Source organism: Cynocephalus volans, chromosome 10 (assembly GCF_027409185.1).
Source record: "Cynocephalus volans isolate mCynVol1 chromosome 10, mCynVol1.pri, whole genome shotgun sequence".
Classification (NCBI taxonomy): Eukaryota; Metazoa; Chordata; class Mammalia; order Dermoptera; family Cynocephalidae; genus Cynocephalus; species Cynocephalus volans.
The window spans coordinates 99,554,373-99,676,544 of record NC_084469.1 but is presented as its reverse complement, the minus strand read 5'-3'; the positions used below and the strand labels follow the sequence as shown (position 1 = coordinate 99,676,544).

At 53.4% G+C, this 122,172-nt stretch overlaps 9 protein-coding genes across 9 annotated transcripts; 4 read left to right on the top strand and 5 right to left on the bottom strand.

Annotated features, from left to right (window-relative positions):
• Window positions 1-1,425: 1,425 nt before the first annotated feature.
• On the bottom strand, window positions 1,426-5,398 carry PRR36 (proline rich 36). Its single transcript, XM_063109992.1, has 6 exons — window positions 5,131-5,398; window positions 4,923-5,022; window positions 4,567-4,679; window positions 3,034-4,475; window positions 2,322-2,892; window positions 1,426-2,169 (listed from the first exon to the last, which is right to left on the bottom strand). Exons 1-6 carry the CDS (start codon window positions 5,396-5,398, stop codon window positions 1,658-1,660), a joined length of 3,006 nt encoding a protein of 1,001 aa, XP_062966062.1. The 3' UTR covers window positions 1,426-1,657.
• A 27-nt stretch (window positions 5,399-5,425) lies between these two features.
• LOC134387542 (basic proline-rich protein-like) lies at window positions 5,426-20,669 on the bottom strand. The gene is made up of 6 exons (XM_063109990.1): window positions 20,543-20,669; window positions 18,125-18,572; window positions 6,362-6,425; window positions 5,983-6,248; window positions 5,703-5,848; window positions 5,426-5,550 (listed from the first exon to the last, which is right to left on the bottom strand). The coding sequence occupies exons 1-6, from the start codon at window positions 20,667-20,669 to the stop codon at window positions 5,426-5,428; spliced, it is 1,176 nt and encodes a 391-aa protein (XP_062966060.1).
• Window positions 20,670-21,621: 952 nt separating this feature from the next.
• Window positions 21,622-24,839, top strand: LRRC8E (leucine rich repeat containing 8 VRAC subunit E). The gene is made up of 2 exons (XM_063113130.1): window positions 21,622-21,759; window positions 22,590-24,839. The coding sequence occupies exons 1-2, from the start codon at window positions 21,622-21,624 to the stop codon at window positions 24,837-24,839; spliced, it is 2,388 nt and encodes a 795-aa protein (XP_062969200.1).
• A 2,413-nt stretch (window positions 24,840-27,252) lies between these two features.
• MAP2K7 (mitogen-activated protein kinase kinase 7) lies at window positions 27,253-37,108 on the top strand. The gene is made up of 12 exons (XM_063111552.1): window positions 27,253-27,426; window positions 29,161-29,208; window positions 32,221-32,362; window positions 32,526-32,592; window positions 32,732-32,845; window positions 32,934-33,053; window positions 33,170-33,277; window positions 33,369-33,548; window positions 33,632-33,712; window positions 33,835-33,977; window positions 34,577-34,622; window positions 34,739-37,108. The coding sequence occupies exons 1-12, from the start codon at window positions 27,303-27,305 to the stop codon at window positions 34,871-34,873; spliced, it is 1,308 nt and encodes a 435-aa protein (XP_062967622.1). The 5' UTR covers window positions 27,253-27,302; the 3' UTR covers window positions 34,874-37,108.
• A 389-nt stretch (window positions 37,109-37,497) lies between these two features.
• On the top strand, window positions 37,498-40,945 carry TGFBR3L (transforming growth factor beta receptor 3 like). The gene is made up of 7 exons (XM_063111553.1): window positions 37,498-37,567; window positions 38,485-38,621; window positions 38,696-38,995; window positions 39,636-39,762; window positions 39,866-40,024; window positions 40,230-40,302; window positions 40,766-40,945. Exons 1-6 carry the CDS (start codon window positions 37,498-37,500, stop codon window positions 40,295-40,297), a joined length of 861 nt encoding a protein of 286 aa, XP_062967623.1. The 3' UTR covers window positions 40,298-40,302; window positions 40,766-40,945.
• An 834-nt stretch (window positions 40,946-41,779) lies between these two features.
• On the top strand, window positions 41,780-44,621 carry SNAPC2 (small nuclear RNA activating complex polypeptide 2). Its single transcript, XM_063112272.1, has 5 exons — window positions 41,780-41,996; window positions 42,739-42,858; window positions 43,025-43,093; window positions 43,378-43,675; window positions 43,769-44,621. Exons 1-5 carry the CDS (start codon window positions 41,814-41,816, stop codon window positions 44,095-44,097), a joined length of 999 nt encoding a protein of 332 aa, XP_062968342.1. The 5' UTR covers window positions 41,780-41,813; the 3' UTR covers window positions 44,098-44,621.
• A 2,151-nt stretch (window positions 44,622-46,772) lies between these two features.
• Window positions 46,773-47,021, bottom strand: CTXN1 (cortexin 1). The gene has a single exon (XM_063108883.1). It carries the CDS (start codon window positions 47,019-47,021, stop codon window positions 46,773-46,775), a length of 249 nt encoding a protein of 82 aa, XP_062964953.1.
• A 1,120-nt stretch (window positions 47,022-48,141) lies between these two features.
• Window positions 48,142-61,297, bottom strand: TIMM44 (translocase of inner mitochondrial membrane 44). The gene is made up of 13 exons (XM_063111583.1): window positions 61,230-61,297; window positions 59,341-59,436; window positions 56,650-56,820; window positions 55,689-55,769; window positions 54,781-54,930; window positions 54,558-54,697; window positions 54,198-54,283; window positions 53,474-53,566; window positions 53,263-53,387; window positions 51,796-51,846; window positions 49,783-49,872; window positions 48,919-49,029; window positions 48,142-48,721 (listed from the first exon to the last, which is right to left on the bottom strand). The coding sequence occupies exons 1-13, from the start codon at window positions 61,272-61,274 to the stop codon at window positions 48,602-48,604; spliced, it is 1,359 nt and encodes a 452-aa protein (XP_062967653.1). The 5' UTR covers window positions 61,275-61,297; the 3' UTR covers window positions 48,142-48,601.
• An 18,291-nt stretch (window positions 61,298-79,588) lies between these two features.
• On the bottom strand, window positions 79,589-117,315 carry ELAVL1 (ELAV like RNA binding protein 1). The gene is made up of 6 exons (XM_063109059.1): window positions 117,164-117,315; window positions 105,878-106,065; window positions 96,223-96,326; window positions 89,092-89,245; window positions 83,946-84,171; window positions 79,589-81,080 (listed from the first exon to the last, which is right to left on the bottom strand). The coding sequence occupies exons 2-6, from the start codon at window positions 106,047-106,049 to the stop codon at window positions 80,756-80,758; spliced, it is 981 nt and encodes a 326-aa protein (XP_062965129.1). The 5' UTR covers window positions 106,050-106,065; window positions 117,164-117,315; the 3' UTR covers window positions 79,589-80,755.
• Window positions 117,316-122,172: the final 4,857 nt, after the last annotated feature.

Below are 122,172 nucleotides of genomic sequence, written 5' to 3'. Positions count from 1 at the left end.
ATAGCTCCTGTGGCCACATGCACCATTCCCAGCGTACAGAGTTAACACTGAAGCCCCAGCAGTCACTGTCTGTCCCTCATGCTCCCCCGGGGTAATTCCGCCCAGCTGGTCCCCAGGATGGGCAGGCCCCAGAGAAAGCCTGAGGTTCTGCACTGTCCTTCATGGGAGCTGTCCTGAGGTCCTGGCTTCCTAGCATGTCAAGAGTCAGTCTCTACCATTGGGCTTGTCTGAGAGTCTGGAAACAAGGACGCTGGGGACCCCACCAGGGCCCAACTGGAGACACCTCTGTGGTTTGCCACAAAACTCAGAGCTTGAGTGAGGGAGCATCCTGGCCTCCTCCACTGGCTCCTGGGGATGGAGATGGCAGTGCCCCTATGGGACAGGGCACATTTCTCCTTGGACCCTAGGCTGGTAGGCAACCGCATCTGGGGTGGCCACAGGGTGAAAGAGACTGGGACCAGGCACAGAGACAGGGCTGAGGGCCCAGCACAGCGTCCCAGGCTGTCCTTTTACCCACCTGGAGCCGTCCATCATTCTTGGTGCCAAGCAGGAGACCCTCGGGTAAGAGAGACCTAGAGGGTGAGCTCCCCACAGGGACATTTGGGAAGAGGGAGGGCCTGCGCTGTGGGAGGAAGGGCAAGGAATTCTGAGTGGAGGAGGCTAGTGAGGATGTTGGTTGAGGATCTGAGGACAAGTGAGGTAAGGAACAAGGCAAGAATGCCCACGGGGCGGAGAAGCACAAAATGGCACGGTGAGGACGACTGGAGAGGAGCGTGCGGCCTGAGGACTTCCCGGTCTCCCACCCACCCCTGGGAGAGCCCTTTTCTTCCCCGGCCGAAGCAGTCGGGACCCTCCACCCGTGGAGGGTCCTCTTTAGGAGCCCCAGGCCCAGCTGCTGGCCTGCCTTCTGCACTGCAGCCCCATCGTTGCGCCCAGGACTGGAAGAAAGCTGGAGGAAACAGAAGACGCCGACCACCCCTCCCTCGCTCTTCGCCCACACGGAGTTTCTGCCTCCAGGCCTGACCCTGGAGCGAGTGGGACCAGCGGCCGGGCCCCTCCTGCGACTAACGTTTCCACCAGAAGTCGGACACGAAGAAGGACAAGTTCACGCACATGGGTGGGTGCGCGGCGCCGGACGGCGTGAACTCGGCAGGACCCAGTCCCAGCCCCCCCTCGCCGTCTCCTTTCCCGCAAGAGAAAAGCCACACGGTTCAGCCAGAGTTCCGACCTGCCACCAACAAGGCCTAGCTGGCCCCTCGCGCCGCTCAGCCGCCCGCTTTGCGCAAGGGAGACCCCCAGCCCCGGGGCGACAGCGAAGGCGCGAAGACTCCAGTGTCCGGGTTTTATTGAAAACTCCGGCTGCGTGGGGTAGACAGTACACGGGACACGGGGCGGGGCCCGAGGGAGCGTGTCCTAGGCCAAGGGGCCGTGGCTCGAGGGTAGGGCCTAGGACAAAGGTGTGGGTGGGTCCCGAGCCTAGGCCAAAGGCAGCGGTGGAGCCTGGAGCAAAAGACTAGGGCTCTAAGGAGCTAAGACCAATCCAGCGAGAGTGGGGGGTTCCAGAGGAGGGGGGACGGGGTCTAAGACAAACGGGCATAACCGTAGGGGCGGATCCGAAGGCAGGGATGGGGTGTGATAGGCGGGGCTGGGGTCCGGTTCAGTGAAAGGTCTCCACCTCCACTACCGTCCAGTCACCCTGTGGGGAGGCCACGTCGTCCGGGGAGAAGCTGGTGACCGAGGTGATGCTGGCACGGGACTCGTCCAGGGGAGACAGCAGTTCGGCCCAGCGGCCCAGCTCTGCGTCACTGAGCGCAGCCCGGGCACCCCCTGCGACTCCACCACCCTCCGCACCCCCGGGACCACCGCCGCTGCCGCCTGCGGCACCCTCGGCCGCCGCCAGCAGCAGCGTCCGGCTCAGCAGGTGCTGCACGACGCTCGCCTGCAGCGCCCCCAGCGGCAGCTCGCCCAGGCGCGCGGACTTCGGGCTCCGCGAGGACGCCCCCGCCCCCGCCCCAGCCGCCACTTTCCCACCTCCCGCGCCGGGCCCGGGCCCCGGATCCAGCGCGCCTGGGGCGGGGTTCGCCGACTCGGGCCCTTCAGCCTCGTAGATGGTGCACAAGCCGTCAGCGGAGCCCGGCCCGGCAGCTGGAGGCCACGGCAGAGGCGCTCCTGCGGGGAGAGACCCCAGGCTGGGTATAGGGAGAGGAAAGCCCCGCCCCGTCCACAAGCCCCGCCCCCAGGCCCACGGCCCCACCCCTAGTTGCGGAGCCTCGCCTCCGACCTGCCCACAGCCCACCGGGGTCCCGCGGATTCCCCCTTACCCGGGGCGCCGCGGATGGCCAGCGGTGGAGCGGGTCCTCGGCTCCAGGAGGCCGGGTGGCAGGCGGCGAGTTCCGCGTCGGCAGGAGGGGAGGCCGCGGCGCCGCCTTCGGGCCCGCTGTCGTAGCCGCGCAGCTCCTCGGGCGTGCTCGTGGCGCTACTGCTGTGGCCGGCCAGGTCCGGGCCGCTCAGCGTACTGGACGGGCTGCGCGAGGGCGGCGGCGGCGGGGCCGGGGCCAGCGCCAGAGTCAGCCGTGGGCCCGAGATGTTGGCATCCGGACCCGGGGTCGGAGGGCGGCGTGGAGTAGGTAGAGGGGGCGAGGCAGGGGGAGAGGGAGGGCCCCGCACAGGGGGCGGGGCCAGGAGAGGTGGGGCCTGCAGAGGGGGCGTGGTCAGGGTAGGGGGACGAACCCGCAGAGGGGGCAAGTCCAGAGAAGGCGGGGCCTGTGGAGGGGGCGTGGTCATGGTAGGAGACGGGACCTGCGTGGGGGACAACGCCAGAAAAGATGGGGCCAGTGGAGAGGGTGTGGCCAAAGAAGACCGGGGGTGTGAGGCAGAGGGAAAGAGAGAGACCTGCAGAGAGGGTGAGTTAGGGGGAGAGAGAGGGGGTGAAGCAGGGGGAGTGAGAGGGGGTGAGACAGAGGGAGACGGAGAGGCCTGCGGAGAGAGGGAGGCAGGAGAGAGAGAAGCTGAGGGAGGGGGAGAGGGCGGGGCCCGCAGAGGAGGCGAGGCTAGCGAAGGTGGGGCCTGCAGAGGCGGCGTGGTAAGGGGAGAGGTTGGGGGTGAGGCTGGAGGAGAGGGAAGGGGCAGAGGGTGTGTGGCAGGGGGAGGAGAGGCCTGCAGAGGGGGTGAGGTCAGAGGTTGGGTTTGCATAGGGGCCGTGGGGAGGAAAGGAGGCGTGGCCTGTAGAGGGAGCGAGCCCACAGAAGGTGGGGTCTGCAGAGGAGACCCGGCCAGAGGAGAGGGAGGGGCCTGCAGAGGCGGGGAGGTCAGAGAAGGTGGGGCCTGCGTGGGGGGCATGGTCAGGGGAGAGGGAGTGGCCTGAGGAGGGGCTGTGTCAGGGACAGGAGGGTCCTGCGAGGGCGGTGTGAGAGGTGGATAGGGCGTGGCCTGAGGAGGGGGCGGAGACAGAGAAGGACGTGTTCGTGGAGGGGACGTGGTCAGGGCGGGAAGGGACGGCAGAGAGGATGTGGCTAGGGGAGAGGGCGGTTTCCGCAGAGATGTGGCCGGAGAAACAGGGACTAGTGGAGGGGGCGTGGCTGGTGGTGGAGCTGACAAAGGAGGTGTGGCCACGGGCGAGGGTGGAGCCAGAAGAAGGGGCAAAGCCGGAGAAGCCTGGGTGGGAGGCATACTCTGCAGAGTGGGGGAAACCGATGGACAGAATGGAGCCACAAAAGCGGCCGTGGCCGGGGCAGAGGCAGATGCTTCCGGAAAGGATGCACTCAGGTGTGGGGGTGGAGCTTGAAGAGGGGGCGTGGCCGGTGGAGAAGGGAGGGTCTGCAGAGAGAGTGGAGCAGGCGCAGGAGGGCCTAGTGGAAGAGGCGTGGCCAAGGGACAAGGAAAATCCTGTGAGAGGGGCGTGGTCTGTGGGGAGGGCGGAGCCTGGTTGTGGGGCGGGGCCAGTGGAGGGGGCGTGGTCGGTGGAGAGGGTGGGAGTGTGTCCGGCAGAGACGCGTCTCTGATGTGGGAAGGCGGTGCCTGTTGTGCGTGGGGACCCAGCGGAGAGGGTGTGGCCAAGGGAGAAGAGAGAGGGTGCTGCAGTGGGGCTGTGTCCTTCTTTAGGGATGTGGCCTGTGGGGGGCGCAGAGCCTGCAGCCCTTTGGACTTGGGCTGCAAGGGATGCGCAGGAGCCCGGGGTGTTCCACGGGGCGAGGCTCCAGAGCGGGCTGGGGAGGACAGAGGGGTGAAGCTGGAGCTCAGGGGCCGCGAGGCTGGTCTCTGGAGGCTCCCGCCGGCATTAGGCCGCCTCCTAGCAGCTGGGCTCGGCTCGACTACGCTGCGCTCCGTGCTGCTGCTCACTGATTTCCTGGGGGCCTCGGTCGGGGGCCGTGGCCGAGCACTCGGACCTGGCCTGGAAAGTCCCACCTCACCGCCCGCCGCCTGGGACCGACGGGCGATGGCCGGGGAGGGGCCGCCTGGGGTGAGCCCCGAAGAATCTAGAGACAAAGCAGAGGCCGAAGGGTCACTGACACCTCCAAGCCGGTCCCCCCGCTACCCAGGAACCCCGTTCATCCCCAGGTCACGTACCTCTCCGTGCCCCGGTGCTCAGGGCATTCCTTCTGGGAGCCTCCGGGGCTTTTCCTCTGGCCACAAGTTCCTCAGCTGTGGGACGGAGACCCTTCTGGCCGAGGGGGCCTGGCCTGGGGACAGGAGGAGCCGCACTCAGGGCAGAGCCCCAGCTCCTTCTTTTACCTCCCGAGTTGATAGTTTCCCATCTCTGAAATGGGGCATGTACCCTCGCTGCGCACCCGTAATGGCTTTCACCCAATTTGCACCAGAGATCTGCAAATGCTCCCATGTCCCAACTCTTATAAAAAGTTTAAAGGTTCCAGATTGTGACACTAACCCTTGCTTAGGGGACTGGGGGAGAGAGAGCATGTTACCTGGTGGTCCCACTGGCACGCCCCGGGCTAGAGACAGAGCCCGGGACTGGAGTCTTGGTGGGGGTCCGCTCCCCTCTCCCAGCTGCTGGGGGCCTGGAGGCTGCAGCGAGAAGGCCCAGTCAACGGTGTCGGGGTAAGGGGGGGCGTATCTCAGAAGGAAGAGGGGGTGAGAAGATGGGGCCGGAACTGAAGAAGGAGGCTGGGGTACCTGGGCTCCGGGGGCCTGTCCCGGCGCCCCGCGTCGGTCCCACTCGGGGGGCAGCCTCCGGAAGAGCGGCTCCGCCGATACCCCCGGCTCGCTCCGCCAGGGGCCTTCGCCCCGCAGCTCCTGCTGCTCCCAGAACTCGGAGGGCTGCGGAGGTTACCGGGGGAGGGGGTCGAGGAGACCCTGGGAGCCTGGGGGTCGGAAGGCCGGGAGGGCGAGAAGCCGGCGTCCGCGCGGCGGCCCCGGCCCTGGCCTGGTCCCTCTTGTCCATCCCGCACCTGATGAGGAGACAGACCGATCAGCATCCCAGGTCCTGGACGGCTGCGCTGCCTGGGGGATCTGGGTCCCGGCCCCTCGCTGCCCTCTCCCCAGCATCGCCACCCACGGGCGCCTCAACGTCGGTCTGGGCCTCGATCTGCTTCCCTCCCACCCACCCAGCCACCCCCACTCACCAGCCGGCTGCTCATCGTCGTCCTCAAGCCCCACGCCACCCCCTCCTTCCCCCGAAGCCGAGAGGCCCAGCCCGCCCCCTCCCTCGCGTCCGCTCCCTTTCAGGACTGACACCCACGCCCCACCCGTGGCCCCCGCAGGGACCCAGACGACCCGCCTCGGGGACAGGGGGCTGCCGCCGAGGGCTCCAGATGCGGGGGACCGGAGCGCACGGCCGGGTCTCCCCGCCAGCCCCAGAGCCCTCCCCGGCCTCCCCGAGGGATGCGGGCACCTGCCGAGAGGGAAGAGCGGCCCCGCTGCCCGCGAACGGGCTCCGGGAGACAAAGAGCCTCGTCCCGGGCCGCCCCCTCCCCCAGCCGGGCCTGGCGGGCGCCCGGCCCCTCCACCTGCCGGCGTCGCGCTCACCTCCGGCTGCGGCCTCCCGCCGCTCCGCGCAGGGTCGCCCGGGTGGGGCCGGATCGGAGCGCCGCGGCGGCCGAGAGCGGCGGCCGGCCGAGGGGAGGGGGCTTCAGGCGCCGGCGCCCGGCGAGCTCGGCCGGCCCCGCCCCTCGGCCGCGGGCGGGGGAGCCGGGGGCGCGCGCGCGCGCGCTGCAGACCCGGGAACGGCAGGCGGGAGCGCGCCGAGGGGGGTAGGAGGCGCGCGTTGGGGGGCGGGGCGGCTTCTCCGCGGTCTAGAGGAGGCGGGTCTCCGCGGGGGAGCCCGAGGACCCCAGAGACCCAACGGGAGGGACTAGGGGAGGTCCTATGGGGTCCCCCACCGTCCCCCCACTGCCAACACACTCACCTGCTCGACCCCCACCCCAGACACCTGGCGACCAATGCCCTCCTGGCCGAGGATAGGCTGGGCCCTGGCAACCAGAGGGCGGGACCACCGTGCCTCTCTGGACCACCGACCAATCCCGCCGTTCGGTGTCCTTGGTCGCTGTCCTCGCCTTCGCGACTGGGAAGGCCAGGCCGCCCAGGGTCCCTGGGGGCATCCACCTCTCTCATACCGAAGGTTTTTTCCAGATCCCAGGAAAGCCCCTACCTGCTGGGGGGTGGGGGGCCGCTGAGAGAATGCAGCCCTAGGAAGTAAGGGGATGCGAGGTAGACCCCAGATTTCTCAGAAGAGGGGGACGACAAGAGGGAGGAAGAGAGACAGGAGATAGAGTATGAAGAAAAGTGACCCAGCCTCCTGCAGGGCAGAGCACCCCCACCTGCCACACCCTCCTAGCTCACAGGAGGTCACATCACCAAAGGCTTCGCGGCAGAGTGGGACTTTGGGGGGACAAGAGTAGGGGTGACTGGGAGGTGTCAAAACAATTGCGTGAGGGAGTGGACAAGGTCCTGTCCTAGGGTCCCAGCCCAGCAAGTGAGAGGTGTCATTTTAGTGACTTCATCGGCCAGCGCAGGGGCCTCAGTAGACAGCCTGCATAGAGGACTGTGGTGCGGAGGGGATGTGACCCTGCAGAGGGAGGTGGCCATCAACTACCCTCCTGCCTTCTGATTGTGGAGCAAGCGTTCCTCCAAGGCAATGTTGCACCCACCCTTATTTAATCCGGATCTGGACTCTACACTCATAAAAACGCTCCCCAAACATCCATCACCAGTGGACAGATAATACACACCAAAGTGTACTCTGCAATGGTGTATTAGTCCGTTTCTGTCACTTATAAGAAAATACCTGGAACTGAGGAATTTATAAGAAAAATAAAATGTTATTGCTTACAGTTTAGGAGGCTGGAAAGTCCAAAGTCCAGGGAACACATCTGGTGAGGGTCATCTTTGGTGGTGGCTTTACGGCAGTTCAGGGGTCTCACGTGGTAGAAAATGGTGGAGCAGAGAGAGACTCGCGCTCTCCTTTTAAAGCGCTCAGAATCACGCCCCTGATCAGCATTATTAATCCATTCACTACAGCACGGTCCTACAACTAATCATTCTCTTCAAGCTCCTGCCTTTCAATTACCATAATAGGACTTCCCACCCTCAAAAGTTACAGTGAGGATTCAGCTTCTAATATATGGACTTTGGGGGACACAATTCAACCAATCCACTGCATTCCGCCCCCGATCCCCAAAGTTCATGTCCTTCTCATAGGTAAATACACTCATTTCATCCCCAAAGTCTTAACTTGTTTCAACTCAAAAGGTCCAAAGTCTCATCTGTGAAATCAAAACAAGTTATCTACTGCCAAGATACAATGGTGAGACAAGCATAGGGTAAATATTTCCTTTTTAAAAAAAAAGATGACGTAAGGGGATCTTAACCCTTGATTTGGTGTTGTCAGCACCACACTCTCCCAAGTGAGCCACAGGCCAACCCTAAATATTCCCATTTTGAAGAGGAGAAATAGGCCAAAAGAAAAGGGTAACAGGTCCTAAACAAATCCAAAACCCAGCAGGCCGGGCATCAAATCTTACAGCTGGTGAATCATGTACCTTGACTCCATTTTCGATGTCCTCTGCATGCTGGTGTGGGGATTGGGTCCCAAGTCCTTGGACAGCTCTGCTCCTGAGGTTTTCCTGGTCTCAGGCCACACTTCAGCTCTCACAGGCTGGCCATTCCACTGTGGTAGCTCCACAAATCCGGGGTCTCTATGCAGTCCCGCTCTTATGGCTCCACTAGGCATGGCACTTTGGGGTTTTTCTGCTGCAACTCTGACCCCACATTTCCAGTCACCATTGCTCCAGTGAAGGCTGTCTGTGGTGACTCTGCCCCTGCGACAGATCTCTTCAGTCCCCAGGCTTTTCCATACATCCTTTGAAATCAAGGTGGAGGCTCCCAAGCCTCCATGGCTCTGGCATTCTGTGAGCCTGCAGACCTAACACTGCGTGGATGCTGCCAAGGCTTCCAGCTTGTATTTTCCAAAGCTGTGGGTACAGCCACACCTGGGGTCAATTTTGCCACAGCCGGAGCAGCCAAAGCAACCAGAGTGCTGGTGCAAGTCCAGCATTTCAAGGTGGCCCTGGGCAGTGAGTCCGTGGAGGGCACCTCATGCCTGTGTCCGGAGACCATTCTGTCTCCCTAGGCCTCTGAGTCTGTGATGGAAGGGTTGGCCCCAGAGGCTTCTGCAATGCCTTTAAGTGCCTTTCTCCCACTTCTCTTGATAATCCCTTTCTTGTACTAATTCTCTTAGCAAAATTGCATTTTTCTCCTGAAAATGCTCTCTGCTTCTCTACCACATGGCCAGGCTGCAAATTTTCCAAATCTTTACGCTCTGCTTCTCTTTTAATCATACATTCTGGATTTATGTCATGTTTTTCTGCCATAACTCAGCATAGGCTATTGCAGGTAGCCATGTAGCTTCCTTAATGCTTTGCTGCTTAGAAATCTCTTCTGCCAAATACACTGGGTCAGCACCTTGAAGTTCCACATTCCATAAAACCCTTGGCCATGAGCAGAATGCAGCCACGTTCCTTGACAGTTCATAGCAAGGACGATCTTTGCCCCCGTTTCCAATAAGTCCTTTCTTTTTTACATCCAAGATCTTCTCAGAATGGTCTTTACTGTTGATATTTCTATCAGCATTCTGGTTACCACCATCTAACCAGTCTCTAAAACATTCTAAACTTTCCCTGATTTTCTTGTCTTATAAATCTTCACCAGCATCTAGGCTTTTCCTAGTCTGTTCCTCCAAATTCTTCCAGCCTCTCCTCAATACCCAGTTCTAAAGCCACTTCCACATTTTCAATTATTTGTTATGAAGAACACCCCACATCCCTGGGACCAATTTTCTGTATTAGTCCATTTCTGTTAGTTATAATAAAGTACCAAGAACTGGGTAATTTATAAAAAAAAAAAAAATTTATTGCTTACAGTTTTGGAGGCTGAGAAGTCCAAAGTTCAGGGAACACATCTGGTGAGGGTCTTCCTTGGTGGTGGCTTTACAGCAATTCAGGGGTGGCAGAAAATGGCAGAGCAGAGAGACAGAGAAAGACTCTCATGTGCTCTTTTAAAGCCGTCAGAACCACGTCCATGGCCACCATTGTTAATCCATTCACTACTGCTCGGTCCTAGAATTTAATCACTTCTTCGAGGCCCCACCTTTCAATTACCGTAACAGGAGTTCCCCCCTCAACAGTTACAGTGGGAATTAAGTTTCTAATGTATGCACTTTGGGGAACACAATTCAATCAACCCACAGCAGATGGAATACTACTCAGTGATAAAAAGGAACATCTATCAATACACTCAAATCACAGACTAAGCTCAAAAGCATGTTGAACAAAAGAAGCCATGAATACACACACACAAAGAGGCCAAAAGAAAGCAGTAATAGTTCCCCCAAAAGTCCAGAACCCAGCAGGGCAGACATCAGCTCTCAAAGCTAAAGAATAACCTCCCCTGACTACACATACAGCATCCTCTGCACGCTGGTGGAGGGCTTGGGCCTGCAATCCCTTGGGCAGCCTCCCCCTATGGCTTTCCTGGGCTCAGCCCGTGCTTCAGCTCTCCCAGGCTGACGTTGCATGCTGGTGGCTCCACAATTCTGGGGTCTCCATGGCAGTTCCACTCCCATGACTCCACCAGGCATGGCCCCACTGGGAGTTCTCTGCTACAATTCCAACCACACATTTCCCCTTGGCATTGCTCTAGCAAAGGCTGTCTGCAGTAGCTCTTGACAGATCTCTTTTTGGGCCCCCAGGCTTTCCCACGCGTCCTTCGAAATCAGGGTGGAGGCCTGGCACAGCTCTGACATTTTGCCAGCCCGCAGACAACACCACATGGATGTCGCCAAGGTTATCGGCTTGTATCTTCCAAAGCAGCAGGTTCAGCACCACCTGGGGCCAATTTAGCCATGACTGGGGCATCTGGAGCAGCAGGAGCCACTGGAATGCAGGGAGCAACTTCCCAAGGTGGCCCTGGGCATCAAGGTGGTGCTTTGGGTCTGCTGCCTGAAACAATTCTGCCTCCCTAGGCCCTGGACCTGTCATAGGAGGGGCAGCCAAAGATTTCTGAAATGCCTTCAAGGTCTTTTTTCCGCTCTCTGGATAATCCTTTTCTTCTGTACTAATCTCCCTAGCAAATGGTCACTGGACTACACTCTTGGTTTCCTCTCTCAAACAGATTTTCTCACTCTTTATGTGACCAGGCTGAGAGTTTTTCAATTTTTTACTCTCTGCTTCCCTTTTAATTATAAATTTCACCCTTATGTCATGCCTTTGCTGCCATAACTCAGCACAGACTGTTACAAGTATCCACCCAGCTTCCTGAATGCTTTACTGCTTAGAAATTTATTCCATCAAATACCCTGGGCCAGAACCTTTAAGTTCCACATTCCATAAAACCTTTGGGCATGAACAGAATGCAGCCAAGTTGCTTGAAGTTCATAACAAGGGTGATCTTTGCCCCAGTTTCCAGTAAGCTCCTTCTTATTTACATCTGAGACCTCCTCAGAATGGCCTTTACTGTCCATATTTCTATCGGCCGTCTGCTCACCACCATTTAACCATTCTCTAAGATGTTCTAAACTTCCCCTGGTCTTCTTGTCTTCTAAGCCCTTAACAAACTCTAGGTTTTTTTCAGACTTCTCTTCCAAATTCTTCCAGCCTAGGCTCATCACCCAGTTCCAAAGCTGCTTCCACATTTTCAGGTATTTGTTATAAGCAAGACCCCACTTCTCAGTACCAATTTTCTGTATTAGTCTATTTCTGTTGTTTATGATAGAACACCTGAAACTGGGTAATTCATAAAGAAATAAAATTTATTCCTTACAGTTTTGGAGGCTGGGAAGTCCAAAGTCCAGGGAACACATCTCATGAGGGCCTTCTTGTTGGTGGCTCTACAGCAACACAGGGTATCACATGGTGAGTGGGCTGAGCAAGAGAAAGCTAACTTGCTCACTCACCCTCCTTATAAAGCCACCAGAATCATGCCCACAACTACCCATTAAACCATCAATGGATTAACCCATTCATGAGCGCCCAGTCCTCACAATCTAATCACCTCCAAAAGACCCTTTTAATTATCATAATAGGATTTCCCATCCTCTTAACATTGTTGCAGGAGGGATTAAGTTTCTAATACATGAGCCTTTGGGGAACACATTCAACTCACAGCAGATCTATACCAAAAAAAATTGCAAACAGGGTCTCAAAAGAGATATTTGTACACCCATGTTCATAGCAGCATTATTCACAATGGCCAAGTGGGAACAACTGAAATTTCCATCAACTGATGAATAGATAAACAAAACGTGGTACATCCATACAATGGAATATTATTCAGCCATACCAAGGAAGGAAATTCTGACACATGCTACAACATAAATGCAACTTGAGGACATTATCCTAAATGTAATAAGTCAATCACAAAAGGACAAATAGTGTATGATTCTACTTATAGGAAGTACCCAGAGTAGAAAATTCAGGGAACCAGAACGTAGAATGGTGGTTGCCAGCAGCTGGAGGAGGGGGGATCAGGAATCAGTGTTCTATAGGGACAGAGTTTAAGCTTTACAAAATGAAGAAAGTTCTAGAGATGGATGATGGTGATGATTACACAATACTGTGAATTCACTTAATGCCCCTAAACTGTACACTTAAAAATGGTTAAGATGGTTTTTTTTTTTTTTTTTTAGCTGGCAGGTATGGGGATCCAAACCCATAACCTTGGTGTGATAAGGCTGCACTCTGACCAACTGAGTTAAGCAGACAGCCAAGATGGTAAATTTTATGTTACGTGTATTGCAATGGTTTAAATATGTCCCAAAAATTTCCATCTTAGAAACTTAATTTCTAATGCAGTGGGCTGGCCAGGTAGTTCAGTTGATTAGAGCATGGTGCTGATAACACCAAGGCCAAGGGTTTGATCCCTGCACTGGCCAGCTGCCAAAAAAGGAAAAAAAAATTCCTAATGCAACAGTGTTGAGAGGTGGTTTGATGGATTAATGTCGTTATCGTGGAAGTGGATTTGTTATAAAAAGGAGTTTGGCTCCCTCTTGCACTCTCTTTTACATGCCAGTCCTCTTGCCCATCTTCCTTCCATCACGAGGGTGATACAGCACATGTGGTGTGGACCCCTCAGCCTTGAACTTCCCAGCCTCCAGAACTGTAAGAAATAAATCTCTGTTCTTTATAAAGTAAACAGTCTTAGGTATTCTGTTGTAGCAGCATAAAATGGACTAAGAAAATTGGTAACAAGAGTGGGGTTGTTGCTATAACAATTACCTGAAAATGTGAAAGCAGTTTTGGAACTGGGTAATGAGCAGAAGCTGGAAGAATTTGGAGGAGCAGGCTAGAAAAAGCTTAGGTTGCCATGAATGGAGTGTTAAGGGCAATTCTAGTGAGGACTCAGAAGAAGACAGAGCTGTATAAATCTTCTTAGGTATCACTTAAGTTGTCCTGATCAGAATGTTGATAGAAATATGAATGGTAAAGACCATTTTGATGAGGTCTCAGAAATGAGGAACAAGGTATTTTGTTATACAGTTGCAAAGAACTTGATGGAATTGTGTTCATTTCATAGGACTTTGTGGAAGGCAGAATTTAAGAGTGATGAACTAGGTCATCTGGCAAAAGAAATATCTAAGCATCAAAGTGTTAAAGATGCTGCATGGCTTCTTTTGCCAACTTACAGTATCATGAGAGAAGAGAGAAATGATTTAGAGACAGAATTTATAATTAAAAGGGAAACAGAACAGGAAGATTTGGAAAACTCTCATCCTGGCCATGTAAAGAATAAAAAAGCATGTTCAAGAGAAACACTAAGGGTGTGGCCAAGCTACTGTGCTAAAAAGATTAATATGAATAGAAGGAAGCCAAGTTTTATTCATCAAGGCAATGGAAGAATGACCCCAAAGAGATCTTTGAGTTAAGCTAGAACCTTGCCCAGGGGACATCAATAATTACAGTCCTGCACCACCTTGGGACTCTGCTCACTGTATTCCAGCATAGCACCCCTTGGCTGCCCCAGGCATTGCTCAGGTGGGCCCAGGTGTGGCTCAACCTACCACTCTGGAAGGTACAAGCCATAAACCTTGGTGGCATCCACATGGTGCTAATTCTTCAGGTGTTCTAAGTCCTCACTAGGGAAATGTCTAGTGGAGCCATAGAAAGGGGCAGCGCCTGAGTCCACAGAACTGTAAGGCTACCAGCATGCAACTGCAGCCTGGGGAAGCTGCAGGCACGGACTCCAACTCATGAGAGCTGCTGGGTGTACTAACCCTGTCAAAGCCATCGAGGTGGGGCTGCTTTGAGGCCTTGGTGTCCAACCCCCAACCCACTGATCAGCATGTGGGACATGGAGTGAAAGGAGATTATTCTCCAGCTTTAAGACTTAATACTGGTGTCCTCTAGGGTTTTGGACTTACTTGGGACCAGTTATCCCTTTCTTCTTGCCTATCTCTCCCTTTTAGAATGGAAATGTCTTTCCTATGCCTGTCCACCATTGTGCTTTTGTTGTTATTGTTGTTTTTTAAAAGATGACCGGTAAGGAGATCTTAACCCTTGATTTGGTGTTGTCAGCACCATGCTCTCCCAAGTGAGCTAACCGGCCATCCCTATGTAGGGATCCGAACCCACAGCCTTGGTGTTATCAGCACCACACTCTCCCAAGTGAGCCATGGGTCAGCCCTACCATTGTGTTTTGGAAGCAGGTAACTTGTTAATTTTACAAGCTCACAGCTGGAGAGGAATTTTCCTCAGCATGAATAGTGCCTTGAGTCTCACCCATATCTGATTCAGATGAGAGTCTGGACTTTGGAATTTTGAGTTGATGCTGGAATGAGCTAAGACTTGTGGAGCTATTGGAATGAATAAATGTATTTTGCATGTGCAAATAACATGAATTTGGGGGGCCAGTGGTGGAATGCTATGATTTAGCTATAACCCCAAAAGGAAATTTAATTCCCAATGCAACAATATTGAGAGGTGGGACTTTTAAGAGGTGACTAGGTCATGAGGGCTCTGCTCTCATGAATGTGTTAATGTATTTATCACAGGAGTGGGTTTCTTTTTTTTTTTTTTTTTTTAAAGATGACTGGTAAGGGGATCGTAACCCTTGACTTGGTGTTGTCAGCACCACACTCCCCCAAGTGAGCCAACCAGCCATCCCTATATAGGATCTGAACCCATGGCCTTGGTGTTATCAGCACCGCACTCTCCCAAGTGAGCCATGGGCCGGCCCGTGGAGTGGGTTTCTTATGAAAGGGAGTTCAACCTCCTTTTGTACTCTCTCACTCTCTCTTGCACATGGGTGTGGTCTCTTACTGTCCACCTTTTCCCATGGAATGATGCAGCAAGAAGGCCCACAATAGATGCAGGTCCCTTGACCTTGGACTTCCCAGCTTCCAGAACCATATGAAATAAATCTCTGTTCTTTATAAATTACCCAGTCTCAGGTATTCTCCTACAGCAGCACAACACAAACTAAGACATGTATTTTACCATCACTTTTTTATAAAGCTGGATATTATCATTTGGAAAGACACACACTAGCAAAGGGAATGTAATGTGGGTAGGCTTTCTGGAGAACAATCGGAAGCATGTTGAGTATGTGTTTCCTGTAGAGTCCACTCAGGCATCTATACCTGTGGCAGGTGCCATACCACAATCTCCATATCCCTGAGCCCTTGCAGTCACCATGTGCAGAGATCAGAACTGCCAGGGAGTTAACACCTCTCCACACTCCTCCTTCAGGGCAGCGCTCAGACAAGGACAGACAGAAACTGGTGAATCAATACTTCAATTCCCTCACCCCTTGGGTGGGACAACTTGGAGGTGTGGCCTACACCATTTCTCAGCAATCTGATCTCCAGCAGAATTGAGTCCCAGTGGCCCATGGTGATAACCTTTCCACTCCCTCCCTTACTTCCTTATTGTTCTGCTAGTGCCTCCTGGGATCACCTTCAAGATGATCTGCTGGAGACCAGCTCCGCAGGATTCATTGGACCTGAATAGGTGGTGTGGATTCAGTGAAAAAAGAAAGATGTGGACCACAGATGTCTAGTGGAAGTGTGGACAACAACCACATGAATTTTGTTTTATTTATATTTTTTTACTTAATCCTCTACATAATGATTTATCTTTAATCAAAACATTTTTTATTTCATTTCTATTGAAAGGAAAGGTCAAAATGTTCCAAAGCCCTCACGCTCTGACAAAAACATCTACTTATGCATCAGTAGTTCACCCCAAAGCCTGTGGCTTGTGGCCAGAAAACTATGCAATAGCAGCATGTTTGGCTTTAAAGAGCATCAGACTTTTAGTTTGAGCTATAATTCTTAACCTTCTTAGCTTATAATATAACCCTTTTTAAATCTTACTAATACTTACTATACTTGATTTTAATAACCTTGATTACTTATGTTTGACAATTGTTTATACTCTATATAATATAATCATTTTAGTTTATAATCAAAATCACAATATTTATAACATGATTTTTCATCATAAAATTTAACTATAAACCTCTTAAACTTTATGTTATTGATATAAGTTTTATGTTACAAACTGATTTAAACAAAACCTGTTAATATCAAAATTTATGTTTTTCTACTATCTAACTTATTCATCTTTGTAACAAAACTGCTCATCTCCCTGCCAAGAGACTCCGGGAACAGCACAGGGGACAAAGTGAAAAGTTAAATGATGCTACTCAAGTACACTGCGTCATTCTTATTGCTACTATGTAATGATATGTTTTTGGTGAGTCAAGTGAAGCAGTGGGAGTGGAGAAGGAACAAAGAAATCTGTAACTGGTTGGGATCCATTAGTTGTAAACACCACTGCACTCGGACCCACCATCTCCCTAGGAGACGTAGATTTATAAAAATTTAACATAATAACTTCATTCCACGTGCACAAGAGCATGATCACAACTACAGAGCCAGCTATTCTAAAATTATGGGTCAATGCACACACCACTAACAGGAAAAATCAACAACAAAATTAAATCAAGCCTATCCATACCGGGAACATACATCAAAAACACCTTTAGCACTTACAATGCCTTTTAAATAAACCAATTAATTTTGATATATTATTAACATGTTCTTTGAGAAACTCCAGGGCCCTCAGAATCTTAAGCCATTCTAAGCCAAAAGGTTAGGCTGTTTAATTCTGGGAAGCCTTGTCAAGCAACCAAAGGCGAACAAACAGGAAATTCCATGGAGTCGTGTCACACAAAGGGGACCCCCTTGCAGCCTGTTGAACAAGGGGTATCACTCCTCAGGCTCCCATGCCATTGCCTATAGCAGGATGGCTCTTGACAATAATCTATTCACATCCAATTCCTCGTCTCACGGTCTGAGTCTAGAGAAGCCCAAACCAAGACAATACCTGATCGATCACTCATCCATCATTGATTAAATGCACCCTGTGTGCCAGGCACCTCACCAAGTGTTGGGGACACAGCAGGGTGCAAGAAGACACCTGTCTGGGGTTCATGGGGCTTATATTCTAGTGACCTCACACTCTTGCACAAACAGCAAAGAGATGTGCATCAAAATACTTATTTCAGGATATCATTGCAAACAAAACACACATGGATCCTGGAAGTCTCTCAAAAGAGAATAGTCGATCGAAAGGAGAGACCTTTCTCAAATGTCCCTCCTCAAAGAGGTTTTCAGGGACCCCTTGTCCCTTGCTACCACCTCACTCTGCTTTGTTGTAGCCACAGTACTTGTCACAAACTGACATCTTGTTCCTTCATTGGTCTGTGTGCTTAGCATCTGTCTGTCCTGCCCACTAGGACAGAAGCTAGAAGGGGGTGTTGTTTATCTCCAAAGAAGCTTCAGGGCCTGGCACACAATAGGTGCTCTTAATGACTGGCTAAACATACAGGAAGGCTTGTCTTTGGTTCATCTTTGGACTTCCTGTGGTTGGGGCCCAGAGGGTCCCAGGCTTAGGAGTCCCAACTCTAGAGGTTTCAAGTCTCAGGCAGTCTCAAATCTGGTGAATGCTTGGGCTTTTTTTCCCCTGTGTGTGGGGGTGTCTCACTCTCCCACCCTAGTCCAAGTGAGAGGGTTTCCGAGGAGGAGGGTCTTTCAGACAGAGCAGATCAAGGTTCAACCCCAGATGCCTCTGGAATGAAGGGGATGATTTGTTTGGCTTGCTCCTGTAAGACCCAGCCCAGGGCTGGAAGGTTAAGTCACTTGGTTAGAATTCCAGTGTCAATAACACCAAGGTCAATGGCTGGGATACCCTCCTGACCAGCCACCAAAAAAAAAAAAGACCCAGCCCAGGCCAGGGTGGGGGTGGGGAGGCAAAGTCCTCCTTTAGAGACCACCCCTACTCTGCTAGGCTTCCTCTGGCTCAGCCCAGCTCCTACCCCATGGCCAGAGCAGAAAAGGAGATGCTCTCCCCTGTCTTCTGCCCCCCAGGGCACCTGAAGAATCTGGTCACCTGTGCCTTGGTTGGGCTTTGAGGACAAGTGGCTGCACCTTGAGAGTTGGAGAAAGCACTTCCACCTTCCTGAGAGGATCTGTATGTCCTGGCTCCCAGAAGGGTGGCCCCAGGACGGCTTTGTGGCTCAGGGCCTTCAGCTTCCTCAGTTTCCCCCACGACCAGGGTCCAGCGGGACTGCAGAGTTTTAAGGCCCCTGCACCTCCGGCCGACCCCGTGCCCACCTCGGGCAGAGCCAGATCAGGGTCACTTGCGTCCCCGACTGCGCAGCGCCAGGAGGGGCGTCGACCTGGGAGCGCCTGCAGCGGGGCGGGGCCGAGTCGTCCCGGGGGCGGGGCGGGGTGGCTCCCCGGCTCCTGTCCCGCCCGCCCTGACTCACCCTGGCTGGCCCGCCCGGGAACTCTGCGGGAGTCCCGGCCGCTCCGCTCCCAGGGACCCAGGAGTTGGGCTCAGCGTGTGTCCCGGAGTGGTGAGTAGAGAGCTGGGGACGGGACGGGGCGGTGGGTGGGGGTCCGGCTGTGGCGGAGGGGAGGACCCGCCCCAGGTGCAGCTGGCACTGTGGCCTGGGCGGGCCCCCGGGGCACACCAGGAGCTGCGGGGCTGGAGACGGGGTGGGGTGCGGGTGGGAACGGGGACGGCGCGAACCCACGCCTGGCCCAAGGGGCGCTTGTCCTGGGAGCCAGGCAGGCCTGGCTAAGCGACTGGAACTATCCACAGGCAGGGTCAACCTTGAGGGTCTTGACCTCCTTGACTCTCTTCTCCGAGGGCTGAGAAAGCAGTGACAACTCACCCCTGATAGCCCCTCAAAGCCCCCAAACCCTCCTATTTGGGGGTCTCCAGCAGCCTGCCGGCTGGGGCTCCTGAACTTCAAGACTCCCCAGACCCTCAAGTCCTGGCAGGGGCAGCTTGGAAAAATACTAGGCTGGGAGTCCACGGAGCCAAGGTCTGCTATGAAGGGGCGACACTCGTCCACCCTAGACCTCAGTTTCCCCCTGGTGTAAAACGCAGAGGTTGGACCTTGGGCTCTCCAAGGTCCCTCTCAGGGCTGAGAACTGTTGGCTGTTTCTTCCTGTCTGCTTCGCATGGGCTGTGGGTGGGGAGGGGGCTGGGCGGAGGCACCCTCCCGTGCCAACCCCATGGCAGGAACTGGCCCTCCCTACTTTTGGAGACTAAGTGGCTTGAGGAGGGCCTAAAGCGAAGCAGGGTGAGGCTTGGATGGGTGGCGCCTAGGCTGACAAGACCCCCCAGCCTGGCCAGCAGGAACACAGCTCTCAGTCTCTACTGGCAAAGGTGCTGCATCTCAGTGAGAAGTTTTCTCCCCACATGGAACAGAGTGGGTGCGATCAGACAGACAGACCATGGGGGGCTCATGGGCCAGACCTTGAACAGGACTTGTAACAGTGAAACCCTAAGTAAGTCATTTCTCTCCCCTGAGTCTGGAGGACAAGGGTTCCGACACCCACGCTCCCAGAGTTGGGATAAAATGAGGCATTGAGGGAATCCAGTGACATAGTTGAGTGTGGTCACAGTTGTGATGTTTCTCTACCCCTCCCCCAATTCTGTGAGCCACTCTTCCTGGGCCCTCCCACCATCTCTGCTCTGACACAGGGGGTCAGCCATGCGTCTGCGGAAATTTAATGGCAGGTTCAGGACCGTCAAGTGTGAGTCATGGAGACAGTTAATGACAACCCCCAAGTCTGTCTCTTGGTGATGTCTATGCATACACCTTGTTCCCTGGGAGCCACTGGGCGGTCCTTGTGGGACCCCGAGTGTTTCTGCTTTCTTACCTGTGACTGTGCACCCAGGACAGGGGGTGGCAGAGCTTACACCATCCCAAGATAGGTCCTGAAGGGTAGCAAGGACAGGAAGTTAGTCCCTGCCACAGCTCCTGAGCAGCGTCCTTGGAAGGGTCCTTCAAGACCACAGTGGGTGGCAGGAACTGAAAGACGGTCTTATGGCTCCCTGGTTTGAGGTCTCAGCTCAGCGTGTGTGTTTGCACTTGCGACCCTCCATGCACAAGTATGCATGCTCCAAAAATGCCCCCAGGTGTCCCTTTTGGTAACTGCCATGTACATTCATCCCTTGGGGGCTGTTGAGCTGCCCTGGGCATGTTCCTATTAGATTAAATTCTGGTGACACAGGCTGGGATATTTTCACTCTTTGCTTTTTGCTTAGGACAGGGAGTGTAAGTAACCATGAGGGATGGGTCGTCATGTGAGGGATCCTGTGCTCTGGACACCCCTTGGATGTCCTTGGTTCTGGGTGAATCAGGGACTGAGTCAAGGGCCCATGACATATCAGGCTTGTGAGGAGAGTCCCCATGTGAACAGGCACAAGCCTGCAGATCCCGCAGACAGAGGTGGGAGCCTCTGAGGGGATTAAGGGGTGCGGTGGTTGCAGACTGCCCAGCCTTCAGCCTGGTGGGTGGGGCCTGCATCCTATAATACAACCCTCTCCCCCACCATGTCCTCACTCAGGAGTCACCCCAAAGCCTTTGGGGGACATACGTATGGAAAAGGGAGGCATGGAAGTGTTAGAGCGGTTGGCTCAGGTGTGGGACAGGGGGCCAAGGTTTCCTGAGATTCGTTCCCGGGAAATGGGTGGGAGGCCAGAGAGAACCAGCTGGTGGCCCAGATGCCTACCTTCCTGGCCAGCCTGCACCCAGTGACAGGTTATCAGAATGAGTACAGGAGTCTCCCAGGAACCTGCATAAGAAGACAGGGTGTTTGGACTAGGGGAGCCTGGGTACTGGCCGAGGGGCCACACCATTTCGTTCTCCCTCCAGCCTTGGGGAAGGGGCTGCCTGTCTTGGAGGGTGATGTCTCAGCTTGAGCTCCACGCCCCCATGTGACTTGGGCCTGGCCCGCCTGTATCTACAATAATGATACCTTGGTCTAGAAGGAAACCCAAGGACAGACAGAGTGGGCTGGCCACGCAGGAGCCTGCCAGCCCAGCCCTGTCGTAGGTGTCACCCTGAGAGCTTGACATTTGCAGATCCTCCTCCACTCGGCCATCTGGACACAACCCCCAGTCCCTCCCTCTCAGAGCCCAGGTCTCTGGTTTCTACCTCACATTCTGGGCTGTAGTCCTTTAGAAACTCAGGTGTTCCAGGTCCCCTTACCCCCAGGGCTGACTAGCCTTCATCTTGGCCTCTCTCCGCCCCTGGGGCCCTGGTAACAAGAGCCAGGCTCCAGCCGGCTTTTCCAGTTGGAGGTTGGAGGTGGTGCCTGGAGTGTCCCTGGAGGGGGTGGGGGACCCACGCCCCGGAAGTCCTGAGCCTTGGGACACTCTCTAATCTGGTGACGGTGAAAGCCAAGGCTGGCAGCCCAGGCACTTCGTGTCTGGAGCAAGGGAAAAACAGAGTGGGTGTTTTGGGCCTCGGTGTCGAGGATGAGAGGGGTATGCCTGGGTTCTGCGAGAAGGCCACACGGGGAGGCTGGGGGACAGTGGCTCTGTGGGCTGCACAGAGCTGTGAGAGGACAGTCAAATAGGGGTACAGGTGCAGGGAGCTGCTTGGTTCTGGGAAGGAGGTGGGGTCTGGGAGTGGGAAATGGCCAGGCTAAGAGGGGAGGGGGGACGCACAGCTCTTGGGTGGGTTCTGCCAGGTTGGGGCAGGGCCAAGAGTAGACTGGGAGCACAGGACTGCATTCAGCTCTTCTGGTGACCCACCACCAGATGTCCCTTAGTGATGGTCTCTGTTCCCCCACCTCTTTTAGGCAGGATGATCCCGGTGGCCGAGTTCAAGCAGTTCACAGAACAGCAGCCTGCCTTCAAGGTGCTCAAGCCCTGGTGGGACGTGCTGGCCGAGTACCTGACCGTGGCCATGCTCATGATTGGGGTCTTTGGCTGCACCCTCCAGGTGAGGGGCGGGGCCAGCTAGGGGGTGGGGCCATGGAGGGGTGGGGCCATCACCTGGAGAAACCTGATGCCTTCCTGTTACCCAAGAAAGGGGAGAGAGGAAGCCAAATCCAGAGCCCCACTCAGGACCAATTCTGACCCCTTACTCCTCCACCAGCCTCCGCAGCAGCACCAGAGTCCTCTGCATTGCTACACATTCCATACTTTTAAAATGCTGTTTTATCCCTGGAATCTCGAAAGGACTGCAGTGACTGTATGAATTTACTAGGGTTGTGGAACAAAGTCGCCCAGACTCGGTGGCATCAACATCAAACATTTATTGTCTCACAGTTCTGGAGGCCAGAAGTCCAAGATCAAGGTGTCACCGACAGGGTGAGGCCAGTAAGAGAGAATCTGTTCCATGCCCTTCTCCTGGATTCTCGTAGCCCCAGGCATTCCTTGGCTTGTAGATGGTGCTCTCCCTGAACCGTCACCTGAATCTTGTGTGGGTGTACGTCCACATTGCCCTTTTTATTTTATTTTATTTTGGCCCATCTTCATGACCTCATCTTAACTTGATTACATCTGCAAAGACCTTATTTCCAAATAAGGTCACATTCACAGGTATTGGGGGTTAGGACTTCAACATCTTTTTGGGGGGTACACAATTCAACCCCACAATTTCTTTCAGATGAAGAGCGATGCTGAGAGGTTTAGTAACTCTTCCAGAGTCACAGCCAGCTGGTGACAGTTGGTGATCGGGGTCTGCTGCCTTTAGCTTGCATCTCTTACCCCAACTCCCGAGGCATCCTCAGCCCCCCTCGCTTTCTTTCACCCTCCCCCCATCATCAGGTGACCCAAGACAAGATCATCTGTCTGCCCAGTCATGAACCCCACGAGAACTCATCAGAGGCCCCGTGCCAGCAACTGCTACCGCAGGGTGTCTCGGAGCAGATGGGGGGCCTCCGGGAGGTGAGCGGACTGAAGAACAATCTGGACCTGCAGCAGTACAACTTCATTAACCAGCTCTGCTACGAGACGGCCCTCCACTGGTACGCCAAGTACTTCCCCTACCTGGTTGTCATTCACACACTCATCTTCATGGTCTGCACCAGCTTCTGGTTCAAGTTCCCTGGCACCAGCTCCAAGATCGAACACTTCATCTCCATCCTGGGCAAGTGTTTTGATTCGCCGTGGACCACACGGGCCCTGTCCGAGGTCTCCGGGGAGAACCATAAGGGCCCGGCTGCTGGACGGGCCACGGCCACCATGGTGGCCTCTGCAGGGGCCGGGCTGGGGAAGGCAGATGAGGAGGAGAAGGAGAAGGTGCTGGTGGAGCCTGAGAAGGTGGTGACTGAGCCACCGGCTGTGACACTCCTAGACAAGAAAGAAGGTGAGCAGGCCAAAGCCTTGTTTGAGAAGGTCAAAAAGTTCCGTGTGCATGTGGAAGAGGGTGACATCCTCTACACCATGTATATCAGGCAGACGGTGCTCAAAGCATGCAAGTTCCTCGCCATCCTGGTCTACAACCTCGTCTATGTGGAGAAGATCAGCTTCCTGGTGGCCTGCAAGGTGGAGACCTCCGAGGTCACCGGCTATGCCAGCTTCTGCTGCAACCACACCAAGGCCCACCTCTTCTCGAAGCTGGCCTTCTGCTACATCTCCTTTGTGTGCGTCTATGGGATCACCTGCCTCTACACGCTCTACTGGCTCTTCCACCGGCCCCTTAAAGAATACTCCTTCCGTTCTGTGCGGGAGGAGACAGGCATGGGGGACATCCCAGACGTCAAGAATGACTTTGCCTTCATGCTGCACCTCATCGACCAATACGACTCTCTCTACTCCAAGCGCTTTGCTGTCTTCCTCTCCGAGGTCAGCGAAAGCCGCCTGAAGCAGCTCAACCTCAACCACGAGTGGACGCCCGAGAAGCTTCGGCAGAAGCTGCAGCGCAATGCACGGGGCCGGCTGGAGCTGGCCCTCTGCATGCTCCCTGGACTGCCCGACACTGTCTTCGAGCTCAGCGAGGTGGAGGCGCTCCGGCTGGAGGCCATCGGGGATATCACCTTCCCCCCAGGGCTGTCACAGCTGGTGCACTTGCAGGAGCTCAGTTTGCTTCACTCGCCGGCCAGGCTGCCCTTCTCCTCACAGATCTTCCTGCGGGACCGCCTGAAGGTGATCCGCGTCAAATGTGAGGAGCTCCGAGAGGTGCCCCTCTGGGTGTTCGGGCTTCGTGGCCTGGAGGAGTTGCACCTGGAGGGGCTCTTCCCCCCAGAACTGGCTCGGGCAGCCACCCTTGAGAGCCTCCGGGAGCTGAAGCAGCTCAAGGTGCTGTCCCTGCGGAGCAATGCCGGGAAGGTGCCAGCCAGTGTGACTGATGTGGCGGGGCATCTGCAGCGTCTCAGCCTGCACAATGATGGGGCCCGCTTGCTCGCCCTCAACAGCCTCAAGAAGCTGGTGACATTGCGGGAGCTGGAGCTGGTGGCCTGTGGGCTGGAGCGCATCCCCCATGCCGTCTTCAGCCTGGGGGCGTTGCAGGAACTTGACCTCAAGGACAACCACCTGCGGTCCATCGAGGAGATCCTCAGCTTCCAGCACTGTCGAAAGCTGGTCACACTTAGGCTTTGGCACAACCAGATCGCCTATGTCCCCGAGCATGTGCGGAAGCTCAGGAGCCTTGAACAGCTCTACCTCAGCCACAACAAACTCGAGACCCTGCCCACCCAGCTCGGCCTGTGCTCCAGCCTCCGTCTGCTAGATGTGTCCCACAATGGGCTGCACTCCCTGCCACCAGAAGTGGGCCTCTTGCAGAACCTGCAGCACCTAGCTGTCTCCTACAATGCCCTTGAGGCCCTGCCGGATGAGCTCTTCTTCTGCCGCAAGCTACGGACCTTGCTTCTGGGCTTTAACCACCTGAGCCAGCTCTCGCCCCACGTGGGGGCCCTCAGAGCCCTCAGCCGCCTGGAGCTCAGCGGCAACCGGTTGGAGGCTCTGCCAGAAGAACTTGGCCACTGTGCGGGGCTCAAGAAGGCGGGTTTGCTGGTGGAAGACACCCTTTATGAGGGCCTGCCAGCAGAGGTGCGAGAGAAGATGGAGGAGGAGTGAAGCCAGGGTTGGGCAGGTGGAGGTAGAGGCCTCTGCTCCAGAATCTCCACTATTGTCTTCCAAGGGAGGTGACCAAGTAGGTCCAGGCCAGGAGAGGAGGGGCCAACATGTCAGCCTGGTGGGGCCCAGGCAAGATCCTGGGACTGGTTTGTCTAGGGAGAGAGAGGAGGTTGTGGATTTGGGGTGGAACCCCATTTGGAGGGATTAACTCAGTCATAGGATTCTCAGACCAAAACCACACCTGTCTCTTTGGCTGGCTGGCTTGCATCCAGCCCTACACCAGAACTGCTACCAACCCCCGGAAATTGCAGCTCAATTAGTGCCACATATGGGATGGGGGCACATCCCAATGGGATTTCCAACCCTCTCCCCCTGCCCCAACAAAGCAGCTTATATCTGGGGTTCTCTCCCAAGGAGGGGACACAGACACAAGGACCAGCTCCCCACCCCCTTACCCCAACTCTGATGCTAATCCCTTATTTATAAATTGTTTACTAAGGACATGTGAACGCAGAACAATGGTTCTCATATTTAGCAGTGCAACAAAATCAACTGGGAAGCTAGCACAAAACAAAACATCCCCAGCCCCACCCCTGAAAGACTGACTCAGAAGGTTTGGGTAGAGGCCAGGAACCTGCTCATAAATAAGCATCCCAGGTAATTCTGATTGCAGGTGGTCCTAAGACTGCATGTTGGGAAACGCCTACCTAAAGAATAAGTATCTATGGTTGGTTAGAGCATGGTGTTATAACACAAAGGTCAAGGGTTCGGATCCTGTACTGGCCAGCCGCCAAAAAAAAAAAGAAGTATCTTTTTAGTCCTAGACTCTGAGAATCTGAAGAAAGCTGAACACGTCCTTCCCCAGGAAAATAGTCATGTACACAGACAAAACTCTGCAGACAACTTCAGACAATTGAGAGATCCCCCGCAGGACTGTTCATGAACTTCCTAAGGTTGGCGGACTCCGGGTTAAGAACACCTGCTGTGAAGGCTACATTTTTCTGAGGACAGGCAGAAACTGTCTTTTGAATGTTCCCTTTGTGAGGGAGCGTTTATCAGTAGGTGCTTAATAAATAATACTAATTATTAGAACTATAAGTCTGATCTCTTATGTCCATTCCTGTCATTGTCTAAGCCTTGTATTTCACGGAGCCAAGTGGTGACACCCGTATGCACAATCAAGGTTGTCTCTTTTCGTGGGAGCCGTGGCACAGAAGGCAGCCCAGAAGAGGAAAAGGTAGAGACCTCAGCTAAGGAGAATTTAGGTGGCATCTTCTGCCCAGCCTTTTCTGGATAATCCCTTTTCTTCTACCCCTCTCTTTTTATCTTCTTAACTCCATACTTTTGTGTCTGCTCCACCCATAAGCACACGCCCTGACACCCACCCCAAAGTGTTCTCAAGTTAGACCCAGAGCGGGCAGAACACGTGACTTCCTGGGCTTGGCCACCTCCTGGGTGTCTCTGGCACCTAAGAGCAGAGGCAGGCTGCTCTGGCGGCGGGGGGTACCCAGGGTTCCAGATGGGGACATTTTCCCAACACCCTTCAACTCAATTAAAGGAGCTGCAAAGGCTGTCAGGGCGCTGGGCAGAGAAGCCTAACCCCAGGGACCGTCAGATAGGAATTCAGCATGTCCGGGAGGTGGGCTCACATGCCAGGGGCGAGACAGATTGGGGGTCGAGGCGTCTTAAGGTCCCTCGGGGGTCTGGCCAGGGACGCTGGCTTTGACCTTGCTCTCGTCGCCGGGGTCAGGGGTCACGACGCTGGACCCTCCCCTCCCGCCTGGCCTCGGCCACCCTGAGCTTGCTGGGACAGGCTGAAATGGAAAGGAATCCCCACGGGTGCCTAATTATGGTGAAGAAGCGGCACCGCGCTGCCAGCGGAAGGCCAGGCAGCAATTAAGCATAACAGGGATCCTAATGAAACAGTATCCGAGGCGAGACAGGCAGTTGTTCGAGGGCGAGGCTGCCAGAGAGGACCAGGCCGGAAAGAACAAGGGGGAGGCCGAGGACGCACCGCGGTGGAGACCACGGGTGACCGCGGCAGGTTAAAGGGGTTCCAGGAATGTGCGTGCGCGGCAGGAGCCACGCGCGTGACCGTCTCCCTCACCCTCTCCGTACGCATGCGCATCGCTTTCCCCGCCCACCGCGCTCTGAAGAGCGGTGAGTTTCCACTCAGCGCCCGTGTCCTGTGCTGTCGGGGATTCACGCATGCGCACCACGGTAGTGATGGGGGAGGTGGTTTGTCCGTTGCCAGACGCGAACTCTAGATGGCGTCATCCCTCAGGTCGGGACGAAACACGCACGCGCAGAGGTTCGCACGCGGGAAGGGCGGGTGCGCGCCGCGGGCATGCGCCGTGTACGGCGAGACGGCGGCTCGGCGGGGTCATCTGGACGCAAGCGCAGTGCGCTGTTTGTCTGCCGGACTGACGGGCGGCCGGGCGGTGCGCGGCGGCGGCGGGGAAGATGGCGGCGTCCTCCCTGGAGCAGAAGCTGTCCCGCCTGGAAGCAAAGCTGAAGCAGGAGAACCGCGAGGCCCGGCGGAGGATCGACCTCAACCTGGATATCAGCCCCCAGCGGCCCAGGCCCGGTAAGCACGGCGGCGTGGGGGTGGGGGCGGGCGGGGCGGGGCGCGCGCCGCGGGAGGCCCCGCCCCCACCGCCAGGCCCCGCCCCCGCTTCCGGGGCTCTCGCACTCCTCTTCTCCGCCCCGCCGTTGTCGGCTCGCGGGGAGAATCACGGTGACCCGGGGGACGTGGGGCCGGAGGGCTCCGGGAGGCCCTCCCCCGGCCTGGGGGCTCCCACCGTCGGGGCCTGGGAGCCTAATTACCCGGCTCCGGGTGAGGCCCCCACCTGGTCACCTGTTCCCATCGCCGTAACTCTCAGAGCCTCTGTCACTTGCTCCGAGCCGGGTGCCTCCACTCCACGCGACCGCGACCGCGACCACGTCCACGTCCAGGTCCCCCTGCAAACAGACATCCCTTTCGACCCGATGATTTTATTCCCGCCATGAAGGTTTACTGTCAAGTACCCCTCCCTCCCCCCACGGCCTGGGAACTTGTCCGGGTTCAGCGGATGATCCACTCACACGCACTCGCGCGCACCTGGCCTGGGGACACCTGAGGTCACTTGACCTCATATAACCCTCCCATCTCTGACCTGAAGATTCTCCCACTCGCTCTTTCTGTGGCCTTGTCTGTTGGTTTCTTCTCCCCAGCCTGGGATGACCTTGTCATTGAGCTCAGCAGACCCCCCCATACCCCTGTGACTAGTGTCAGTCAGTACCACCATCTTGGCGAGTATGTCAGAAATGCACACTCAACCCCCAGCTTGGTGCCTTTGTCAGTTGGGCTCAAGTGACTGTTCCCCTTCTCCCCACATCCACCAGACCTAGGGACACTGAAGGCCAACGTGACTATACGTGGGCCCCTCCAGCACACTTGCATCTTCTTTCTGATCGATCCCACTATCTCAGTGCCTACCTCCCTGACATCTTGTCACCCTGAATCAACAGCTCCCCCAACCCCTCTCCACACACACCTGGCGTAGGATCACCACGACCACATGTAGCCTCCCCATTGCATCCCATAGAACCCCATCCCTAAATCCTCTCTGCTGGAAAGAATCTGATTTTCCCCCTCCCCACAGACCTTGTGAACAGTACCTCCCCCCATGACCCTTTCTCTGTCTCTCTTGACCTGGCAAGATGCCCACTTTTAATATCCCCACTGATATGACCCTTGTGGTTTATACGGCTCCCTGTGAGGTCATCCTGACAAGAGGTGGAAGCCACCCCCTGTATCTGGGTACTCCATCCACTCCCTGGTCACCCAGCCTGACCTTCATAGCCTGACACCCCCCCCCCACCCCATCCCTCCTTCTTTTGACCTGGGCCAGCATGCATTCCTTCCTGGGGAGTCTCTTGGGGATCCAGAGAAAGCCCCAGGGCGGAGATGCTGGTGTTGGACACTGCCTGGGTCAGGAAGCCCAGCCAAGACATGGAGGGTCACTGCTGGGCTTTGCAGGGCTTCCCTCCGAGGCCCCAGCATGAATGACACAGGGTTGTCCCCAGTTCAGAGCAAGGCCCGGAGAGGCCCATGGCGGGCAGGCCCCTGAGGAGCCCCCTCCAGGTGTCTGTGTCTTTGTCCGCTCCATCCCATCCTCCCCATCCTCCCATCTCTGTTGGTTTCTACCCATCTCTGCAGTTTGGTGCCTCGCGCCTCCCCCCCTTCTGTTATGATTTGATTTCTTTTCTTTTGGACAAATCGGTCGTTTCTGTTGTGATTTATCGTGGTGTTGTTTTTTTCTTCCTTCTCCCCATCCAGTTATTGTGATCACTCTAAGCCCTGCTCCTGCCCCGTCCCAACGAGCAGGTACCAGCCTTTTTATCATCGCTGCTTGGACATCTGCACCATTGACCTAACCGCTGCCCCAGCCGCAGAATGCCATCCCCCATCCCCCCATGCTCTGTGTGTTCCCATGTTCCTGTCTCCTTCTGTCACTCTCATTTTCTGTCACTCCACACGAGCAGTGTCCTGCCTAGCCCTGGCCTCCTCTGTGCCCTCTCACCTCCTTCTCCTCCCTTCCTCTTGGGCCTGGGCTTGGACTCCTTAGAGGAGGAAGCAGGCTCCCCCACTGAGTGGGAGCCGGTTGCCTGCCCAGTGGGCAAGTGTGTGCGCATGTGTGTGTGCACATGTGCATGTGTGTGTTTATAAGTGAGAGAGAGAGAGAGAGCGAGAGCTGGGCCAGGCCCATGGATGGTGCCTATTTGATCTGTCTCAACAATTGGGTGAATGTGTGTCCCTCCAACCCCCCACTGCGTGCTGCGCCTGTCTGGGCATCAGAGACACAGCAATGAGCAGAACAGACTGAACCATCCCCTTGCAGCACTGAGGCTGCAGTCGGGGGGCTGCTGGTGGCAAGTGAGCACATTCCTGGCCAGGGAGAACATTCCAGCCTGGTGAGAAGCTCTGCAGGGGGCCGGTCAGGGGAAGCCTCTGGAGGAGGTGGGAGGGGACAGAGGCCCTGTGCGCAGGTGGCAGTGTGTTTGGGAGCAGATGTGTCGGGCAGTTGGGCCTTGCTGGTTCCTGGGCGTGCTGTGCCCCATGCGTGTGTTGGGAGAGAGACTGGGGCAGGGGGCGGGGGGGCTGGCCCTGTGGGTGGTTGTGTGTAAGTGTGGTTAGGTTGGCCCTTTGTGTGTGTACAGCCTGTGTGTGTGTGTGTGTGTGTGTGTGTCAGATGGTTGGTGAAGGGGATGGCTCTGTCCCCATCTGCATGTGGGTAGGGTTTGTGCCATGCCTGTGTGTGTGTGCTTGCACGTGTGTGTGCATGCTCGGTGGGCTGACATCCGTGGCTCCTGACAGCCAGCGTGTACCTCACGCGTTCTCTTGCTCTCACTCCCTTATTCATTCTCTTTCTCTCACCAACCATCTTGCTCCCAATTCCACCCTCCAGACCTGCCTTGTGGCCCCATTACCACCTCTGTGACCTCCGTTCTCAGGGCCTTTGTGTATCTCCCTCCCTCTCCCCCCACCGGCCCCCTTCAAATCTCCACCATTTGTGGGGCCAGCAGCTCTTTCCTCGGATTCTGGGGCAACCCCCAGAGGGCTTGGTGGACTGTTCGAGGGAGAGGACTGATAGGGCTCCTCAAGGTGTGGAGAGGTTGAGGTGTTGTCCTCACCCCCAGAGAGCTGATGGTGCAGGGCAGAAAGGGGACCCTTTCTCCTAGGAGGGAGAACCAGGCAGTGTCTTAGGAGAGTCCAGGTGCAGGGGGTCAGGGACCCTCAGGAGCTAGGAAGGGATCAGGACTGTGATTCCGGCCATGGGCAGGGCAGAGGCGGCACAGGGATGGTACAAAGCAGGGGAGGTGGTCAGGAGCAGCAGGAGGTGGGGCCTCCAGGGTGGTCGTGAGCACTGGGCTCAGCCATGTCCTTGAGTCCCCAGAGCCCTTCCTTTGCTCCTGCCAGGCCTTGGTGGGACCTGCGCCCTTCTCAGACTGCACGTCAGGGTCCTATACCTCCCCTCTCTTGCTGGCTGAGGTTAGGCTCCCAGGCCAACAGGGCAAGGACAGGGCCCTGCTGCCAGCAACTCACGCGTGTATGTCTCTCCTCATTGGTCACTGAGCCCAAGTCATCAGGAGCCTGCAGAACTGTGGGAAGAAAGGTGGGCAAGGCAGGAAGTGTAGAGAGAGGGAAGGGGGTGTCCACTGAGGGCTGTGAAGAGTGGCAGGCCCTTGGGCCCCATGGGAAGGGGAGCCTGGGAGGGTGTGTGTAGGGTGAGCAAACCATTGCCCTTCCAGGGCACCAGGCTGCTGGGGTGTCGGGTCAGTGGAGGATCAGCTCCTCCAGCGCCACACTGGCCTCTGCTCTCCAACCCCTTGCCAGCCCAGCCAGGGAGATCCCTAGCTCCTCAGGGCACCTGCTCTCCTGTCCCAGGCCCCTCTCTGGCCTGTCTCTGCAGCGCCTGCTCTGGGCAGCTAGGCCCTGAGTCTTGGCTCCTGTCTGTCTCTGTCTCCTGCCCTCCCACCCCCTAATGCCTCCTGCCCATCCTGGGGTGTCCGCTGCCTGCCCGCTGCCTGCCGCCTGCCTGTAGCATGCCCGAGCTGTCTGCATGCAGGCTGCTGGGGAAAACCAAACCCCCCTGCCTGGCCCAGCACCCACTCCCCGCCAGCCCAGTTCCGCCAGCCCCTGGAGGGGCTTTGCCACCTGGATCCCCTCACCTAAAGAAGATGGGCCCAGCCTGGTGTTCTGCCCCTGCCCCCACCTTGGTTGGCCCCAGCTGTGCAGGCCGTGCAGGGAGGCTTACAGATCAACCTGCTGGCCAGAGAGGGGTGACCCTCCCTGACCCTGGAGCAGCCAGAAGTCTTGGTCCCACATCTGCTGTCCTCCCAGGGTGGTCTCTCTCCCTCTTGGTTGGCTGCCAAGTTCAGTGTTGCCAGCAGAGCCAGAGCCCAGGCTGATCCTGGCAGGCATTCCATGCTGGTGTGGTCCAGAGTGTGTGGGCACTGAGGCCCTGGGCCTGTTTCCTGGGCAGAGGTGGGGAGGGAAGGGACATACCAGGGAGGCCACAGGACCAAGGGACCCCCATGGGTCCCCCTTTTTTCTCTGTCAGCATAGACTTGGGGATGAGCCCTCAGCCTCTGGGGACTACCCCTCCCACTCCAGCTCCTTCCAGGTCAGGGGGTGGAGGAGGCACCCTGAGAACTCTCCAGAGGGTGGGGAGGGAGAACCCAGCTCCCGCCCAGTAGGGCAGGGGGCTGTGCCAGCCTAGCTGAGGGATACCAGGGAGGGCAAGATGAGAGTCCCGAGTCCCCTCCCAGTGCTAGACCTGGAGCTGAGGCCAGCTGGGCGCTAACCCCTCCCCACCCCTGGTTCTCACCCCCCCAGCCCTGCCGCTCCCGCTGGCCAACGATGGGGGCATCCGTTCACCGTCTTCGGAGAGCTCCCCTCAGCACCCCACGCCCCCCGCCCGGCCCCGCCACATGCTGGGGCTTCCGTCAACCCTGTTCACGCCCCGCAGCATGGAGAGGTGAGCGATCGAGCTGAGCTGGGCCAGCTGGCCATAGGGCACTCAGGAGGGCAGTGTGGGGAGCACTGCTGTGTGGCCCCAGGAGGAAAGTGGTTAAATCTGTGTGAACCCCGTTGGGTGGTCAGGACCCTCCTCCACTGGCACCTGCTCCTTGTTCCCCTAGCATCGAGATTGACCAGAAGCTGCAGGAGATCATGAAGCAGACGGGCTACCTGACCATCGGGGGCCAGGTACCACCCTCGCTCGGCAACCCCGGTGGAGGGGCGGGCAGGGCATATGGCAGGGCACACAGCCGGGCTAGGTTCGTTCCAGGCGTGCAGGCGGAGGCCCTGGGGACCCTGCAGCCCTCAGCCCTCGCTCTCCTCCCAGCGCTACCAGGCGGAAATCAACGACTTGGAGAACCTAGGCGAGATGGGCAGCGGCACCTGCGGCCAGGTGTGGAAGATGCGCTTCCGAAAGACAGGGCACGTCATTGCCGTCAAGGTGAGCCCTGGGCCCTCGCCCCCGGTGGGCCCCCGACCCTGGTGGGCCCCCGCCCTGAGGCTCCCTCCTTGTGGTCCCTCCCCTGCAGCAAATGCGGCGCTCGGGGAACAAGGAGGAGAACAAGCGCATCCTCATGGACCTGGACGTGGTGCTCAAGAGCCATGACTGTCCCTACATCGTGCAGTGCTTCGGGACCTTCATCACCAACGTGAGCGGCGCCTGACTGGCCCCCTTCCGTCCTCTCCCTGGGAAAGGAGCCCCTGTCTGGGGTGGGCAGGAAGGCACAGCCACCCCAAGCCGCGCGTGCCACCCCTTCCCCCGCAGACGGACGTCTTCATTGCCATGGAGCTCATGGGCACGTGCGCCGAGAAGCTCAAGAAGCGAATGCAGGGCCCCATTCCTGAGCGGATCCTGGGCAAGATGACGGTGGCGGTGAGCGGCCAGGCAGGGGTGCGGGCGACCGGGCTGGCAGCCTTCGTCCGTGTCCCCCCATCACCAGCACCTTCTCCTGTGCATGCTGCAGATCGTGAAGGCGCTCTACTACCTGAAGGAGAAGCACGGCGTCATCCACCGTGACGTCAAGCCCTCCAACATCCTGCTGGACGAGCGGGGCCAGATCAAGCTCTGCGACTTTGGCATCAGCGGCCGCCTGGTCGACTCAAAGGCCAAAACGCGGAGCGCAGGCTGTGCCGCCTACATGGCGGTGAGTGGGGGCCGGCAGGCGGGGTGGGGGCTGGGAGGCTGGCCCCCAGCCTCACGTGCGCCCTCCCTTTCTGCCCCCTCCAGCCTGAGCGCATCGACCCCCCGGACCCCACCAAGCCCGACTACGACATCCGGGCTGATGTGTGGAGCCTAGGCATCTCCTTGGTGAGTTGGGGGCCTGTGTCCAATCTTAGGGGGAGGGGAATGAGGTCTTCTGGGGGTGTGGAAGGATGGAGGGGGGCATGAGTTTGTTGCCAGCAGTGCAGCCCTGCCCGTCTCTCTCCCAGGTGGAGCTGGCAACGGGACAGTTTCCCTACAAGAACTGCAAGACGGACTTTGAGGTCCTTACCAAAGTCCTACAGGAAGAGCCCCCGCTCCTGCCTGGCCACATGGGCTTCTCGGGGGACTTCCAGTCCTTCGTCAAAGACTGGTGAGAATCCTTGCCCTGCCCCATCCTCTCCACACTGGGAGGCTGGGGAGGTCATATGGGGCCTGTCGCCCTGGGCAGCTGGGGAGAGTTGGGGCAGGAGGGGAGGGGAGGGTGGCAGCTATGGGGGCCATGGTTGGGGGCCACAGACAGGAGCTGGAGCTGGTGCTCTGGGAGTGGGGTTTGGACCCAGCCTGAGGGGACAGTTGTCCCCGTGGGCGTTGGGCTGGATGGCCCTTGGGCTTCGCCAGGGGAGGTGGTGAACAGGCAGTGCTGTCCCAGCGCTAGCACCTCTGAGCGTTCTGGGACGGCACGCAGAGTTGTACGTGCAGGAGGTCCATGGTCCATTCTCCCTGGGCTGCCCCAGCCACCTCCGATGTGGGAGCCTTACATCCCCAGCCCTCACCACACCACCCTGGGCCAGGAGGCTTCAGGGATACACAGCTGGACAGGTTCCAGCTGTAAGCAGGGCGTCTGAGGACATCTGCAGCTGCTTGCCACAGATCTTCAAGACCCCTGGCTCACCCAGGAGGGCCTGAGCACAGGGACACCAGGCTCCACCTCCCCGGCTCTCATCTCTGTCCTTCCACCTCTCCCTCCAGCCTTACTAAAGATCACAGGAAGAGACCAAAGTATAATAAGCTACTTGTGAGTACCTGGAGCCCCTCCTGGTCCCTGTCCCTTCCATGGGGAAGCCCCAGGGCCTGAGCATGAGGCCTGTAAGGAAGACTTCTCATCCTGAGCCCCGCTTCTTGGGCCCGCAGGAACACAGCTTCATCAAGCGCTATGAGACACTCGAGGTGGACGTGGCGTCCTGGTTCAAAGACGTCATGGCGAAGACCGAGTCTCCGCGGACTAGTGGAGTCCTGAGCCAACACCATCTGCCCTTCTTCAGGTAGCCGCGTGGCGGCGGCCAGCCCCACAGGGGCCCAGGGGCATGGCCATAGGTCCCACTTCCCCACCCGGCCACCCAGCTGCCTGCCAGGGGAGACCTGGGACCTGGATGGCCACCGAGGGCTGCAGACAGAAAGTAGGGGGTGCCTATCACCCCCAACTCCCTGCCCATCAGCCGTGGACACACGGGCCCACCAGGCCCTAGCCCTTCCTGCCCCGGGGCCGGCCGGCCGCACGCATCCCCCTGACAGACACTGTGAACGGAAGACAGCAGGCCGCAAGTGGACTCGCTATTTATTCAGTCGTAACCTCTGGGCTGGAGCGGCCCCCAGGGGCTGGGAGAGAGCCCCCTGTCCCGCATCCCCCACACGCCCAGCGTGCTGTCCCCTTGCCTGCCCCCACGCACATGCTGTTCTTGTCTCCTTCTGTCTCCCCTTTCTACCTCTCTGTCCCAATCTGGCTCTCCCTGTCTCCCTCCCTGCCTCTGCCTCTCTCCTGGCCTAAGCCTGGACTCAGCCACCCCCTGGCGGGACCCCTGGGTCCGCTTAGGTCTCTGTGGAGCGCCAAGTTGGTCGCTGGCATCCTCGCCCCAGCAAGGTGGTGTGGGCATTGCAACTGCAGCCAGACCGGGGCTGGTTTCTCTCTCTCTTTCTCTCTCTCTCTCTCTCTCTCTCTCTCTCTCTCTCTCTGTCTCTGTCTCTCTGTTTCTCTCTCTCTCTTTGATCTCAGGGGGTCTTTTTTGGAGTTTATTGTATTTTATTGTACTTGGTGGGGTGTTTAGGGGGTGGGGGGAGGAGGAGAGCTTGTTCTCATGGGATTTGTCGGTACCTTCAGAAACTTTTACCAAAGTCACGTTTAGCTGCTTGTGGTGGGGCCCCTGACTGCCTGCGGGCACTGGGGGAGCTGGGGATGGGGGCCCAAGCCATGGGGGCCTGGGCCGCTTCTCCTTGACAGCCCAGAGGTGAGCTCCAGGGAGCTCCTCCTCTCTAGGGGTCAGCCCTTGGGGCTGGAGACTGGCCACAGCTTGGGGGTGAGTTGAAGACCTCAGGGGGCACAGAGGGAGCCCGAGGGAGGGGCCGTGGCCACATAGGATGGCCTTCAGGGAAAGTAGCGTGGGCGTGGTAGAGAGCAGCTTGCAGCAGGGAGGTGTCGGGAGGGGATCGATGGCAGGAGTGGGGCCATGGGGCTGAGAGAAGGTGTCCGGAGGGGATCAGTTTGAAAGTGCAGGGAGTGGATGTAGGGGTTTGAGTATGTGTGACGGTGGCTCGAGTGAAAGGGGAGGCTAGGCTGAGGCATGGGAATGCAAGGTGGCTCCCCCATCGTGCCCTGAGCGTCCTTTGACTCACTCAGAGCTGGCCAGCCCCCAGCCCACCCTGAGGCCTGGGCTGGAAAGGACCAGGCACCCACCCCAGGGCCCAGGCCCAGGTGTCCCTTGGAGCCCGCTGCAGCAGCGGCCAGAGCAGGAGGGGGTGTGTTTCCTTTTTGTTGGTAATGCATGCACATCAAGTGGACAAGAAAACAAAATAACAAAAACAAAAAAACAAAGAAAAAAAAGAAAACCCCATAAAACCACAAAAACCAACCAACGCCAAAGGTGAGGAAGCTCGCTGGATGCACCTGAAGCAATGTAGGCTTAGGCGTCGCTGTCCCTTCTTACCTGTTGTCCTGATCTCATTATTGTTATGATATTCACAAAACGCCGCATGTTTAATAAGTAATAGAAGTCATCTTCTCTCTGCTCCTGGGGGAGGCCACCTTCTCTTGCCCCTGATCCCCTTTGTGAGGGGATGGGGGTAGGGTGGGTGGCCAGTGGGCCTGGCCCCCTCCCTCCCTCACTGGGCCCAGCCACGGGGGCCTTTGTGGGTGTCTGGAAGGTCACTTGGCTGGTCCCAGGGTCAGCAAAGGCCCGAGGCTGGGCCGCCTGGTTTTATTTTTATTTAACTTTATTTTCTGTTTTGTGAGTGTGTCCGCCCCGCTCCTTCAGTGTTAAGTGGGAGCCCTGGGGGAGTCTCTCCTACTTCCCTGCATCTCCCAAGACCTCCCCCTCTGTCACCAGCCATCCCTCTTGACCAGGCAGAGGGCAGACCGGGCAGGCAGGGGCCTGGGGTGGCCTGGCCCAGCCCACTGGCCCAGGGACTCCTCCTCAGGCTGCCAGTATTGCCCCGTCCCTTTTTAAAACAAAATGCCCTCGTTTGTAAATCCTTAGACGCTTGAGAATAAAACCCCTCCCTTTTCTTCCATCAAGTCTGTGGTGTGTTGTGAGCCTGGCAGGGAGGGGTGGGAAGGGACTGGAGGAGGAGTGCTGTTGTGGTGGATGAGACCTCTGCATCGAGGGGAAATTTAGGTGGGGAGGGGACGAGGAGGGTGGCATTTGTCACAAGCTGCTAGTGTAAGGTACCCCCTGCCCCCCATTAGCCACAGGTCGGGCAGGAGAGGAGCCCTTAATCCCCAGCAGGCCTTGGGCATGGGCTCTGATGTCAGCCCCTCCGCCCACCACCCCCCCTCCTTCTCTCCCGGGGTGGCTGCCCAGCCAAGGACAGGGCCACCTGCCCACTTGCCGGGCCTGGAAGCAGCCAGGGCTGGTGCCTTTGCTACTGGCCCTGAGCACCCTGACCTCAGCCAGTCCAGCATGCTGGGTGCCACACTCCTGCTACTGGCCCTACTCCCGGACACCTCCACCTTACCCAGTGGGCCACCTGGTATGTATGGGCTGGGGTACCCTGTGCCCGTCACACTGTCATCCCTGTGTTGTTCTTTCTCAACTTGACCTCTCGTCCACCCCACTTCAGGGCACCAGAGTGGGGTGGAGTCTGCCTCTGTCTCTGGTCCCTGGGTTGGCTTGCAGCTTGCACTTCCTCAAGGTCCCCAGCAGCCATGGGCAGGGCCAGGCTGTGCAAGTGGGGGGCAGTCTGCGAATGTTTTTTTGGAAATGGGTGTGCAGGCAACCCCGAGTGCTTGAGGTCATCGATTTGACAAGGACCTCGGCTGAGCGCCTCCTGAAGGTAGACAGCATTATGTCCGCCAGGCAGTGTGCATGTGTGTCACGCACATGTGGCCACAGAGGATGGGAGTCCCTCACCCTTTACTGCCACTGCCCTCAGCCTGGGAGTGCGGAGCCTGGACAGACGCAAGCGCCTGGTGGCCTGGCTGGGCTTTGGCTGTGCCCAGAAGAGCCTCGGGGAGGGCACCCTCCCTCTCCCCCTCCCCCTTTGACCACAGCGCCGGCCTCTCCTGAGAAAGGGGAGCAGCTGGGGTGAAGGGGATAGACCTCTGAGTGCACCACCGGACTGTCCACCACCGGGCCTCCACGACCCCTTTGCCCCAGGGATTTTCCCGCCCACTTTGGAGGTCAGGGAAGGGAGGCTCCTCTCCAGGGGTGGCCAGCTTTGCCCATGGCCTCAGAGGCTGGGATGTGACATCCAGGGTCTTCTGGGGGCACGACATAGTAACTGTCCCGCTCAAGGAGAACGTGGGGCAGAGCTGAGCTTGGGTGGAGCCGCCACCACCGCTGCATCCCTTTTCCAAAGGCGGGGCGAGGAGCTCGGGTCACTTTCCCTCAGGGCCTAAGAGGCAGCGCGTCCTCCCTCCTCTGTGCCGCCCTTTCCCACCCCGGCAGCACCCCCATTCCCCGTGGCGCCGGGCCCCTGGCTGCGCAGGCCTCTTTTCCGTCTGGAGCTGTCGGATGCAGAGGACACCTTCCCACGCCGCGCGGGGCCTCTCGAGGTCCCGGCCGACAGCCGCGTGTTCGTGCAGGTGCGGACACGGGAGCACCGGGCGTGGTGGGGACAAGCGGGGCGGGCGATGCTGATGGCGCCTCTGTTCCCCAGGCGGCCTTGGCCCGCCCCTCCCCGCGCTGGGGCCTGGCCCTGCACCGCTGCTCGGTGACGCCGTCCTCACGCCTGGCCCCGGGGCCCGCCCTGGCGCTGCTGCGTGGGGGATGCCCCGCAGACCCCTCGGTCGCCTTCCCGCCGCCGCTCCCCAGCAGCGCTGCCGGCCTCGCGCGCTTCAGCTTCCGCCTGCGCCCTGTCTTCAATGCCTCGGTGCAGTTCCTGCACTGCCAGCTGAGCCGCTGTCGCCGCCTCCGGGGAGCCCTCCGGACGCCGGCGCCTCTGACGCCGCCATCGCGGGTGCGCGAGCGCAGAGCCGGGAATCTGGGCGCCGGGAGCCCCTCGAGAGCTGGGCACGAGCGTCTCTGGCAGCTGAGGGAGAAGACCCTCAGGGTTTAAGGATCTGGGGGTTGGGGCGCTTTGGGATCTGGGGGCAGGGGTCCGTCGGGGCTGGGGGTAAACGCTGGGTCTCTCTCAGACTGCTGGTTAGGAGCAGGGACCCCCAGGGGCCCGTAGGGCTCTGAGCAAGGTTCCTAAGAGGACAGGGAGTGGACACTGGGTTCCCTCCTGGACAGAGCGCTGGGATCCTTTGGGCGGGGCTCTGAAATCCCCCTGGGTCGAGAGACTGGATGCAGAAGGCTGCCAAGGGGCCAAATCTCTGGGCATCTAATGTTGGTTCGCAAGTTAGGTGCTGAGGGTGCGATCGTATGACCTCCTTGACGAGCTGACACTTGGGGTCCTCAGGGGCTGAGCAGCTAGCCACTTGTACACTTTGGGGCTGAGCTCAGAGACTCCTAAGGGGCCAGATTCCCAGGGATCCAGTGGTAGCCTTCTGGCTGCGGTGGAGGGCTGGAGGCTTAGATCTCCTGGGAGCCCTGGGGACCAGATCCGGGATCCCAGAGCCTTGACCTATGCGTCTTTTCCCTCCCCCTCCCCCCAGTGTCTGCCTCAGGATGAAGCCTGCGCGGGCGCCAGCAGTGGCAGTGGCGAGAGCCTGGGTGGCGACAGCTCCCACCTGCACACGCTGACGCAGCCCATTGTGGTCACCGTGCCACGGCCGCCCCCCCGTGAGCGCTCAGTCCCCTCCTGTAGAGGGCCCTGGGACCGGGGGAGGGGGGTGAGGAGGACATCTGGGTCCCGGGCCCCGTTTCAGCGTTGCACTCCCCACAGGGCCACCCAAGAGCGTTCCGGGCAGGGCCGTGCGCCCCGAGCCTCCCGCGCCGGCGCCCGTGGCTCTGGAGCCCGCGCCGGTGGTGGCGCTGGTGGTGGCCGCCTTCGTGCTGGGCGCTGCGCTGGCCGCCGGGCTCTGCCTCGTTTGCGCGCACTCAGGTAACGACCTCCGTCCTGCCGGGACCTCCACCGGGCCCCCAGCCTACGCCCGTGCGTCGGGACCCGGGGTCGCGGTTATCGTGTCTGCGGGGCCTGACCATCCCTAGACCTGCTTCCGCTACGTCCGCAGAAGCCCCCAGGGGGCGCCCTTACCCTGGCGCAGTGCGCGCAACCCCTATTGCAGCCGCCCGATTCTCCCTTCCAGCGCCCCCGCCCCCCGGGCCGCCCCCGAGAGCCTCGCCCGGAGGCCCCCAGCCCAGGAGGCCCCAGTAAAGCAGGTAAGCATGGGGGGAGGAAGAGCTGGAGGAGGGAGGTGACGACAATGACATCATAGCACTACTCTACGCAAAGTTACTCTGCGCCATAGCACTGTTCCAAATGTTTACCCATATTAACTAATTTAATCCTCATAGCAACCTTCAGGTAGATACCAATCCCATTTTAGAGACAAGCAAAATGAAGCACTCTCTCAAGTTAGGTAACTTGTCCAAGGTCACAAATTTTGGTGGAGCTGAGATTCGAACTCAGCCAGTGGGTCACCCGCGGCAGGCTGCGGGCTCTGGGTCCAGAGAAGGGTCCTCAAACCTCGGACAGGCACTAGGAGAAGAGAGTTCCAAACCAGACGCAGTTCCCACTCTTACCCCGGCACACAGACTGATGGAAGAGGACGTTGGTCTGCTGGGAAGGGGGAGGCCAGCGTAGTGTCCTCTCCCTCGTTCAGCTTCGTCCGCCCCTCCCTAGGGATGACGCGCCCCCTGCAAGGTCCGAGATGCACCCAGACACAGCATCGAGACCAGGCCTGCCAGGATCCGACCTTCCGCCCTGGACCTCGGACCCGATGGGACCACGACCCTTGAGCTTCTCCTTTCCCCCCAACCCTCCGTCCTCCCTCCTGGGCTGAAAATAAACCTCTGGACCGACTGGCTGAGTCCTGGTGGAGTCAGTGTGTATGCATGGGGGTGGAGGCAGGAAGGGGAGGCTGGGGACGGGGCCTGGGACCAGGACTCCAGGGGATTCCGGGATGGGAGAGGTCCCAACTGGAGGTGTGGGACTTGGGGGCGGGGCTCATACGCCCTTAGACAAGTGTGCTCAACTGGGCCAGAAGAGACTCAAGGACATTTTGTCTCAAACAGAAAGTGACACCCAACCCAGCCAGCTTAGGTTTAAAATAAGCCCCGTCTCCCCTAGCCCACCTGCCTCCTGCGATCTCCCCCAACCCGACCCTTCCCCATTCTCGACTCTCACAGCCCCGAGCCCGCCCTCGCTCAGGCCTCGGCCTCTGTCCCAGTCTCCTTAAATCTCTCCTGGCCGAGCTCCTCCCTTCCCTGCGCATAGACAGAGTGGAACTCCTAGCCCCAGTTTACAAATGACGAAACTGAGGTTCGGCAAGGCTAAATCACTTGCCCATAGTCCCCAGGGCTGTCCGATCCCTCAGTCCAGGCTTTTGGCAGCAGCTGGACAGCTGCTTTCAGGCCAGGGCCCACCCTCTGAGAGAAGCAAAGCACACATTAGGAGTTTCATGAGTTACTCCAGGACTGGAGGGACGGCACGAGAGCCAAGATGACGGCCCCAGTTTATAAACGAGATCAAACGAGGGTCTCGTTCGCCCCCGCCTCAGTTCCGGTGCCAGTCTCTCATTGCCACAGAGGCGGCTCCCTTCGGCCTGCAAACGCGGGGCCACGCCCCCACCGGCATCCGCCTCTGCGTGGCGCTTTCTGGCCTCGGCGGCCCCCGTAGCCCCGCCCACCGGGGGAAGCCTCACTTGCGCGCCGACGCTTCTCTAACCGGCATGAAGCCGCCGCAGCGGCGGCGAGCGGCCCCGGCGCGCTATCTGGGCGAAGCGACCGGCCCCGCGGCTTGGAGCGCCCGCGAGAAGAGGCAGCTGCTGCGACTACTGCAGGCACGGCAGGGCCAGCCGGAGCCCGAAGCCGCCGAATTGGCTCGGGAGCTGCCGGGTCGGAGCGAGGATGAGGTACGGGGCGGGTCCAAGACAGAAGCGAGGCTGGGGGCGGAGCCGAGAGTGGGCGGGGCAAGGGTAAAGGTTAGAGGCGGGGCCGCAGTGGGAGAGGCGTGACCAGGAATGTTAGCGTGGTTGGGGTGGAACGTGCGTCTTAGGGGCGGGGCATGAGTGAGCCTGGTGGGCGGGGCGGGTCTTAGGGGTGGGGCATGGACGGGGCTAGAGCGAGACGGGTGGAGCGAGCTTGGAGCAAGCCTGAGGCAGGGCGTGGGCGGGGCGTAAGTGAGGCGGAGGGGCGGGGAGATTCTGGGGGCGGGGCGTGCGTGCCGCTGCGGGCGGGGGGAGTGGGTGAGCCTGGGGGCGGGGCGTGGGCGGATACGAGCAAGACTGAGGGGCGGAGCGAGCTTGGAGTAAGACTCCGTGTGGGACGCGGACTGAGCGAGGGGCGCGGTTGGACGGGGCGCCAGTGAGGTTTAAGTAGTGTCGGAAAATGGGCCCGAGTGGTGTGTAGAAGTGTGCGGCGGCTGCAGGGAGGAGCCAGACCTGGCCTGGGCCTGCCTTCTTCAGTAGGTAGCCGGTCGCACGCGGGGGCCTCGGCCGGAGGCCCGGCAGTCACCGGCATCCTTAACACTGGGCTAGCGGGAGGTCACAAGGCAGTGGGCGGCCCTGAAGCAGGCAAGGCAGTGGGCTTTGGCTTCTCTCCTGCAGCCCGGAGCTTGTACAAGGCCCATTCGGCCACCTCCTCTTTCTTCCCCAGGTCCGGGACTTCCTGCAGCAGCTCAAGGGCCGCGTTGCACGGGAGGCCATTCAGAGGGTGTATCCAGGTGGCCTACAGGGTCCAAGGCGCCGGGAGGCACAGACCCCAGCCCCCATAGAGGTGAGGCAGGGGGTCAGGGCAAGGCTTCCCAGGGCCGGTCCCTGGAGGTAGGGTGGGAGTTGGGGCTGGTGATAACCTGGGCAGGGGATACCCAGGAAGGGCAGGGCTTGGGGAACCCCTGCAGGCTGATCCCTGGGCTGACCATGGACCTTCGGGATCCACCCAGGTATGGACAGATCTGGCTGAGAAGATTACAGGTCCACTGGAGGAAGCACTGACAGCAGCTTTCTCGCAGGTACAGCCACCCTTCAGGCAGGTCCAGGGTGTTTCCAGGCAGAGAGTACTATCAGTCCAAATAAGGTGGACCTGGGTCCTGGGTCATCCTCTTGTCATCTCTGTGACCCCAGCCAGTCACTGGACACTTCGAGACTCAGTGTCTTCATCCCTGAGTCCATCTCCTGTCTGTGCTGCCTTCCTCGGTGTGGCAGGGAGGATTTGGTGAGCTGGTAGAGGTGCAGGGCTCAGCCTGTGCATAGCAGGGGAGTGGAAGGTGGGAGGACCTTCCGTTCTGTCTGCCAGGTGCTCACCATCGCAGCCACGGAACCCGTCAGCCTCCTGCATTCCAAGCCCCCCAAGCCCACCCAGGCACGTGGAAGGCCGCTGCTGCTCAGCGCTCCAGGAGGGCAGGAGGACCCTGCCCCTGAGGCTCCTGGCCCTGGCTCCGCCCCTGAGGCCTCTGGCCCCGCCCCTGAGGTACCTTCTGAGTCCCTGACTGGCCCGTCTGATGAGGAAGACTTCACCGTGGACTTTGAGAAGATCTACAAGTACCTGTCCTCCTCCTCCCGCAGTGGCCATGGCCCCGAGCTCTCTGCAGCTGGTGCGAGGAGGGGGAGGGGTTCGGGGGGGGGCAGGGTTCCCAGGCAGCCGCCCCCGCCCCCCCCTCACCCCTGTTCTCTCCATCCATCACCAGAGTCAGCTGTGGTTCTTGACCTGCTCACATCGCTTCCGGAGGAGCTGCCCCGCCTGCCCTGCACAGCCCTGGTTGAGCATATGTCGGAAACTTACCGGCGTCTCACAGCCCCGCAACCCAGCCCAGCAGATGAGACCGGGCCTGGGCCTGATGATGGCACCATTGAATCCAGGGGGCCAGAGGAGCCCGGCCAGGCCACCCTACAATCCCCTGAGAGTGTCGGGCCCAGCGAACTGAGATCGACCTGGCAAGAAGCTGGGATCTGCCCTCTAAACCCGTTCCTGGTTCCTCTGGAGCTTCTGGGCCGGGCGGCCACCCCTGCAAGGTGAGGCAGACACACCAGACATCCTGATCTGGCCCTCAGTCCTGCCTGGCTGGCACTGCTTGTCGTGAGGACCCCAACATGGTGGATGGTGGAAGGTCCCAAACATGGAGCTCAGCACGGGGTGGTGGGCTTTAAATGACTGATACATTGGGAGTCTCAGAAATGGAACTGCAATTGTACAGTTTGATGGGGCCAGCCAGGTGGCTGGGTTCTTGGGGAACGGGGGATGCAGGATCCCGCCCACAAGCAGCCTGACCTGGACAGGCGGACAGAGGGACAGGACCGGCCCCACCTTTCCCCAAGCCCAGCTGCACCTTGTTCTTTGCCAGGGGGCATAGCTGGCACCCCACGCCACGAATCCCCTCTCACATGTCCTCCTTTGCTAGGTTTCTATTCTTTGTGCTCCTCCCCCTGTTTATGTCCCTCAGGGCCCCATATCCCCAGCCCTGTTCAGCTGTCTACAGTCCAACAGTCCCTACGCTGGCTCCTCCACCCTCTCCAGGGGTGTCCTGTGACCTCCAATAAAGTTCTGGCCAACCTGCCTTGCTCTCTTTTGCCTGTGACTTCAAGGTAGAAGTGGGGGCCTGAAGGGTCAGAACTAGGGATAATGGGAGCTGGGGGGTGGGCGTGCAAGGGAGGAGGGCACAGTCCCTGGCAAGGCTGCTACTGCCACGTCTGGTTCAATGACACCTGCAGCTACCTCAGTTTGGCTGTGAGGAGCCCCTTGGTGACTGTGTGGAGGTGGCTCTTTGACAAGCATGGATGGGAAGATGACAACCAGGCAGGTGTCAGGGATAGGTTTTTATAACAGGGTGATGTCACATCATATAGGTGGAGGGGAGAGAAGCCAGGAGAGAGAGGGTGGCCAGTGGCAGGAACAAGGCCCCAGGCTGGGGGGGCCAAGGGTTGGAGTGGCTGCCCCAAGTGGCAGCAGGCTGAGCGAGGGCAGTATGTCCCTCGAAGTGGCTTTGGGGCCTCAATGATCTCTAGAAGTAAGGGGAGGAGGCAGGGAGTCCTGGAGGGGCCTTAGGCAGAGGGGCAGCTCCGGGTGGAAGGGGCAGGCCGGAGTTCTGGCCGATCCCCAAGACCCTGTATTCTTGGCGGTGCCGCTGGGCTTCACTGCAGGGGACCCCCCCCCCCATCAGCTTCACCTGACCTGTGGGTGGGGTTCAGGGGCAGGTCTGGCGGAACCAGGGTTCCTCTTGGGGAAGCGGTTGTCCTCCCACAGTGCGGCCCTCCCCCACGCCTCACTAGTCGTCTGGGAGTTGGTGAGTTTTCTGCTCGCGGCGCCTGTGCCTTCACGCCGCCTGCCTTTTATAGAAATGCTCGTTTCTCCCCACGCACATTGCACACGGCTCCCCCGGGGTGCACAACACATCTCCCAGGCAGGCTGCCGTGGAACAGAGCCAGCTCGTGGTCACGGCTCCACAGTGCCAGACCCACGGTTCCAAGGCGCACACGGGTCTGGTGGGCAGGAGGGACAAGGCTCTGGAGGTTTGGGGCGCCAGGTGCGGTTGGCAACCTCCAGCGCCCTATCCCAGCTCCCCATGGGGCTGAGTCCAACCCAAGGCCCCAGCACCTCTCCAGGTCAAGGGAAAGAAGTGTGTAAAAGGCGGAGGAGGGTGTCTCCACTGTGCCTTGGGCTGGAGGGATCAAGACGCTTACACGTCCGCCCGCACAAAGCTGAAAAGTGCCTGTGGATCTGGGTGTCCCTGAGCAGCCTTTAGGAGCACGCAGAGCCACACCTGGGCTTCTCTTCCAGCCGGCTGGACTTTAGCCACATAGCTATGGGCAAGTCTCTGCAGCTGCCTGGACCTCGGTTCCCTGCCTGTAGAATGGGGATGCTAACGGGGCCTGCTAGAAACAGGAAGCCCAAACTCAGCACGCTGCTTGGCATGCAGGAAGCGCTCAATAATAGCTTTTATTATCATCATCGGCTCAGAGGCAGGGAAGAGTGAAAAGGCATGGGGGGGCCTGGGGGGATAGCAGGGGATCAGGGGGAGGCGGCACAGAGGCCGGTGAGGGGCGGAGGTGGGCTCCGAGGGAGGGGCGCGCTGACCTGTTCTGGGGCCTGGGCTGGGACCGAGGATGAGCCCGTGCGCGCTCTCCCCCCACGGAAGGCGCCAGGCATCCTGGACACAGCAGCCATGGTAGGTCTTCGGGCTCCGTCTCGGGGACAGGCTGTGCAGGGCATATTGGTATGCAGCGTCCACGCAGGGCTGGTGCCCAAGGACAGGCTCAACACTCAAGGTGGGGTTGAGGATGGCCGGGGAGGGAGGGGAAGACAAGGGGGGTCTCCACCCACAGGAACGGACATGACACTCATGCCCAGCGGCAGGACAATAGCAGAGCCACCTACACGCTGGGGAGGGGGCGGTGCGGGGGGTCCTCCTCCCACCCGGGATTCAGAGTCTGGGGTCCAGCCGGGCGGGTGAGTTGCGGAGAGAGGAAGGGACACGAGGTAAAGGCACGAGGTGGGCTCTGGCCTGGCCAGGAGGGGAGATGGGAAGGGTCTAGGGGTGAGGGCTGGACTTCTCCTAATGCCCTTCCCCCGCCCCACGCTGGGGACTCTGGTGCGGGATCCTGAACGCAGTCCAGGCCTGGCGGCGCCCAGGTCGGGCCGACCCTGGGAGACCCCGCGGGGGGTCGGCCCGGGGGGCGGGGGGGGCGCCGCGCCCCTCACACCAAGGCGTAGTCGAACTGCCCGCGCTCGAGCGCCTCCTTGTGGTCGGTCCAGGACGAGGCGGGCATGCGGCTGTAGGGGTCGAGCAGGATGCGCACGCAGCGCACCATCAGCAGCACCAGCACCACGAGCAGGCAGAGCACGAAGGCGAACACCGTGCGCTGCTCCGCATCCAGGCCCGCGCCCACCGGGGGCCCCGTCGATGGCGGCAGCGGCTCCGGCGACAGCGTCCACGTCGCGCTCATGGCTCACATCGCCGCGCGCCCTGCGGAGGAGGGGACCCGCCCGGGGCTCAGGGATGAGGCTGCGCCCTCCCGCGCCCCCGCGTCACCTCCTCCCACCACCCACCCCCTTACCGTGCCCGGCCCCATCCCCCGCGTGCGCCTCGGTCCCCGGGCTCCACCCATGCCCGGCCCTCGGGCTCGCCGCCACCACCATGCGGGGACCCAACTCCGGCCGTGCGCGCAGGTGGGGGCGCCGAGTGCGGTGACAGGAAGCCCCGACCGGCCCGGCCCGCGCACAACAGGTGGAGCGCGCGGCTCGCGGTCCCGGCGGCGCGACGGGGACGAGTCCTCCGGCCCCCGCCCCGCTCCCTTTGTTCTCGGGAACCTCCTCCCCCACCGCCCCCGCCCCCGCCCCGGCGCGCCCCTCACCCTGGCCTCGACCCGGACGGGGACGCACCGCCCGGCGGCCGCGCTCTCTCCCGGCGCCGCGCCGGCTCTGCGCTCGGCCTCTCCCCGGCGGTGGCGGCGACGGCGGCCCCGGCTCAGCCCACCCCACCCGCCCCTGGAGCGGCGGAGACGAGGCGGGCGAGCGGCGCGCGAGCAGGGCCGCCGCGGCTGTTCCCATGGCGACGGGGGCGGAGCCGACGCGGGGGTGGGGCCGGGGGGCGGAGGCTGCGCGGGGAGTGGCGCGCGGGCCCGCGACCCCGCCCCGCCTGCGGGAGGACAGAGCCCCTGTCCCCGGAGCCCCGCGAGCGCCGAGAACCCCAGGGGCGTGGGCAGCTGCCACTTCCACCCGCACAAGCACCTTGGACATCCCCAGCCTGACCTCAGCCCCTGCACCCCATTCTCCTCCACGACAGACCTCACCCAGACTTCCTGTTGGGGGGGTTCCAATGTCCCCAACCATCATTCATGGGCGCCCGAGCTCCCCCGGCCCTGGGGACCCCAACCCTCAGAGATCCCAGGCAGGTCACTGGAGGAATTTTTGTCACTGGTCTCTCCAACCCCCGAGGGCGGGGTCCTGAGCCCTCTGGGAGTGCTTGCCGTTCCTTCTTGACCTTGACCACCTCTCCATGACCGCTGGCCCACTCCCACCCCCGTCCCCCACTCAAGAGACAGACACCTTGGACCATCAAGCTGCTCTTCTGCACTTTGGTGTTTTATTATTTTCAAATCTCAGGCTTACATACAGGAAATAAGAGCACTGTTAAAATAAAAAAGACCTAAAATGGCCTGGCTTGGCATAGCCAGGGCCTCTCTGAGCAGCAAGGCCCAGGCCCCACTACCCTGCCCCTGGGGGGAGACCCTGAGCCCGAGGGCCTCTTGGCACTGTGTGGCCTGTGTGTCCCTGACCAGCCACTAGCCCACCAGCAGCCCAAGTGGCAAAGGGATGGTGCAAGGGCCAGCACTGGGAGCGTCTCCAGCCGCCAGGGACCCTCAGCAGCCAGCCCTTCCCTGTCCAGCTGGTTATGCAGCTGCCCTGGCAGAGCTCGGGGCAGGGCAAACAGTCTTGTCCCCAGAGGTCTAGAGTTGCTGCAGGTGCTGCCCCTGCGCGTCCACCGCGTGATTCAGCCCTGGAGCTCCTGTCGCAGCTGCTACACTCAAAGGATCTGCTCTGTACTGGAGGCGGAGATGTCCAGGAGCCGCCAGGCCGCGTAGGGGTTGAGCTCATCCTGGTCTCGGCAGAGCGCCCACACGTACAGCATGCGCAGCACCTTGTCCTGCAAAGACCGGAGGTCAGGGGCCGCTAAGAGACAGGCGCCACCAGGAATGCCCCTCACTCCCCAGGGCTTGGGACAGAGGCTGGGACAGGGCCTCCCACTCAGGCTGCTCGGGCTTGGTAAAACCACACAGGTCTGTTGCTTCTCTGGCCTTGGTGCCAGATGGCCACAGGCCCCAGCCCCGTCCCTTCACTCACCGGATCACCCTCAACCACCTCGCCTTTGGGGTTCTTGACCACCATCACCAGCTGGGCCTGGAAGGTGACGATCAGCACCGGCCCCTGCTCCATCATCTTACCCATGGCCAGCTGCGGAGAAACCCAAAGGGTCGGGGGCCTCAGACAACGGCCAGTCCCCCCTCCCTGCTGCTCTCCTAGAGGAGGGAACCCCTGTGCCAGGGACCCTGCTGCGAGGAGGCCCGGGCGCCTTATCCCCTCCCCTGGGCCCTGTTCAGCACTGTCTGCTTCCTTCTGACTGCAGCTCTCGGGCCTTGGGCTCTTCACCTCAGGCCAGGCCCAGGCCCACTGCCAGCCCACTTCCGGAGGGGGATGTCACATGAGACCCTCCCACCCACAGACAAGTTCAAGCCCTGAATTGTGAGACTGAGTCTGAGCCTGCTGGGAGTCAGTGCAGGTGGAGGAGAGAGGGAGCCACATCTGGCATACCCTGCAGCTCCCCATGGAGAAGAAACCTGGGGGACAGTGGCATGGCCACCCATCCAGAGCCCACACCGGTGTGACCAAACCCTTTCCTTTCCCAGCAAAGGGTCTACGAGGACCCACAGGAATCTGAGATCAGGGCAGTGCCCACCACTTGCCTAAGAACATTCCCTCCACAGGACTATGGAAGCTTTGTGCAGGAAGGGACCCTCCTTCAGGTTGTTTAATCTAAGTGCCTGCCTGAGCTGGAACTCCAGAGCCAGGAGCTCACTCCTCCCTACTGACAGGCAAATGTGATCAGCACAATGTCCCCCACCCCTGGTGAGGCCATCTCCTGGGCCTCACCTGGGCCAAACTGCCCACCCTGTGGGGTCCACCCGGCCTCTGGCCAGAGGCACTTACGTCAACGTTGTCAATGTCGAGGATGCGGGAGTGGAACTGGAGGCCCACAGCCTTGGCCTGCTGGATCGGGTGGGCCAGCTGGCTATAGGTCTGCAACGAGAGGCCAACACGCCTGTGTGGACAGCCACCGAGGGAAGGCCGCACCCCATGGAGCCAAGGCCCGCACAGCCTGGCGCTTGGGGGTCCTGCCACCAGGAGCTCAGGTCCAAGTGAAAGGCGGGTGCCACCTGCTTGCTGGTCTGAATCACATGCTTCCCTCATTATGGGAACACTGTGTCAAGACTACCCCATGAAAACAGCACTAATCAGCGAAGGGGCAGTTCTCCTGGAACACGATCTCAGATAAACTCCCAAATGTCAACGGTTCGGATCCCCATACTGGCCATCCACAGGAAAATAAAATAAATATACTTTCAGGGGTAAGTCAGAGGCTCTCTGGCTGGTCTTTAACATTCCCGTGGTCACCCCACTCTGAATCTTGGCCTAGAACCAAACACCTTTTCTAGGATTTTTCCTAACCCTGCGGCTACTCTGAAACTTAACTGCCCGGGGCTGCCCAGTCTCACTGATCCACCCCACCCAGGCATAGGGTACAGCCCTCAAGACACATGTGGCCAGTGACACCTTCACTTGAGGGTTCTCTGGGCTTGCTTGGCAGGCAGCTATGATGGAAAAGGTTCAGTAGCATCTGCTTTTTATGGAAATGACTGATTCGCTCAGAGGAAAAAATAACGGTGCCAACCCAACTTGCTGGGTTTCTTCCAGATGACATTTAAAAAACACCTTGGTGGAAATGGCTGGAACTTCAGCTGTGTTTCCAGGGGCACCAGCAACTCTTTGGCAAAGATAATCAGCCATGGTTTAAAGGTCCCAGAGTTACAAAAAACAAAAACAAAAACAAAAAACAAGAAAACCTCTCAAAATGCCTGCCGGATTAGTCACCGTTCAGAGGAGTACTTAAAAAGAAAATCTGACATCTCCTCTGCTTCTTCCAAGTTGTTTGTGAGCTGGGTGCAGAATGGAATTAGCCAGAAAGGACTGAATTGCTTAATACTGATAAGCTGGACAAAATACAAAAATATATGAAGATGTAGGGCAGGCGGTGGGCAGGGTGACGTCAGGTGGCCCGAGACGGGAGCCTGGAGCCCCGTGGGGACAGGGAGGCTGCCAGGAATGGGGCAGACAGTGTGTGCTCCCAGGAACATCGGACCTGTCTGCACACACCCCAGTGCACAAGGTGGCCCCAGGACCGAGCCTGGACTCCGGGAAACAGCCAAGGCCTCGTGAGGACTCTGCTCCTCCCCGCGCGGGAAGCTTATTGCCGTTTTGTTTTGATGTGTGTTTCGGGATCTTGAAATGAGAACAGCTAATGGATCTGTCGAGCACTGTGAGTGTCCCGGAGCCACTTCTGTGTCCATGTTTTACCCTCACGACCCCTGTGAGGTAGGCCCTGGGAAGGGGGGTGAGCCGGGTCTCGCTCCCCGGCACCCACAATCACGTGTGCACCCCCCCCAATCCCTGGGCCCCAGCCCGTATCCAAGGCCACCTTTCCATCAGTCATGGCCACCTGAAACGGGGCACTTAGACATGAGCAACAGGCCACCCTAAAAATCTCATCTTACTCAATGGCTCCAATCACATCTCTGGGATTATAAGATGGGAGGAAAAATGCTCAGCAAATTGGCAGTTTGGGGCTATCCTGGCAGGAAGAATGCTCCAGGCCACCCTTTAGGCACAAAGGGAGGGGTGATCCCTGACTGAGGAGTTTACAGTTCGGAAGCCGAGGACTGGCAGGTGACGCAGTGCCCAGCCTGTGGGTGCAAACATGCCACAGGCTGAGGAGCGGATGGGATCTGGGTCAGACACGAGGACCCCTCTCTGACCAGAAGCACGGGTCCTGTCACACCCTTCCCTAACCAAACCATCCAAGCAGGTCCCTCTTCCATACCGCGACTTTTTTAGGACTCCAAAAAAAAAAAGAGAGAGAGAGAGAGAAAATACTCAAATACTCACAGCTTCATAGCACCAGTCTTTGAGAATGTCGAGCTCCCCAGAAATCATGGCCTAAAAGAGAACAAAAATGAGCCTGATAATGAGGGTGAGCTTTTGAGGCAGCAGGAGGACTCTGGAGAACATTCTCCTGTGAGGGCCTTTCCTCCAAGACCCCCAGCCGCAGCCTGTGGGTGGGCTTGAGTCTGGGGAGGGAAGAGGGGAGGCTGGGGTCAGGCTGCCACACTGGGTGCCCCCTCCCTGGGTGTGGGAGCACAGGCCCTGCTCATGTGTGTGCCTGGCCCTGGCCTTCCGGGTGCTGGTAGAGGGAAGGCCAGGAGACCCCAGCCGTGCCCTGCAGTGGGTCCCCTGGGGCCTGCTGGAAGAGGAAGGTGGCTGTGTGCCCACTCTCAGCCCTGCCAGGAACGTGAGCCAAGGAGGCGAGGAGCTGCCCTGGGAGCCCATGCCCTCTGCCTCCCTGGGGACAGAGCTTCGGACAGCCACGCCCAGTAGCAGTGGGACAGCAGGAGGGCAGGGGGTGCTGCAGAGGGCAGTTTGCAGGGTGGGGACCTGGAGGACATGACACCCCAGGAGTGACCGCCAGTGCTCCGGCTGCTGCTCGGGGGACTTGCCACTCCTGCCTTCTCCCAGCCCTGCCCAGAGTGCCGTGAAGGACCCAGGAAGTAGGAGGAGGGCACAGGGCTGTAGGGGCTTCCTGTGGTCCCATTCAGGGCTTCACAAAGGTCTGGCTTGACCCGGGTGGAGGATGGCCAGGCTCCTGCCATGTGCCGGGGCTACAGACAGGCAGAGACGCAGCAGGGAAGGGCCTCATGGAGGGTGGGCTGCGGCATGACCTTGCGCAAGACACCCCTCCTCATTTACAAACCAAAGGCATGGATAATCAAGAGGACAAGAAAACGGATTTGGGAACTGTCAGAGACAGTGCCCCCAAGTAAAACCCTGTCCCCTGTGGGTCTGGCCCAGGCCCCCTCAGACAGCCTGAGTGTAGACAGGACCCCCATGCTGGCCCAGGGCGGCCACTGCTACTCCCTAACACCTAAAAGTCTCCTGGCACCTTGCAGACAAACACCTGGGCCCTGGCACCCTCGAGGAGACAGCTTCAGGTGGGAAGTGTGAGGGACGCCAGGAGGCGTCAGGGAATGACCGGGAGGCGGGAGCTGCTGCCTGACCGTGAGGAGGAAAAGAAACCACGCCCTAGAGCAGTCGCACCCCATAGTGGGGAGGCAAGACCCTCAACAGAGAGCCACCATCGCTGGGACCCTCTGATGCCTTCGGGCTGGGGTGTGGGGTGTGGTCAGGTCTCTGAAGCCTGGGCAGGGCACGGGCACAGGCCACAGGACAGCTGCAGCCAGGCAGGAGCCCGGGAGCAAGGTGTCTGCTCAGGAAACAGCCTCCATGGCCAATGCCGCTGGGGGACTTGGACCCAGGGTGCCAGCCGGGGAGGAGGAGGAGGAGGGGCTCGGCGCCCACCTCCAGAACGTTGGGGATGATGTCGTTCTCGCACTGCTGCAGAAACCGGTCCTTGTCGAAGGCCGGGTCTACCCGGAGGATCTCCGTGAGCACCTCCGACATTTCTGTCTTCGAGAACAGGCCCCCTGTGGGCAGCGGAGCCAGGAGTGGGTGGAAGGCCCGGGACCCATCCCTGCTGCCGGCCTGGACTGTCCTGGGCCAACTCACTCACCCAGCAAGTCAGTGACCTTGTCTGTCAGGGCCCGGGATGCCCGGATGAGCGCGTTGTCACTTTCATCATACTTCATCTTCATCTCAAAGAACCCTGCAGGGGATGGGGACAGGGGCTGGAGGGGCCCCTTTTGGGAAGACGCCCCTACTTCCACAAGCCCCTACTTTCAGAGGCTCCCTATGGCCCCTGTGAGACCCTGGATGCAGGTCGGGTCAAAGAGGGGACCTCTCTGGGCCTGCTTCCTCACTGTGCACGGGGACCACTGCCTGCCGACCTACCTGGTGAGGTTCCAGGGACCCCTCAGCCGTGGCCCTAGAGGGGCTGGGTAAATTATGTGGCCACCCCTGCTGGCCGTTGCTTCCACTACAAAGGAAACACAGGCCTCTAGTGGTCCTCACGGGACAAGGGACAGGGCGTGCAGCAGGGCGGCTCTCCTCATCAGCACCTGGGAAACCCCATGCCTGCCACGAGCCCAGAGCTGGCTGTGGCCTCCTGAGCATCAGGGTTCCTGGTGTCCTGACTGTTCTTATGAGGAGCGATCATGGCAGAATCTACAACCACAGGATCAAGGGACCACGAGGAGGTGACCGGCCCTAACCCATGTCTCCTCCTCTGCAAAACGGGATCTGTCTTGTGCCCAGTCCGTGTCAGCTGCCATCGCCCTGCAGTCAGCTGAATGTCCGGCACACGGGTGGCGAGAGCCCTCGCAGACAGCGACACTCACGATTAAACACCACGTTGTTTTCCTTGAAGTCTTTCCATTGCTGGTACCACTTGGAGTCCTTGTGCAGCACGACCCCCAGGGCCTCCCTGGGGAAGATCGCGGGCGGCTGGCGTGAGCAGAGAGGGGCGGGAGCAGGGACAGCAGAGGACCCCAAGCCCAGGGCCTGCAATGACCCCATCCTCATCTCTTAACTCTTGACAACTACCTTCTCACGCCCACCACCCAATTCCCTCCAGGGAGCCGGGAACCCCTAGTGGAAAGCAAACACGAGAAACGGCCTTGGGCAAGAATCTTTTGTGGGCCCCTGAAAACAGGCCTCAGCGTAGGTGCTAAGAAGGGGGCGGGTGGGCTGGAACCTACTCGTTAGGCTCAAACACTTTCTCTTCCTTGAATTTCTCTCCAGCAAACTCCGTCCTCTTTCTGAGTCTCTCGGGTCTGCGGTAGGGCCCGGTCTGCCCCAGGACACTCTCGTCAATTTCCTTCTTCACGGTCTCCACTCCCTGCAGGAAGGCACAGCAGGCCTGGCGTGGGTGCCCGGCTGAGCCGCCCCAGGCTGTGCACCCTGGACTGGGCCATGGCTCACCTGGGAGAGGGCTTTGAAGGCCGCGGTCCTGCCCAGCTTCTCCCCTCCCTTGGACATTGACTCGGCTGACTGCTTGGCTGTCTTGGCGGCTTCTTCCATGCCTTCCTTGATTTTCCGGCCGAGGTCACTTTTACTGACTTCGTCAAGACTCTACTGAGGCAGGCAGACAGACACAGGAGGTGGTCGCACAGCAGCCCTCGGGGCCTGGAGGAATCAGTCCCCCTGGAGCTGAGGCCAGACCGTCCTCCCCAGGGCCGACAGGGGCCTTCTGAACTCAGGTGGCTCCAGGAACCCTGCGACGCAGCTGTGCACTCTCAGGAACGCTGCGTACACGTTTCCTGGGGTGCTGGACCCTGGGGCTCTGAGCCAGATGCAGGGTCAACTGGCCTTTCCCCAAAATCGGCAGGAGTCCTCTGGGGACTCAGCAGCATAGATTCCAAGGGAGTGGCAGTCCAGGGAGGTGTGCCCCACCCAGGGCCAGCCTCCAGGCTCAGAACTGCACACAGCCCTGCCCCTCTCCTGCCCTGGACAGCAGAAAGGAACAGAGAAGAGGCAACTGAAAGAAAGGCCACCACACCCTCGAGGACGGTCTTACTCCCACCTCCACCCTCACCTGGGGGCGAACATGTCCCGGGCCTTTCTAGTTCTAGGCAGAGAAATAAACTCCTCATTGAATCCTCCCATCCAAGCGAGAAGCGTGTGATGCTCCTAACTTAATAGGCCAGCTGTCACAGTCTGACTTTGTCTCCTTCCTCCTGAAGCCTCCCAGAGGGTGTCCCCAGCCCCCACCCAATAGGTGGGCCCTGCCCTCACTCCCACCTATGCCCAATCATCCCACCTGTTCCCGCACCCTCCTGGGAGTGGGGCCAAAAGCCTGTGGTGGCCCTGGGCCGGCGTCCTCCCATTACCTCCTTCACCGTCCCGGTTAGCTCCCCGAATTTCTTCTTTATCACTTCACTGGTCCGCACAGTTTCCGATTCGATGGTTTTCTAAGGTAGAGAATACTGTTTCTTTTTGTGCCATGGCAGCAGTGACACTTGTCATACAACCAACGGTCCCAAAAAGCACACTCTGAGCAGCCCTTCCTCCCCAGAGCCCCACCATGCCTGCCCGCCTCAGCTGTCCCCAGAACCACCCCCGAGGCCCACATGGCCTGGATGGTGGGTTTTGGCAGCTGCGGGGGCCTTGGGGAGAAAGCTACAGACTCAGGCCCCACTTGGCAGCCACCTCCCGAGCGCAGGCGCCCTGGCCCTGAGTCTCTCTCATCTTGCCCGTCTGCTCATCAGCTCCACATCTCAGTGGATGTTGCTCTCAGCGTGGTCCTGGCCTCTTTCCACCCCCCACCCCCACCTTCCAGCTGCTGCAGCTCGGTCTTATGTCCCCTACTCCAGCCACCCCACCCCAAACTCAGCCTGCTCTAACCCCCAAACGACCCTCTCCTTAATGACAAGGAAGGGCCGTCTTCCACTGGGTTGGAATGACTATCTCCATCCAAGTGAGTAATCTGAGGATACCCATGGCATGGCAGGTGCCAAGGGAAAAAAAACCGAGGGATCTGGGACAAGTGCCACATCTTAGCCACCAACCAGTAAGATGGGGACATGCTGCACCTGCCTGGCAGGGGCCTTACAAATAAAGGATGCGGGGCTGGCCGGTTAGCTCAGCTGGTTAGAGCGTGGTGCTGTAACACCAAGGTCAAGGGTTTGATCCCCTTCCCAGCCAGCCTGGGCAACCCTCCCATCTCCTCGGCTCCCTCTCAGTGGTGCGGCCACCGCACCTTCTCCCAAGCCAGCCGTCTCCCCCCCGCAGGTCCTCACGTTGTTCCTGGCCCTGGAAACAAGCGTGTCAGCCAGGAGCAAAGGGACTCACGTATTTCCTTCTGGCTTCCTGGAGCGCATCCGACTCTTCCAGCTTCCTGGCCTCGTCTCGGAATTTTTTTATGCTTTCTTTCATTTCTTTGTTTTTGGCTAATTCTTGCTTGATATTATCTAGCAAGCCAGACAGAAAGCCTTTTCTGTTTCCAGAAGAATATAATTTGGACTAGAAAGAATGTAAAAGGAAAAATTAGAGAACAGATTGTGAGAACATCCACTGACATGTCTGGTTACCACGCAGGGACTGTAAAGATTTTCTTTTTAATTTTCACATTTTGGTTGATATCTTTTTAACAATGAACAGCTATGTCTTTTATTTTATTTTATTTTATTTATTATTATTATTATTTGGCTGCTGGTTGGTACAGGGATGGAACCCTGGACCTTGGTGTTATCAGCACCACTCTCTAACCAACTAAGCTAACTGGCCAGCCTCTCTCTTTTATTATAATAATAATAATAAAAGGCAAATTAAAGAGACACCAAGTGACAAGCCACGGTGCATCTAGGCGATGTGATATTATTCAGCCACAAAAAGAAATGAGCTCTCAAGCCATGGAAAGACACAGGAACCTTAAATGTATACTGTTAAGTGAAAGAAGCCAACCTGGAAAGGCTACATACTTTACATGATTCCAACTCTGACATCCTGAAAAAGGCAAAACTACGGAGACAGTAAAAGGATCAGAAGTTGCCAGGGGTTCAGGAGGGATGAACAGGCAGAGTTCAGGAATTTTGGGGGCAGTGAACCTATTCTATATACCATTCGGTGGACACACGACATTAGACATTTGTCAAAATCCATAGAGTATACAACATCAAGAATGAACCTGAAGGTAAACTATGGATTTCAGTAAATAGTAATGTATCAGAAGCCTTGTAACACCAAGGTCAAGGGTTTGGATCCCCACACTGGCCAGGTGCCAAAACAGTAAATTAAAAACAAATAATAATAATGTATCAATACCGGCTCATTGATTGTAACAAATGTTTCTCCCAAAGCAAGAGGTTAATAACGGGAAACTGTGTGCCCAGACAGGGGAGAAGAGGTATCAGGATACAGACAAAAAGTCTGTACTTTTTGTTCAATGTTTCTGTAAGCTCAAAACTACTCTTAAAAGATAGTCTATTAAAAGCAAAGCAAAATGCCCAGCTCCTTTTCCAATAGAAGACAAGAAACAATGTCAGCTCAGAGTCTTCATGGGGATTCAAACACGCTTACATTAACCCAAGGCAAAAGTCAACCTCCTAAGATGCCCTTATCCTAGGACTAGAACAGAAAAGACCTGTGGCTCCTGATCCCAAAGGACCTGGCAAAGGGCATTATTCCCCGGGCTTCTGGGCTCCTCCCAGCCCCTCCTGGTGAACTGGAACCACTCCCAGGTACCCAACTGGAACTCATGTCACCCAAGGGTCTGGGGACTGGCAGACCTCCCTCTCTCAGCCTACAAGGTGACAGTCACAGAGAACCCAAGCGCAGGGTTCCCACCCTTGGGAAAACCCAACACACTCAGAGGAAGCCCCTAGGGAGGTCGGGAGAGAGCCTGAGGTTCAGCTCCAGATACAAGAGCTAATGCTGGACACTGCTCAGAGATATGGGCTGCGGGGTCTGACCAAGTTAGGTTTAAATCTCTGTTTTGCCACATGTGTAACTGAGCATAATGAGCTCAAAAAGAAGAGAAACAGCTCAAAGAACAATTGTTAGGGAGTCAGCCCCATGTGGTCAACACTCCCACGGGCATGTTGGGTATACTGCAGTGGCTGGCGGTGGGGGGAGGTGTCATTTTCCTAGTGCCAGGGCAATCACCTCCATGGCCCCATCAAGCCAAAAGGGAAAGCTGCACCCCGGCTGGTGCTGCTCCACACAAGGGATAGGGGGTGGCCAGGCCTCCTGCCAGCAGGCTGTGGTCCCATTCATATGCCACCCTTTTTCTGGAAGAAGCCCAGGTTGTAAGACCACTGAGGATTACGCCAATTTGCTGCAGCAGCACCACACACTTTGAGGCTGAAAACTGTGGGTGTGTGGAACTAGACAACTAAGAGAAAGAGTCACAGGGCCTGTCCCATACCCGCGATGGCCCCAGGACAGGATCAGGGAGGTTAATGAGCTGCCTGCAAGGAGGCAGCTGAGCCCAGGCTCCGGGTGCAGGAAGAGAGGGGAGGGATGCGGGTGGGGCTACCTAAAAATGCAGGTTTGGGGAAGGGTGTCAGTTTTGGGCTTCTCTCCCCATGGTGGTGAGATGCCAACAGAAGCATGGTTGAAGAGACGTGAGCAGGAGAAACTGAGGTCCAGCACACGTGACTGTTCCAATACTGAAAGGGCTATCTCTCAGAAGAGGGAACAGCCAGGCTTGGGGAGGGATCCACAGGCAGAAGCCACAAGGAGGCAGGATTCAGCTCAATAGGAAGGTGTCCTTTCTAGCCATTAGAGCTGACACAGTGAGCCACTCTGAGATCAGAGCACCCAATCACTAACAACACAGGGCAAGAGGCTGGTCGAGAGCTGCTTTGGAAACTGAGAAGACCAGGCACACTGGGCCATGTAACTCCAAAGGCCCTGGACATGAAAGGCCTGCCACTGGCAGTATGAGCAACGCCCACAGCCCCCACCATCTCTCCTGCCAACGAAGTCTGACTTTTCAGACCTCCCCTAAGTATGCTTGTCTGAGTGTCCCGAGTCACTCACCAGTGGCAGCTCTCCACCTGGCCAGCGTATCTGATAAATTGAACCATGGGGTAGGTTGTGGCTGGTAAGAAACTGGACTCCACCACCGAGGCATCTCTAATTGGAGAAGAAAAGAGAAAAATCCATTCAAACAAGGGGCGACTGAGGTGTAAGCAGGCCGCACACAAAAAGCAGGGGTTGCCTGTGACTCATTCGCTTCTTTTTATCATACACCCGCTATGCACTAGCCTCTCCACAATCTTCCCAAAGTCTGAGAAGCCAGTGGAATCTGACAGAAAGAGAAAATGCTGTGTCTGTACCTCCACGGCCTAGATCTAGCTCCTGCATCTGAAACTGAGGGAAAACAAATGGGTCCCAGGAAATGCCAAGCTATGGGGGCATTTAGAAAGCTAAATATATCTGTATAATTTAATCCCTTAATCTGAAAGTGGGCATGCTAAGCCTCGATGCTGGCGGCAAGCAGTGTTATCTTGTCAGCTCACCCCACTTCTGCCGGCCTCCAAGGACTAGAGACGAGGACTTTCAGAGACAAACACGGATAACTTACGCTCCCAGGGACAACCCTGGAATAAACCTGCAATGTCCTGGACAAGGGCTGGGCCGCAAGCAGAGTGATTTAGGGATGTCACTCTGGGAAAAACCCAAGCTAACTGCATGTGAAAGACACTTTCTTCTTCTACCAAATGATGAACTTTAAGCTCCGTGCAGCTCCCAGTCAACTCTGTACCCCAGCACCTAGCACAGAGCCTGGCGCGTGGACGTCAGATGACCCAAGAGAACCACTCTGCCATTTCCACATTTCCTCGGTCTTTCCTCTCCCTGTTCCCTGCCCGTTCTGGGAACCCTAAGCAACAACCCAAACTTATACAGGTATCACTATCTCCTATCGTTACTCAAGGTTAACTCTTGGGAGTGAAATAACTTGTTTTACTTCTCTGTATGCTAACACCCATTCTCCCAGAACAACTGGCTTCAGTACTGTGTGAAACAGAAGCAGATGACTGTCTAAGCTGGGAGAGAAATCTCATATCAGGAGGAAACATGAAGTTGAGTCCCCCATGTTCTTGTGCCCAAATCCAGACACGTGTAAATTTACCCTCTAAACACTGACTGACTCAGAAAGACAATAAGTCCAGAAAAAAAAAAAAAAAAATCAGTCCTGAGTCAAAGACACCTCCTCTTTCCTGACGTTCAGCTTCCCAGGAGATATTTTCCTTCCCCTTAACAGCTGGGCTCTTGAGTCAGACTGACACGGGCTTTGGACCAGGTCGGCCACCTACTAGCTCTGGGACTGCGGGCAGGTTGCTCAGTCTTTGAGTTTCCGGTTTCCTAATCTAATGAAACATGGACAAGGAGCAGCAATAGGAGGTACTTTTCTGAGTGCGCGGTGAACACGCCTTGACTCCCTCCGCCCTATGGACCCGACAGCCCTAGCTCCCAGCCAGGGCGAGAACGACCCCCCGCACTGCCACACTGAACGTCAGGAGAGGCAACGCAGGAAACGTTCTCGGTAGAGGACCTGGCACTTAAAGGTGAGCTGCGAATGTCACGTTTCGCCTTCCCCTTGTTTACTTTTTCTCCACCGGACGCAACCTCCCGGGCCACTTATTCACTCCCGGTGCACGTGAGGTCTGATCAGGAAGCGAGGGATGACCCGTTGCCCGCCAGGCTCCGCGCACCGCCGCCCCCAGCCCAGTGCGCTCGGTCCCCGCACTCAGGCCTCACTCCGTGCCCCTGATTCCGGCCTCGGCTGACCCAGCGACCTGACCCCAAGCCTCCCGCGGAGCCCAGGGAAGGGCCGCAGGGGCAAGGGCATGAGGAGAAAGGGGACTTGGAGGCCGCAGGCCCGGAACCCCCACCCACCCCGCCAGTCCGGCACGTCCGCTCACCCGCGGACAGCGGCACCAGCCACCCCGCAGCGCCGCCGCCGCCATGTCGGAAGATGCCGTGTGACCTCCTCCCGGCGCGGCTCGATTGCGTCATCCGCCACGTCTGGGAAAAGTTGACCTATGGGCGGGGGTTTGGAGAGAGAGAGAGCGCGAGGCCTCTGATTGGTCAGAACTCCCCACGGAGGGGGCGTGGTGTCTGAGATAGGGGCGGGGCCTGGTAGGGGCGGGCGGAGAGTTCCTAGAGAGCTTGACCTCTGAAAGGGCTGGGTTTAGAAGAGTGAGGCCTGTGACTGGATGTGGCTCGCGGGGCGGGCATTCCTGTAAGGCTCATATCTGTGATTGGGCGAGACTAAAAAGGGGCGGGGCCTGTGGATTCAGTCGGCTGCGGCTGTGATTCGCCTATACGGAGCGCAGGGTTCCGGTAGCCTGAAGGACAGGCACGTGGATCGACAGACCACAGGGACGGATTCAGTTGGATTCTGACTGACAGAGACCAGCGGACCAGCCTGGCTCTCCCGGACAATGATTGATTGATTGACAGTGACTGGCAGACCGCAAGTTTGTTGCTCCGAGAGCTAGAGCGCAGGATCCCAGTCTTGCACAGCAATTTGGAAAGACGCCTGTTGGTTTGGGCCCACAACAGGCAGGGGGAGCTGAGACCAGGCTGGGTGCGGGCTAGTCGTCCATTGATTTATTGTGCATTGACACACCTTGCCCTGAAGAAGCCCAGGCCTTTGTCATTTCTGCACCCCGATACTGTTTTCCGATTAGAGTTTGCCGCCACCAAGTGGCGGTACGTTAACATGGCCATGAAATCTGGGGCTGGAGAGGGGAGGAGGTCTGGTCCCGTGGGGGAGTTAATAATGTCTGTTGCTGTTTGTCCTGTTGAAGCCTTTTGCATTATTAACCTGTGATATGGATTTATGGGACTGTATTCCTTGAAAAGGAGGCAGCTCAGCCCTGCAAACATGCATCCCACTGGCTTCAGGGCCGGACAGACCTGTGTTCTCTGTTCTTTAGGAGCTTGGCCTGGAAGTAAAAGTAGGGGATGAGGGCTTCCACTCTGGCATTGTTTAGATGTCTTTACTCCAAGAGGAGCAAACCAGTTTAGCAGTTGGGGTACACAGAAGAAAGTCTGGGGTAGAAATTGAAATTCTTGGTTGTAGTTGAATCTATGGAGTTGGACAAGGACGCCCAGGGAGACTGTGTCAAATGGGCAAATCAAAGACTGAAAGATAAAACAGAGGTAGAAGGAGCCTCCATTTTATCTTTCAGAAGTTTGAGGAGCCGGAACAGAACTGTCCAATAGATAAAAGAGAACTTGGAGGGCTTTGGAGAAAGCAGGTAGAGTTAGCGGGGTGGAACACTGCAGAGTTCAGGCAAGGCAAGAACAGAACTGTACCCACTGTCCTCTTCACTTTGCAATATGGAGGCCCTTGGTGAGATGAGCAAGAAGGATTTCGTTTGAATAGTGGGGATGGAAGCCAGATGTCAGTGGATGGAATTTCTTTTTACCGAGGTATGCGGGAGCCAGCTTGTAACTGACTCATGAGAGCCAGTTGGCAAACTTTCAGGAATGTTGAAGCCAGTTGTTAAAAATAGCCAATATTTAACAATTAATTGTATTAACATATTATCAAATGGACTGTATTAAAAGAAAGGTGATACTCAAAATTCATCACTTCCTAATTATTTTGCTATATGTTACTATTATCTGTGCTCTTAAGGTTATTTACGTATATCGTATCCATATGCAAGAAATACTCTGTGTGCCGCTACATCTCTTACCAATTCTGTGTATGATGATAATGCATTAGTAGCTTGAAATCTGCCATGATGGGATTATTTACACATCGGGAACTGGCAAACACTACAAATCAGGAGCTTCTTGGTTAGTTGGTTTAGAGAATGTTATTAAACATCTATTTATTTATTTTATTTTTGGCAGCTGACCAGTACAGGGATCAAACCCTGGACCTTGATGTTGTCAGCACCACACTCTAACCAACTGAGCTAACCAGCCAGCTTGAAATTTGTTGGTTTTTTGTTTATTTATTTTTTGGCAGCTGGCCAGTGCAGGGATCCAATCCCTTGACCTTGGTGCTACAACACCGCACTCTAACCAACTGCGCTAACTGGCCAGCCCAGGAGCCACCCTTTGGAGAAGCATCCAGAGACTGTTCCTGGGAGTGCGTGCATCCAAGAGGGGTGAGATTTGGGGCTAGGATGGTCACAGACTCTTTGTATTATTGTTGGAGTAAGTAAGCAGTACTGAAGCGATGTTGGGACCTAAAACTGCATGGGCTGTAGGCAAATTTTTAAACACAGTTTTCTTTTTCCTTGGCATGCATTTCTCTGAGTTCTCTCTTTTCCCATGGTTATTTGATATTTTGAACCTTGGTTATGGGGCAAAATGACATTATTTGCATGAATGTAAAGTTATTTTCCAGCCTGAAGCTGCAGACTTGCCAGGAGGCGTGTACTATCCAGACCCTGAGACAACAGCAAAGATGGGAACAGAAACCAGATAGAGTCTTGGCAAGACTTTGCACCTGACTCCTTGCACGGAGCCCCTTCAGCTCACATCCCCTTCCCTCCTGCTTTTCATTTCCCACATTCCACTCCCTCAATCCCCTCTTTTAAAACCCCTCAGTAGGGGCTGGCCCATGGCTCACTCAGGAGAGTGCAGTGCTGATAACACCAAGGCCATGGGTTCGGATCCTATATAGGGATGGCTGGTTAGCTCACTTGGGAGAGCATGGTGCTGACAACACCAAGACAAGGGTTAAGATCCCCTTACCAGTCATCTTTTTTTTAAAAAAAAGAAAAAAAAAGAAAACCCTCAGTAAATCTGAGTCTTGGAGATGGCTTTAGCCTGGCCGTTCTCCTTAAGGTTTACCAGAGAGATGGGTTAGCCTCACATCTCTCCTCAGGTCACTGGGATTCCTGAATAAAAGCTGACTTCCATTATCACCAACATTTGACTTTTGAGTGGTTTGTTTTTGAAAGGGGGCAGGCAGCTGGAACTGTGCTCTGTAACAGTATTTATCTACTGCTATGTGACAGATTACCCCAAAACTTAATGGTTTAACAGAGAGTAGAACGGTGGTTGCCAGGGGCTGGAGGAATGGGAGGTTACTGATCAACGGGTATAAAGTTTCAGATATGTAAGATGAATATGTTCTGGAGATCTGCTGTACAACATTGTGTCTGTAGTTAATATTGTATTGTGCACTTTAAAAATTTGTTAAGAGGGTAGATCTCATGTTGTGTTTGTACTGCCCCTCCCCCCTAGAAAAAAGAGGGGGACACAAAATTTTTGAGATGATATCTATCATCTTGATTGTGATGGCTTTATGGGTGTATGCCCACGTCCAAACTCACCAAGTTGTGTACATTAAATAGATGTAGGATTTTTAAATACATCAATTTTACTGCAATAACATTATTATTATTATTATTTTTTTTGTCTTTTTGTGACCGGCCGCACCTCGCTCAGCCAGTGAGCGCACTGGCCATCCTTATATAGGATCCGAACCCGCAGCGGGAGCGCTACCGCACTCCCAGCGCCGTACTCTCCGGAGTGCGCCGCGAGGTCAGCCCAATAAAATTATTTTTTAAAACTTAATGGCTTAAAACAATGGATATTCTTTCATAGTTCCTGTGGGTCAGGAATCTGGGTTTGATCCAGCTTATCCCCTGTCTCATCCAGGAGCCTCACAAATTTACAGGCAAGGTGTTGGGCGGAGCTGTGGTCTTCAAGGCTCAAGGGGGAGTATCTGCACCAAGATCACTCACTCACATTGTCGTTGGCAGGACTTGGCACTTTGCCGGCTGTCGGGTGAAGGGCTTCAGTTGCTGACTGCTGGCTGCTGTCCCACCTCTGTTCTTTGTCACGTGGCCATGTGGCAAAGTACAACATGTCATGAGTGAGGGAGGGGGCAAGAGAGGGCTGGCTAGACAGAGGTCCATGGTCTTTTGTAACCTAATATTGGAAGTGACATCATATCAACTTTGTCATAGGCTATTAGATAAAATGGAGTCACTAGGTCCTGCCCACTGTCAGGGGGAGAGGCCCATTCTAGGGCATAAATACAGGAGGTGGGATTTATGGGGGCCACCTTAGAGCCCCACCACCACTTTTCTTAAGTTTTAGAGGGATTTGATGATACAGCCTGGGGAGGGTGAGACTGGGGAATTGGTGATAACTCCAGCTTTTTTTTGTTATAGTTGCACCATAACAGAACCTGGGACCTGGAGAGTCTCTATCTTTATGTGTTTCGAGATTTCCTTCTTGGCCTTAGTATGTTATCATGTTTTTGTTACTGTTCCTTGAAAACTTGAAGAAGATAAAGCCTCATATCACCCATGATTACTCATGTTGATATGTCCCTTTGACCCTGAATAAGAGGTGATGAGAAGGGCCCTTTGCCTCTGTGATCTTCCTCTCCAAACCCCTCACCCTAGTTTAATCATGAGAAAAACATCAGACAAAATCAGATTAAGGGACATTCTACTAAATACCTGACCAATCTTCTTCAAAATTGTCAAGAGCATCCAAAACAAGAAAAGTCTGAGGAACTGTCACAGCCAACAGGGGCTTAAGGAGATGGGATGACTAAATGTCATGTGGGATCTGGGGACAGAAAATGAGACATTAGGGAAAAATTGAAGAAATCTGAATAAAAGTATGGACTTTGGTTAATTATAATGTATCAGTACTGGTTCACTAATCATAACAAATGTACCATGCTACTCTAAGATGTTACTAATAGGGAAAACTGGATGAGAGGTATATGGGAACTTTAAATCTAACTTTTCCAAAATAGTAAGTTTATTTTTCTTAAAGCCTACTTATTATCTGTAAGGTGCAAACATTGCTATTTGAATCATTTATTTCATTAATTACAGCATTCACATTCTCTATATCATTATTTCTTTTTCATACACTCAATTTGCCATAGCGTGATGCTAGATTCTCTCACAGCGATTAACGTTTCTCTCCATTTCTTCTCTTTCTAACATTAATCCCCCACCCATTTTGTTGTTATATTTTGTGAAGCATATAGGTTTAATAATGCTGTGTCTGAAAGAGAAATACCACACATCCTCACTCATAAGTGGGAGCTAAAAATAAATAAACCAGTAAACTAAAAAAGAAAGAAAGACACAACAATCACAATAATTCGTTGTACTTTCAAAAGGAGAGAAAAGAATTGAGGCCACCAGAGGTGGGAAAGGAGGAGGGGAAGGGGGAGTTAGCAAGAAATTGGTTAAGGGCCACGAAAAATGATTACATTGTGTAATATTGAATATAGTAATTATCTTGATTTGAGCATCGCATATTGCACGCAGGTACTGATGTTCAACACTGTACCCCACAGATATGTACAACTGAATATGTTTCAATAAAAAATTAAATGAAATCATGCTGTGTCTCTGGTTTTTATTGTAATGTTTATTATTATATAATCAGGTTCTTCATCTTTTTTACCTAAATGCTGTTTTTTCTGATGTGAATGTTGCTGACCAAGTGATCTTAATAACAATAATAGCTATGATTTATTGAGCTCTTAGTAGGCTGGGCAGTGTGCTGGCTGTTTTGTGTACTGGCTTAATTTGGTCCTTTCTGGCTGCAAAGAACAAAAACCAGGGAAATGGACAACTAAACCATGCAGCTAGGCCTTGGGGAGAGACTGGACCCATCCCTCGGGCCTCTCAGAGACTGGATCATGCAGCAGGCTCACCATGAACAAGAGGAGCCTGTTGCTACTGGCTCTTCCTGCTCTTATTCTCCCAACAACCCCCTTGATAGCTGTTATGGACTGAATTGCATCCCCCCAATTTCATATGTTGAAGTCCTATCTCCCAGTACCTCAGAATGTAGCTGTATTTGGAGATGAGGCCTTTCGTTTTTTTTTTTTTTAAAGATGACTGGTAAGGCATCTTAACCCTTGGCTTAGTGTTGTCAGCACCATGCTCACCCAGTGAGCTAACCGGCCATCCCTATATGGGATCCGAACCCGTGGCCTTGGAGTTATCAGCACCACATTCTCCTGAGTGAGCCACGGGCCAACCAGGAGATGAGGCTTTTAAAGAGGCAGTTTAGAGGGACTGGTGAGTTAGCTCCCTTGGTTACAGCGTGGTGCCAATAACACCAAGGTCCAGGGATCAATCCCTGTACCAGGCAGCCGCCAAAAGAAAAAAGAGGTAATTTAGGTTAAATAAGGTCATTAGGATGAGTCCTAATCCATTCTGACTGGTGTCCTTATTTGAAGAGGAGATTAGGACACAGACATGCATGGAGGGACAACCACGTGAGGACAAAGGGAGAAGACGGCTGTCTACACACCAAGGAGTGAGGCCTCAGAAGAAACCAACCTTGCCCACACCTCGATCTTGGATTTCCACCCTCCAGAAACCTGACACATATTACAGTTGTGTATGGGCTGGCTGGTTAGCTCAGTTGATTAGATGGCAGCCTTATAACACTGAGGTCAAGGGTTTGGATCCCAGATCCCAGTACCAGCCAGCCACAAAGAAAGAAATTACAGTTGTGTAAGCCACCCCGTGGGTGGTATTTCATGACGGCAGCCCTAGCAAAGGAAGACAGCGGCAGCCTCTTTGCCTCTTCCATCAGGTTTACAGCTTCTGCCCACAGACCTCCGCCATCTGTCTGCCTTCTGTCTGGCTTCCTTTCCACTCCTGCTCCTTCTACCCAGCTGACTCCTGCGTCTCTGGATGTCTTCTCAAGGTACAATAATAGTTGCTGGCACTGGGTGCCCGTCTCCTCTGTGCCAGGGCGTATGCCTGGCCCTAGGAAGCCACATCTCATTGATTGCCTTCCCGACCACCCTTGGAGGCAGGGGCTATCATTAGCTCTCTTGTACAAATGAGGCATCTGAATCTTCCAGAGGGGGAGGGGGTTGCCCACGGCCACACAGCTAGTGTGCAGAAGAGAGTGTGGCTGTCCCTAGGCTAGGGCAGAGCCTTTGTCCCTGCACTTGGCCACCATGGGCAGGGTGGTGTGGAGGCAAGGTCTGCAGGTCTGGCAGGCGTTGGCTCCTCCTCAAAATCTGGGAGATCATCAGTATTTCATTTTTTAAAAAGCCAGTCAAGTTTAGCAGTGTGGAGTCGTGAGGTTGGCAGTATTATTCCCCATTTTATAGGCAGGGAAACAAAGTGCCCCCAGAGTTCAACACCTCTAGGGCTTTGCTGGGGGGGATTGAAGGTGTTTGAGAGAAGCTCTAAAGGGCAGCTAGACGTGTGAGGTTTCAGGGCCAGGGAACGACAGCCCATGTCAACGTCAGGGAGGAGCAACGGAGCTTGGCTGGAGAGGTTAGATGGGGACCAGACCACCGCAGGGGCGGGGAGCAGCATAGCCACATTGAAGACTCTATAATGAGAGCAACCAGGAGCCGTGGAGAGTTTTGTTGTTGCTGTTGTTTTAAGTATATATTTTGTAGAGCAGCTTTAGGTTCACAGCAAAATTGAGCAGGAGGTACAGAGATTTCCCAAATACTCACTGCCTCCCCCATTATCAACATCCCCCACCAGAGTGGTGCATTGGTTACAGAGGATGAACCTACACTGACATGTCATTGTCACCCAGAGTCCATATTGTACATTAGGGTTCACTCTTGGTGTTGTACAGTCTATGAATTTGGACAAATGTACAAATGACATGCGTCCACCATTATAGGATCATACAAAGAAGTTTCACTGCCCTGAGAATCCTCTGTGCTCCGCCTACTCATGCCTCTTTCCTTCCCCCCAACCCCTCCCTGGCAACGACTAATCGTTTTATTGTCTCCATAGTTTAGCTGGTTCTAGAATGTCATATAGTTTGAATTATACAGTATGTAACCTTTTCAGATTGGCTTCTTTCACTTAGTAATATGCATTTCAGGTCCTCCATGTCTTTTCATGACTTGAGAGCTCATTTCTTTCTAGCACTGAATAATAGTCATTGACTGGATGTACCAGTTTCCTTATCCATTCACTTACTGAAGGACATCTTGGTCGCTTCCAAGTTTTGGCAATGTTGAATAAAGCTGCTAGAAACATCCACACACAGGTTTCTGTGTGGATATGTCCACATAGAAGTTTTCAACTTGTTGGAGAGTTTTTGTTTTTGGTAGCTGGCCAGTGTGGGGATCCAAACCCTTGACTTGGTATTACCAACACCGTGCTCTATCCAACTGAATTAACAAGCCAGCCTCACTGGAAAGTTTTAAACAGCTTGGAGGGGTGTCATGCGAGGGATATGGTCAGTTCTGTTTTGAAAGGTCCCTCTGGCTGCAGTGAGGAGGCTTCTGTGGTCCCCAAGGAGAGAGACAGCAGTGTCTTAAACTAGGTGACTTGGCAGATGGGCCTGGTGAGAAGCCAGGAGACAGGTGGAGAGAACATGGTGGTTGACTGCGTGACTTTGGAGCCTGCCCTTAACCTTGAAGGGAAGATGGGACAGTCCACTATGAAACCGCCTTCAATCAGCCCTCCAGACACTCCCATGTACACAGAGAACCGGCAGCTCCCCACTGTGCAGGTCCTGGGCCTGTGGGCAATCAGGAAGGGCTCCCGGATCCTCCAGGTGGTCCCTGGTTCCAGGCTCTTTGGGGCCACAGTGTGGCCTTTCTTTTTGGGGTTGGCAGGAAAACTTCCCCCATGAGAACATCATCTCTCTTCTTTCAATTATTCACACTTCTCAGAGTCTATTTAGGATATGGGTGGGAATGGTCAGCAGGCAGTAGACACAGATCCTATAAGGCAATACGACCTTCTTTTTTGTTTGTTTTTTAAAGATGACCGGTAAGGAGATCTTAACCTTTGACTTGGTGTTGTCAGCACCACGCTCACCCAGTGAGCTAACCGGCCATCCCTATATAGGATCCAAACCCGTGGCCTTGGTGTTATCAGCACCACACTCTCCCAAGTGAGCCACGGGCCGGCCCTAAGGCAACTGGACCTTCTGAAGGACCAAGCCTGACCTCTTGGTAGAGCTGACTTATCTGTAAAGTACATAGAGCCCATGTACCCCACAAATATGTATAATCAATATTATTTACCCTATAGAATTGTTGGATTGAAGGAAATCAGCCCTGGGGATGCCAGCTTTATAACTTCTATCTTATGGCACAAAGACCCACACAGCTGTTTTGTTACAACCCAGGATAAAAGGCAAATGAACAGGAGGGCTTTGGAGCCTACTGACCAGTTTGTAAGTTTCCTATTGCTGCTGTAACAAGTTACCGCAAACTTGGTGGCTTACAACAGCATATGTTTATCCTTTTACTGTTCTGGGGTCTGAAGTTTGAAATCAGTTTCACTGGACTGAAATCAAGATGTCTGCAGGGCCGCTCTCCCTCGGGCAGTTCCAGGAGAGAATCCATCTCCTTGCCTTTTCCAGCTTCTAGAGCTACATTCCTTGCATTCTGGCTCCTCCTTCCTCCATCAGCAGTGCAGCATCTGGCTTCTGTGGCCACATTGCTTCTGTGTCTGTTGTCAAAGCTCCCTCTACCTCTTTTCTATAAGGACCCTTGTGAGGACTTTGGGCCCACCTCATATAATATAGCCATTTCCCCACCTCCATATCCTTGACTTAATCCCATCTGCAAAGTCTTTTGACATGTGAGGTGACATATTCATAGGTTCCAGGAATTAGGACGTGGACATAATTGGAGGCCACGATTCTGTCTACATAACCAATCTAGGTCAGAATCCCACCTGCACCTCCAGCGTGGTCCCTTTGTAAGCTTTGGTTCCTCTCCTGGAAAATGAAAGCAATACTCCCTGGTCAGATGACTGCTATGAAAACCCATCGTATCTCAGCACAGGGCCAGGCAAATGAGGGGTCACCCCACTCCACTCAGGCCTTGCTCCAAGGAGGACATTCAGAGTTCTCAAAAGAGCATTAGGCAGGGCTGGCTGGAGGTTCCTCAGCTGCGATCCCCTGTTCTTCATGCTCTGCAGTCACCAGAGAAACCCCATCGGAAACTGAGAAGATTCAGGAGGAAGGGTCTGGAATGGGCTTCACTCACTCAGGATTTGTGGAGCCTGGACCCCAAGCTGGACACTGATGGCTAAAGCTGTGGTCATCGTGGAGGATGGGGACATAGGCCTCCATCCTCTCGATGCTTGAGGCTAGTGGAACTCACGGGCAGTGACAGGGCACCAGAGAGAAGCCAAGAGCCCTGAGTTACATTCCTGGGGCTTTTGGTATGCCCTCTCTTTGTTGGATGAATGAAAGATAGAATGAATGAACAAACTCGAGCTCAAGATTTCTGCCAACTTCTCTGTCTCGTGAGGGAATGAAGCCAGCAGGAGAGTGTCCCCCATTCCTGTCCACAGCCTGTCCCCTGAAAGAACCAGCTGCCCACAGCTTCCTGCCCTTTCCCTCTCCTCCCCTCACCTGCTGCAGGTCCCTGGAGCCCACAGTACTAGGGGTAAACCCAGCAGTCCTCCAAATTCTGAGGAAAACGTGTTTGCATCCACCAGAGAATTCCAACTGGCTCTTGCCTCTGACCATCCTTCCTGGTCTTGTTCTTCCCCCCATCCCCATTCTGACAGTGACCTTGACCTCTGATGGCCCCAACAAGAGTGACATTGATGAAGTGTCAACTGGGGAGACAGCCCAAAGCTCTGCAAGTCCCAGGAAAGATTCTTGCAGGATGACATCCTCCCCCGGGATTTCTTACTGAAACAAGCTTTGAGTGGACAATTGTTTTTCTTAAGCCTGTAAGTTTCTTTTCTTTTTTTTCCTAAATTTTTGAGCCCTTAAGTTTGAAATTCTGTCAGGAAGTAAGTTTGTCACACTAGAGGGGATCCTTTCTGGCTTTGTTCTCTCAGTAAGGACAGTTCCAAACATACAAGTGACAGGACTGACTGCCTGGTTAGCTCAGTTGGTTACAACACAGTGTTATAACACCAAGGTCAAGGGTTTAGATCCCTGTACTGACTAGCTACATTAAAGACAAACAAACAAACACACAAAAACCTAAGTGACAAGTTTAATTGGTTTTCAAGGAGCACTAATAGCAGAATCCTAGGGTTGGCTTTGGCTTTTAGTTTTGTTTCTTTTCGTGAACTTCCCCATAGATGCAAGAATCCTAAGCATCTCTCCTGAGTCAGGGTTTAAATGGCAGCCTGCTGCAGACTTGGCTCTGGGTGTGTCTGGCCTGGCCGTGTTCTCTGCATTGGGAGGATTATGGAAGAAACTTCTGGAGCTGCCCTGCCTCCTGGGGGGGTGGGGGGACACAAAAAGACATCCCAAGGTGTTTTAAAATATAGGTTTATGGGCCGAGCCCGTGGCGCACTTGGTAGAGTGCTGCGCTGGGGGCGCGGCGACGCTCCCGCCGCGGGTTCGGATCCTATATAGGAATGACCGGTGCACTCACTGGCTGAGTGCCGGTCACGAAAAAACGACAAAAAAAAAAAAAAAAATATATATATATATATATATATATATATATATATAGGTTTATTATAATAATAATCCAGGTGTAGCGAGGCTAACAGATCAGGATCTGACTGCCACTGGAAAGAGTTTGTTACTCACAGTTCCCAAGGCAGTAGTGAGGCAGGTGTGGCAAGAAACCTTACTGCACTTTCTAGGGAGAAAAAAAGCTCTAGAAAAAACAAAAAACCAAACAAAACAACTCTCTAGAGATGGGTGGTGGTGATGGTAGCATAACATTGGGAATGGACTTAAGGCCATGGACTGCACACTTAAAATGGCTAAGACGATCCACTTTATGGAATGTGTATTTTACCACATTAAAAATTTAAGAAGAAACTTTTCATCGGGGGGTGGCAGCTGGCTGGTACAAGGATTGAACCCTTGACTTTGGTGTTATCAGCATCATGCTCTAAACAACTGAGCTAACTGGCCAGCCCAAGAAAACAATTTAAAGCACGTGTAAGGTTTGTACTTTTGTTTTTCTGTGTATCTGGGCTCCAGATATCTCCACAACCGACCATCTTCCACCTGAAACCAGCCCGTTCTCACAACGTCCTTATTTTATCTTCACTATTTGCTCATTACTCAGACTTGGAATGTCTTGATCTGTTTTTTTTTTTTTTTTGGTGCTGGCCAGTGTGGGGATCCGAACCCTTGACCTTGGTGTTATAACACCGTGCTCTGACCAGCTGAGCTAACCGGCCAGCCGGAATATATTGATCTTTGACATGTCTCTTTGCAGGATTCTTATTTATTCACTTTCTGTGTTCACCTTGAGGTGTCATGCTGGGTCTGTTACCTTGTCACCTCCAACCTCTCCTCTATCAGAGCACACACACCACAGCCAGATGTCCTGTGAAAACCCCTTTAATGGTGTGTGCCCCCCACCCAGCCCCAGTCCAGTCCAGACCAGTAAGAGATGGCAGCTCACAGAAGTGGAATTCAAGCCCAGGAAATGATAAGAGGGGAAAAGCTACCCCCAGAAAGAATGGCACAAGAAGCAAGGGTGTGGTATCCAAGGGACATGGACATTGGTCCCCCTTCACTCCTGGCATGACCTCGGCATTCGAGGCCTTGGCAGGGGGCAGGGAACACTCATGAATCCTCAAGAGAACGACACACCCCACTGTCCCTCAGAAAGGCCTGTGTGCACATCTACACCCGTGGGAATTTCCAGGTTGCCATGCATCCTGTACGTCCTATCAGACCATGCACACTTGGTAACAATCCATCCAGCTGTTTTCTTGTGATGCAGCAATTCTGTTGTATTTATGTGGACGAAGGAGAAAGCGTACATGAATCTGCAGGGGAAAGCTGGCTTTGGCTGAGGCATGCACCCTCCCATCTAGATTCCAGACTCTCCTGAGGGCACTTGGTGGTTCTGGCATTTCTCCTCGAGGCTGCAGGCCTGTCACAGACTATTTCTGGAGCCTGGCTCTCCCCAATTCGCCAGCAGCCGGCCATTTGGCATGGTCTGGGGCATGCATAGTTTACGCTGTTGACCCACAAGGTCTTTCCTCCGTGAGGGTTGAATGACAAAGAAAATAGGGCCTTGGTGCCTCTCCCATCAAACCAGCTCCCCCTTGCCAACTCCCCACTCCTCTGCCCATCCCCACACCCCCACCTCTTGTCTGAGTTCCTTCAACTGGAAAAGAGCCTTCAGTGGCTTATCCCAGGCCCGGTCCCCCTCCCTGCCTACCATGGCTCTCTGACCCAGGCCCTCACTCCACGGGCCCTTGGCCACTCCTGTCTTCCTCCTCCACCTCCTCTTAGGACCCTGAGTCACAATCCTTTAACTTAGGAAAACCCAGACGGACAGAACGCAGTGCTGGGAATGAAGATGAAAGGCAGTTTGAAACGCTGTGGTCCACAGATGCCTGAAGTACAACCAGGGGTCAGAGACAGCACAGCCAGGCTTCGCTGAAGCATGTCCCACTTACGGGACTCTCCTAAACCTCTCACTTCTCGAGGTGGATCCCTGGATACTGGTGTCCCTCAGAAGTCCTGTTAGAAATGCCAGCTCTCAGGCCACCCCAAATCTACAGAAGCCAAATGTGCTTTTGACAAGGCCCCTGGGGGAGGTGGTTGCACACTCAAGTCTGAGAAGCGCCGACAGCCAGAACCCTCCTTCTCAGTTCCTAGGTGGGGAGGCTGGAGACCCACTAGCCTGACCCCTTGGAGCTGCCCAGTGGCCCCAGAAGCTCTAGCTGGGTGGCCCCTGGGGTCTGAGCACCTGAGGGACACCCATGGAGCACAGCAACTTCCCCCCATGACCGACAAGGCCTGGATATCCTGTGGCCTCCCCAGAAGACCGTTTAGTCACATCTGGAATTGAAGGAGATGAACACAGAACTACAAGACACACCTGCAAAAGAAAAACCAGCGACTTGAAAACAGACTAACTAAATGCCCACTGACAGGCACATGCATGGGCGTTAGCTGAGCCCCTTAGTTGCTGTGATTAAAGGGAGCTGCCAACCTCTAGGCCCAACCCCAACCCCAACCTTGCTCCTTGGATGCTTCTTGGATTCAGGGAAGCCACAATAATCTGCAGTGCCTACTTGATCTCTGCTCCTTTTCACAAGGATCCTGTGAGGTGGGTGGCATGGCCCCATTTCACAGAGGGGAAAACTGAGGTGCAAAGTCAGTGGCTTGTCCACATGGTACACTTGGGAGTGACAACGCCAGGATTTAACCTGACTCTCTGACTTTGAGACCCTTGTGTTCATGACCACCCAGTCATCCCACCTCCGTTGTCCCATTCCCAGAGGAACATAGTCCCAGAAGACACTCCATATGTCCCCAGGGCTCAGAAGTGGCCATACTGTGATCCAACATGGGAAGGGAGGCCACTGGCAGGGGAGGGTTGGTGTGGGGAGCAGATGGACAAGCCACACCCAGGGACCCCTCAGAGGACCCACAGGCCTGTGACCCTGGACAAGAGGGGCCTCTGGGTCTCAGAGGGGAGAAGGCTGGCTTGTGTGCCCATCCAGGGGAAGGACATAGCTGCACAGCAGAAAGGCCCTGGAAGAGCTGATCACAGGGCATACCCCAGGCACCCTCCCTCCCCACACAGGTCAAGGCGCTGGCCTAACTCAGGCTTACCTAGGAAGGAGGACATCACTTAGAGCCCCTCTACCTAGGAAGGGGGACGTCACTTGGATGGAGCCCCTCTACGTAGGAAGGGGGACATCACCTAGATGGAGCCCCTCTACGCAGGGAAGGGGACATCACCTGGATGGAACCCCTCTATGTAGGAAGGGGATGTCACCTGAATGGAGCCCCTTTACCTAGAAAGGAGGACGTCACGTGGAGCCCAGGCTGGCGCTTCACTCGGCTGTGGGCTGCTCACAAGTCACACACGATCACCCCTACACCGTCACATCTCAACGATCCCACTTCATTTATTACCAAAATATCACAGAATTGCAGTCATAGTTAACATACAGTGTTTAACACAAACCTGATACCTGTGGAAAGAACTTAGTATTCAGACAATTGAGTCGTTTGGAATCATAAGTAACACCCCAAACTGTATCACTCCGTACTTCAAAAATACGCTTTTGAGAGCTTTGGAAACTGAATTAAAATGTCTACACAGCTATGAACAATTGTTTAATAAAACTTTTTCATGTTTCCATTACATGTAAATATATCAATTTGGCATCTCTATAAAAACTCTGAAAATGGTGCAAAAGTTTCATTCTCTTTGAGAAAGCCATTGACAAAAAATATTCACACTTCACTAAAATTTTGAAAAATGGTCTTCTTTCAAAGCTTCTTTATTAATCTGAAATCTTCTGGATTATCAAAATCTAGGTTTGCTTTTTCCTCCTAAAACACTAAAGAACAATTATTTCACAAGGATTTAAAAAAAAAAAAAAAAAAGGCAATGGGGAGATGGAAAACTGATAAGGGCTTTTTTCTTCTTCCCTGAAAATAATAAAAAAACTAGTTACATAAGTATCCTCAAAAGAACACAATGGGATTCATTTTATTGTTGACTTTTGGACAGCAGTGTCAGACTTTATTGAAAACAAACCCATGTAAAAACAAAGTTAAAATGAAAAATGGTACCTGAAAAATAAATTATTTTATATAAAACAAATCAATAACTTAAAACACACTAATATACAAAATGTCTAACCATCTACTGTACAACACGGGAATCAGTTGATAAAGCCTCCCCCTCCCCCAAAGCAAGTCACTGTAAACGGAACATCACATGGTAAAAGAGGTGGCCCCAATCCATGGAAAAGCCTTCTTTACTGATGGAAAGAAAACACAGTCCTCTCAAAGTCTCTGTTAGCCTAACTTAGGTACTAGAGGTGACTTACAAGTAAAAAACGAAAATTTTTTTTAATGACTGAGAAAAAGCTGAACTATTTCACTGAAATGTGGAAAAATAGGACATGATCATCAGAGGTCAGGGGAAAATCAAAACGTTTGGAAATGTGAAGCCTGTCTGGGATTGAGAATCAGATTCTACGGCTCTTGTAAGAACGTGTCAAGTATCGATGCCACTCAACAGAAAACACTTGTGACTTCAGGGCTGTCTTGGGAAGTTTGGGAATAGGACCCCCAGGAGTCTGATGAACCCTGGGGGTCTCTTCTAAGGAGCTGCCTCAAGTCCCAGCAGACGAGGTAGGTTCTGGGGACTGACGGGAGGGACATGTCAGCTTACTCTTACTCTTTCATCCAACACAGGAAGGCTGCAGAAAGCATGCAGGAATAAAACCAGGCTGAATCAGATGTGAAATGCAACAGCTGAGTGATGTCAATTTTGATTTGCAAGTCCGACACTGGACTGGGGTAAGCCATGTCTTTTCAACCCCTTGTAGACAAATGCCCTCATCTGGAGGCACACCAGGGGTAATTGCCACTAATTGCGGATTCGTCTACTTCTCCGATCCAGCAGGGACCCCTCGACTGCCAGCTCCAAAGGGCTGGCCTGTGCTCCCTATAGCAGCACGGTTCAGTTCCTGGATGTAGGGTTCCAGTACTAACACCAAGTACAGACTCTCGAAGGTTAAGGCAGCTGCCCTTGGCGAGGAAAAGACTCACCTTCCAGCAGAAGGCAGAACCCACCCAACAGCACCTGCACACGGGCCCGGAGGAAGCCCAGCCTTCAGTTATTCATGTAAGATGGTGGCTGTGGAGGGGACTAAGCACCCCAGGAGGGAATCACAGTCACAGGATTGTGACTAGAGGCACAGCCAGCACAGAAAACCACAGCATGGCATATGACATTGAAAAGCTAAATAAGGGCAGACAAAGCCTTGGGGATGTGAGGGGGAATGGATAATTCAGCTAGAATCAGGTTCACAAATTTGGAGCTGCTTAGGGTCTAACTACCTGGGGACATTACATAGGTCAAAAGAGAATTCAACCAAAGCCTCTTTGGTATTTACCAATTTTTTGATAAACTAACATTATCTACTCAATTCTTTTTCATCAAAATTCCCAAATAAAAGAGAGCACTCATTTTGCTAAACACAAATATGATTAATCTATGTAAAGATTTTAAAGAAATGGCTTCCTTTGGGTTGTGAATTTTAAAAAAAGGATCTCCCTTTTCCCTTTTGCAAACAAGTCTTGCTAAGATGTAATGAACTTTTACAGCACAGGGCCAGCATCTAGTACCTCAATGGGAGAGAAAACTGCTTTTCAGGAATGATGTTTCAAAAGCTAAATCCTTTCACACATTTGCAAATTAAAACTCCCAAAGAAATGCATTGGAATTTTTAGTTAGGAGACTGTCCAAAAAGGGGCGATCACATAAAATGAGAATTTTACTGAGAAACTTCAGGTAACTTTCAAATGTTCATCCAGTTCACATTTCCTTCCCATCTGTCCCAGCATCAGAATAATCAGTATGGTTCAGATAAAAGGGAGGGGGGAGGAAGCTGAGGTGCTGGCTGCAAGCCCGTCATTTTCACAGTTTAAGCTGAAGCCAGAACTCTCTGCAGAGATGGAACACTCTGGCTAAGGCTGCAGGAATGTGTGGAGGTGAGCACGCGTAAGGGTAAATTTCAGGTGTGGGAATCTCACCTTCACTCAGAAGACGTTGGCCTGATGAACCTGAAAGGCGTATTTTTTCCAAGAAAACATTCTGGTCCCAGGGTAAGGAATGCTCTGAGGCGACAGAGCAGGGACCCACTTTGTGTCGAATCCAGGCAAATGGGCACTAGTTCTGGGTTCCAGAAGGAGGCCCCACACGCTGCCTTTTACTGAGGATCTGGAACTTCTACAGGGGGAAGGAGGTCCTCTGTGGCACTTGGCCAATTTTTATGACATAAGGCCTGCGTACAAATGGCAACATGTGCCATTTGTGAGGACTCTGCAACAGCCCCTCAGTGAAGAATCAGGGAAAGGGGGTGGGAACAGGCAGCCTTATGTTGTGCGAGGGCTTCTTGAAACACTGACATGCTCTGGAGACAGCTGTGCCTATCGCCCAATTTCCCACTTAAATAAATAAATAGATAAATAAATAGATAAATAATGCCATCAACCCATGATAGCAGTATCTAAAAAACAGTCTGTCGTTACATGTTTTAGTCTCATGTCAAGGTTAAAAACTGCTGGTACTAAGTTGTCTTTTTGATTTTCTCTGTACACTAGTTATTTATAAAAATCAGATCACATTCCTGAAGATCTGAGGGAGATCTGGTCCTACTTTGCAGGCCTTCTCTCCGACTTTTCCTACCACTTTCCGGTTTTAAAACCTACAATTTGTGACTGCACATTCCTATGTCATGGATTCAGAAATGCTTTTTCTTGAGGCAAGTATTTGTTTCTTAAGATTTTATGAATCCTCCCTGAATGCTGGGCCGTCTATACCTTACCTAGCCAAAAAGAAAGAAAAGGTAAAATAAAAAACAAAACAAAATTCGAGCAAAACAAAATCAAATTTAATGGTCTTAAATGCAAAAGTAAAAACAAACAAAAAACACAAAAAAGCAAAAGAAAATTAACAGAACAGAACAACCCAAAATGTCAAGGCAGTTATGAAGAGAACTTTGAGGGTTAATCTTTAAAACTACAAATCAAAGGTTTTTGTTAATAGATAACTGGCAAGAAGTACTTTTCTGCTGAGTGTTCATACGAAAGCAAAATTCCGAAACAAAATCCGACTAAAATAGAAAAAAGTCTAGCGCTCACAAGAAAAGGGATGCGAGAAATACAATGCTCAAATGTTTATGTGTTATTAAAAAATAGAGCTATCGTACGCATTCAAGCTATGTTAAATGCTTGTGAAGAAATTATTGTGAACAACAGTATCTGATGTGTGGGCACCGGGCATGCATTGTGGGGACAGAAAATGGGGATGTCAGAGTAGCGACACATCTTCAGGCATGCCTGGAGCTTAGGTCTGATTCTGGAATATACTGGAGTTTCCCTGAAACTCTTTGGTCCGTTCCCATTGGTGCCTGGGCTCACGAAACACATTTGTGTCCTTCTCTGGAGGGCCCAGCTTCGCGTGCGGCCCCCCTCCCTGGTGGTGGCCCCTGTGGGATGGGCCCACTGCCACTCCCAGGACCCCTCAGCAGAGCCTGGGACTGAGGGAGCAGGACCTGCTGGGGAAGGCAATTTCCTGTCAACCAAAGCATACATCGCTTAAAATGTTGAAGCGGTTGAGAAAACGCACACTCAGCATCTGTCTAACGTCTTTAGATTAAAAACTAAAACTAAAAGGTCTTTTTTGTTTTTTTTATCCAGTTTGTGGAGACACTGAATGAAACGAGTGTTAGACAGTCTTAGAAGTTAAAGCATGCTTCAGTCTCACCACCATCCAGAGGGACTGGTTAGTCAATGCGGGATATACTTAGGTTTCTGTTTAATATATATTTTAAAGGAAATAACTTAAGAAACTTAAAATTGGTCTAACATTGTGGGATTTCAAACATTTGAACATGTCGGTTGCATCCCAGAGTATAAAAACCTTTTCACTTCTCATTAGACTAAGACAAACACTTGTGAAAATTGGCGCAAAATGAGTTGTACACTAACAAAAAAGTTTCAACTTCTTCACTCTTAATTATCTATTCCGTACAAAAAAAGCATGAGCGAGTTATTTGTGGGACTTGTTGGTTTTGAAGGAAACCTGTAAGATTTTGTCCCCCAGGCGGTAGCCATTCAGACTTGCTATGGCCATTGCAGCTTCTTCATAGTTTGTCATGGTCACAAAACCAAACCCTTTGCACTTGTTGGTGTTGAAATCGCGAATCACTTTCACATTGGTGACTGCGCCAAAGGGGCCAAACATCTGCCAGAGGATCCCCTCGTCAGCGTCTTGCCCAAGGTTGTAGATGAAGATGCACCAGCCGGAAGATGCGTTTCCGGGGACATTGACACCAGAAAGCCCACTCATGTGATCTACACCCATAGGGGAGAACCTAGCAGACAGAGAGCACAACATTCAGGTCAAGGTCAGTGCAGGCAGATGCAGTGACACAGAAGAGCTGCTGGTGGGGGCAGGGGGGCGTGGTGAGGACAACTTGGGCATACGCTGTGTGGACACTGGGCCCCTGTCCACTCTACTCAGCTGGTTCTGCCACTGCGGGACACCCGCATTGGTCGCAACCATGACTGTTTTCTAAAACTAAGTGAAATTCAATATGGCAGTGGAGGGGGTGGGATCTGCTCTGTAGGGAATGGACTCTGAGGAGCCTAGTCAGTGACCTCTGCTCAGATACACCCCCATCTCCTCCCACTGGGTGTGTGTGGGTGGGGGGTCCTGTTTAGTCGTTCCCATGGCTTCCCATATTTTAAATGATGGCTGTCCTCCTTTGTAGGTAAAAGCACACTATAGGTGCTTTTACATCCTCAGGTCTCCCTATAGGACAACTCTTTCCTCATAATCTGTGTGTGTACATATGAGTGTGGGGGGAGACTCTCCTTTTGCCAAATCTTGTACCTTCCTCTCATCCTGACCCCCCTTCTCTGGGGGCTCACAGGCTGGTGGTCTCTGGTAAGAGCACACTCCTGTGAGGGGACACTGTAGGGCACAAGGAGAGTACTTCCCACAGCTTCGGGCAAACTTCTGTTGCTGGCTCAGAACATCCCATGGTGTTCAAGTCAATTTAAGAATATTTCAGTATAATTTAGACTCTGTGAAGCCACACAATGCAATCAGAGAAGTATTACCTGCTCCAAAACGAAGCTGGGCTTGAGCTGTGGGCTCCATCAGCCCAAGTACGCCCCCTGCAGGCCCAAACAGGCAAGCAGGTGCCTTCAGGTGCCATTTAGCAGATTCACCCTCTCGAGAGACATAAGAGTGACTGGCCCCCAGATGTGGCTCACTGATGCAAGGGTATTGAAAATATGCGGGTCCATGGAAGAATCAAGACACGGCATTGGCAATGGTTTTAAAAGCACAAGAAAGATTTTTAAACAGCCCACACCAGGGTGTCTGAGTTGGTTCAATGACTCAGCCTTTTGGTGGTCTTGGGGCCGTCTGGGATGACAGTAAGATGACAGTGTCACTGACATGGGGGTGGGAACAGATACCTGGGCATCTGCGGGACACTAAGCTGGGCTGGTTTTCAATGAGAACTGGAAAAAGGTTCTGAGTTTCTTTACAAGGACCTCATTTCCCCTGAGTTCTGTAGGACGCTGCTTTGTCCTAATCCTCCTTCATCACTGCTACTTTGGAGGAAATCAAATACGGGCCCAAATTATTAGAGTTACCTAAATTTTTACATAGCTATTATACTGAAAATCATCTGAGGTAATATTTTACCATCTTTCATTCAAATGATTCTCATTCTTATGAATTATTCTTGTCGGTTGGTTTTGCTCCTGCTGATTTCTTTGATCTGTACAGTCATGAACCCCACCCCCCTTTCTTTTCTTTGATAGCACAGAAGGAGAACTGACCCTTCCTTTATTTTGGGCTTTTCCGGATGTGACAGGAACTGACTGCAAACTCTCTGCTCTTCTTCTTCTGCTCTGGGTCTTTCTTCTTCTCCTTATCTCAGTCTGCCTTCTGGTAGAGAATCTTTTCCTCTTTCCCTCTGGACTCTCCCACCTTCCCCCTCCTCCCACCTCTTCTGCTGTGTGGCTTTGGCTGCTTTCACTTTCCTGCCCGACCAGAAGTGTTGGCTCCTCTGGTTTCTCCTTTCTTTTCTTGTCCTGGTTACTGAGACCAAGTCCCCCCTTCCCCTCCTCCAACCTTCTCTGGTTAACTCCCCAAATGTCCCTGTCCACACGCCCACCTGCTCAGGAGCAATGCTGGTGTGCTATCAGACTTCTAAAGTGAGATTTTAAAATCAAGCTTGATTCTGTCCAGAGAAGCTTCCCCAGCTTTTGTCTTTCAACTAGAAAAGCCAAGGCAGGCAAGCCAGCTTTGGAACCTGAGGCAAGCTGAGAACTCTGAATGACTCCGCTGTGAGAACACCACCTCTCAGAACAGCACTGGTGGAAGAGAACAGGTATACCCAACCTCACTGTTTAAGTCAAAGACACGAAGCCTCTGAAAAGTCAAGGAGAAAAAGCCTCATCGGACCTGAGATAAGCCACTGGGCCACTTCTGGAGGTATTGACAAAAACAACACAAAAAGGCCCATAAAACAACTGGATCTCCGTTGTTCCAAGGCATAACATGCCCGATCTTGGAGTCCAAGTTACTGACCCTAAACGTCTCTATTCTCCTCAATCCTGGACACTGGAACCATTTTCAGTACGGAAAGACTAAGGAAAACTCCTACCCTCTAGGACAGGACCATTAAACAGAAGGCATATGCTATTCAGATACCAAAATGACTCGTCCTTGAGGTAGGTGTATGAAAAAGGTCTGTTTCAGGGCTGTTGATCAAACGTCTAAAATCTGTCTAAAAACCCTGGATGCAGAACAACTCTGGCCTAAGCACACCCAAGTTGGCCTCAGCACACCCAAGTTGGCCTCTTTCTTCCCACAGATATAGAAGGATCTTTTAAACTCACAGCTCCATTCTCACGTTACTAGAAAGGATACTTTGGAGCACCACACGCTCACTGTCCTTGGAGCCGGTGGGAACTGGTGCCATCTTTTTGATTCCAATGAAAGACGACACCCCAATGGAAGCAAGTGGCTTCCACACAGATGCCTGTTTGATGGAGGTGGGGGCATGGAGCTGTGAAATGATTCTGAAATGCGCTCTCTGAGAGGATGAGCCTAGTGTCCCCAGCATTATCCATTCTGTGTAGCCACCCACCCGGCAGCTTTAAAGAGCACGGTTGGCATGGCGTGGGCCACCCGCACGCTTCCCCCATGGACCCACCTGAACCTCTGCGCCTGGTGGTGAACGGGGCCTCCGAACCGTCTAGCAGGAGAGTGGTAGAGCTGGGAGAGGAGTGCCACGTTTTTATTCTGGTTGGGGTTGGCAGCAAACTTCACTGTAATGGGCTCGGAGGAACCTGGGGGTTTATGACCATTGAAACTGGTAATTGCCTCTTCTGCTTCCGACCGTTTGTCAAACCGGATAAACGCAACCCCTCTGGACAAACCTTTTTAACAAACCAACAAAAATGGAGTTAGGGGAAAAAAACACAAGGACTTTTAAAACTGAAAGGCAAAAGTCAAGTCAGTCTACTGAGGTCCAAGTTGGATGTCTGGTTAAAGAAATAAAAATTAAACCTAAATATGAAAACAAATGAATGAATTAAAAGAAAAAAACAATGACTAATAAAAGATTAAGGTTTCAGGCTTTCTTCTGAGTTCAAGTAACAACTCCAGTCTCGGTGACAAAAGATATTTTGTGATGGACATTCCAAATAAACAGCTCAGACCTCTTTTTTTAAAGAAAGCAACTTTAGGAGAGACCACTGCTTAGCTGCTGGGTGCCCACATGGTGTGGGTGTGTTGAGGGGACGGGAGGTGGTGAAGGGTCAGGGCCAGGTCTGGAAGATTCTCCTCGGGTGCTGGGGCTTCCCTCCCAACAGCTGCCTTGCAGCAACAGCTAGACCTTCTGGGCCTGCCCTGAGGGAGCCGCTGGTTGCTGGGTGCCCAGCTCAGCCTGCGCCCCTCCTCCATCCCAGGAGGGCACAGAGTCCTGTAACACCCGCCTCCCCCAAACACAGCTTTCCTGCTGCTATCACCTCACTCACCTCCTGGATCCTCCACTCTAAGATCCCTGGACCTCCCGTGAGTCCCAAATCACCCTCAGAATCATGAAGCCACTTGCTCGCTCCACAGAAAACTGCCAGGCAGACACACGGAGCTGAAGCCCCCCACAGACTCACCAGGCAGGTCAACAGTCCCTGCTGTGGGCCCACTCCGTGCCTGGCCCTGTTCCTGCAAGGGAAGGGCCAGGGCCCCACCAGCGCAGCCTCCAGCTGCTTCAGGAGGGCATATTCTCTTCCACCTAGACCAAGCCACCCAACGGCAAGCCCCAGTCCCCTGTGGGAACCCTCAACAGAGCAGCCCAGACCTGAGGCAGCGAATGGTCAGCCGGGCGTGAGTGTCAGCTGCCAAGCAAACCAGGTGCGGGGAGTTCAGCCGCTCTCCACAGAGGGAGCCCTGCCTGTCTACAGTCTAGCCCTAGGGGGAAAAATGAGACCTTGTCCCTCAAAGAACTTGAGGAATGGGGGGGTGGTGGATGCAGCTGAGGGGTGTGGGGGTGAGGGCTATTGAGCAGTGCTCTGCCTCCTTTTCCAGGGAGAAGAAACAATGGGGTCAAAGGGAAGAGCAAAGTGTGGAGGGAGGTGACAGCCAGGGGCCAATCTGAGAGTGACATCACTGGGCTGGAGTTATGGGTGTGCCCTGGCAGGAGAGGCTGCAGTGGACAGCCCCAACCTAAATGCTCTGGTTAGCAAGACTGCCAGTCAAAGGCTGTCTAGGTCGAGGTTTCTTCTCCAGGCACAGGCCTCTTAGCACGCGGTGAATGACAATGACCAAAGCAGGTCAGCCCAGGGCCTTGGGCAACCAGTGAGTGAGCCGATTGTGCCCAGGCAATCCCACCAATTGTTCCCATAATGGGCACAGGTGTGACTTGGACGTGACACTGTGGGCCCCACAGGCCAAGGACTCTTTATAACCATAATGTACCATGGATATCCCATGCTGGGTCCTAAGGGCCCCCCCCCCCCCCCCACTGGATCCCCAGCACATTAGTCTCAAAGCAGCCCCTGCATGGGCCCTGTGATGGCTTAAATATACACTTATACTTCACCTGGCCAGAGGCACTTACAGACTCAGTAAGTCAGCCTGAGCGACATGCACATGTGCCAGGAAATTCTAAGGTCTCAGCTAATTTTCAAATTTCAGTTCACGGGGAACACCTGAAAACACCCACTTAGCAAATGCCTTTTTTTTTTTTTAAATTTTTTTTTTAAACTTTTGTTTGTTTTTTGGCAGGTGGCTGGTATGGGGATCTGAACACTTGACCTTGGTGTTACAAGGAGGTGCTCTAACCAACTGAGCTAACCGGCCAGCTCCCAGATGCTGTTCTTATTTGCTCTCACGTGATATGGACGACAGCTTACTCCATAGTAGAGACCTAAACAAATACCTAAGCTGAGGCAAATATGACTGATGGTTGTAGCTGGCTGGCTCTTACAGACAGCTGCCTCCCGCTGGCCGGTTAGCTCAGCTGGTTAGAGCACAGTGTTGATAACACCAAGGTCAAGGGTTCGGATCCCAGTGCCGGCCAGCCATCAAAAAAAACAAACAAAGCAAAAATCGAGAAAGCTGCCTCCAGTGAGCTGGCTTCATTCCATTTCTAAAGACCCTGTGGCCAAGCAGGGAGAAAGTGTGTATGCGAGTGTGGCTTCCTTGTCTGGCTTGTAGAATGGCTTTCAGATGAAAATTGCCTGAGTGAAATGAAAACCCGAGAGAGAGAGAGAGAAGGGTGTTTAAAGTAGAAAAATATAAATTCACTAAAATATTCAATGAATGTATACTTTTTGAAGATGGCTCTGTGTTTTTGGTTTATCCTAGTATTTTTTAGAATTAAGAACAGAGACCAAGAAATGGGACAATCTCTGGATAAATAAACTATAAGGCTCACAATGAAGAGGGATAAAGAAGCAAAGAAATTAAAACAAAAAACTAAACTCTGTTAGCTCAGGATACGAAGATTTCTCAAGAGACCATCCCCATTTTTTTTTTTAACCCTAAAAAGCATGTCATATGAAAGCAAACTTTACACAAACCTACTGGCCACACCCTTCTGTCCCTACCCCCCTGGGCTTCATGAGGTCCTGGCAACAGGCACCTCCATCCTCAGCAGAGGGAGCCACAGCCCTGTCGAGTGGGCGGGCCTCACCTTCCTGCTCCCCAATTCTGCACCCTGGGGTGGAGAAACAGGGCTGAGGGATGGGGGCCATGGAAACTGTCCTTTCTCCCCTGCCTTCACCTACTTCCCATCTTCCTGCAAGAATGTCAAAGGTCCCATGTGTCACCTTGAGGTTCACAGCTGACCCAGGAGCAGTACTGAGGTGCCCCCAACACCCTAGGCGATCTGTCCTTGCAGAGGGAGAGGGGACAAAGTCCCCAGCAAATGGATGAGGGGTGCTGTCTGCAGAAGTGAATGCCCTGGGGCTGGTGGGTATGTGTGCACCCCAGAGGCTAAGGAGAGCCCACTGGAAAGATAGGTGGCTGGGGGTTCATTTTCAGAGGTGGGGGGGGCTCCAACTTGACAGCCTGTTCCCACTCAGCAGTTGGACTGTGGTGGACAAGGCAGACCAAGGCAAAGCAGTCCATGTGGGATCTAGAAAGGAGCCAGGGAGTGGCACATGGGCCAGCAGGGCCACCCCCACCCCTGGGTCCCTGGGCAACCTGCTCAGCCACTCCCTTGCAGGATGGGGTGGAATGAAGCCGTGCTTTGGCTGGCCAACTGGATCATTCTCTCTCTCAACTGGCACTTGAAGGTAAGTGAGGGGACTTTAGGGACCACAGGAACTCTTCTGGTCCTGTTTTCTACCAAGTAAGTGGCATCCCCCCCCCCCCACACACCACCCCATCCCAGAGTGAAGGGCACAATGAAGGAGGCCATGTGAGTGAGCCTAGGTTGCTCCAGCACAGGCCAGTGCCAGGCTGGTGTCTGTGCCAGGATACAGGAAACATCCAGAGCCCCCATGAAATGCCAGCACCTGTGCTTGCAGCCCATGCTCCAGAAGCCCCAAACAAGCTTGACAGAGCACAATGACACCTCCCCCTCCTCAGGGCCCAGACCAGGTCTGCAGCCTGGCAGCAGGCAGGGCCGTGCATGCCAGGTGGGGCTTTAACAGCTGGGTGGGAGAAGGGAAAGGTACTGGCAAGGCTGCCTGCCCCTACCACACTGCTCAGGGGATGCAGGACAATGCCAGTGCACCAGCCCTGCCTGTCACAGCCAGGACGGCCCTGCCATGTGCAGATGAAGGGCCAAGTTTTGTGTGGGTCTGCATGACCCAAGGGGCACTGCTGGTCTCTCAGAGCTTCCTGTGGCCCAACTACCCAGTGCATTTTAACACCACAGCCAAGGGGGTGTTATACGCAGTCCGTGTGGGAAGATAAAAAGCAACCACAGGCTAGCCGGTTAGCTCAGTTGGTTAGAGCACGGTGTTATAACACCATGGTCAAGGGTTTGGATCCCTGAACTGAATAGCTGCCAAAAAAAAAAAAAAAATTCAAAAAGCAACCACAGACAATTCAGTGGGCTTTGCTGAGCTCCGGGGGCAGACACTCTTTCTGGCTTCTCAGCAAATTCCCACTCCTGCTGGGAAGAGAGCTGAGGAATCCTACAGCAGGGGTGGCTCGAGCCCCGTTCCCCAGATGGGGCCACAAGGGGCTTGGCAAGGGACATCCTGGCCCCCAGCCTTAGACCAGCGGGGCAGATGGGACAGAATGCAGCCACGGGCATGAGTGTGCATGTCCTTGGCTCATTTATGCCTGACAGCTTCATGCAAAACCCAGAGCCTGAGTCCAGTACTGAGACAGCCGGGCAGGGGCCAGCCAGGTGGCCAGGACAGCAGTGATGGCTCTGTGCCCTGTGTGCTTTGGATGTGCTCCCTGGAGGGAAGGCTTCCAGATCCCGAAGAAGGGCTTATCAGTAACAGTCAACCTTGTAGCTTCAGGGCAATGAGAAAATGGGCTTCGGAACCCTCAGAAAAGGCTGCCACACACCGTCTGCCCGTGGTAAGAGTTGCAGGGGACAACAGAGCAGCGGCTCGCTCGCCCCACTCAGAGGCAAGGCCAGGACATTTGGGTGCCTAAGGGAAGGTGCCAGCATTTCTTGGTGTTTTCACCATAAAACTGGGCTTCTTTTAACGTCGTCTTACTCCTCAGCCTCGTCAAACAAAAGCCAATGTCTTCTCACTTCGATTCTGCCCTCATCTGTGGAATAACTAATGACATTTAAAAGTCAAACAGTGATCTGTCTCTTCTAGAAAACCTGGCCCCCGGCCTAGAGGGAAACCCTTGCTGCACATCTGAGTCACTGGCTGTACCTGTGGTCTGATCCACAAGGACCCGGGAGTTGATGATTCGTCCAAACCGAGAGAACATGTCCTCCACATCCTTCTGGGTCATGGTCCTTGGGAGTCCGCTGATGTACAAGTTGGCATCTTTGATGACCTCTGAGCTCGGGCGAGCGTACGATACCTTGAAAACAAAACCACTTTCTAGGATTAGGGCAGGTACATAGCCAAAGCATCAAGGGAGGGTGCTACACTTTCAGGTTAGGAAAAGCCAATGCTGGGGTAGAAAAATCACGCACAGGACAGTTTTCCATCCTTGATGCTGTCACCTGCAGTGGCATATGTTGGCAGCTCACTGCAGGGCAGGCTGGGAGCAGGGACACCTTGTGACATTTTGCCACTTCGCCCTCACCATCCCCAATGAGGCGGACATTATTCCTATTTCACAAAGTGGAGAGACTGAGGGCCCACAGCTGGTGGGTGGCAGGGCAGGGACCCAGGCCCAGCTGCCTGTTCTCCTACCACAGCCTTACGCTCTCTCTGATGTGCTGGACAATGACTAATGCTGGGGACAGGACCTGGGTCTTGCCCACGAGCAACCCGTGGTGCAGTGGGCGAAAGCGCTAGGAGTGCATGTGACACACCTGCCAATAAGCCAGAGTGCCACCAAGGCCTAGATGAGGCCCGGAGCTCTGGGGGGAGCCTGAGTCCCATACTCAGTTGTTCAACATTGAATGACTCAATGCCTTTGGGTTTATTTTTTATAAAATCAAAGAAAGCCTGCCAGGAGCTTTCGCAGTGGCTCTGACAGAACGGGGCAGGCATGCGCTGGAGGATGGTGTGGGGAAGGAAGCCCCAGAGGCCAACGGCAGGGGTAGCTGCTTTCCCAGGTGGGGGATAATGGCTGTGCGAACCCCACAGTCCAGGAGAGATGGATCCAAGGGCACCCCTGATGAGGAGCAGATGGGAGGAGGCCCTCCTGCCTGCAAAAGGGCAGCTTGGCAGGAAGGCTGGGGACTCACAACCGAGTCAGGAGTCAGGAGTCCGGGAAATGGAGGCGGCGGGAGCAGGGAGCCATGTGCTCAGGAAGAATGGGACTGGGACCCGGGCAGGAGAAAGAATGTTCTCTCTGAGGGCACAGAACTGATGAGACGGGGAGATGGAGACCATAACACAGGGAGCAAACAACCTCTCAGGTGTTACCAGGCAGGAGTCTGTTCTATGTGCCCAGAACACAGCCACAGAAACATTCGAGGACACTTAGGCCATTCCAGGGCAAGTGCTGTTGCCTGGGATGGAGAGAGGAAGAATCAAACAAGGACCCGAGTGGTGCGGTCAGAGTCTAACTACACCCAAGGGGAGCTCAGAGCTTGTGGAGTTGGCACCAATGGAAAGCGGAGCCAAAGGGATGCGGACAGGGGGACACCACAGGCACCAGGTGCCACTGGGGACCAGGAAGTCTCCAAGGAAGCCATGCCATGCATGTTGGACACCCCCTGGAAGCTTCCCTGTGCTGCTCCCAGGCCCAGGTACCTTGGTCAGAACACAGGACAGAAGCTCTGTGGATACCTGACCACTCCATGATTTTGGTCAGGGGCTTGTGCACAAGTGACACTGTCACCTGAGAAAAAGAGGCTGCCTGGGCCCCTGGCTTCCCCAGCCCCCTTCTCCACAGAGGCTTAAAGTGTCCAGGTCAATTGTCAACCAGCTCCAGAGGACACCCCACTCACTCTTGCCAGATGGTCACAGCCACAGCAGTTTGAGATGGCTGAAGGAGGAAGCCCCCTTGCCCTGCCAATCCTGTGGGTCTCCAGCTACTTTGTACTTTCCTAGGATCAGGCTGGGCCAGTGGGGAGCTGTCTCTCAGGACTGCCCCACCCTGGCCCTTTGCAGACCTTTCTGGCCAGGCCACATTTGGGGTCTACCCTCGGCTTTTAACCAAGGACACAGCGGGAAAGAACATACCCAAACTGTAACCCCTGGTGCCAGTGGTGCAGAGCTGAGGCCAGCACTGACCATACTTACCATAACCCTCTGGATGACGCCCCAGAGGAGAAAAGCCTTTTTGAGCCAAATTCTGGGAAAGGCTTCAATGTCTTCAAGGACCATGATAACCCTGCTTTCTTTTTCTCTCTGGTCACTGTCAAGTTCAGAGTCAAATCAGAATCAAATGAGGCTGTACTGGGGCAGCTGGCACACAGTAGGTGGGTGGGCACCAACCAAGCAGGGGTCTTCAGGATGCTGCTCCTTGGCAGCTTGGCCCAGAACCCTTTTCTGAGCTGCAGCATAACTTGCTCCTTGGCCTCACCCAGATCTTTTCCCAACTATCCCATTCTGGAGAAATCTTCCTGTGAGGGGGTTGAACTGTGTGGGCCCCCCTCCCACCCCAATCCAAATTCACATGTTGAATTCCTAGCCCCCTGGCATCTCAAAATGTGACCCGATTTGTAGATAGGGTCACTGTGGATATAATCAGTTACGATGAGGTCACAGTGGAGTAGGGTGGGCCCCAATCCAATATGACTGTTGTCCTTATAAAAGGAGAAATTTGGACAAAGGCATACACAGAGAAGGAACACCACATAAAGATGGAGGCAGAGACTGGGGCGATCTTCTACAAGCCAAGGAACGCCAAAGATTACCAGTAACCACCAGAAGCTGGGGAGAGGCCTAGGACAGATCCTTTCCCAGGGCCTTTGGAAGGCACCAGCCCTACCTACACCTTGATCTCAGACTTCCAGCCTCCAGAACTGTGAGACGATACATTTCTGTTGTGTCAACCACACGGTCTGGGGAACTTTGTTACGGTGGCTGGCCCTGAGCAGACTCAGACACTTCCCGGACTCCCTGGTCTGTCCCAGCCCAGCCCCGTCCCTGTTTAGTTGTCTCTACTGCGTTTATCATGCTCTGACACACTATAGATGTTGCTTATTTAACTGTGGAGAACAGACTCGGTGAGAGTAAAATGTGTGTGTTCGCTGCTGTGTCCCCAGTGCCTAGAACAGAGCCAGGTGAACAGGGGCATTTGGTAAACACGTGCCAAGCGAGTGGATGAAGAGCAGCTGTCGTTATTCTGAATGCCCGCCTGCCTGCATTTCCGTCCTGGCACTGCCTTGTGTGGGTAGAAGTTACATTGTTCTGGCTCCTGGTGGTTCTTTCTCATGGTGTGCTGGGGAAGCCACTGGGCACTGGGTTCAGTGCCTGAAGCCACAGCGCCCAGTTTCAAATCCTAGCTCTGCCCTTCCATTCCTCGCGACCTCCACAGAGCTATTTCACTACTTGAAACATGAGCTTCTTCAACCCCGAACTGTGATCACACTGATGGGCTGTGGTGAGGGCCACACTGAGATGAGGTATGGAAGGGCCTGGCCTACCACAGGCCTTCGCTAAGTGTGAACTGTGTGAATCACATAGGGACCCAGCAGTAACAGCCAGCAGCACCTGTGCCACGCTCGGCTTGTCACTCTGCACACAACCACTCCCACTGTGGTTGCCAGGGCCACTGTTACAGGGAAAAGATGGATGGGGATGGGGGAGCGGGAAGGACTCCTCTTGACTCTGTGACCAAGGGAATGATGTCATGACCACAGAAGACAGAGTACACACAGTGAGGGCGAGGGCACATCTAGGCTGGCTGTGCAGGCTGGGACCTCAGAGCCCTGGAGCTGCACAAGAGCCTTCAGAAAGGCCCTGCCCGTGAGGGTAGAAGCAGGGCTTTGGCCTTGGGGGACAGCCTGCAGTTTCCAGAATGTGCCTGGCCACTGGGTCTCCTCTGGTGTAGCTACCTTTGCCTTGACTCTTGTGGGTCCCTCTGCCTACAATGCCCTTGAGTCCCTGCCCTGGTCTGACTTTCTTGGAGCAACCTTCCCCAGCACTGCCTGACTAAGTTAGAGCCAGCTATCATAGGCTCTCCAAGCCCATCCCAGCGGCTGTCTTAAGGAAGATCCAGGGGTTGACATCCATGTGCAATGAGAACTTGCTGAGGGCAGGCTACAGGCCACAGAACCCCAACATGTGGCAGAGGGCCTGAGCCCTGACCCACACTTGTATAATAAAGAATTTGTCTGTTTTGTATCCCAGGTTCCAGGTGGGGAGCTTCTAAAACCATTGAGATTTCCATCTGTTATTCACAAGCCATTGGATCACACCTGAGTTTGTGCAGAGATGGCTCAGGATGGGGGCTGGTCACCGGAAAGGCCAAGCATGTGATTAGAGGGTTGGGGCTCTGAGCTATGTGACATCAGCCCATCCCCTGGGGTGGGGGTGGGAGGCTGGAAAGAACTTCATTCCCTTGGCCAATAATTCAGTTAATCCTACCTAAGTAATGAGGCCCCAATGAAAACTCAGACACCGAAGCTCAGTGGAGCTTCCTGGCTGGCTAGCACACTGCCATGCAGGGAGGTGCATGCCCTGAATCTTGGAGTGAGGACACAGGGGCTCTGTGCTTGGGACTCTCCCAGACCTCACCCCAGTTCTCTGTTTGACAGGCCCTGACTTGTATCCTTTAAAATAAAACTGTAATTGGAAGTGTGAGTTCTGGGAGTCATTCTAGTGAATTATAGAAGCTGACAGAGTCACGGGAACCCCCAAATTTGTAGCCAGCTGGTCAGAAGTGCAGGTGGCCTGGGGACCCCCAAAATGCAACTGGTATCTAAGTGACAGACATCTTGTTGGGGGACCATGCCCTTAAACTTGTGTGGGCTGCGCCAATGCTGAGAGGCTGGTATCAGAATAGAATCACAGGACAGTGGTTGGGGCCGGACTAATACTGAATAAAAATCCATGGACGAGACGGACATACAACTCCATCTCAGCCTTCGTCACGCTGCTCAGCTGAGTCAGCCTTAATCCGGGGGCTCTCAAGGGCAGGGCAGTGATCTGAAGTCTCTCGATCTGGCACTGGCCAGGGGCTGGGAAAAGGTTTGCTAAATAAAGGTACACACTCAGAAGACGAAGGACCCCAGAGCATACCAGGGGGAACTGCTGAAGGAGCCAGGCCTGTGTAGCCTCAGGGGAGATGCGGGGAGAGATGACTGAGGGCCCGCACTTCCATGTGGAACTGGGCTGTGTTTGCAGAACTAGGACAGAGAAGCAGGTTTTGTTGGCTAAAGACAGGGCTGCTGAAGGTGGGGCAGGCTCCCACAGCACATGGCCAGGATGCTGGGGAGGGGCAGTCCAGGCCTGCACCCCTGGGGTTCCATGAGCTCCCAGCCTCAGCCTCAAGAAGAGCCAGTCCAGTCTTTCCCACCAACATCAATCCCAAAGAGGTAAAAGGATCGTATCTACACACACGGACATCTGGTTTTTGCATCTGAATAAAGAGAACCAGCCGTTTTAGAATAGCTCTTCAGCTCTATGCTTCAGCGCTTAGCTGCCCCAGAAACCAGAGTGTTCAAGCATTTCCTAAATGAGGCAGACGATTCCTAAGAGAAAGAATGCCTTGGGCAGAGAATAAACAGCAGGATCTGGGGGTGAGGAACAACAGGCCTGCTCAGGGGGAGATGCCATGACATGTGACAGCCTCTACCAGCCCCAGCCGGACACAGAGACGCATGAGCCGTGCTCCTGCTCCGGGGAGCCACAGCACACTGTGCGTGCACACACATCAGGCGGGTCTGAGAAATCCACTACTGAGTGAGTAGGGAGGGTTTGGCCACTGAATAACCAATATCATTGAGCAGGGTGCAGGCAGGGACAGAAGGCTACCCTCCAGGCTGAACGTGTACTGCCACAGCCAGATCACTTCCCTGGTGGGCTGGCACAAATACAGGTTCCTGGGCCCACCCCCAGAGTGACTCAGGAGGCCCAACTCCCCAGGGTTCTGATGAACAGACAGGCTGAGGAGGCACAGCTATGATGCAGGGGCACAGCTATGATGCAGGGTCCCAGAGGGAGACTTCTGGGTGCCCAATATGGATCAGAGGGAGCATCTTCCTAGGGTGTGGGGGGATCTCACCCCATATAGTTTTGGATCAAGAGAGATTCTTCTGGCAGGCGTGAGTCTAGGGCACAAGAAGTGCCTCGCAAGGTTTGCAGGTGCCTTGAAGGCCCACTCCAAAGGCTGGTGGGAACAGCTACTGCCAAGCTCCTGCAGGCAGCCAGGTCATGGGGACCTGCCCAGAGGCTCAGGAAAAGATTGGCAGTGCCAGGATGCACAGGAGACAAGGGGGTGAGGGTCAAGAAAGACACAGACTGGGCTTGGGTGGCGGGTGCTACCCATGAGCAGGGGAACTGGAAGATGGACACTCAGGGACAGGAGGAGGTGGGGCTTGGGCTGAGAGGACCCCAATCAAAACAGAGGAGCTGGCAGCAGGTTCAGAACATGAAGACAGAGGAAGCCAGCCTACATGACCTGGAGGGCCTGCCCATGTATCCCAGGAAGCCACCACAGCCCTGCTCAAGGCACCTCCCCCAAAGCACCTGTCACAGCCGAACCTCCACACAGAACACGTGCCTCTGTCACACACAGCTTTCCTGTTTCCTGTGTGCACACGAGCCCTGCTCCACGAGAGCACCGCATGTGTCCATGCTGGTCACTGTCTGGCACACAGTAGGTGCTCAATAAGCACGTGCTCTATGAACCTTGAGCAAACTGCTGAGAGAAGGGTTACAACTGCTGTGATGAAGCAGGAAGGGGGCACTGGGCAGGTGGACGGAGCTGCTGCCGTGAGCCTGGAGCCAGCGTCAGGAGGGCAGAGCTGGCCAAATGCTTGTGTGACATGGGGATGGGAGCTGCACAGGGATGGGAACATTGTGAGGCAGGAAGAGACAGTAGGGGGACATCTGCGAAAGGGCTGCTTGTGAGTGGACATGCCCTGGGGACATCCTGGACCAAGGCAGGGAGAGAGGGAACTGACTCTGTGTCAATTACCTTCATAGGACCCTTCACTGGTGGGGCTGAGGAGGCCATGAGATTTCCACCTAAAGCCTGAGACAGTCACCATGGGGCTCAAATCCCCCAGCTGTCCTCATTACTGTGCTAACGGTCGTGCTGACAGTCCCCTTGGCAGTGACGAGAGGCCAGGCCATGGTCTTGCTAATGGTCCCCTCAGTAGTGGTCGTGCTAACAGTCCCCTCGGCAGTGACAAGAGGCCACCCAGGGCCCAGCACCAACCCCTGCCCAGGACAGGCATGGGTGAGGTGGTGATCGAGTCTCTTTACCTTAATGGTTTTTGACTGGAGCCTCAGGCCATTCAGTGTGTTGATTGCTCTCTCCGCATCCTTTGCAGTCACGTAGTTCACAAAGCCGTAACCCAAGCTGTGTCCTATGCGAGAGAACATGAGGATACTGGTAAGCCAACTGCCAGCCAGTGAGCAAGCAAGAGGGACTGGGAGATGGGACAGGGCTGTATCCAACTGGGGCAAAAGGCTTGGTCAGAATAGACAAAGAAAACACACCAAGACGTTAGGAGCGGTGGCTTCTGGAGGACGGAATCATAGGTTATGGCAAACTTTCTTACTTTCTTTGGCAAACGTGTACATTTTCTGCAATGAACTAGGTTATTTTTGTAATTTAAAAAAAAAAATTAAGAAGAAATCCTGTGCTACCAACTGCATCCTTGGGAAAGCTTACAATCAGTCCCATGGGTAATGTGGGGCCTGGTGGGTGAGGATGAGCAGGGCCACCAGAGGCAGACAGGCCGGTGGGCAGAGCCCAAGGAACGATCAGCTTTCTGGGTCCCTGATGTTTCTCTGCCACCTCCTTCCCCAGAGCGGGCAGTCTTGTTGGCACCACCTAGCACCGCTTCCATTTACCTCCCCAAACCTGAGGGCAACTTAACCCAGCTAGGAGTGGAAGAGAACGGGAAGCCCGAGGGGAAGCCCGAGATGGGAGAATTCCCAGCCCTGCCAGGCAGCCCCTGACCTGGCTTCACAGTCCCGGCCACATTTCCAGGGCTTCTCCTAGTGCTGGGCTCTGCTGTAACAGCGCCAGTCCTCAAGTTCGGAGGAGTTGTAAGGGATGTTGCAACCCAAATTCTCAGCAAAGAAAACCAAGGTTACTGGTAGGGTGCTCTCGCCTCCTCTTTGTTAAACACTCTGTACTAGCCATGATGGGAGGGACACAGGATGGCAGGGGGAAGGACCAGAAAGGAGCAGCTGCTGGGGGTCAGAGTGAGGAAGAAGCCATAGAGAACAACTAGTCACATACCCTCACTAAAAAAGGAGAAGCAGAGGAGGCCCAGAGAGAGCATGGTCCACGTCCCCCAGGTTCATCCACACACACAGGGCTAGCAGGAGCCCTCCACCTGCAGGCACTGCTCTGGGTCCCAGTATGACAAAGGTCCTCACTGAGCACTGCTCCACTCCTCCCCTCAAAAAATTACCAGGTCCACAACAGGACGAGGTCTCAAGCCACAATGAGACCAACATGCTCCTGGCAGTGGTGCTAGCTGCCAGCAGAACCTAGACCCATCTTGCTGATAACAAGACCATGAACCCAGCGGAGAGCCTAACCCAGCTTTGCCACTTTCTTTTTTTAAATTTTATTTTATTACTTTATTTTTTGCTACTTTCTTTTTTTAATAAACTTTTTTGTTGGGGGGGAGATGGCTGGCCAGTACAGGGATCTGAACCCTTGACCTTGGGTTATCAGCACCACGCTCTACCAAGTGAGCTAACCGGCCAGCCTTAATAAACGTTTTAAAGACGGTTTGAGATTTATAGAAAAACTGTAAGTATAAAACACAGAGTTCCCATGTACCCCACACCCAGTTTCCCCTATTAGTAACATCTTAACATTAGTATGATACATTTGTTACAATTAATGACCCCATACTGACACACTATTAACTAGAGTCTACACTTTATCAGATTTCCTTGTTATTTTTTTTCCTCCTAATGTGCTCTTCTGTCCCCAGGATCCCATCCAGGATCCCACATGACATCAGCTGTTACATCTCCTTGGGCTCCTCTTGGCTGTGCCAGACTCTTGCTTTTCATGACCTTGACAGTTTTGAGGAGGACGGGTCAGGAATTTTGTAGACTCTCCTCAATCTGGGTTTGTCTGTTGTTTTTCTCAGGGTTAGAGTGGGGTATAGGTTTTCGGGAGGAAGACCACAGAGCTGAAGTGCCCTTCTCGCCGCATAGTATCAAGAGCACACACCATCAACAGGGCTTATCACTGCTGACGTAGAACTTGATCACTTGGCTGAGGCAGCCAGACTGTCAGGTGTCCCTGCTGTAAGGTTACTCGCCCCATCCCTTTTCATACTGCCCCTCTGGAAGGAAGTCACAGTCATTTAAAGAGTGACTTTGCAGAATTATCCTCCCCCTCCTTCAGGGCGCAGCAGCTACATAAATTATTTGCGATTCTGCACAGGCCACCCTCGTTTTTAAAGAAACAAAACCAAAATCTGACCACCAGACTCATATTTCTAACAAAACTCCACAGGTCTCAGAGACTTGGCTCAGGAGCCCAGGACAGAGTGAGGACCCAGAGCTGTGAGGCTGTGGGCCTGGGCCCATCCAGCACAAGTCAGGATCGCAGCTCAGAAAATGACCAGAAACGGCTCCAGGTCAGGAACGTCAAGGTCTCTGCAAGTGGTCCAGACTACAGAGGTTCAATCTGGAAGTGCAGAATGTCTGTGGTGTGGATCCCCGCCCATAACTCCAGCCTTGCTGGTTTTTTACTCCCAGACACCTGCTCTCCAGCTGCCAGAGCCCTGGTGGCCTGAGCACTGCTGGGGTAAACCAGATGCTGATGAGGATCATGCCCCAGGCCCCGGGCCTGTGTCTTCAGCCACAGCTGGTTCCTCTCTGCACAGAAACACAGTTCCTGCCCAGCCCACATTCCTGCTTTCTTGGCTCCCAGTTGCTTGGTGGCCCCAGTCAGCCTCCAGGGTGGGCACTGCTGATCGCACTGGGTACTGCCCACCCTCTTGGGATGCCACCTCCTCCAGTATGTGAAAACAACACCAGGTTGTCCTTCTCCCCAACTGTCCCTCCTTGGGCCCCTCATCCTCTTCGTCTTCTGCCCATTCCATCAAGACTAATGGTCCCTAAGGTCCCACCTTTGGCCCATCTCCACTACATGCTCTTCTGGACCTGCCCATGTGTGCCAGTGTCACCGAGGAAGTCACACACCCTTAGGCAGTCACTGCCTCCTTCCTCGGTCTGGTTCCTCCTGTCCTCCTCAATGAGCCAACATATTAACTGAGCACCTACTATGTGTCAGGCCCTGTACCCAGCTGGGAGGCCAATAATGCTCACAACAGAAGACAGTTGCTGCCTTAAGGAAAGCTGTCACATCCCTACGGTGAGTCAGACAACAAACCAGCGAGAAACTAACAAGTAAAGCCCCCACGTAGGTGCTACAAGGACAATGTCCTTTGTGCTGGGAGAGGGGCTGACAGGACGGGCCCATGTTAGACAGGGCCCTTGGCAGAGGTGATATTTGAATCAGGACCTCAGTGTGGCCAGACAGAAGAGCAAGCACCAAGTCTCGGAGGCAGAGATGATGCTGGTGTGTTCCAAGAAAGGAAAGGTGGCCAGCGCAACTGAGCAAAACGAGCCCTGGGGAACAGCCTGGGAGGCGGCTGCTGGGTGGAGAGTGGACGACAGTGGGAAAGAAGCCAGCGTGAGGCCCAGTAGGGCATCCACAAGCCAGTGCAGACAAGAGATAAGGGCAGTGTACAGAAAGCAGGGTGGCAGAAAGACAGCCCACCAAGAGGACTGCAGAGAGGGTGATGGGGGAGGTAGTTCCAGAAGGAGCTGAAGCTCCCTAAAGCGCCAGGGAGCAGCTCCCCAGTGAGGGGAGGCCCTTGACATGCCCACAGGCATGTGTCTCCTGGGGTCTGGATCTCCGCACACCCTTCCTGGGCCTTGCTCTACCCGAGTCTGCTCTCTTCTCTATGGTGGGCACGGGGCAGTAGTGGGAGGGAAGGTGGGTGAGGAATGAAGGGCACCCTGGTTTTCACCCACTGGGTGAGACCCTACACCAGAGGGTGGTCCACCCAGCACCTGATTGCCCACACCCACCCTTGCCTATGCTACAGACCAACTATTTTCAACCTTGGCTGCTTCTGAGAATCATTTGGGCAGTTTTTTAAGAACAGTCACTGCCCAGGCCACACCCCAGACTAACTAAATCAGAACTAGGGGCAGTGGGCAGGAGTGGGAGGGAGCTGGCAGTTGGCCTCAGGGATTTTTGAAAGCTCCCAGGGATTCCAGTGCCATGCACCACACGAGGACAGAGGGGCTTCCCAGGGTCATGCAGAGGAGCCCTGGCCTGACCAGTGCCTGGAGGAAGGCCCCAAGAGGAGGAGGGGAAGCAGCCCTGCATCTCTCCAAGTCCCCAGATGTGCAGCTGGCCAGGGAATGGCACTCTGAGAGCTGCTGCCCTGGGGAAAACCAAAGCTGCCTCCACGTGGAGCACTGCGTATGTCCTGTTGGCATCCCGACAGGCAAGTGTGGGTCAGAGCTCCTGCATTTCCAGATGCACGAGGTTCTCTCTCTACACAGGGGTTAGGACTGGAGAGGCGATTCCTCGGCATTTCATCTCCCACTGCCAGACATACTGCCTTGACCCCTTTGTGCTTCTCAGAACTGGAAGAGCCTCGAATTGACCCAAGGAAGATGTGCGCCCTGTGGACGAGGCCTCCTGTGCAGGTGAGGGCAGGAACTGGGAGTTCTTTCTTTACAGGTCCATGGGGACTCCAGGGAAGACTTCACTGAGAGACAGATACTGAGTCTGGGGTGGGGACAATGAATTAATTAGGCAATAAGTAAGAAACTGCAAAGGTCCCCAAAGAGAGAAAATGGACAAAGGACAAGAAGGGTATTTTACAAAAGGAGAAATATAAATAGCCAGTGAATAGATAAACCATGAACTTCACTAGGAATGCAAATTACCACCACAACTGGAGGGATCTCGTTTGTCACTTATAAGGCTGGCAAAGAGAAGAAATCCTGCTGGGGGCTGGTAACAGCAAGGTCATAGTTTGGATCCCCTTACCGGCCAGCCCCTCACCCCCAAAAGAAATCCCACTGAGCCTAGTGACAACAGGGTTGGGGAGAAGGGAGTATAAGGGGGATACTCCCCTGGAGGTCAGGGAGAGTTGGCGGTGATAGGGACCATGAGCTTTTAGAAGGTCCACTCTCCCATCTGCTGCTTCACTTCCAGGAAGACTTACTATGGAAATACCAATGAGCAAAGACTCGTGCCAGGATATTTATTACAAAGGGGCCTATAAATACGGAAAAATGGAAAATAGAATACTATGCAACCATTACACTGGAATAGCATGTTCAGTGACAAGAACAAATGTTCAGATATAGGAAAAAAGTTTACTGCACAGCTTGGGGTGGGGCAAGCCCATTTTTGTAAAAGTACATGATTGTTTACTGCCATGAGTATGTAAAGAAAAAAGATGGGAAAGACATGCACCCAAAAGTCAACAATTACGGGTCATTTAAACTTTTCTTCTGGCTTGTCTCATGCTTAAATAAGGGACGAAGATGACTCAAATTAAGAAAAAAAAAAAGTGGTCACACTGGCAAAGTATGGAAGGGCATTCCTGCAGAGGGAACGGTGTTGGGGAAATCAGAGCCTGCAAGAACAGGGTGGGTTTAGGAAATGACTGGCAGCTCCGTCCAGCCTAAGGGGAGGGTGGGGAGGGGGTACAGTGGGTGGAGATGGGGTGAACAAGGACCCAGGGGTCTTGGGAGCCACAGGTAGGGTGTGGGCTTTGTCCTGACCAGAACTTCAAGGCAACAGGACAAAAGCCAAGTGGCCAGCATGACACGCAGTCCACAAGGGTGAAGGGCTGAGTCCTTCTGATCCCCAAGGGCCACACGGAGCCACTGCAGAGAGACCAGACAGACAGCAAGGCAAAGGGCAGGGCAGGGCAGCACAGGAAGGCACAGCAGAACGCTACAGCAGCCTCCTCTAGCTAGTGTCTGTGGGCAGAACAGGCAACAACAAACACCACATCCCCATCATAGGGCCAGGGCCCGGCCAGCCAGAGACATTCTGAATCTTGAAAGCCAGCACATGGAACACTCCCTTCATCCCAGCCACCACCAGGTCCCTCCTTTCTTCTGTAACCAGTACCTGGCCCATGGTGGACTTGATAAATACTTGCTGAATGAATGAATGTCCACACTGATCTGCACTCTCCCCCAATCCCATGCATCATTCATTCATTCACTGACTCACTCACCCAACACTGCGGCTATGTCTAGGGCTGCAGAGATTAACAAGGCTCCTGCCTCTGAAAACTATTCAGAAGTACTGGACGAGAAAGTTCAATCTCAGTGCAGTGTGGACGCCCCACAGTGCAGGTCTGCCCATTGCTATGGGAACCCACAAGAGGAGCAACTAACACTGACTGGGTGAGGCCAGGGAAGGCCTCGTCAAGCAAATGCAACCCAGGACCTGAACGGTTTCAGAGAAGGGGAGGGCTAGGGTCACACACTGGCTATTAAAGAGGTCCCTTTGCTGCACTAAGGAGAATGGTCTGAAGGGAGCACAGGTGGCCAGTTATGAGGCTACAGCAACAGTGCAGGCAAAAGGTGATGGTATCCTGGGCTAGGATGGTGGCAGGGGAGATGGAGGAAAGGGACAGACTGAGGAAGGACCCTGGAGGACAAGTGCCAGGGACATGTGTCTGCCACTCTTAGTTTGTTTTTTTGTCAGCTGGCCAATTGAGGGATCTGAACCCTTGACCTTGGTGTTATCAGTACCACACTCTAATCAACTGAGCTAATAAACCTGCCAGCCCTACTCTTAGATTTCTGACTGCAGCCATTGACTGGACAGTGGTGACATCCACTAAGATGGGGACTCTGGAAATGAGCAGTGGCTTGTGGCAGAGTCAGGGTCAGTTTGGAATACACTGAATTTAAGGTGCTGCGGGGCCTGGAATTCAGGAAAGTCTCCTGGTTGAAAGAGAAGAGGCAAACAGAGTACATTTAAGCCAGGGGATGCGAGGAGAGCAGTGGCAGTGAATCTGCCCTCCCTGAGTGCAGGCTTCAGAAAAAGAGGAGGACTACAGAATAACCCCAAGGACCACCTAAGTTAAAGACAACCAGGGTGGGTGCTTCATGAAAACCAGGGGAAGAGGATGCTCTAGAAGGAGTGGAGACAGGAGAGGTGACAGTCTGTGAATGAGAGGACAACACACAGAAGAGTGCTTCTCACCCAAGAGCGATTCTGACTCCCACAGGACACAGGGCAATATCAGGGGACATGGTCTGGTTTTCACAACTCAGAAGGTGCTACTGGGATCAAGTGAGCAGAGGCCAGGGATACTACTCAGCACACTACAATGCACAGCACAGTCCATGGTGAAAACTATCCAGTCTCGAATGTCAACAGTGCTGACATGAGGAAACCCTGAGCTAGAGGAAGTCAGGGAGTCTAGAAAGAATTCTTTACAAGACAGTATAGAGCAGAGCATGTTTGAACGCTGATGGGGTGATCTTGATCCAGGAAAAGTGGGTACTTCGCTAACTTGAGTTCGGGGGAGCCGGGTAGGGAAGGGATCTAGGGCAGAGGTGTAGCCGCTGTTAGTTCCACTGCAAAGGAGGTGGTGGCCATCGGCTGGGAATGAGGAGGTGCTCGGAGGCCTGAGGAGAGAAATCACACTGAAATGGACACTGTGGAGGACGGGGACAACTGGGGAATAACTTGACAGGGTGCCTGTCTGTCTGGGTGACAGACTCCCTTGCTGGGGTTGGCACCTGGAGCTCCGGCCAGGAGAAAGCAGTTGGCCAAGGTTTTGCCAAGAGTGGTATAATAAAAGGACAAAGAGTCAGGGAAAAGTAAGGCCTGGCACAGCCAGTGAAGAAATTTTCACATGCAGGTGCCCAGACGAGAAAAGTGAGGACGCTGTAAGTTTTTCATAAAGTTCCATTCGCTCAATTTAAAGAACTGCTAACAAGATGCTGAGCTGACTAGTGGGCCCGGGGCCACTGACTCCACAACTTCTGATACACTAACTACTGCCCAAAGATAAGACAAAGCTTATCTCTGAACTGAAATAACTTCCAAATTACACTTTTTCTGCCTTCACAGGTTTTAAAAACCAGTTCTCTCTGGATTGATCTCACCAAATCCAGGTGTTCCTATTAGCATAGCTCACATTCCTGTAAAAACCACAACAAGTAAATAGACAAAGAAGTCAGGTACCGTGAGAATGCTTGCAAAATTGGACTCCAATGCTCAGGGATATCAATGGGGCTAAAAATTCCCTTCTACCAGAACACAAGAGGAGAAAGATAAGACATGTTAGTGGCACAGGAAAATTTTCAAACCCTTCTGAACAGGACTCTTTCAAGGGTGGTCTTCTGAAAAAGGAGAGAGGTGATGGCTTCTAGAACATTCTGACACTGTTAGGGTCTGTATATTGTCTAAAGTTCCTCTTTAGAAGGTGTTTATTAAGTCATAGACTCTCAGAGTTGGAAGGGAAGATGGCTTGTGGGTTCAGTGCCCCCATTTGATGAGCTAATTCCCCGTGCAGCCACCAAACAGGGTCTAGGGAGTCACTCTGGGGTCAGGCATCTTTCGTTACTGGGAAAGTGTTGACGGTTGACGAGGCGGGACAGTGGGTACATCAGATTCAATATCTTACTCTATGTTCATGTGTACAGGTTGGGCATCCCTAATCCAAAAATCTGAAATGCTCCCAAATCGGAAACTTTTTGAGAGCCAACAAGACACTGGAGCATTTCTAATCTCAATGTTTGGATTACGGATGCTCAACTGGTAAGTATAAAGCAAATATTCCAAAATCTGAAAAAAATCAGAAATCTGAAACACTTCTGGTCCCAAGCATTTCTGATAAGGGGTACTTAACCTGTACTTGAAATTCTCCATAATAAAAAATGTTTTTATTTTTAACTTTTAAATAGTTTTCGGTATAGGTAATCAGAGTCCCAACAACTCAGGGCAGCAGCCAGAGTCCCCTGAAAGGCCTGCCCATTCACTCTGCCAAAGCAGAGCATAGAGAAAAAGGAGGAGGGAGAGAAGGACAAGGGCGTAGGGGTGTGGGTAGGAGAGGGAGAGCTCCTCAAAACAACCCTCCTTCCTGAGGAGAAAAGAAAGGAAGAAGTGTTGTGCAGCACCTGGTCTTTCTGTGTTCTTCTCCAGAGTCCTTGAAGCCACGCTCTCAGAATGGAGGTCACCCTGTAAGGAGGGCCTTCTGCAAACACCCATGAGGTAGGTACTATCAGGATATAAGTGCCATTATCCCCACTTTACAAATGGGGACATGGAGGCCTAGAAGTTACACTTGGAGGGAGCAGAAGAGTGGGGCTTTCGGCTGCCCTGCTCCTGCCCCCTAGAGAGTTCAAGCTCAGTATGGTGCAGAAGGTCACATTGGTGGTGAGACAGCAAACATAATAAAAGGCTGCCTGCAGGGTACTCAGTGTTCTGCTGTGGCCTGACCATGCTCAGGGGGCTGGGCAGACAGGGACAGGCCTGCCTGCATCTGTCCTGGACAAGGTGCTCTCTGGGGTCCCTTCCACATGGGACACTTGACCAACCTGTGCGGACCAAGCCAGGTCAGGCTGCTGTTCTTTGGCCCCTTCCAGCTCTTGGGCGGGGGGTGAGGTGTCCACTGTTTCTGGTGGCTCCTCGTTTTTCCTCTCCTCTCACCATCTTATTTTGTACATGCTCTCTGTCTTACAATCAATTTTTCCTTTTTGGGGGAACCTATGTCTGACCTCATACTAGGGCAGTAGAGAAAGATTCACAGCCATCATCTCAAGGCTGCAGCTACTCTGCACTGAGAAGCGCCAGAGTCACAGGCAAAGAGACAATGCTTAACAGGACAGCCACCAATATCCCCTTTACAAAATGTCTCCATTTCTTTACCTGCTACTTTATCCCGAATAAGTTTTGCAGATTCAACTTCACCAATACTGCTGAACAGACTTCGTAACTCATCCTGGGTCATGTTCTGAGGGAGGTAGTTGACAATTAAGTTCGTTCTCCCAATGTCATCCCTGCAGTCTTCAGCCATGTGGTCTTCATAACCATTAGACATTGTATTTTTTAAAAATCTGCAAGGAAAGGAAAGATCAAGTAAATTCCAAATGTTCATGTTGCAGTATATTAAGGCAAAACTAATGACTACATCTGCACTTAGAAACTTTTCTTTTTTTTTATTCTTTTTTTTTTTTGGCAGGTGACCAGTACAGGGATGGAACCCTGGACCTTGCTCTACCCAACTGAGCTACCTACAAGTTCAATTCATGGCCACACAGAAACCTGCACATGGATGTTTATAGCTGATTTATTCATAATTGCCAAAACCTGGAAGCAACCAAGATGTCCTTCAATAGGTAAATGGATAAACAAACTCCATTACATCCATACACTAGAGTATTTTTCAGTGATAAAAAGAAATGAGCTATTAAGCCACGAAAAGACATGAAGGAACTTTACATGCATATTGTTAAATGAAAGACAAAAACTTGGAAAGGCTGTATACCATATGATTTTAACTATATGACCTTCTGGAAAAGATAAAACTACAGAGACAGTAAAAACGTCTGTAGTTGCCAGGGATAGTGGGTAGGGAAGGGAGATGAGAGACGAATGGTGGAGCACAGGGTATTTTGGGGGCAGTGAAACTACTCTATGTGATACAGTAATGGTGGAAGCAGGACATTACATGTCTGTCAAAACCCACAGAATATACAACACAAAGAGTGAAGCCTAATGTGAATTATAGGCTTTAATTAATAATAACATATCAAGGGCCGACCCCGTGGCGTACTCGGGAGAGTGCAGCGCTGGGAGCGCAGCAGTGCTCCCGCCGCGGGTTCGGATCCTATATAAGGATGGCCAGTGCGCTCACTGGCTAAGCGCGGTGCGGCTGGTCACAAAAATGACAAAAAAAAAAAAAAAAAAAAAAAAAAAAAAAAACCATATCAATATTGGTTCATCAAATTATAACACAGGTATATCACACTAAAGATGCTAATAATAAGGGGAATTATGTGTTGGGGAGAGGTACGTGGGAACTCACTGTAGTTTCTTTGCAATTTTTCTGTAAACCTAAAACTGCTCTAAAAAATAAAATCCATTAACACAATTCCAAGTTCAACCATTTTCAGTACAAGGGCTTCAAAGAAACCCACAAACAATTCCAGCAACATATTCAAGCTCCTGTAAAAGCATTTAGATTGTCTCTCAAGAGCTTTCCAAAGATTTCCAACTGCTTTCTGCCATGTCCACTGCTGCTTCCAGCTGGATACTGAGGAGCCTGTGGGGTGCACCTCGGACATCCTGCCTGTTGTCAAGCAGGCAGGCAATGGTCCTCCGCACCCTTTATTCCCAAAGACACAGGGACTGAGCCAGAAAGAAGTTAGGATTTCTCTACTAGTTAGAGGAACTCGGTTTTCATGGCTTACAGGCTCTGGAATGTCTTTCCAGCATGCCAAAGTCTTTACTTTCAGGGACAAACGTCAGAGTCCAGTGATGGCTTCAGAGAAGAGTCTGGATTGATGCAGCTAAGAGCACCAAGACTGCTCTTGTAAGAGTGCAAGGACTGCCTGCCGTACAGCTGCCTAATCTAAGGGAAGCCATGCCCCTACCTCTAAATTCCCAGGCAGTCATAGCCCCACCTGCCGTGGGTGCCTACCTGCCTAGACGTCTCAGCAAGCAGCCCACCCCCTTCTCCAGATCCCTATTGTTCAGCTCTGTATTATGTTTGAAAACCCAGTGCCCACAGTCATGAGCCTTCAGCCTTCTTTTAAAATAGCCTTGCCAGCAGTTACATAAAAATCTGAACACGCCTCTTAGATGGAGATTTCCCAACTAACCCTTGAATTAACACTGAAAGAAGAAATATGCCTGATTTCTTTTTTCCTGGTAGAAATGTTTGGGTCTTCCCTATATTCCTACTTTCAGAAACATGCAAAATTAGTAAAATTTCCCAGCATTTCTTCTACTTATTTGAAGATGTTCTATGCTCTCTGCTCTTTACAAAGTAGGTTAGTATCAAAAGCCATAAAAGATTGGAAAGTCAGACTTCAGAAAATTGAACATTTCTGTATGGCAAAAGATATCATAATCAAAGACAAGCAGCAGCAGACTGGGAGAAAATATTTGCTACACATTATATTATTTAGATCAATGGTTCTCACGCTGGGTGATTATGCACCCCAGGGGACAATGGGGAATGCCTGGCGACACTTTTGGTTATCACAACTGGGGGAGGTGGGGTTCTACTGGTATCTAGTGAGTGAGTAGAGGCCAGGGAAGCTGTTGAATGTTCTGCAAGGCACAGGACAGACCCCACAGCCAAGAATATCCAGCCCCGAATGTCAATACTGCTGAGGTTGAAAAAACTTAATTCACAGCATCTACAAATTAATAAGAAAAAAAAATATATATATATCATCAATAGAGAAGTGGACAAAGGATAGGAGCCACTGGCAATTCAAATAGTTAATAAACCCATGAAAAGAAGCTCACTTTTACAAATAATGAGGAAAATGCAAGATAAAATGAAATGCTACTTTTTGCTAGTCGGATAGACTAAAATCCAGTATGGATAAAATCCAGTGTAAGCAGGATAAAGGGGAAAAACAGCCTTATATACCATTGACACAAGATGGTTCAATCTTTTTGGAGAACTTGGCAGTACCTACCAAAATTTTTAATTTTTATTTCTTTGACTCATAACTGTAGGAATCTCTTCTACAGAAACAATCACATATGTACAGGTAAATTTGTGCGAGGAACACACAACTATGATTTGTAAAAGTACAAAACTAGGGCTGGCCTGTTAGCTCAGTTGGTTAGAGCGTGGTACTGATAACACCAAGGTCCAGAGTTCAATCCCTATACTGGCCAGACGCCAGAAACAAAAGTACAAAACTAAATATAATCTAAACATACATCAATGGGGGACGGCTAAATAAATACCAATTTTCAGGCTGGCTGGTGAGCTCAGTTGGTTAGAGCATGGTGTTGGTAACAACAAGGTCAAGGGTTTGGATCCTTGTACTGAACAACCGCCAAATAAATAAATAAATAAACAAACAAATAACAATTTTCGGTAGAAAGCACAGGAACGCCAGCATTAAAGAGTTTAATCACGAAAAATTCCATGAATCTGTTCAATCATCTGTGGTCATGCAATTTTAAAATAGATCATTAGCTCTAAAACAAACAAACAAAAACGTTTGCTGAAGGTTGATCCAAAGCACAAGGTTAACTCTGAAAAATTAAAATGCACACTGAAGTTTACTCCAAATGTGATTTGAACATTTCTCTTCTTCCTTCCTTTTTTCTTTATCCTGCCCTCTCTTCACCCTTTCTCTAAGAGCTAGACATCTAGTTTTTGCCCATGTCCTGTTTTCATGGATGATGAATTGAACAATGATTACCCTGTTCTTATTATCCAGACTGAAGTATCCTCTATGCCTGGCAAAAAGAGAACCTTCCAAAACAGGGGTCTGCACACCACAGTCTGCAGGCCAAATTCAGCTCACCACCTGTTTTTATAAGGAAAGTTCCAATAAAGTTTTATTGGAACATAGCCACTCATTTGTTTATGTATTTATTGCCTATAGATGGTTTTGCACTACAATAACAGAGTTGAGTAGTAGCAACCGTATGGCCCACAAAGCCGAAAATATCTACCATCTGGCTCTTTACAGAAAAAGTTTGCCGACCTCTGTTCTAAAAATGTAAAAATACAAAATGAGTCTCAAATACACTCTGCTCAGTGAAGGAAAATATTTGTGACACTGAGGTAGGTAAAAATTTCTTAGATACAACACTAAAAGCCCATTCCATTAAAAAAAATTATAACCTGGGTATCACCAAAATTTAAAACTTTCGCTATGTGAAAGACACTGCTTGGAGAATTAAATCTGCAGACTGGGGAAAATATTTGCAAAAAGGACTTGTATTCAGCACAAAATTTTTTAAAGCTCTCAAGATGTAACAATAAGAAAACAAACAATCCAGTTGCGAAAATGGCAAAAGATTTGAACAGATACTGCACCAAAGAAGATATACAAATGGCAAATAAGCACATAAAAAGATGCTCAACATCATTAGTCATTAGAGAAATGCAAATTAAAATACCCTTGAGCTACCACTACCCACCTATTAGAATGGCTAAAACAAACAACAACAAAACCGTGTAAGTGCTGATGAGGAGTGAAGAAACCAGAACTTTCATGAACTGCTGACAGGAATGCCAAAAATGTTACCGTCACTTTGGAAAACAGATTGGTAATTTTTTATAGTTAAATGTACACTTAGCATGTGACCCAGCAATCCTACTCCTAATTTTGACACAAAAGAAATGAAAACCTATATTTGTACAAAAACCTATACACAAATGTTTATAGCAGTCTTATCCATAATCACCAAAAACTCAAACAACCCAAATGTCCTCCAAGCTGTTTATCAATAAACTATGGTACACCATGCAATGGAATACCACTCAGCAACAGAAAGGTACTACAAACTAATGCTACTTGTATGAATCTCAAATACCTTTTGCTCAGTGAAAGACACCAGATTCAAAAAGCTAAATACTATGTGATTCCATTTCAACAACATTCTGGAAAAGACAAAACCATAGAGATAGATGTGTGGTTGCAGCAAGACGGAATTTTTTTGTTTCTTGGTGTTTCTTTTCTGCTGTCTTGATTCTGGTGGTAATCACATGACTCTATGCATTTGTTAAAATTCATAAAAACACTACACCAAAAAGAATGAATGTTCCCACATGTGAATTAAAAAATGAATTTAAAAAGATAAAAAGGGAACCTCTGCTTTGCCACTCTGTCTCACAGCCTGCTGGCTCCTCCTGACACACCCAGTCAAGTAGTGTGAGTAGCCCCCTGCAGGCAGAGTTCTCGGTCAACCAGCAACAGTGGAGAAACCAAACCCCCAAAAGCACAGTTTCCTGGTGCTTCAGGGCCACTCCCTCAACCTTTTCCAATTCTGCACCACCAATCTTGGGCCAAACAAGCTTCTCAAGCTCCAGCCACGACTGGTCCTTGTCACCATCCTATTATCAGTGGCTCCTAAGTAGTAGCCACCTCTGCCCCTCTCCATGTGGAAGGTTTGCAGACTCTCCCAAGTCAACACGCTCTGCCCCTCTGGTTTTCCATCAGCGGTGTCATTACCCACTGAGGCTCAGAGGTCATATTTTGCTCATAGCCAATCATGCTGTTAATAAGTGGCAGGGCCAGACCTCGCTACAGAGCAGTCTTCCAAGGATGAAATGTAAGACCCTTGGCGAATGGGCCCCCAGTGATTCTCCAGCCTCAGTCTCCACCTCTCCTCTCCCCCACTTACTCCAGCTTCTTCCCAACACACCACAGTCCTTCATTTTTCAGGGACTTTGTTTCAACTGCTCCCTTTACAGGGCATGTCTGCCCTCTCCTTCACCTCCCAGCTCATCTTTAAAAAGTCACCTTCCCCCAGGATGACAGGTTGCCCTAGTTTAGTTCTCAGTGCCTCTACACCATCGGTAGAAACTTTTATTACTGCCCTAATCAGTAATTATCTGCTTTACACCAATGCCAATGGTGAGAGCTTTGAGGGCCCACTGTCATCTAAGGGTCCCCAGGCAAACCTAGGTGTCATGCAGCAGGAGGGGGGTTGGCTGGCTCTCAGACTCACCCTGAAATCATGTTTGGCGTAATTCTTTTATGTTAAAGAAGGGCAGTTGGAAATTATCTTGACATTCTACTAACACATTCAGTATCCTACTTTATTAGGATCATAAATAGGCACCATCCCAAAGAATCAAAGGCAACTATAGGAAGCAAATACAGAAACTTCAAGTTTAGCAAAATGATTCCTGTTGATCTGGAAACATTTCCAGTTACTGGAGGTATTGGTGAGAAGTCTTGTTGGAATGATCTGAGAGTTTTCAACTCCATTGCACTATTCTAAACAATCCTGGTTGTCTGCATGATGTCAATGATGTTCATGTGTGTAGACCACCTACCACATATACAGGGGAGAGATATGTGTGTGTCTTTATACATGACGTAAAAATTCACATAAGTGGTATATATGTAAAACAGTGAGACTGGTTTCCATTAGGCACGTATGAGAAACTGTCTCATTTTATAGGGATGGAGCAGGCTTTCTAAACTACTTGAGCCAGAGCAAAACTAGAACAGTCAAATATATCTTCAGGCTCAACCTTGACACTTCTCACATCATCTGATGGGGCTTGGACTCAATTATTTCTAAGTTCCTTTCCAGATGCAAAATTCTGAGTCTTCAAGGTAAAAGTCTTGGGTCACCCAGGATTTTTCTGTCTCTGGTGCCAGAAAAAACTGAAACCACCACCTGACCCAATTACAACTGCCACTGGAGGCAAGGGCTCAGGTGGACATGGCGTACAGTTCCTTACTGGCCCCTGCTCATGGCGGGGAAGGCCTCCTGGCTGGGGCAGCTCTAGCTAAGTCATGGCAATTTTGTATCGACCAGCCTGAGAAGGCAGGGGAGAAGCACGGCAGGTGCAGCCAGCGTCTGGTCCTGTCCAAGTGCCCCACAGGCCCGAAAGGCACGATCAGCTCCACAGCCCTGCTAGCAGTTCCAGTGTCTTCCTGGCTAGTCAAGGCCAAAGGCCACTCAGGTGCTCTCGCACAGAAGTACAAAGCATATTATGGTAAGGAAAGCTCACGGGCTCTGGAGTCTGACAAGCCTGAGCTCCACTACTAATCCTACTGCTAATCAGCTGAACTACTGCAGGTAAGTCATTTCCCTTCCCTCAAATGGGGATGTTACCACCTGCTACACAGTGTCTGGCATGCAGTAAGTGCCCTTCTCCTTCCCCCTCATTAACAAAATCAAGGTGAACATGTGTCTCTCTCCAACCTCCCTGCCTCCAGCTGCAAACACCCTCATCTCCTCTCCGCCTGTCCTAGACCCCTTTCCTCCTCCCCTCAATTACTCTGTTTGGTGGCACATCCACACCTGTCCCCCAACTCACCTCTCTCCATTCCTCCTACCTAATCAAGCACCAAGTTCTGCCACTTTAACATCTGAGACATGTCTCTTAACTCCCTCCCCCCTCTCTCTGCCATTGTCCTTGTTCAGATCCCCATCACCTCTTGCCTAGGCTGACTTCTACGTGGTATCCCTGCCACACAATTATTTCAAACTCGGTGTCTCTAAACCCAACTCCATCTTTTCCCTCCAAATTAATCCTCTTCCTTCTGCCTCCTCATTTCTGCTCATGGTGACATCAGTCTTGCCACTGGGTCATTCTGGACTGTTCCCTCTCCTGTGAATTCTTCCTCTGGCATAAACGTCTCTGTGGGCAGCTGGATCCAGTCACTTCTGAGCTTCCTGATAAGCCTTCCTTCCCTAGCAAAGATGGAGTGGGAACCACATGCCAGGCACAGAGCAAGGCACTAGGCATACAAAATAAAGAAGCAATCTCAGTCCTGCCCCTCAGTCGTGCAGCCATTTTAGGGCCACCTCAGTGGTTTTGATTGGTTCATCCTCGTCTGTCCCCCAGCCAAGCAATCTTCTGGGATCACCTCTCAACCATACTCAGAAACCCTCTACCTCCTGACCCCAGCATACTTTTCTAGAATTATCTCCAAGTTCACGTTCCTGACCCTCTGCCTGGCCAAATGGGTCCACTCAGGCCCCTGGAGCCTCTTCATGCCTTCCTTCCTCCTTTTACTCACTCAGGCCATTTGCTGCCCCTGGACCCTCTTCCCCACGCCTGTCTGATCACAGCAGCCCATTTGGACACCATCTCTTTAATTACAAAGAAAAACCCAGCACCAGACAATCATTTACTTCAGTGCTTTCTCAATTCTGTTGTAACCAGCCCCTTCATCCTTCTGCTATTTAATCTCACACATCTAGGTCTCTTCTCCCCAATTCAGGTTCTAAATTCCTTGAGAAGACAATATCTTCCGCTTCTCCCTCCTCCCCTTGACAATGAACAAGCAGCTACGTTTCATGTTTTCAAGCTATAAAAGTGTGAGCACTGACTGTGCCAGTTCACACTGAGATTCTGGGTCAAGTGGGGATGGCCCAATGATCATGAGTGCACCCCTCACCCACGTGCAGACGTGGACACTGCGTTCTGCCACCTTCCCGCTTCCCGCTCCAGTGATGTGCCTTCTTGTCTCTATCCACACACTACGCCAATTCCTTCTCTTGCCTTCTCCATTTCTCTTAGTGACCACTCATCTCCCTGGCCACTCCAGCACAGACCCAGAGTCAGCCACATGCAACTTTTCTGACCTACAGGAAAGCAACTGCCTCCTTCCTGGTTTTCTGGCCTTCAGCTTCATTGCCCTCCAGCTCTTCCTCCTGTGTGCAACTCTTACTGCCTCTTTGTGGACTAACACTGCTCAGTAGCCATCCAAGGCCACCCAAACCCTCTGCTCAGCAGACACATGACTCACTCCATCCTTCTTACCTAAAAAGTCCCAGACCCCACGTCCCCCAAGCAAACTGAGATGCTCCCACCCTCACCCCTTTGCCTATACTGTTCCCACATCCAGCATCTTCTTTGCTTGGCAAACTCCTCCCCAACACTCCAGTCTCACCTCCTCCAAGAAGCACTCTGGGATCTCCTGTGCCCACCCGGGCTTGGTTAACAGTTCCCTTTTCTATGCTTCCACGTCAGCCAGTGCATAACTACCTCACTACAGTGGACTGAAATGATCCACACATACATCGTGTACATCCTCGCTGCCCCAGAGCCCAGCGCGGGGCCTAGGACACAGCAGCGGAACAAGAAGAGCTGTTCAAAGGAGGGAGGCGAGACTCACTTCCTTTCTATAGGCTGGTTTCCTTTGGCCTCAGGTCCTCCTCACTGCTTCACTATTGCCACCTAGGGGCGAAAGGTGGGCGCTGCAGTTCTCTCGCCATTCAGTGTTAGCAATTCAAGAAACTGAATGGGATGGGAACACAAACAGGGGAACAGTAGATTCCAGAGGGTGGGGGAGGAAAGGCGGCAGTCGGAGGAAGCTTCAAATGGTGAGGGAGCTCTGAGCTGAGCCATGCAGCATGGGAACAGCTCTCCAGGTGGAAGAGAACAGCATTCCAGGCAGAGGGAGTAACAGGCAGAGAGGGCGGGAGTTTGGGGTCTATGTGTGGATGAAGTCAGCAAGGAAGGGAGTGTTAGAGTGTACAAGAACTGGCAGCCCCAGCTAAGGGCTGCAGACTTTATCTTTTAAGCCACCCAAAGAGGTCAACACAATTTCCTTATTTTCTGCCCAAAGACTTTTTATCAGGAGTGACAAAATTAGATATCTGTTTACAAAAGACAACACACTTCCTGGAGTGTGGAAAGAAGAGACGGGAAGCAGAGTGAGAAGCAATAAGAAAGCATCAGGAAGACAGTATTTGCATAATTCTCCTCACGTTTTCTTTGTTGACTTGTGATCTCAGACTCAACACATCCAAAGTGAAATTCTGCCCCCTCAACACCAGTGCTCCAACATAAGCACGCTTTCCTTCCACATATGTTGGCCTCTTCACGGACCATGAAGTCGCAGAATTTTATAACAGATCCCAGCACAGAGCTTTATACACAGATGATCAATGACAACTGAATGGAATTCCCTGAAACACCACCTCTCAGGGTGCCCCGGACTCTTGTGATTATAAGAGCTACAAAGGCAGTTAAGAGTAAAGGGCTTTGAGTCAGATAGCCCAAGTTCAAATCTCGAGTCAGCTAGTTTTAGTCCTGAGACTGGTCATATCAAGTGACTCACCTAAGCCTTTATTTCTTCATCTCTAAAATGGAAATTATAACAGTACCTACCTCAAAGGCTGGAGACAAATGTCTGTAAAGTGTCAAGCACATAGTAAATTTTCAATAAACACTGGCGATTATTCATTACATTATTTATTCAGTGCCTACTATGCACAGACCATACACAATGCTAGGGACTTCCAACACCCTTAAATCTGCACAATACTTTTGTCCTTCCCATTTTACAGATAAGAAAACTAAGGCTCAGTGCAGTTGAGCTTGTTCAGAGTCTAGGGAGCATCACCTAGGGTGTCAGAGATGGGGTTGGAGAAACTTCTGGTGAAAGATCATTTAGTTCAGGAGTGGTTCTCACGTGTGTGTGTGTGTGTGTGAGAGAGAGAGAGAGAGAGAGAGAGAGAGAGAGAGAGAGAGAACGAGAGAGAGCGATCCCACAGGGGACATCTGGCAATGTCTGGAGAATTGTTGATCCTGGGGTAGGAGGGAGGGGTGGGCAGAGGGTGGGGATGCTGCTCAACTTCCTGCAACGCACAGGGCAGCCCCCCAAACGCCCAAAATTATCTGACCCAAAATGTCACTAGTGCTGAGGTTGAGAAACCCTTTTCTAGCCAGATCATCCTCCCTATTTATCCACTTCTGAAGCATCCGCCATTTGGATCCCACACGAATACTTTCGGTAAGGGGGGTTTCTGTTCCTACAGGGGCAGCCACTGCAGAATTTCTTCTTCACCTGGCTAGTACACAGGAGGGATCAGAACCCACTGTACTAAGGCTAGCAGCAGAGGACGCCGGAAAAAGGAAGAGCATCCATCTCTCATTGTTTAACTGCGTGCAGTTTGTGCTTTACACACACACTTTACAAATCCAAATGTTCCGTGCTCCACAACAGCTTTGTTAGAGATGGCGCTCAAAAAATACATTTTTTTTTCTAGGGCTCCCATACATACTAAAGGGTTTGCACACTTCTAAAAGGACCTCGGACCGGCCACGGTCCTCTGACAACGACCACAAAAGAATCTGTAGGATTTTCAGGGGGAGCGAGCCCGTGGACCGTGACCTCTGCGCGCTGAAGGCGCTCACCCCACTCCCCGCCTCTGCCTCCACTCTCCCGCCCCCGGATCCTAGGCTTCCAAGACTACCGGGGCCCCGGCCGCGGAGCCCGGCCCCCAGGCGCGTGCCCACGCCGGGTCTCTCTCGCCCGCCCCTCGCGGCGCCCGAGGAATCCGGTCCCGGGCCTGTCGACGGTGCCCACACCGGCCGCCGCCCGCCCGCTGCGGCCCGCGTGCGTCCACCCCCCCGGACCAGCGCGGCCTGGGCCTTGGCCGGTGCAGGCCCGCGGGCGCCCGCGGCCCGGTCAGGCGAGCTCAGGCCCGCCGCGGCCTATCCCGTCAGGCGCCGCCAAAAGGTCTCCGCCTCACCTGGACGTGGGCGGGAGGGCCCGGGGCTGCTCCGGGGCTCGGCGGGCGGCGGCGGCGCGGCGCTAACGGCTCCGCTCGGCCTCGGTAGCGGTGGTAGCGGCGGCGACGGCGACGGCGGCGGCGGCTCCTCCTCAGCGCGCACGACCCGCTCCGGCCCGCGGCCCGGACACGCCCCCCCGGCGCGCGCGCCCATTGGTCGGCGTCCGCCACGGCGCGCGGCTCATTGGCCGGTGTGGCTGTCGCGGCGCCCCGGGGCGCGCGGCGGAGGCGGGACTTCCTGCCGGCGCCGCCTGAGAAGGGCTAGGCGGCCGGCGGAGACGCGGGAGGCCGGCGATGGCCGCAGAGGGAGCGAGCTAGGGCCCGGCTCACGGAGGACGACTGGAGGCGGTGGCCGAGGAGCGGCGCCCTTTGTCGAACGCATGCCGTGTGCCCTGCACCTGTCCGTTCCGCCGCCGCCGTCTCCGCCGTCGTCGCCCGGCCAGGTAGGAACGGTCAGCGCGCCAGGGCTACAGGGACAGGACCCGGGTTCGAATCCCGACCCCGACTTTTCTCGCAGTCCGTGCCCTTGGGCAGGGGCTGACGTCACCTCGTCTGGCCTCAGTTTCCTTATCCAGTGCCGTGAGGAGGCGGGGCATGGGACGTGGTCAGCGCTCCATCGGTGCCTGTTATTAGCAAAGGCTCAGGTTCCCATTCATTCATTGAAATTTAATTGAGCGCCTATTATATGCTAGTCACTGTATGGGTAATGAACAGACAGAAATACCTATCCTTATTGGGCTGACATTCTAGGCCAGCGCTGTCCTTTAGAAATATACGTGGAGCCACTTGTGTAGTCTAAAACTTTTTAAAATTTAAGTTCTTTAATCAGTGCTGTCTAGTAGAAATATAAGTGAGCCACGTGCGTAGTTTCAATATATTAAATCATTAGCCATGTTTTTTAAAAAGCAAAAAGAAACAGGTGATAATTTTAATAAAATGTTTTATTTAATGCAATACGTCCAAAATATTATTTCAATATGTAGTTCGTATAAAAACATTACGAAAAAAAAAAAAAGACAAAAATTAAAAAAAAAAATACGGATCTTCTACATTTTTTTTCCTACCACGCTCTTTTGAAATCTAATGTGTATTTTACACCCAGAGCACATCTCAAGTCTGACTGGCTACATTTTAAGAGCTCAACTTGAAATCGTACGTTGCCAGTGGCTACTGCATTAGACCATGCAGTGCTAGATGGGGAGGCAGAAGAGAAATCAAACGGTGAAAAGGGTAAGAAGAAAAGTAAATTGGGGAAAGGGCAAGGGGAATGTGTGGGTTACGATTTGAAAGAGGGTGGCGGGAAGGTTGAGAACATGGCATTTGCAGAAGGATCAGAAGGAGCTTGAAAATACTGAACAAGTAATTATGCTCTTCATTGTTTAGAGCAGTGTTGTCCAGTAGAACTTTCCAAGAGGATGGGTAAGTTCTGTATCAGCACTGTCTACTTCGGTAGCCACTAGCTCCGTGTGGCTTTTTGGCCCTTGACGTGTGGCTGGTGCCACCAAAGAACTGAGTTTTTAATTGTATTTCATTTTAATTTAAGTCTAAATAGTCACGTAGGGCTAGTGGCTTCTGTAGTGGACAGCATAGGTTTAGTACGAGGGTGGCAAGTGCTCTGAGTTGAGCGTGTACTTCATGTTAAATGCTTTATGTACATTCTCCTGTCTAATCCTAGAAATAGCTTTGTAAGGTGGGAGCTATAATTATTGTTGCCATGATGAAGAATGAAGTCCTTCATTCATTCACCTATATTATTATTAATAGACTATCTTTTTGGACAGTTTTGGATTTACAGGGGTATTGCAAAGGTAACAGAGAGTTACTGATATTTCCCACACTTTTTGGGCAGAGGGGGGGGCTGGCCAGTACAGAGATCCAAACCCTTGACCTTGGTATTATTAACATGGAGCGTTAACCAACTGAGCAACCGGCCAACTTTGTTTCCCCTGTTAGTAACATTCTTTATTAGTATGATACATTTCTGTTAACTAAAAGTTTTTAATTTATTTAGACTGCCATTGTTTTTTACCCAATGTAATTTTTCTCTTCCAGGATCCTGGAAGAAAAACATAGGATACCATGTTACATTTAATTGTCCTGTCTCTTTAGGCTCCTCTTGGCTGTGGCCAATTCTCAGATGTGCCCTGTTTTTGATGAACTTGACAGTTCTGAGGAGTGCTGGTCACGTATTTTGTGGGATGCCCCTCTATTGATATTTGTCTGGTGTTTTTCTTTTGATAAGACTGGGACGATGGGTTATTGGCAGGAAGACCAATGAGGTCAAGTTCCATTTTTATCACAGCATATCAAGGCTACGTCCTATCAACGTTACTTATATCTGTTGACGTTGGCCTTGCTTACCTGGCTGAGGTAGTGTTTAACAGGTTTCTCCTATTGTGTACTTTGAAAGGAAGTCACTATGTGCAGCCCACACCTGAGGAGTTGGGGGCTATGCTCCACCTCCATAAGGGTGCACTATCTACACAAATTATTTGGAGTCCTTTTGCATGGGAGATTTATTTCTTCTCTCCCATTTATTAGTCTATTCAATCATTTAATTAGATCAATATGGACTGCTGTATATTTATTTTATGCTTTGGGTTACAACCCAATACTGCTTTATTTTGTTGCTCAAATCCAGTTTTGGCCATCGGGAGCTCTTTCACTGGGCTCCTGTAGTTCTTTGAAATACTCCCATCAATGTGTATTTCCATTTTTTGTTTTCTTTGGAGCTCTTTTGATATTACAAGATGCTCCAGGCTCATCTTGTATATTTCCTGCCCCTGTCCTAGTATCAGACATTTCTCCAAGGGGCCCTGGTTCCTTTTATTAGAGAATGGTATTAGAAACCAAGATCTGGGCATCAGAAGTGCTCAGTGTTACCAAAGTATTGTTTCTTTTAGATTATCAATACTTTATTTTTTTTTATTTTTGGCAGGTAAAGGGATCAGACCCTGGACCATGTGTTGTCAGAACCATGCTCTAACCAACTGAGCTAACCAGCCAGCCCAGATCATCAATACTTTTTAACACCCCGCAGTGTACCAGGTGCAGGCGCTGAGCCCTGGGGACACAACAGTGACTGTGCCAGAGGTGGCATGTGCCCTCATGGAACTTAGAGTCAACTTGCAGAGACAGGCTTAAGAGGGCAGCTCCAACACTCACTACCTGTTTAACCTTGGGGTAGTTATTTAACCTCTCTGAGCTTCAGCCTCCCCATCTGTAAAATGGGCATGACTGTAATGCTTCCTGAGGGCACTGTGAGAATTAAATGAAATAACCCACTTTGGGAATCTCTGGCACAGATCTGGCATAAAGTGTTTATTAAATCTTATTAATAATGAATTAAACAAACGATTACAACATTCAGAGGTTTGGAGTGACAGCAAAGCATGTGACAGGAAGACCTGGCCTCGTTTTGGGGTGTCCATGGAAGCCTTCCCATATCAGTGGCACTGAGCGGGGATAATATTTCACACAGGAAGAATGGCAAGTGCAAAGGCCCTGAGGGAGGCCTGGAGAGTAAGGGGAGTGACATCCAAGTGCACATGTCTAGGAAGGACAGAGCCACCATTTGAACCCAGGTCTGCTTGATCTCAGAGATCTTTATTTCCCTGATCTGAATTTGAAGTAGGAAGTTCTTGTTTTCTGTTTTGTGTTTTTTTACTGTCCTTAGGGGTAGGAATCAGAGTACATTCCAGCCACAGTAGTTACAGATTGTTCCTGGAGAGACAGACAATGTGGACACATAAATTCACCCAGTGTGACAAGAGACAGGCAAAAGACAGGCCTTTCACTGAGGGCAGCATCTGAGCCGATTAAAGCATGAGGGAGGGTCAGCCAGGCAGAGAAGGTGGGAGATGGGAGATCCAGACAGAGGGACCAAAGGCAGGAGCAAAGGCACAGATTTGTCCAGGAGGATCATTCAGGGAGCGGGGATGCACGTTGTGAGGGGAGAGGCCTGTGAGATGGGACCAGCTTTAAAAGGCCCTGCAGAGTCAGGCAGACAAGTTGGGTTATGATCCCATAGATCTGGAGTCAATTTGTTCCGTGCCTGTTTTTATACAGCCCGTGAGCTTAGATGATCTTTACACGTTTACATAGTTGGAAAAAAACAAAAGAACCGTAGTATTTTGTAACATGAAAATTACATGAAATGCAAATTTCAGCATCCCTACAGTTTCATAGTAACACAGTTATGCCTCTGTTTTGCCGATTGCCTATGGCTGCTCTCAAGCTTCAATAGAGTTACGCAGGACAAGCAAACTATCACACGGGGGGAGCTTCCCCTGTCACTGTTTTCAAGTTCTTGCTAGTTTTTGAATGAAGGGCCTGTGTTTTTATTTTGCACTTGAAAGTTTGTTGCCAGTCCTGGCAATAGAGACCATATGGCCTGCAAAGCCTCAAATATTTGCTGTCAGGCCATTTTCAGAAAAAGTTTGCAGATTCCTGCTGTGGTAGGCAGAATAATTTCCCCCAAAGATGTCCATGTCCTAATCCCCAGAACAAGGGAATATGTTACTGCAAGAGACTTTGCAGATGTGATTAAGGATGTTGAGATGGGAGATTATCCTGTATTATCCAGGGTGCCCAGTGTCATCACAGGGTACTCGGGGAGGCAGGAGGGTCAGAGTCAGAATTGCTGCACTAGTGGCTTTGCAAACAGAGGAAGGGGCCACGAGCCAAGGGCTGCAGGTACCTCTAGAAGCTGGAAAAGGAGGAAACGGATCCTCCTCTGAAGCCTCCAAGAGGAACCAGCCCTGCCCATGCCTTGATTTAGCGTGCTGGGTAAGACTAATTTCAGACTTCTGACCTCCAAGATGTAAGAAAATAAATTTGTATTGTTTTAAGCCACCAAGGTTGCAATAATTTGTTATAGCAGCCCCAGGGAACTAACCCCAGGTATAGACAACGAGCATCTAAAAGAATTTACTTTTAGTGAGTGAAATTTTTTTTTTTCCCAGAAATTC

Excerpts from the sequence above, each read along its gene's own strand:
- SNAPC2 (XM_063112272.1), top strand. The coding sequence starts at position 41,814 with ATGAAGCCGCCGCAGCGGCGGCGAGCGGCCCCGGCGCGCTATCTGGGC. Across the intron at positions 41,997-42,738 it reads CGGGTCGGAGCGAGGATGAG|GTCCGGGACTTCCTGCAGCA; the intron begins GTACGGGGCGGG and ends TTTCTTCCCCAG. Across the intron at positions 43,676-43,768 it reads CCCCGAGCTCTCTGCAGCTG|AGTCAGCTGTGGTTCTTGAC; the intron begins GTGCGAGGAGGG and ends ATCCATCACCAG.
- TIMM44 (XM_063111583.1), bottom strand. The coding sequence starts at position 61,274 with ATGGCGGCGGCGGCGCTGCGGGGTGGCTGGTGCCGCTGTCCGCGG. Across the intron at positions 56,821-59,340 it reads CAGGTGGAGAGCTGCCACTG|TCCAAATTATATTCTTCTGG; the intron begins GTGAGTGACTCG and ends CATTCTTTCTAG. Across the intron at positions 54,284-54,557 it reads AAAGTGTTTGAGCCTAACGA|GGAGGCCCTGGGGGTCGTGC; the intron begins GTAGGTTCCAGC and ends GATCTTCCCCAG.
- ELAVL1 (XM_063109059.1), bottom strand. The coding sequence starts at position 106,049 with ATGTCTAATGGTTATGAAGACCACATGGCTGAAGACTGCAGGGATGAC. Across the intron at positions 84,172-89,091 it reads CCTTGTGGATCAGACCACAG|GTTTGTCCAGAGGGGTTGCG; the intron begins GTACAGCCAGTG and ends TTTGTTAAAAAG. Across the intron at positions 81,081-83,945 it reads CACCAGGCGCAGAGGTTCAG|GTTCTCCCCTATGGGTGTAG; the intron begins GTGGGTCCATGG and ends TCTGTCTGCTAG.
- LRRC8E (XM_063113130.1), top strand. The coding sequence starts at position 21,622 with ATGATCCCGGTGGCCGAGTTCAAGCAGTTCACAGAACAGCAGCCTGCC. Across the intron at positions 21,760-22,589 it reads TCTTTGGCTGCACCCTCCAG|GTGACCCAAGACAAGATCAT; the intron begins GTGAGGGGCGGG and ends CCCCATCATCAG.
- MAP2K7 (XM_063111552.1), top strand. The coding sequence starts at position 27,303 with ATGGCGGCGTCCTCCCTGGAGCAGAAGCTGTCCCGCCTGGAAGCAAAG. Across the intron at positions 29,209-32,220 it reads TGCCCCGTCCCAACGAGCAG|CCCTGCCGCTCCCGCTGGCC; the intron begins GTACCAGCCTTT and ends TCACCCCCCCAG. Across the intron at positions 33,054-33,169 it reads TCGGGACCTTCATCACCAAC|ACGGACGTCTTCATTGCCAT; the intron begins GTGAGCGGCGCC and ends CTTCCCCCGCAG.
- CTXN1 (XM_063108883.1), bottom strand. The coding sequence starts at position 47,021 with ATGAGCGCGACGTGGACGCTGTCGCCGGAGCCGCTGCCGCCATCGACG.
- LOC134387542 (XM_063109990.1), bottom strand. The coding sequence starts at position 20,669 with ATGGTGTGGCCCCTCGGCCAGTACCCAGGCTCCCCTAGTCCAAACACC. Across the intron at positions 6,426-18,124 it reads CTGATCTGGCTCTGCCCGAG|GGCCCAGCCTATCCTCGGCC; the intron begins GTGGGCACGGGG and ends TCTGGTTGCCAG. Across the intron at positions 6,249-6,361 it reads CTGGGGTGGGGGTCGAGCAG|ACCGCGGAGAAGCCGCCCCG; the intron begins GTGAGTGTGTTG and ends CGCCTCCTCTAG.
- TGFBR3L (XM_063111553.1), top strand. The coding sequence starts at position 37,498 with ATGCTGGGTGCCACACTCCTGCTACTGGCCCTACTCCCGGACACCTCC. Across the intron at positions 38,622-38,695 it reads ACAGCCGCGTGTTCGTGCAG|GCGGCCTTGGCCCGCCCCTC; the intron begins GTGCGGACACGG and ends TCTGTTCCCCAG. Across the intron at positions 39,763-39,865 it reads CGTGCCACGGCCGCCCCCCC|GGCCACCCAAGAGCGTTCCG; the intron begins GTGAGCGCTCAG and ends CACTCCCCACAG.
- PRR36 (XM_063109992.1), bottom strand. The coding sequence starts at position 5,398 with ATGGACAAGAGGGACCAGGCCAGGGCCGGGGCCGCCGCGCGGACGCCG. Across the intron at positions 4,476-4,566 it reads GAGCACCGGGGCACGGAGAG|ATTCTTCGGGGCTCACCCCA; the intron begins GTACGTGACCTG and ends CTTTGTCTCTAG. Across the intron at positions 2,893-3,033 it reads TAGCCTCGCCTCCTCTGCGG|GTCTCTCTCTTTCCCTCTGC; the intron begins GCCCCGCCCTCT and ends CCCTCTCTGCAG.